This window comes from Oncorhynchus kisutch, linkage group LG4, assembly GCF_002021735.2.
Source record: "Oncorhynchus kisutch isolate 150728-3 linkage group LG4, Okis_V2, whole genome shotgun sequence".
Lineage (NCBI taxonomy): Eukaryota > Metazoa > Chordata > Actinopteri > Salmoniformes > Salmonidae > Oncorhynchus > Oncorhynchus kisutch.
In genome coordinates, this window is record NC_034177.2 from 67,097,859 (window position 1) to 67,242,037 (window position 144,179).

At 42.2% G+C, this 144,179-nt stretch overlaps 3 protein-coding genes across 13 annotated transcripts; 2 read left to right on the forward strand and 1 right to left on the reverse strand.

Annotated features, from left to right (window-relative positions):
* The first annotated feature begins 1,073 nt into the window (after positions 1 to 1,073).
* On the forward strand, positions 1,074 to 7,406 carry LOC109889890 (core histone macro-H2A.2). Of its 3 annotated transcripts, XM_031823455.1 has the most exons (10): positions 1,298 to 1,481; positions 2,436 to 2,529; positions 3,483 to 3,674; positions 3,859 to 3,965; positions 4,516 to 4,710; positions 4,829 to 4,939; positions 5,091 to 5,190; positions 5,290 to 5,379; positions 5,643 to 5,817; positions 6,803 to 7,406. In XM_031823455.1, the coding sequence occupies exons 3-10, from the start codon at positions 3,503 to 3,505 to the stop codon at positions 6,966 to 6,968; spliced, it is 1,116 nt and encodes a 371-aa protein (XP_031679315.1). In that variant the 5' UTR covers positions 1,298 to 1,481; positions 2,436 to 2,529; positions 3,483 to 3,502; the 3' UTR covers positions 6,969 to 7,406. The 3 variants fall into 3 exon arrangements, 2 of the variants coding, with proteins under 2 accessions (XP_020337271.1, XP_031679315.1); XM_020481682.2 differs by lacking the exon at positions 2,436 to 2,529 and having other exon boundaries at positions 1,074 to 1,481; XR_004209832.1 differs by lacking the exon at positions 2,436 to 2,529 and having other exon boundaries at positions 1,297 to 1,481; positions 4,516 to 4,714.
* Positions 7,407 to 7,461: 55 nt separating this feature from the next.
* LOC109889889 (Golgi-specific brefeldin A-resistance guanine nucleotide exchange factor 1) lies at positions 7,462 to 86,871 on the reverse strand. Of its 9 annotated transcripts, none has more exons than XM_031823452.1 (41): positions 86,722 to 86,871; positions 79,367 to 79,470; positions 78,851 to 78,917; positions 45,728 to 45,859; positions 39,687 to 39,805; positions 39,248 to 39,356; positions 38,781 to 38,841; positions 35,697 to 35,751; positions 35,134 to 35,214; positions 33,594 to 33,741; positions 32,875 to 33,083; positions 32,576 to 32,756; positions 30,301 to 30,512; positions 30,111 to 30,209; positions 29,804 to 29,998; positions 29,418 to 29,613; positions 29,153 to 29,275; positions 28,943 to 29,031; positions 28,580 to 28,782; positions 26,152 to 26,275; positions 24,994 to 25,119; positions 23,528 to 23,610; positions 23,096 to 23,332; positions 22,872 to 22,965; positions 22,608 to 22,784; positions 22,296 to 22,360; positions 21,995 to 22,118; positions 21,705 to 21,776; positions 21,484 to 21,578; positions 21,167 to 21,320; positions 19,510 to 19,735; positions 19,130 to 19,287; positions 18,664 to 18,910; positions 17,495 to 17,697; positions 15,919 to 16,069; positions 12,942 to 13,072; positions 12,532 to 12,633; positions 12,167 to 12,280; positions 11,321 to 11,504; positions 10,971 to 11,138; positions 7,462 to 10,435 (listed from the first exon to the last, which is right to left on the reverse strand). In XM_031823452.1, exons 2-41 carry the CDS (start codon positions 79,460 to 79,462, stop codon positions 10,161 to 10,163), a joined length of 5,685 nt encoding a protein of 1,894 aa, XP_031679312.1. In that variant the 5' UTR covers positions 79,463 to 79,470; positions 86,722 to 86,871; the 3' UTR covers positions 7,462 to 10,160. The 9 variants fall into 9 exon arrangements, with proteins under 9 accessions (XP_031679312.1, XP_020337264.1, XP_020337262.1 ...); XM_020481675.2 differs by having other exon boundaries at positions 17,507 to 17,697; positions 86,579 to 86,871; XM_020481673.2 differs by having other exon boundaries at positions 86,579 to 86,871.
* A 3,900-nt stretch (positions 86,872 to 90,771) lies between these two features.
* On the forward strand, positions 90,772 to 114,078 carry LOC109889891 (pituitary homeobox 3). Its single transcript, XM_020481683.2, has 4 exons — positions 90,772 to 91,013; positions 105,381 to 105,507; positions 110,492 to 110,697; positions 112,659 to 114,078. The coding sequence occupies exons 2-4, from the start codon at positions 105,399 to 105,401 to the stop codon at positions 113,223 to 113,225; spliced, it is 882 nt and encodes a 293-aa protein (XP_020337272.1). The 5' UTR covers positions 90,772 to 91,013; positions 105,381 to 105,398; the 3' UTR covers positions 113,226 to 114,078.
* Positions 114,079 to 144,179: the final 30,101 nt, after the last annotated feature.

Sequence of the window (144,179 nt, forward strand, 5' to 3'; positions counted from 1 at the left end):
GTGACAGAACGCATCTCCTTCCTGAGCGGTATGACGGCTGCGTGATCCCATGGTGTTTATACTTGCGTACTATTGTTTGTACAGATGAACGTGGTACCTTCTGCTCTCAAGGATTAACCAGATTTGTGGAGGTCTACAATTTTTTTTCTGAGGTCTTGGCTGATTTCTTTTGATTTTCCCATGTCAAGCAAAGAGGCATTGAGTTTGAAGGTAGGCCTTGAAATACATCCACAGGTACACCTCCAATTGACTCAAATGATGTCAATTAGCCTATCAGAAGCTTCTAAAGCCATAACGTAATTTTCTGGAATTTTCCAAGCTGTTTAAAGGCACAGTCAACTTAGTGTATGTAAACTTCTGACCCACTGGAATTGTTATTTTGTGAATTATAAGTGAATAATCTGTCTGTAAACAATTGTTGGAAAAATGACGTGCCATGCAGAAAGTAGATGACCTAACCGACTTGCCAAAACTATAGTTTGTTAACAAGAAATTTGTGGAGTGGTTGAAAAACGAGTTAATGACTCCAACCTAAATGTATGTAAACTTCCGACTTCAACTGTATTTTCAGTTTCAATAGCCTGTAAATGTCAATTTAACATATGTTTTATGACTATTGCCTAATTCTTTTAGGAATATGAGATTTTGCAACATTATGGCAACATGGGATTACACAGAATAACCAAATGGACAATATTAAGATATATTACTTTATTAATCCCCATGGGGAGATTTGATTGCACCAGCCAAAACATGCATTGCTAATAAAACACACCACAAATCACAACAAGGACACACAGACACTAAAAGCAGCACATCAATAAATAAAAAAGTGTGTGTTAAAAAGCCTCATATAATATGGTAAAAAAGATCTGCGGAAACGTTCAATTTTGGACCTGGGTAAAATAAATGTATGCAATTGCACTGCGATGCTCCTGGCAGGTAGGCCTACTGTGGAGGGGGTGGCTAGTGTGGCCTCTACAGTATACTCTTTTTTTTGTTGTTGCCTGCTGTGCAGAATTTACACAATGAAGGTGGGCAACCATGATGCCTATTTCTTGGTCTACTACACAGTAGCCTTTACACTAGGATGGACTGGAGTGTCTATGTATGCATCCACAATTTGTGTTCTAAACATAGCCCAAACTTATCTCTAGGTATCTCTAGGTATACAAAGCCAAATTCTGTCTTATTTCTTTAAGCACTTCGCGTTCATTTCAAACAACATTCTTCTCCCCTGGAAGCCATGTTAAGGGGGCGTTTCATTCTATTTTCCTCTGGAATTATTTTTTTTCACTTTGCAGCATCAGTAGTAGCGTTGAGCCAGCCTCCTATGAATGTACGGTGGTTGTGGCTGTAGTTTTTTTTAGGAACAGGATACGCATAAGGACAGCGAAGAAAAAAAAACATAGCAATTCCTCGGGGGATTTGTGAAAGGGAAACTCAGGTCTGCATTTATTCGTGTAAAGGACGACAAACAGGTACAAATTTCACGCTCACGCATATCCGGCTTATTTCGTTTTGTGGCGAGCTGCGTCTCCGAAAGAATTTCTTTCCATGTCTGATGAGATTACACATCCAATGCAATGAAAACAAAATGGGGGTTGCGCTGTAGCATGTGAGCAATAATAATTACAAGAAAGGTTACGGCCCGATGTACCAGACCTTTCTATTTGAGAACAGCCGCGTATTTATAGTGGACAGGCGACCAACTGAAGCGAGGCCCTTGATTAGATTAGGTGTGCATAATGTTTTTTTCAATACGCGTACCCTATCCGAAAAATACACGTAGGCCTACCAGCATGTGAATTTTTATTCCTGCAGAATAGAGCGTCTATGTATACACATGTATTTATTTTGTCCTATATTCATGGCGATTTGTAAATTGTCTTGTTATGTCGGTTAGGATCTCATTTTAAACGTCACATTTTACGAAAAATATGAATTAAATTACATACGTCGAGTATTGTAGGTTACATTAGGTGTCACGATCTTTTCCCTGTTCTTGTATTTTGCCCTTGCATGGGAGCAATCGAGGATACAAAACGCATTCAAGATGCACAAGAAAATGTAATGCATTCAATGCAATAGGGCATAGCTATCCGAAATAATATATCGGGTCTCAGATTGCAAATGGAATTTCTAAATCTGGGACTCTACTGTAGGCCACCGCGGACCTCTTCTGTACTAGTATTATTTAGTTTGTTTACAACCTCTGGCAAAGTAACCTTCCCATCTTGAAAATCAAACTAATAACGCTACTCATGCACAACTTTACAATTCCTCTGAACAATGCTTCGTATTTGGCAATTTATTTGAATTCTTAAAAGTTCCAATGCAGCCGTTTTTATCTCAATATCAATTCATTTCTAGGTAACGGTTAAGTACTATAGTGTGATTGTTTTCAATTAAAATGTTTGTTTTTTTAACCTTAGCAAAGAGCAATTTTTCAAGGAAGAATTTTGCTAGGAAGGTCTGGGAGTGAGAGGGGACGGGAAAACTGAAAATCAGCTCGTTATTGGCAGAGAGGTTTGGAACTCTTTCTTATTGGTCTTAACTAATTTGCCGGGTAGTGATGTCACCATGGAAGGCCAAAACTCCATCCCCGATGGTCTTTTCAAACAGCTCTTGCATTATCCTTTTCACAGTATTATTCAACCTCCGTGTAGAAATATATCAAACACAGAAAATCACGTTTTTGACTGCACTGGGCTTTTAAATGTTGTAGGCCTTTTATTCCTTAATAATTTGGAATAATATGCTAATCTAGCTCATCTTTGCTTGTTTAATTCTGTCTCTGTTCTTTTCAACTTTGCAAAGTCAAGGTATAGGTCTTTTCTTGCCTACACGAGGACAATATGATGCCCCTGATAGGCCTCTTCTATACATCTCAATCTTTATTCTTCAAGTGTTTATGCATGTTTTATCAGTTTAAAGAATGATAAGTCATATAGCCTATTATATAGACACGTTGGTTTACTTTTCACACCCAGACTTCATATCTTGATTCTGCTACCTGTGCACACCTGTCAAACACACCTGCCTCTAGTCATTCTGCTCCCACCACATACCCTTACCATTCAATGCATAGAAGCTTCAAAATGGCACAGTTGCAGGAGTAAATCAGTGGAGGCTGGTGGGAGTAGCTATAGGAGGATGGGCTCATTGTAATGGCTGGAATGGAATAAAAGGAACAGAGTCAAACGTCTTCCATTTGTTTGATACTGTTCCATTTATTTCCTTTCAGCCATTAAGGTGAACCTGTCCTGCTATAGCTCCTCCCACCAACCTCCACTAAAGTAAATGTAGTCTTACTAAATTCCTTTGGGCAAGTGGGCATGATAAAAACAATTTTGCACAATAGGGTCTAGTGTATTTCAATTGGTTCATTGTTGCATGTATAGAACAAATAACCAATTGAATGTAGTTGCAATCTCCATCCTGAACACTAACCATGGTGATACGACTGCTGTCCTCCCCAGGTAGACATAGCTGAGGCAAGATGTCAGCCCGAGGAGGAAAGAAGAAGACCACCAAACTGTCCCGCTCCGCCAGAGCAGGAGTCATCTTTCCTGTGGGGAGGATGATGAGGTATCTACGCACAGGGACGCACAAGTACCGCATCGGCATGGGGGCACCCGTCTACATGGCAGCCGTCATAGAGTACCTGGCAGGTTGGTATCTCGCCTGAGTGAAAACACACACACCAATGTCAAGACAGTGTCGTCATGTGTCAGCAAACACAAAAAAACTATCTTCCTAAATTCACTTGTGTATTAATTACAGGATTATGTAAAATATGAAAATGTATATTTTATTGGTGGCAGAACATTTTTCTAATGACAATTTCTTGTTTAGCTGAGATTTTGGAGTTGGCAGGGAATGCAGCAAGGGACAACAAAAAAGGCAGAATAACTCCTCGGCACATTAAACTGGCTGTCGCCAATGACGAGGAGCTCAACCAGGTACAGTATTATTCCCCTTGGAACGGACATTTAAAAAATATCCTATAATGAACTCAGCAGAGTACATTTTTCATGTTGTTCCACTTCACTTGCACAATTGTTCCACCATATTATATTACAGTAGATTAGTGCCCAATAGGGATCCATAAAACTAATGATGAAGATAGTCCCTTTGTCTAAGTGTTCAGGAAGGTGCAGTTGACGCCAAATGGCATCTGTATCAGGTAGGATTTCATCAGGCATGAACTGCCACCGCTTTGTGGTTAACCTCGAATGGAGAAACGGTTTTGTTGAGGCCCCAAATCCTGACAACACATAACTATAAGAGGTTAGATGCTCAATACACTCAAAAATATTTAATGTTTTTTTTTTTAGACAGTGGGGGCATTGCGCCTATATTCAAATAAGTGGGGATGAAATAAATACACTTAGACAATGAGCTTTATCATTTTAGCAGGATTTTTACCACTTGCCTAGTATTTCTCAGGGGGAAGAAATTGACCAATGAGACGGAATAGTCAACTGATTCACCTGTTCTGTGGCCTCTCAGCTTCTCAGAGGGGTGACCATATCAAACGGAGGGGTTCTGCCTCGCATCCACCCTGAGCTGCTGTCCAAGAAGAGGGGCAGCCGAGTGAAAGTGGACACTCAGGTGACCGTGCCAGAGAAGAGGGCGGAACGCGTCAAGAGCATCAAGAAACCTACCACCAAAAAAGGCAAAGGCAAACCAGGTCGCAAGCAGAGAGTAAGTACACATGAATGGGCTTCGTCAATGACAGAAAACATCAATATTTGTCCATGTGTTTGTTATAGTGCTATAAGAAGCATGAGTGTGTTCTGTTTTTTATTGATTCTATTAAAAGAAAAACACGGAAAACGACAAAGAGGCTGTTGTCGCTAACTCAACAGTGGAAGATGGGCCAGGGGATGGCTTCACTATCCTCTCAGCGAAAAGCCTGTTCCTTGGACAAAAGGTATCATTAAATGTAGGCTCATGTCAGCAATGACATGTCATTCTATTACACCTTTTATAAAGATACCTCAGTCATACACCTTGGAAATAAGTGACACGAGTCAAGTTTAAGTGATTTTGTTATAACTTCAACTCTACATCCCCTAAAACAGCTTTCACTAACAGAAAGTGAAATTAGCAAAATTGGAACCATCAAGGTGGAGGGAATCATCAACCCCACAAATGCAGAGATGGACCTCAAAGAGGGAGTGGGTGAGAAAGCCAGACCTGCTGGTATTTTCTTCTTAGACGTGTGAAAGGCCCATGGTCCATTATAATTATCCCTCTTACCTGTTGTGTGCTTGCCTGCAGGCAGTGCCCTGGAGAAGGCAGGAGGGAGAGACTTCTTGGAGGCAGTGAAAGAACTGCGGAAAGCACAGGGACCTTTGGAGGTAGCATCAGGTATGGAGATCTGGAAACTAGAGTAAAATCTGCTGAATGAGAGGTTTGAGAAGTTTCGCATGCAACGGTAATGAAATTATGTTATTACCAAATGTGTTTATCCAAAGAACCACATTCAGCATACACATAATAAGCATCATTGACACATGATAGTCTCACCCTCACTCACCTGTCTAGCCTCAAGTACACTGTCAATGCGTATATTTAAACCTACAAAGAAAGAGGGAAACATCAGTGTGTGTTTCCGTGTCTTCGTCCTGTAGTTGCGGTGAGCCAGGCCAGTGGGATGCCAGCTCGTTTTGTCATCCACTGTAACATCCCTCAATGGGGCTCAGAGAAGTGTGAGGACCAGCTGGAGAAGACTGTCAAGGCCTGCCTCTCTGCTGCAGAGGAGAAGAAACTCAAGTCCGTTGCCTTCCCCTCACTTCCTGCTGGCCGGTGAGACTACTCAACTACAGCTTTAAATCTATACCAGTAACAAAAAAACACTGATACGACTAAAATACATTTTAGTCTTAGTCACAATTGATTCATTTCCCCCTTCGTTATCTGTCGACTCTGAACAATTTGTCTAGTTTTAGTCAGACATTTGTCGCATATTAGTCAGTGAATTTAATAATTAGTGTACATGTGTACATTGAGATAGTCTTGTCCAACTAGACCTACTATCCCTTCATATAGCTGGCACATTGTTATTGTGGCAGATTGTAACCAATGCCAGCAATGATTTACCACAGGTTACAAAGCCTTGGCTACATGTTAAACAATTTAGGCATTCAGGTTTTATCTCCCCTTCATAACCTTGGGGTGGGGGTAAATAACAGTGATTCCGTAAAAAAATGGAAGAATCAGAGTTTTCCACAACAATGGTAGAAATATTACTGTACTACTAATATTCAGCAAATAGTATGAGAGAGTAAAGAAAAAAAGTATACTTTAGGTTACTTACAATCGAAGTGTCCTTGCTGCCAGTTAAAAAGATTGATGAGTGACTGAAGTGACCACCTGGGAGCTATGTGGGAGAGCCGGGCAGATCAGCTCAATCAGACCGTGCTTAAAAAACGTTAATTCTGCCAATGAGAGGATTGCATTAAATATTCTGCAACGGCATGCATGCTTATGATTGGACGTGGAATTTTCATCAACTAAAATTAAAACTCAGTAGTTACGGTTATGGTAATTTTCATGGCATCTCGTCGGGAAAAATTGGTTGTTGACATTTTGTCAACTAAATTAACATAGAGCCCTGGTTCAGAATGTTGAGCTAAGTCTTTTCTTGATTCCTTCTCAAAATGCATTGAAGAAGGTCAAAGGAGGGAAGGACCTTGAAACTATCTCCTCTAATCAAGGAGATAAGATGTGAGGAATTGTAGAAAGTCAAATTGAGATTGAGCCCACATCTGTGCATCTCTCCTGGTTGTAGGAATGGATTCCCAAAGCAAACAGCCGCCCAGCTGATCCTCAAGGCCATCTCCAACCATTTTGTCTCTGCGACGACCTCCTCCCTGAAAAACATTTACTTTGTACTGTTTGACAGCGAGAGCATCGGAATATACCTTCAGGAAATGGCCAAGCTGGATGCCAAGTGAAGCTGAGCTGAAGAGATGCTTGATTTGAGGTGTTTTTTTTAAACGGTTGCAGTTGTATTTCAGATGGATCTTTGTTTTTTGCAGCTGATATAGTGTGATCAAAGGTGCTGTAAGTAGGCGTTTTTGACATTGGATAGCCCTCGGAAGGCAAAAAAAATCAAATGTTTGTGAGTGAAGTACTGTACGCATTTATGTTACACTGTCTTCCTTTTACAGGATTGCATTCTTTCTTTTTAGACTAGACTCGATTAATAATCCCATGGCTTGTCATTCTTATCCCTCATTTACTGATATTGTTTTCACATTCCATGTACAAAGACAATTTTGACGGTTGTTTTTTCTGCTAGAATCCCTCTGTAGTTTCTGATACAGTTAGTTTACTAAGAAAAGTGTTTCTCATTCTGCTTTGAAATAAAAATCCAGATGTTTTACACCACAGATCCAGTTCTGATTTGATTGATGCGTCATTTACCAACATCCATGAATAGCAACCCAGTTTCATTACATTATATTTATTACATTGTAAAAAGTACATGACCTTTTATTTATATATACACATGTAATTTCCTGTTCACTCAAGAATTAGCGCCTGGTATACCTAACAATGCAGTACAACAAATGAACAGCTTCCAAAACGACTTAACAACCCTGTGAAAGAGGGGCTCCACTTCATTGTATTGTATAGTGTTGGTGCACAGACAGACTAATGCGTTTCTAATTTCTCTGACATAAGGCGGTGGATTAGGAGAGTAATATAACCTGACCTGAAAGCAGTTGCTCCCAACTGTGCTTCAACAAGAGTATTCATTCCCCAACAGCCCATTCCTAGCGGAATAAATAAGATTACAATTTTAGACTGATAAGGGCAACGGCCGAGAAATAAACTGCACTGAAGGTTATGCAAATCACAAGGTTGGGCATTCAAAATAGTCACTGCAGGGATAATACTACAAATCAGCATCAACGAGTTAGCCAGCTAACTTTAATAAACAACCAGATATAACTTCATTTTCTGTTTTATTAATTTAATAAACCTATACTAACATATGCATTTTCTGGTTGTTGAGTCAATTAGACAATGCCCGTTTCATGCTAATCTTTAGCATAAAGTTATGTCCAAGTCATTGATCTTGCTTTGTAGTATACCGCTCTGAAATGATGGGGGTGGGGGGGCCACAAAAAATCTTAACTCATCATGAGGCGATGCAGTTGCTCGTAGGTCTGCATACCCACATAACACCCCCCATTGCGAGCAAAACATTTTAGTGGCCCACGTCTTGACAGTGGTGATCATTTGAGTTAATTTAGTGCAATTCTACATATTTTATCATGGTGTGGAGAAAATGTTGCAGTTTTAAAGCATGTTTGCTGTAATTCTACAGATTTTGCCATGGGGTGGGGTAGAGAAGATTTTGCATTTTATAATTAATTTCATGCAATTCTACTCATTTTGCCATGAAGCAGAGAGGAAAAATAGCAGTTTTACAGCTAATTTCCTGCAATTCTACACATTCTGCCATAGGGTGGAGAGAAATGTTTGCAGTTGTTAATATGATATCCGAGTGAGACTAACAAAATCAATGGGGGCCCCCTGGCCTGTAATTTGACCGTGATAACAAGTCTGGATAGCTGGCTGCTAAATTAACTTGGCAATCAAATATTTTAGCTGACATGGGCTAATTGACTATCAGTAGATAGAAAAACAGCTGATGCAGAACCACATTCTGAAATTGCACCTTGTGTATTCTACTATTCTAACCCACAACAGTAAGTTGAGAACCCGACTGTGGTGGGGGGCTGTGATCCGAAGGCCTTTCAAACAGGGGCCACGGGCCGCCGTCAGTTGCTCATCCCTGTTCTAAGTGGTTGATACTTTTGAAAACTCTTCTTCCATCATCACATGCAGTGAGGTGTCTGGTTTGGGTATAATTTGACAGAAGATCAAGGCTCTAACTTCAACCTACCAAGATCTGAACTCCTCTGCAATCAATAAATTACTGTACGGACAGTGACATGCAAAAATACTTTCACTGTGTCAAGTGGGATAAAATAGTCCCAAATGAAAACTTGCAAAGATGATCCAGACCATTCATCTCATCACTTGAAAATGAAAACTGCATTTTAGATCAGCTTGTCCCGGATTTACTGATGGCTGTCTATGCTCAATCTGCTAGTCAATACTGTACTCATTTAAATAATCTCATTAAGACCTTCCTATAAAACTCCCCTAACCTGACCGATAAAAGCGGACACGCCCAGGCCAGACCAGTCGTCACATTCAGAATGTTCTAGGTGCTGTCCTTGTTAGCAATGGCAGCATCTCAAATCCATCTTTCCAAGGCAAACCATGCACACCTCTGTCCCTCTTGGGTATAACAGTGTTTAGAGGACTTTAGAATACGTAGTGTCCTTTTAAAACATAGTTTTGTTATTTTGGGCATTGTAATCAACTTTTTGCAAACAAGCTTGTGACAACATGTTGGCAAATTTCTCCCTCTTTGGAAATCTCAGGATATCATATAATATAATTATTTTCAAAAACCTCTCAGACACAATTTTATAATGGAAATATATAAACTGTATGCTTTTATATTACTGTACACGTATATTTCGACCTTCAGATACAAGAGTTATGATATAGCTAGTATTTCACTCTTTTGTTTTAAGACACAGTGCCCTGATACTTTGACTGGAGTAAATTCATCTCTGTACATCCTATTCAGTAAACAACATGCAGCACCTAAAACCAATTAAGTTATTCACTATGATTTATTCCTGGCAGGACCTCTAGATTACTGTTAAGCAGAGGCATACTAACAACGGACTTAACATTGTAGGTCTCAAGTTGAATCTGACTCAGTAGGAAAAGTGGGAAAGATCGAAGCGAGTCAAATAAGTGCTATCCTTAACATCCATGCAGCATCGTATATGTATATCATAAATATATCATAAATATGTATTTTCTGATGAATACGTGAATATTGAAGGACAGCAGGCCCCAGGATGTTAGATAAGACCAAAGCTAGATGTGTCTGTGGTTATTTAGTGTTGTCTGAGAGATGACCATGCATGCCAGGGTCTCTCTGTCAGAGTTGGTCTATCCCCTCCTGTGAAGGGGTGCAGAGCCTAAGGAAAGCTATGTTGTTTAGGGGACAGGTGGGGGACAATGTCCCCCTGTGAGAGTAGGTGGCTCTATTTTACCTCCGGGGTGTCACTAAGGTCGGTGGGCCTGGGGGCAGGGAGCAGGGGGACAGGGGAGCTGGCCTCAATGAGGGCGGGGTTGAGGATGATGGGCAGGGACATGGGGGGCACGCCCCCCACCTGCAGATGGGAGGCCAGGGGCTGCAGGATGAGGGGGGACTGACTCATGTGGGAATGACTCAGGGGGGTAGAGATCTGGGGGGACATCTTCACTGGGGTAGGCATGGGGGGAGTCGACGGGGGCACTGGAGATGATCTGTCAGTTCCTGGAAGAGAAGAGGACATTGATTGATTCATTTATTGTTGGCTATGAAACTGATAATGATCATTGGCTTTGGCCAGATTTCATAAATGACTGGCCATGGTTTTTATTGTATTTGAAATTTTACCCCAATTTCATGGTATCCAATTGTTAGTAGTTGTCTCATCGCTGCTACTCCCGTACGGGCTTGGGAGAGACGAAGGTCGAAAGCCATGCATCCTCTGATACACAACCCAACCAAGCCGCACTGCTTCTTAACACAGCGCGAATCCAACCCTGAAGCCAGCCGCACCAATGTGTCGGCGGAAACACTGTGCACCTGGTGACCTAGTTAGCTATGAGACAAGGATATCCCTACCGGCCAAACCCTCCCTAACCCGGACGACGCTAGGCCAAATGGACCTCCCGGTCGCGACCGGCTGTGACAAAGCCTGGGCGCAAACCCAGAGTCTCTGGTGGCACAGCTAGCACTGCGATGCAGTGCCGTAGACCACTGCGCCACCCGGGAGGCCTATGACTGGCCATGTTAACATGGTTACCGTTGGCACTAGGTGGTGGGGGATCTTGGGGCGACGCTGGTCTGCTGAAGGTCTTTGGCTCTGTGGGGGCAGCTGGCACTGGAGATGGGGCCTGGGCTGGGGGTGGCGAGGCTGGGGGGGAGGGGGCAGCCAGCTGGGCAAGTTCCACTGGGGGACTGGGAGCAGGATCTATGGACACAGAGCACCATTGCATTTCAGTGATCTGGCTTTATGTAGCTATATAGCAGAAATAACACTGAAGGTTAAGTACACATCATGAAAAACATGTAGGAAGTGTATTCTAACTAATTCAAAGCATATTGGAGAAAACAAGGCCTTAATAGATGCAGGTATAGTGTGTGGTCCTCTACCTGGTTGGGGTATGACTGTCTGTTTGAAGAGCTCTTCCCGGAGGTTAGGCAGGAAGCAGTTGATGCGTTCCCAGGTGATCTCCCACAGGTCAGAGTATCCCGTACGGGAGTCAACGCTGTGGAAGATTCCTGCTGTGTCCATCACCAGCAGCATGTTCTTCAGAGACTCTGGAATGGCTTCCAGCTGGGGTCGGATAAAAAATATTTAAAAAACAGCCCATCAGCCGTGCAATCACACACAGAAGGAAAAAACACTGAACAGAGCTGAATAGGAGTGAACATGAACTGTTATTATTCTTGTGTGCCCTCCTTTGCGTTTGATCACTTATTGTTGTAAAGTGATGGACTTTTTAGACTAGCTACAGGTAACTGCCAAAATAAAGGAAACACCAACATAAAGTGTCTTAATTAAGGTGTTCGGCCACCACAAGCCAGAACAGCTTCTAATGAGCCTTGGCATAGATTCTTCAAGTGTAGAATCTCCCGTAAGTGTTCGATTGGGTTGAGATCTGGTGACAGACGGCCATGGCAGATGGTTTACATCGTTTTCATGCTCATCAAACCATCCAGTGACCACTCATGGCCTATGGATAGGGGCATTGCCATCCTTTGGGGGTATAGTCATGTTAGCCAAAATAATGGCCTGCCCAGCATTTCTATTCATGACGTTAAGCATGGAATGTTAATTGCTTAATTAACTCAGGAACCACACCTGTGCTTTCAATATACTTTGTATCCCTCATTTACTCAAGTGTTTCCATTATTTTGGCAGTTACTCGTAGAAACACCTGAGCTAATAGGAATTGAAATCGACATGTGATACTGTGCAATATTAGGCATCTTCACCAGTAGGTCACTGGAGCCAGCGTGCATGTACTTGTCCATGAAGTCCAGGATGGTGAGCCACAGGGCAGCGAAGGTGGGCAGAGACAACAGGGGAGAGAGGTGCTGCAGGAACACCTGGTGGAGAGAACAAAGCAATAGAAAACAGTGAGATATTCAGATATGACATGGGTACCTGACACAGCATATTATACTATCGCTCTTCAGACGGATAAGCAATGCTAGACAGCGGGAAGGATTTAGCAACTTTGTAAATTTCTCAACCCCCCCCCCCCCCCAAACAACAAAGTCACCCCTACGGTCTGAACACATATTACAGATTTCACACTTTGACATGGCTGCCTGTTGTGTGTTGACTGAACTCTGACCTTTGACAGCAGGGTGCAGGCCCTCATCCTGGTCTCCTCCATGCCTCCCACATCTGCAGGGCTAATATTGTCCAGCAGCTTGGTCAGCAGGGGGAACAGGACCTGGCAACACAGTACATAATAATTAGAACACAGTTAACACTGATTAAATTATTTCCCACTTATTTTCGAACTTGAGATTTTTTTGCATAATACTGCATTATATTCAATGGGATATTTGCCATAAAATTCTAAATAAATGCCCATGGCAAGCTAGGATTTGGCCCCAAGTGCCTACTCTTAATTAATCATATATTTCACTATATATTTCAGAGGAACCATTCATGACCCACCACTCTCCTTACACATACACACACCATTTCACAGTGGTCCTCCTATAATGTAAAAGATGTTCAGCATCCTCCTCTCACCTTGTTGAAGCAGGACTCCCACTCCACAGCATCTAGTGTCTGCAGGTCATGGACCAATAGTGCCCTCTGGAGGTAGGTCAGGGCCTGCATTCGCACCTGCCGCCTGGCATCACAGCACAGCCAGGCTATCCCTATGGGATTCACACAATGTATGGATACTTATGTCAGATATAAAGCGTTAAGACCGGCAAGAGTGTTAAGTGGAATGCTATATAGTGGCGTGAGAACAAGACCACTAAGTCCACTCTCTCAAGGGTCAACTCAGTGAATTACAGTGCCTTCAGAAAAGTATTCACACCCCTTGAATTTTTCCACATTTTTTGCATTACAAAGTGGGATTAAAATTGATATCATTTTTTTGTCACACAAAATACTCAAGTGTTACAGTGGAAGAAAAATGAGAAACTTGTTTTTTTAAATACAAAAGAAAAATTCAAACACTAATATAAACTTTATTACACAAGTTTTCAACCCCGAGTCAATACATGTTAGAATCACTTTTGGCAGCGATTACAGCCGAGTCTTTCTGTTTGTCTCTAAGAGCTTTCCACACCTGGATTGTGCAACATTTGCCTATTATTATTTTCAACATTCTTCCAGCCCTGTAAAATAGGTTGTTGATCATTGCTAGACAACCATATTCAGGTCTTGACATAGAGTTTCAAGCAGCTAGGCAAAACTAACTTGACCACTCAGCAACATTCACTGTCTCTTAGTAAGCAACCCGAGTGTAGATTATTGTCCTGCTGAAAGGTGAATTAATTTCCCAGTGTCTAATAGAAAGCTGAGTGAACCAGGTTGTCCTCTAGGATTTTGCCTGTGCTTAGCTCATTCCGTTTATTTTTTATCCTGAAAAACCCCCGGTCCTTGCTGATGAAAAGCATACCCATTAGACGATGCAGCCACCACTATGCTTGAAAATATGGAAAGTCGTATTCAGTAATGTGTTGTATTGGATTTGCCCCAAACATAACACTTTATATATATATATATATATATATATATATATATATATATATATATATATATATATATATATATATATATATATATATATTCAGGACAAATGTAAATAAAAAATAATAAAAAACAGTTTTACTTTAGTGCCTTGTTTCAAACAGGATGCATGTTAGGTAATATATTTATTGTGTACAGGCTTCCTTCTTTTTACTCTGTCAATTATGTTAGTATTGTGGAGTAACTACAATGTTGATTTATCTGCAGCTTTCTTCTATCCCAACCATTGAACTCTGCAACGGTTTTAAAGTCACCAGTGGCCTCATGGTAAAATCCCTGAGCGGTTTCGTTCCTCCGCGGCAACTTAGTTTGAAAGGACATCTGTATCTTTGTACCAATCTACCAATAGGTGCCGCCCTTTGCGAGGCATTAGAAAACCTCCCTGGTCTTTGTGGTCTAATCTGTGTTTGAAATTCACTGCTCGACTGAAGCGATCTTACAGATAATTGTATGTGTGGGGTACAGAGATGAGGTAGTGAAACAAAATTATGTTAAACACTATTATTGCACACAGTGAGTCCATACAACTTGTGACTTGATAAGCAAATTGTTACTCCTGAACTTAGCCTTGCCATAAAGGGGTTGAATACTTATTGATTCAAGACATTTCAGCTTTTCATTTTTTAAATGAATTTGTACTCATTTCGAAAAACAGAATTCCACTTTGACATTATGGGGTACTGTGTGTAGACCATTGACAAAGAAATTAAATTTAATCCATTTTAAATTCAGGCTGTAACAACAAAAGGTGTAATAAGTCAAAGGGACCCATGTGAATACTTTCTGAAGACATAAAAATATAAACGCAACATGTAACATTTTGGGGGATTTTACCGAGTTAGTTCATATGAGAAAATCAGTCAATTGAAATAAATTCATTAGGCCTTAATCTATGGATTTCGCATGACTGGGAATATAGATATGCATCTGTTGGTCACAAGTACCTTAAGAAAAATGAATCTCACAATGGGCCTCAGGATCTCAATGTATTTTCGCGCATACATTTTTTTTGCCTAATCTTCATGACTAATGTTCAAACTTAGACGTACAACAGCATCAAGGTAAATTACCAGGATAAAAAACATCACTAGGTTAAATGACCAGTGTAAAGGACATCAGTAGATTAAACCCAGTGTCCTTCCTGTCCCAACAGACTGAACAGAAAAAGAAGAATGTGCCTAAGAAAATAACGACAGCTCAAATCCCCCAGCCAAGAAGAAATACGTCACTCTAGTCTGTGGAATGAACACCTTTGACATTGACAACAATCAGATTTATGAACATTATGTTTGGTGTTTGGGATTCTGTGTTTTTATATATATTGATTACTATTCTGATGTTACTATGGCTTTTGTACCCATTGTTTTCAGTGCATGTTCAGTAGTACCAGGAGAGGTCATGTTCAGTAGCTCCTACTGTAACAGCCTCTACTCTTCTGGCAAGGCTTTCCACTTGGCTTTGATTTTTTTTTGTCCCCAGCACAAGGCGCACCTGTGTAATGATCATGCTATTTAATCAGCTTTTTTATATGCCACACCTGTCAGGTGGATGGATTATCTTGGAAAAGGAGAAACGTTCACTAACAGGGATGTAAACAAATTTGTGCACAACATTTGAGAGAAATAAGCTTTTTGTGCATATGGAACATTTCTGGGATCTTATTTCAGCTCATGAAACATATGAACAAAAATCAACATGTAAAGTTTTGTTCAGTGTATATGACTCTCCTCTAAATACTAGTCATTCGTTCCAATATAAGCAAAAAAGCATTAACATGTGAAAACATTGTCCACGAAAACAGGAAATGTGCCTATGGTTCCGGACAATGACATTGAAAACATTCCTCAAATGACTAGGAAACAATGATGAATTGTGTTTAACCCCGATTAATACACACAGAATTGAGTGGTGCCTATATGCAAATATGTTTTATAGATAGCTAGGGGTTAAAGTCTCTGACCTTGGAGAAGTGGGCACCAGCAGCTGGTCCACAGTGTCTGGGAGTCAGCCTCAATTTTCTTCCCTGCGACCTCCAGGTGGCGCTGTTCCTGTGCCCAGGAGCTGTAGATGCTGGCGGCCCTCGTGTGCAGGGTGTGCATCAGGTCTAACAGCTGAGCCAGGGGAACTTCATGTCATTATGATGTGGTCATAGCTATTCTAATCACAATACAGCTTGATTCTAAACATGAGTATGACTTAATGTCTGTATTGGCTGCAAGACATTTCCTCAATAACATTTATTAAAATAACATTTACATGTCTAAGTACTTTATTCTAATGTTGACAATATATTTAGCTAATGATCTGTGATAAGAGTATTGATATTTATGTCATTTTGAAACGCTGATGGAGAAGTTACACATATTGTATAGTACAGTAGTTTCCATGTCTAAATTATTTAATTTATGTTACACAGACCTAAGGTTGCAAAACTCCCTGTAATTTACCAAAGACATTTAGGAAATGTATAAAAAAAACATTTTTATTTTTCATTGATTTAATATACATGTCCATCTGATCCGTTCCAAGAGTTTCTAGTAGATATCCCATATGGTTCTGGAGAAAACATCTTATGATATAATTTTTTATTAACTCTGCAGCTCTTCCAACTATTGACTTATTTCACAACCGTCACCAGTTTGACCCCAAAACACTTACAACAAATATATATTGACATGGGAAACCCAAAAAGATATATTTTTAAATAATTAAATATGAAGGATTTTCCATACTCATTAAAACAGCAACAGTTTTAACTATGTTGATGGGTTACATTTAGCATAATGTTTTACAGCCTTATGATTCTATTTTTATATTATAAACATCTTCGTCTTGGGGGGAATATCTTTTACATTTCATGAAGATTCCCTAAAGTCTTGAAAGTTTCCAAAATTCCTAAAGTTACTGGTAATATTCCCGCTCTTTGCAACCCTACACAGCCCTAAATATCTAATAATATACCTTTCCAAGCAATTAATTAGTCAAGGTTTGAAAGTTTAATTTCATTTAGAGTAGCTAGAGCAATGAGCATTGAGAATTCACTACTCAGACTTTCCAAGACAGTTCATTTGTGAATAGGCAATACAAGAGGTGAATATTAGCATTAGTCGACTGAGCATGAATACCTGATTAGTGCCAAATTAGTTCTGAAAAGAGATGGCAGACAATGTAACTTCTTAATCACACTTCAGGAAATTAGAATAGTAGTTCAAGAAGAATAGAACTAAACACCGCCACAACATTGCTTAATTGCCATGACAACCATAATGTGCCAAGAGAGGGGAAGATATAACCGAAATCTCCCCAAATCCCCACCTTCCCTCCGCAACCCCACCTCCCACCCACACACACCTGAGGCAGAGCACACCTGGGGCATATTCAGGAGGGTACAACGTTGCAGAACCTTCAGATAGAGAAATATATTGTGTAGAACAGACATGATTGGTCATGTAGTTCGGAACGTTTCACCCAACTGAACAGAGCCCCTGAGCAGCACAGAGACCAAGGTAGAAGGGAAAGAGGGCTGCGGTACTTACGTCCTGACTAACCTGTAATGACACCGTGTGGTAGCTGGCCGGGACTCCCTCGTCCTCCTCGTCGTCACTATGGGAACGGGAGGGCCTCTGGCTGGAGGCCTTGGCGCGGCGGGATGCCCCCTCTTTCTCCCGAGGCTTCCTCCTCACACGGGACTTCTGGGAGTCGTACTTGTGGTTCTTCTTCTTCTCATGGGTCCTGTAGCCTTTAGGTCAGGCGATATGGAGGGACTGTTTTTAGCCATTGTTACAGATATATCCTGAGTGTGAAATTTTCTCCTAATAGTTGACTGATATCTCTGAACAGAGAATGAATGCCCCACTGTTTGCTGCTCCCAAAGGTAATCCAATTTAGCAGTACAGAGACCATGAGACCATGTCTTTACCCTAAGGCGGCGTACAGTACCAAGACCTGAATGAGTTCAGGACTGGCCATTCTAGTGTAAGACAATGTGCAGTATGATAATAATTATCTTAATTGATAGGTCTATAGGGTATGACTTAGCGCTTAGGAAACTCTCCAGGAAAGAAATACATTCCTTTCACTTAAACCCCAAAGGCTATATCAATTCTAATTGAGTAATAGCAGGTTTTAGGGCTGTGCGGTTTCCATTCGCTTCCCATATAGATTAGAGCGGTGCTTAGCGTGAGGTCTTTGATCAACCAAACTTTATTGCTAAGTGTGTAAAGCAGTGTTGACAGCAGGTATATGGTTCTGGAGCGCTGGGAGAAATTAAAAGGCTATCAGTGGTGCCAGGCTTGCACAGTGCACCATCTCCCACTGTAATCCTTGCTTTACTCTAGAGTCTGGATCACTAACAGACTGCTGAATGAATGGGGAGAAGGGCAGCCAAGTGACACAGTCCTCAATTAGGGTTGGTGTGGGGGAGGCAGGGAACCCAGAGTCAGGTTAGTTACTATATAGACATGCATTGAGATCCCCTTCCAAAGGCTTTTAAGAGTAACCACCCAACATGCCAAACTATCAAAGCTTAATTTAGTTTGATGACATGTGTTCGCTTGGAAAACAGCATTGATGTAAAGGCAAATACAATGCTGAATTCATTGTTGGAAGATTAAGAAACACTTTGGAAAAAGACTGAATATAAAGTTAACCTCAAATAGGAATTGATTTGTCAGTCAACAGGAAGTGATGAAAGAGGAAGTTGTACCTCCGTTAAGGCTGGCCTCCACAAACACCCGGATGGCCTTGACACACAGCTCAAAGTTTTCAGGGGTGACATGTGCAGCATCGCGTACTATGAAGGAGAGGGACTCCACACACTTGATGAGGGACTTGGTGTCGTGGAAGCCCATGTCTTGGCCCAGGGTCAGGCTGTACTGGTTCACTAGAGGGTTGAGCAGGGGCTTGGAGCCAGAGGCCGGTACCTTGTTGATGTCCAGGTCATCTTTACCAACCTGCCAATATAAAACACAGTGTGAGATGTGCGGTATGTTGAGGCATTAACTGACATTGATATGACAAAATAACACAAGCTTAGCTTTACTACTATAGTGTGGCGTTCCACAATAAACAGTGTAAAATAGTATTAACGCTATGAAGATCTCTGGAGTTGATCATCTGAGCACTCAAAAAAAAAGTGTGTGCAGGTGACGCGAGTGTGTGTGGGCTCTTACCACCAGCCATCCGCTGCTGGCCACGTCCACATCAGTGACAGAGCGGGGCATCCTGGACTTTCCGTGCTCCGTGTAGACCTCAGAGTCAGAGGTGTAGCCCCGGTCCAGACTCACCTCGCTGTGGTGGTGGGATGACAGCTCACTGTCCGACTGGGCACCTGGAACAAAGGTGGAAACAGAACATAGATTATTTTTTTTACACCAGGCATCAAAACACACCACTAACAGTGTGGACGTGTGCCTTGTAACATAACAGCCGAGCTGTTTGTGTAAAGCCAACGCAATTGACAGTAAACTAGGTGATCATATGGTTTCTCCGCTGCCAAGGCCAACAAAGTAGGCTACCATGCCACGTGATGCTGTACATGTAAGAGGCTGACCTGTGTCGATGTCGGGACTGGTGGAGGTGACCTGGAAGGAGGCGGGTGGTTTGATCCCGGCCCCGATGCACTCGATTAGGGAGAAGAGGGTGAACCAGTCATCTGTGCAGTGGATGTTGGCAGCGTTGGTCTTGAGCAGCTCATGGAGGCCGTAGGCCACCTCCCGGCTAACCCGGGCCAGGACGTGTGGTTTCATCATCAGCAGGAGACGCAGGGACAGCAGCACCTAGAGATAGGGTGGCAGGGGGGTTAAGTGGACGCCAACGTTGTATAAGACCAATTGCTTGAACTGCCGGTGACCTCGATCTCACTGATTAGGGAATTGTACGTTCCCGACATTCGGCTCACAATTCCTAATACAGTTCAATGTATATACTGCACTAGGTCTCACAGTTCTTGGTCTCACTGCACATTTGTAAGGAAAAGATTAGAAAAACAAATGTGGGATTTGTGGATTCAAGTCCCTGCAACATAAGATGTTTGCCCTGATCGCCACGGTTCACACAGAAAAGGAAGGAGGAAACACTATTAGTTGGCTGTAACAACGTCCATCTGGGTTAGAGATCAGATTGAAAGCCAATTAAAGACCTTATAGAAGAAATGGGACCAAAAGTTAATGCTCCATTTACAGTTTTCCTCGATTTCTTAAACACAGTGAAAGAAACTGAGATCCATGTGAGCGAAACTTGGATCCGTGTGGCCAAAACAATAACCTTTTTTTTTGCACAACAGTCATTTGTCATTGGTTTTACACCAATGCAAATGCTAAACACTTTTTTGCAAAACAGTACACGCAACTCTTTATCACAAGACAATTTTTGCAAAACAGCAGATAACTCCGTAAATAAGACAAAAAAAACAAGAATAATTAAGCTTTAAAAAAAACAGATTCCCCCCCCCCATGGTTAATAACAACCACTCAAAATAGTAGGGTTTTTACAACCAACATGTAAACAACCTTTACATAACTGGACGCTTTTAACTCCTTCACAATCAATCCATAAATACATTTGAAAGTGTTCACTAGGGACTTGTTTGGTTTCCCAATGGGATATAAAGTAGAACACATTCCTATTTTCTTTACATTGCCGAGAAACTGCAATGATATAATAGTTCAAGGTCAATAGGACAGTCACATAATAAACGCTATTTAGGTTACAGGCCAGGTCACCAAGAAACCAGGTCCCTCTTGGAAAAAGATTAGATCAGTAAAAACTTGGCTAATTAAATTGTCCCACTGATCAACACAGACTAAGAATACTGATAGGTAGTTCATCCTGTGCCTTTAAGCCAGAACAAATTAAACATCTGATACCAGTATGATTGCATGAAACATCCTTTTTTTTACTTGTTATACAACAAATTTAAGCCTCCTTTATGATTGCTGTTAAGCTCAGGCCAGATAAGACCGATTGCAATGGCTAAAGGACACTGACCTAATAAAGCTGCGTGTGTGTGTGTGTGTGTGTGACCATCAAATGTAAATCCCATTGGATCAACAGTCCAATCCTCCAATCACTCAGTGCCATCACTTGTCAGAAAACCTGCATCATCTCTGCATTATCTGTTTGACAGCACAAAACATGCATTAATGCAATGATGTACGCCTAGATAGTTTGGTTTCTGCTCTCGTGTGTGTGTGTGTGTGTGTGTGTACCTGTGAGCTGATGTCCTCTCTGCGCAGCAGGCGGATGGCCAGTCTGATGAGGCCCACCACAGCCCTCTCCACCAGGAAACAGCTCTCTGTAGCCTGGACACACAAGTGGCACAGGTGGTCCCGCACCGTCTGCCATACACATGACACGCGGTCCCTAAACACACACACAAAATTTAAGGACTCAATAGCATAACAAAGCCTGATGTTCAAACAGCTGATTTGACTGATGTAATTCCTACTGGACTTGGGACAAAACATAAACAGGCGATCACACTGTCCCTGACTCAAAGCAAACACCGCACTGTTTCCTGCCGTACCTGTTCTCCATGACGATGCGTAGCAGCATCTCCAGGCAGAAAGCCGCGTCCTCCTCATCATACGTCTCCTCGTCAGGTGTGACTGAGATCAGAGCCTGTCCACAAGAAACAGCTCTTAGTAAACAACACCAGAACATTCTATACTACCTGCATCTCAGAAATTCATATTCAGCCAATCACATGTTAAGATGAACAATATTTGCCTGGACTCTTATGATTACCTTCATCAGCTCCTGTAGAGACTCCAGCTGCAGGAATTTACTCTCTGTGATCAGCTTCTCTGGGTCACATTGCTGGCGCGGGAGTGACAGGTAACAAATCAATTTACCAGACTGACCGGGTATACAAAAAGCCACAAAAATGTATTCATAATTTAAAAAAATTCAAACTGCACGATATGAACCACACAGTTGAACTAGAACGTACAGTATACTGGTCACCAGAGACAATTTGAACGAGTGTGACAGAGACAAAGCAGTGGGATGAGGGATGATTGGTTTAGTTCTGGTACCTTGATACAGAGCATTGCTGCCTGCTTGGCCTCCTGGTTCTCAGTAGAGGGCCCACGAAGACCAGACTGCTCCGCTCCACTCAGAGTCAGCCAGTTCACAAAGCTCAGCACCGCAGACTCGCCCCTGGGAGAGAAAGATGGAGAGATGTCAAACTCTTAAAATACATTTCATGCTTGGCGATAGCCACCCATTTCACAATATTACTGGAACTGGGTTTAAAATGTCAAAAACTCAAGAGGTTTCACAAGTGAAAGAGCTCAGCCTGCTATGCCAGTGTGACAAGATTGTGAGGTGACTTACCGATTTGAAGGTGTCTCTTCTCTTTGAAGCGAAATCTTTCCATTTGGCTCCACAAAATCCTCCACCTGTATGGACATAAGCAAACAAACGCCACAAGGAAATTATTTCTGGTTTTATACCAGCAGGCGGCAGTATAGCACCCAAATTCAAAAATACCCATTTCACCCAACAAAATGAATGGAAGGTTTCCATAGGTACTCGAAACATGATCGAGGCCATTTGTTTTTCACAGACCATACAAAAAAACAGTCTTTCTTGGTTATGCCTGTCCCTGTCCATGACCATTGCTAGTTATGAAGAAACAGTTCTGACCTCCACCATGGCCTTGGGCAGCAGCTCGGCTCTGAACAGCTGCAGCATGGAGTCCATGATGTTCTTCCAGCCCTCCCTCAGGATATCACCGTGCCGGTGGGCCAGGTGGAACACGGTCTTAGCGGCTACCTGGGCCTTACCGTTACTCCCAAACACTGTGGGAAGGTTCTCCGCCGACTGTATTGAACACACCCAGTGGAACATGTTAGAAAACTCCAGTAGGTGTAATGCTAAAGGTTCCCACATTTGAAATTAAGCACTTACCTCGCTGCTGAGCGTTGTAAACTTGCAGAGGGAGATGATCAAATTATCAAACACGTCACTGAATCCACAATGAGCTGATATCATGGCACATTTCCTAAAAAAGAGAGACACAAGCAGATTATCATCGCGACTCGCTCTCATTGCCTTCCCCAAAAGATGCTTCGTCAGCATCTCCTCAGAACCACAGTGCTGGGTCCAGAAACCCCTAGGGACGCCTAGTGTACCGGAAGCCAGCGATGGCCTTCTGGATGATGGCGTCATCCAGGCTCTTGTCGAAGACGTAGGAGAGGGCGGCGATGGTGGGCCCCCAGATCATGGTGAACAGGTCGTGGTCGTAGCTGCCGGCAGGCACGTGGAGAAAGACCCCCTCGGAGGTGGCCCCCCGGTGGAGCAGCACGCTCCACACGTAATTCTCTTTCACCAGGCCTGACTGCTCGTCTGGCATCACTATCTCGTCATTCCTACAGGACAGAGAATACCACGGAGTGTGTGAACGCTAAACCGACCTTGATCATCTGGGGTGGGTTGTTTGACATAACTTACCGTCAAAGCTCAAACGCTGATACAAATATATCCTCTTGAAATGAGATAGATTTACTTCATCGTGTGTGTGTGTGTACATGTCACAAACATTTCTATACAAGACTATGGCTTACTTGATTGCATTGTAGATGTCCTCCAGCATATCCTGATCGAAGTCTGTATTTCCATTCACACCCTTCAGATTCTTCTTGAATTGCTACATGAAGGTGGGGGGAACGGACATCAATACTGAATCAGGGCACCATCAACACATCAATCATTGTGGAGCTCTGCCAGCTGGCCTGGCTCTGGCATCCAACCCTTAGGCATGCAATGCGCTTGCTAATTGAGCATCCAACAATTAAGGGGATGGGGGGCCAAGGAGCTTTACCAACGTATGTGTCACTTAATACGGTTAGGTGTGATGTTAGACAAACAGGATCGAGGCCAAGAGCCACAGCAAATAAACAGATCCGCCGTGTGTTGACGGATAGAGTCAAGGCTCCTGGTCGGCTGCGTGCTTCGGCTGATAGCAGGTAAAACAGAGGGGAAACACGAGATGCTTTGCAGTGGGATGGACAGACAGAGAAATGAACACAATGAAGGCTCAGGGGCCATGGGCTCAGGGTTGTGTTTGTCATACCAGTCCCCCTCCACCCCAGAGCGGAGCAGACGACGGTAATAATAGCCGCCACAGACACAAAGCAGCTGGCCGTGTTGCCTGCCAAGTCATCATAGGACTGACATCCAGAGAGCAGAGCTGTTCCACACTTATGGATTTGTTGGGGAGCTACAATGTGTTATGCGGTAGCTGATATTCTATTGCTCTGAATTGTACTCTTGCCAGGATGCCCCGAGTCCATTTTATCCCACATAATATCGTATCATGGCATTTGTATGACACTTGGAGACGTACCATCGTAAGGACTTTAATCTGTAATTATATACTGTGCTGTAAATAATCAGCAAATTGAACAGTAGGCATTTCATTGCCCCCTAGAAAAATATAAGGTAAAACAAATCAGTTGCTCTCATTGCAGATTAGAATTCCATAATGGCAACTTGGAATACTGTTTGTGGCCCAGCCGCGCTCTCTTCAGAACCCTGTCCATGGGACTTGTGTTTAGTCTTCAGGCGCTGTCACTCACACAGAGAGGGAGCCAGGACAGCAGAGGACACCCCCCCCCGTCCTCTCCTCGCTCACTTCTTCCACCCCTGCCGCCTGTTCACATGACTAACCAGGATGATCTCATCCCACAGACCACCACTGGGCACAGCTGTTACAGGAGGTCTGTCAGACCATCAGAGGGTCTGAAAGAACCAGTACAACATACTAATGTAGGGTGTCTAAAAGGGTCTTAACAGGGTCTCTAGCAAAACCCATCACTGCCTGGCACAAGTGTTCATAAGAAGTGATTGAAATCAGATCTAACATATGTGGTTGATGAGTGCATTTCTAAGACAATTTGTAGAAGTTGTAGAAAACTTACTATACTTACGAATTGAAGTTATTTTCCATTTTATTTCAATACAAATAAATCTTTGAAATATAAAAAAAATAGTGATGAGTCTTCATGGGAAATAAATTGTGCGCGTTTACCTCAACAGTCATGGGGATGTTCTGCTTGCGCACGTTGTTGTTGTGCTGGTCCGTGTTGAGCATGATGACAGCGTAGGCCAGGGCGAAACCCGCGTCATTGGTCATGAAGGGAGAACCGTTCACTTTCTACACACACACAAAATAACCCTCTTTCCATCCATATATACATCAACAGCGGAGTTGCAGGCACTATTTCAGGTATAGTTCCAGATACACACTATAATATAACTACCTTCGGCATAACGTTCAAAGATCTATACTGAACAAAAATATAAACGCAACATGTAAAGTGTTGGTCCCATGTTCCATGAGCTGAAATAAAAGATCCCAACGGGCCTCAAGAGCACGTGTAACCATGCGGGATCGTCTGAGTCCAGTCACCTGGACAGCTGATGAAACTGAGGAGTATTTCTGTCTGCAATAAAAAACCTTTTGAGGGGAAAAACTTATTCTGATTGGCTGGACCTGGCTCCCCAGTGAGTCGGCCTATGCCCTCCAAGGCCCACCCATGGCTGCACCGCTACCCAGTCAAGTGAAATCCATAGATTAGGGCCTAATGAAATTATTATAATTGACCGATTACCTTATATAAACTGTAACTCAGTAAACATTTTGAAATGGTTACATTTCGATTTTTGTTCAGTATATATTTGTGCTGCTGAAAGTGCAGTCACGACGTATGACTGCTCAATAGCGGAAAAATACAAGTGTGTATTAAGAATATCTGTAAAGTCATTCAAGGCGATTGTGTATGGAGAGAGACTATGAAAAGACATTACTAGGAATACTTTCCAGGTCACGAGGATGACCCTCTCCGGTTATTTAAGGAGCAGCCAGTGGCCCCCATTGGTTTGTCCCCCTGCCTTTGATCAACAGGCAGGCTCTGTTATGCCAACCTTGCCGTTGGCACTGCTGCATTTTACTATTCCCTTAATTACTTGAGTGATTAATGTCCCTGATTCAGATCTGGGTCGGCGTTCCACTGGACGTAATTACCTGATGATAGGGACAGTTGGTGACAAGGATAGGGACAGTTGGTGGCAAGGATTGCCTTGCCATGCGGTAATGGAAGAAGTGTGAGAGTCCCTCCGGGTGCCCTGAGCGCGAGAGCGAGAGAGAAAGAACGCCTTTCAAGGGGGGTGAAGGCAGCTGACTTACATGCCAGGTGTCTGTGAAGGTTTCCAAAAGTCGATGGATGACCGGAGCCTCTCCTGGCAGTCTGAAGGCCTCCAGATACAGACGCAGCGCCTCGTCAATACGCAGTCCTTGGAAAGTGAACGTGCTGCACGTGGGAATGGGAGAATGAGTATAAAGCACTAATATGTAGCGTACCAGTCAAAAGTTTGGACACCTACTCATTCAAGATTATTATTATTTTGTTTAATAGTGAAGACATCAAAACTATGAACTAACACATATGGAATCATGTAGTAACAAAAGAAAGTGTTAAACAAATAAAAATATATTTTAGATTCTTCAAAGTAGCCACCCTTTGCCTTGATGACAGCTTTGCACACTCTTGGCATTCTCTCAACCAGCTTCATGAGGTACTGTAGTCGCCTGGAATGCATTTCAATTAACAGGTGTGCCTTGTTAAAAGTTCATTTGTGGTATTTCTTTCTTTCTTCATGCCAATCAGTTGTGTTGTGACAAGGTAGGTGGTATACAGAAGTTAGCCCTATTTGGTAAAAGACCAAGTCCATATTATGGCAAGAATAGCTCAAATAAGCAAAGAAAAATGACAGTCCATCGTTACTTTAAGACATGAAGGTCAATTCTGAAAACGTCAAGAACTTTGAAAGTTTCTTCAAGTGCAGTCGCAAAAACCATCAATCGATTTGATGAAACTGGCTTTCATAAGGACCGCCACAGGAAAGGAAGACCCAGAGTTACCTCTGCTGCAGAGGATCAGTTCAGAGTTAACTGCACCTCAGATTGCAGCCCAAATAAATGCTTCACAGAGTTCAAGTAACAGACACATCTCAACATCAACTGTTCAGAGACTGCGTGAAATCTGGCCTTCGATGTCAAATTTCTACAAAGAAACCACTACTAAAAGGACACCAATGAGAAGAAGAGATTTTGCTTGGGCCAAGAAACACGAGCAATGGACATTAGACCGGTGGAAATCTGTCCTTTGGTCTGATGACTCCAAATTAGAGATTTTTGGTTCCAACAGCCGTGTCTTTGTGAGACGCAGAGTAGGTGAACGAATGATCTCTGTATGTGTGGTTCCCCCTGGGAAGCATGGAGGTGGTGGTGTGGTAGTGCTTTGCTGGTGACACCATCTTGATTTATTTAGAATTCAAGACACACTTAACCAGCATGGCTACCACAGCGATACGCCATCCAATCTGGTTTGCACTTAGTGGGACTATCATTTGTTTTTCAACAGGACAATGACCCAAAACACACTTCCAGGGGCTGTGTTAGGGCTATTTGACCAAGAAGGAGAGTGATGGAGTGCTGCATCAGGTGACCTGACCTCCACAATCACCAGACCTCAACCCAATTGAGATGGTTTGGGATGAGTTGGACCACAGAGTGAAGGAAAAGCAGCCAACAAGTGCTGAGCATATGTGGGAACTCCTTCAAGACTGTTGGAAAAGCATTCCTCATGAAGCTGGTTGAGAGAATGCTAAGAGTGTTGAAAGCTGTCATCAAGGCAAAGACTACTTTGAAGAATCTAAAATATATTTTGATTTGTTTAACACTTTTTTAGGTTACTACATGATTCCATGTGTTATTTCATAGTTTTGAAATGCAGAATGAGTAGGCGTGTCCAAACTTCTGACTGGTACTGTATATTTTGAAGTATATTCTTCAATTTCCTGTCAGGTCTTGTTTTTTACACAACTATACATACACTGAGTATACCAAACATAAGGAACACCTTCCTGATATTGAGTTGCACCTTCCCATTTGGACCTCAGAACAGCCTCAATTCGTTGGGGCATGAACTCTACAAGGTGTCGAAAGCGTTCCACGGGGATGCTGACCCCAATGCTTCCCACAGTTGTGTCAAGTTGGCAGGATGTCCCATTCTTGATACACACGGGAAACTGTTGAGCGTGAAAATCCCAGCATCGTTGCAGTTTTTAACACACTCAAACCGGTGTGCCTGGCACCTACTAACATACCCCATTCAAAGACACTTAAATATTGTTTCTTGCCCATTCACCCTCTGAACAGCACACATACACAATCCATGTATCAATTGTCTCAAGACTTAAAAATCCTTCTTTAACCCGTCTCCTCCACTTCATCTACATTGATTGAAGTGGATTTAACAAGTGACATCAATAAGGGATCATAGCTTTCACCTGGACTCACCTGGTCAGTCTATGTCATGGCGTTCTTAATGTTTTGTATACTCAGTGTATACAGTTGTGTACTGTATTTGATCATTGTTATGGATTGAAGACAAATCAACTCCTAGGTTTCAAGTCAATAAACTTCACTGCTTCACTATTCATTGCTTCACGAGTAACTGACAAAACCAAGCTTCAGTACAATTAAATGAAGGAGAAGATCCAGAAAATGTATTTTTTTTTACACGCTGCCGGGAAATGATAAAGACTCGTACTTGACGAAGCTGTCCAGTAGCTCCATGTGCTTGCGGTCACTGATGAACTCTCCGATCTGCTTCTTGTCGAGGCGGGGGTTCTCCCGGAGCCACTGGGCCACCTCGTTGTTGTCCATGGGGCTGCTGAGGAGACCCTTCTCCTGCAGGAACTGGATGCCTTTCTTAGGCTTCTGGTTGAACTGCTCTGTGCCGCTGTTCAGCAGCTGTAATCATACAAATAAATACTATCACTTCAGTTTAAAGAGACAAACGCCATTGGCATCAATGCATGATTCATGTAAAAGTCAGCGTTTACAGTATGTGTTCGACTGCCATGAAAGTAAGTTATTTAAAACAGATATACAACAAAATGATAAGACCTACCTTCTTTTTATTTCTGATGTCCAACAGCTCTTGAGAATCAGGTAAACAAGACGAGAAGCGTTGAGGCTTTGTCGGTTCTTTCTTCTCAGCTAACAAAAATAAAATAAAGACAATTTTCACTTTTAATTCAATTTCATTCATGGCTATAGAGCGGAATGCTAACCCAGTTCTCGAGGAGACCTGACCACTGGTTAGTAAAACCAAACCTACCAGATGGTTCTGTCTCCTCCTGGTCTTGTCTGCCCAGTCTCATCTTCTCTGCCATTAGGTGCCCGCTGGTAGGTGGAAGGGGCACGCTGTCAGCCTCTGGAACGTTCACCTGCCTGCCTGCTTCTACAACCACATGACAAACATATTCATGACTACCCCTCTATACACATCTGATACAACTGCAGTCAATGTTGAACAAAGCTCATTATAGTATGAGACTATCATAGCAGAAAGTACATCAAATGTTTGATAGAAATCTGCATACCTGTGGTTGTGTCTACATGGTCATTGGTTGAGCCCTCCCCTTCCACCAACACAGTTTCTGCTGATTGGTCCTGCTGAGCTGTGCTGTTGAGCACCTTAGCCTGGCAGTGGGCCTCGGTGCTGTCAATAACAGTCAGTAGGGCCTCTAGTGAGAGAAGGTGAGTTGTGTAGAGCTGTCCGGACACAGGAAAGGCATTCTGCAAGACAACATGATACAAACACACCATAGGTCAACAAAAGAGAACAATGTTCCCCTGAAAATGTAAAGCGTGGAGCGTGACGACATGCATCAAATTGAAATTAATAAAAATATTAAGCCCAGACTGAACGGGACAGTAGACACTCTTCTAATGCAGATTTCAGAAAGTCAAAGAGCTGGCGTCCCACCTTGGAGAGCAGCTTGGTGAGGTCTTCAAACAGGTTTGAGCAGTAGAAGTCACAGTCGTGGTTGATGTAGAGCTCAGTGACGAAGCTGGGGATCCTCCAGAGCTGCACCAGGGCCTCCAGGGCCATCTCCTTCATCTCATAAGGCATCTTCATGTTCTCTGACGTGATGATGTCCATCAGCTTCTTCAGATACATCTGCACACACCCCAGGTCATTCGGTTTAGTTTGGTTGTTTTACAACGACTCGTGCGGTTGTGTCAAACAATTGTGTGACAATATCGCAAACAAAAGAAAACACTCCAAATACCTCAAGCTGAAACTTCAAATGTCCTCGCATGCTCTCAAAGAGCAAGAAGCAGGCTCGTATGGAGGCGGTACACAGGTTCATACGGTCCACATTTAGCAACTGAAAAGGGAAACATGTTATGTCATATTGTGTAGAAGACACAATAGAAGGGTCAAGTACCCCTCCTGAATAAGCCTGTGGTGTACAGTACCTGGAAGAGGTGTCTGCAGAGCTCGTCTTTGACCAGACCCAGCAGTGACTGGTAGGGGGCAATGTGGGCAGCTTCCAGAGCCACGGTCAGCAGCTGCAGGCCCATGTGCATCATGGCATCCGTGTTGTGGCGGTCATGGGGGTTGGTCAGCGAGATGAGGAAGCGGAAGAGCTCCCGCAGACAGGGCAGACCGTAGGGGATGAGAGCCGCACCTGGGAGGTTAAGAAGAAACACAAAACAGGAAATTATTGACAAAGCAGGATGTGAGTCAGCTAACGTCGATAAACAGGTTGAGTCAATAAGATTTTTTCACAATATGTATATTTTACAATATTTAGGCAACGCCTTGATCCTGCTTTGTAGTATAACCCTCTGGTGGCGTGAAACACGAGTAGAGTTGCAAAATGTTGGTAATTTTCCCCAAATTCCATGGTTTTCCAGAATCCTAGATTTCCTGCTTATTCCCTCGTAATTTGAGGAATCTTCCAACCAGGATATCTGGAAAACCGGGGAATATTGGGACAGTTACCTGAATTATGCAACCCTAGACATGAGATATAAATTAAGACATGGGTAAGAATGAAGGACACTCAGAGACAAGTTGTGAGAGCATTCGGAAAGTATTCAGACACCTTGACTTTTTCCACATTTTGTTACGTTACAGCCGTATTCTAAAATGGATTAAATAAATAAACATCTACACACAATACCCAATAATGACAAAGCGAAAACAGGTTTAGACATTTTTGCAAATTACAGACCCGTTGCTATGAGACTCGAAATTGAGCTCAGGTGCATCCTGTTTCCATTGATCATCCTTGAGATGTTGTTTCAACAACTTGGAATCCAACAGTGGTAAATTCAATTGATTGGACATGATTTTGAAAAGGCACACACCTGTCTATATAAGGTCCCACAGTTGACAGTGCATGTCAGAACAAAAACCAAGCCATGAGATCGAAGGAATTGTCCGTAGAGCTCAGAGACAGGATTGTGTCGAGGCACTGATCTGGGAAGGGTACCAAAACATGTCCCCAAGAACACAGTGGCCTCTATCATTCTAAAATGGAAGAGGTTTAGAACCACCAAGACTTCCTTAAGCTGGCCGCCTGGCCAAACTGAGCAATCGGGGGAGAAAGGGATTGGTCAGGGAGGTGACCAAGAACCCGATGGCAGAGCTCCAGAGTTCCTCTGTGGAGATTGGAGAACCTTCTAGAAGGACAATCATCTCTGCAGCATTCTACCAATCAGGCCTATATGGTAGAGTGGCCAGACGGAAGCCACTCCTCGCTTGGAGTTTGTAAAAAAAAAAGAAGCACCGAAAGAACTATCAGACCATGAGAAACAAGATTCTCTGGTCTGATGAAACCAAGATTTAACTCTTTGTCCTGAATGCCAAGCGTCACGTCTGGAAGAAACCTGGCATCATCCCTACGGTGAAGTATGGTGGTGGCAGCAACATGCTGTGGGGATGTTTTTCAGCGGCAGGGACTGGGAGACAAGTCAGGATCAAGGGAAAGATGGACAGATCCAAGTACAGAGAGATCCTTGATGAAAAGCTGCTCCAGAGCTCTCAGGACTTCTGACTGGGGTGAATTTTTACCTTCTAACAGGACAGTGACCAAAGCACACAGCCAAGACAAGACATGAGGAGCTTCGGGACAAGTTTCTGAATGTCCCTGAGTGGCCCAGCCAGAGCCCAGACTTGAACCCGATCGAACATCTCTGGAGAGACCTGAAAATAGCTGTGCAGCAACGCGCCCCATCCAACCTGACAGAGCTTGAGTGGATCTGCAGAGAAGAATGGGAGAAACTCCCCAAATACAGGTGTGCTGAGCTTGTAGCGTCGTACCCAAGAAGACTCAAGGATTTAATCGCTGGCAAAAGTGCTTCAACAAAGTACTGAGTAAAGGGTTTGAATACTTATGTATATGGGATATATTTTTTCATCAATTTGCAAAAATGTAAAAAAAAAATGTTTTTGCTTTGTCATTATGGTGTATTATATGAGATTGATTAGGGGGGAAAAAAACAATTTAATCCATTTTAGAATAAGGCTGTAACGTAACAAAATGTGGAAAAAGTCAAGGGGTCTGAATACTTTCCGAATGCACTGTAGGTTGAGACATGGGGTGAGACATGTTGAGACATATGAACAGACATGAGACAAGGTGAGACAGAGGGCGATGGGAGAGGGAGATGTAAAATGGAACAGGTTGAGGCACGGTGAAACCCAAACTGAACGCTGGTTGGTAGTGGAGGTAAGAGGGCTCACCATCCTCACCATCTCTCAGAGTTTGCTGTGGTGTGAAGCGGACTCCTCGGGGGTTGACGTAATCCATGTCGTGTATTGAGGCCGAGTCTGACTGCTCCGTCACAGAGTCTCTGTCCTCCAAGACTTCAGGGATGGACTCCACCGAAGCTGACTGGGCACGATCCACCTGCCTCCCCTCAGACTGGCAGGGGAAACAGAAACAGAGTATGAACATTGATGAGCTCCAACAGACTTAATTCAAATATGCACAAAATGACACAACATAGCTGCTTCCAATGCCCCCCCCACCCTCACCCCACCTGAGCATCCAGGCGTCCAGGCTCTGTGGAAGGGCTTGTTGCTGTGCCTGGGGTGGTGGCGACAGAGCTGCTCTGGTCCAGGTCTGTCAGGTCCTCTCTGGAGGTGGCCTTGGAGCAGGTGTCCAGACCGCTGTCTGTGGGGCTAGACATGGAAGAGGCCATGCTGTCTGGGACAGACAAACTAACCTGCTCGATGAAAAGGTCACCACCTGGTAGACACAAACACACACTGACCATGGTTAGATACATCAGATGTTTTGTGGTTGGAGACCGCCTCTATAGACGTATTCACAATATACATTTTTCCACTTTAGAGTGCCTGACAGTATAAATGTTGATATATCTATGATGTTTAAATTTGATTGACATAAAATGAAGCCCCCTTGGACCAAATATGATTTGATTTACAGAAGAGGCATTTGCTCATTACTAAAGGAAGCGTTTGTTGTTGATGTTGTGGCGTGGCATGCATTGATATCATCGGTCAATGGTCTGTTTTCCGGTTATTGCAACGTGGTAGCAGTAATAGATGAAAAGTTTATTTAAAAGATCATAGAAGTGCTGGAGTGGGGTGTAGCAGTCCCGACCTCTGACCACTTATGCCCCGAAGGCAACGGGGGTTCAAGCCTCTGCTCGGCAGACGATCCTTCCTTAATGTACCACCTCCCATGTCTATCCCCAGGACCTGGTTTCTAACTCAGTCTAAAATAAAATCTCACCAGTGAGGTTGTTGTGGCTAAGGGTGGCGGGAGGGGCCTGCTCCAATCCGCCCGAGGCGCTTCGTACCATGTGATGGGGGGGCCGGGGCGAGCGTTTCTGCTTCTTCCACTTTGATGACTCGCTCATCCCACCAGCGCGCATCTTCAGCTGGAACCAGTAGAACACACTCAGTAAACAGTCACACACAACCGCTGACTATGCGCTTGGCTAGGGGGTGTTGTAATATCACATTGTACAGATGAGGGTATTGCATCAGGTTGGACTTTTAAAAGCAATAGGATCCTTCTGGACCATTTACACACTTGGACAGTGACGGTCTTAAAACAGAAAGTAACAGACCGACATCTGAAAACACAAGACAGTGACCGTACACAAAAACGCAGCCACATGCTTCATTCTGTTTAGCAAATGCTGAGACTGCATAGAAGTATCCCCAATGGCAAGATACAATATACCTATGAGGGTGAATTATAAGACTATACAACAAAAAGTGACAATCACAAGAAACAAATTCAAGCAACCATCAAAAAAAATGCACGCAGTAAGATCTGTTTCATTCTACAAACTAACCCCATGGCATGGTTTGTGTACTCTACACATCTAACAAAATCAATACATTTATCATTAGATGCATCTACAATATGGTATACAAATATTTTAAAAAAATTGGCCCCCATCGCATTGTGTATGAATCTTCCAAAGGGGGTGGCAAATGGGTTCTGAACAAGAAGGGAGGAGGGGCAGGGTGGATAGGAAGGAGGGATGGTCATTCTCCAACTGAGGCACCAGAGTCTCCTTACCTGCACTCGTTTGTTTTTCCACAAGATATTGTAAGCCTCAGGAGAGAAGGGGGCAGGTGCCCGTGATTAGTGATGGACGACATTTTAGCATTAGCACACAGTCAGTGATGCATTGGGGGTGGGGGGGTCCGAACAGAGCACCATGCAAACTCCCCAGGGATGGGTTTGTTTGGGGAATGGGTAGCGGGTTAGGAGGCTCCATACGAAGACGTTGAAGAATGAGCAGACAAAACAGTGAAGGGCAGGCAATCAGACAGAACGGCAGGTTTCATATTAGAACTGCTTCAAGCCCATTACTCTTTTTATTTGTATGATTTGTACATTTGGAGTCTAGGTTTGATGAGGTATGATTGTGAAACAAAAGTCACTTGGAGTTTTTTTGTGGTGTGAGGCTAAACCAGAAATGTCAGCGAAATGTCCGATCTAAGCTACACGATGCAAATATACAAAAATGGGTATGACTACAACTTATTTTGTCGTACAGCCTGAAACTATTAGCCAACATTTATTTTTCATTAAATTAAGTTTAATTAAGTTGTTAAGTGGGAAAAACTATTTGAATAATGAATGTAAAATTTGTGTTGTGGAAATATGAAATTCCTTGAAACCAAAGTTCTAAGAAAATGCTGAAATATCCCTCAAATGCATCTTCATGCATTCACTCCAGAAAGCCATGCTATCCTGGCCCATTTCAATGCACTAGCGAGAGCCAATGGAAAGTTGTGGCTTTATCAAGTACCCTCTCTAAGCCCCTCTGATTGGTGTTTATAGGCTGTTCTGCACAAATAAGATCCTGTGTGTCCAGGATACAGGATGGGATCTGTGGGAGGGAACACAGGCAAATGAGCAGTTTGAAAGGAGGAACTCAAAGAAAATCAACAAAAGGACCATTTTTTTTTTTTAAGGCAGCATCCGATGAGACAGAGGTGATACTGGGAAAGAACGCCATCTTGATGGGTGGAAGCAGAGGGAGGGAAGGGCATTTAGGGTATCCAGTTTCAATCCTCTACCACAAGACAAGATATTATTATTGTGTAAAGACACTTTTCTGTTTAGCTGTGAGGGAGTAGACACCCAGTAAAAAAGGTTACATTTCTTCCCTGTTGGATACTTCATGCACTCTAGTTTCAGAACCAATAGAGGGTTTGTTGCGGTGGCCATCCCTGCAGAGTACAATGATTATTCACAGCACCATGGGGATGACAGGAACAAGGGGAGACAAAGGGAGGGGGTATTGCAAGCAAATTAGTCATAGCCAGAGAGTAGTGGTACATTCAACATCTAGGCCTAATTTGAGTTTACCTTCTTCATGTTAGCACCCACAAAACTTTTGGCCTCTTCTTTAAATTGGGGTAGTCTGGAAGAAAAACGGAAAATAGATGTCAATTGTCTGACAAATACAGAATCAAACGATTCTTTCCTCCCTCTGTGTTGAGCCCCTGTGCCTTCTCAACCTCTACTGTCAATTCAAGGTAATTCATTCATCAGCCACCGTGAGGTGACAGGAAACCTGATATCCACACCAACAAAGCAGTTTGTCCATTTGCAGACAATATTTAAAGATGAGTCACTTTCAATTTAAACTGCACACTGAATATGCAGGGTGAGAGCACAGATGGTTTTAAGCCCTAGAAAACTTTGTGACGCCAAGGGAAGTAGCTACATGCATAACATCGTTTAGACTAACATGGAGACTAGTCTGAATGTTCTTAAATACCACACTGAAAGAAATCTATTGTGTAACCTCAATATCCATGCAGGGACAAAGAACCTGTACATTTGTTGGTAATCTTAGCTGAAATAATATGTAATCTCTCAAAGGCTTGCAGACAGAAGAAGAGAAACAGCTGGTGTACAAGTTGACAATTGCTTTACAAAGTTATTTTTTTAACTAACCAAACTTCCATGAAAATAATCATAAACAGACAGAGAGCGAGAGAGAGAACAATGCTTATGAGGCACTAGGCTGACAGAAGACAGAAGCAATCTGTCTCGGAGGGCATTTATTCCCGGACCCAGATGAGCTTCTCAGTGGCTTGGTGAGATGAGCTGGGCAGCGTAATGTTCTCTAATGCATCACACATTGTCTGAGAACATTGTGCTCTGTGGACTCTTGGGCTTTGCGGCGAATGAGATGTCACTGGCTGTCTCTCACACACACACACACACAGAGAGAGAGACGGGCCCCTGACGTTAACTCCCGCGTTAATAGTCTTGTCTTGCAAGCTCGATTATTGGATGATCTGTGGGTCCAACAGATTAACATCCCTAATACTTTCAGCAGGCGATCTAAGCCTCCTCGTGAGCACTCGATGAGATCCGCTGCTCATTACACCCAGCCTGGGGGGGGGGGGGGGGGGGGCTGGGCGCTCACATCTTTATTATGGACGAGCTGTGGACAAGAGGGGGGGCTGGCCAGCCAATAAAGACACCGACAAATGAGGACGGTACTTGGATGTTGGGAAAAGGGCAGTAATAGGCCTACTTTTTTTTAATACCACGGACACAGACTGCAACGGCTGTCATTTTCTATTTGAATATCCAACAACCAATACACAGTGCTGTAAGAAATATGATAACAAGCTGCTACAGTGCATAACTCCCAGCACTGACAAACGGACCAAGAACGTGCTGACGGTGACGTGGTGTTATCAACTGGCTCTATTGTGAAAGACAACACCATGTTTTTTTAACAAATCCTGCATCAAATAGCCTCGTCTGACATCCACGCGCCTCCAAGACAGAATTACACCGTGACTATATTTTGTTTGTTCTCGCGGTGGTGGTGGTGGGGGGGCTCTAATACATTTAGAGAATGAGACGACTCTATTCCCGATTATTTTCGGATCATTTCTGGCAGGATTAATGGCCATGCTAATGCTGCATGTGTGTGTTTATGGGGGAGCCGCTCCTCTTCATCTATATGCAGATCATACATCTGGCGCTCTTCTGCAGGCTCATCCCCTCATCTGTGAGACGATGCGAGTGGAAGTCTAATGTATGGGCCTCTGGGAGAGGAGGTGGGGAAGCGACGTGGAGCCACCCTATGCTAAATACCGGTAGAAAAAGCATGTTATTGCATTAGTGAACCAGTGACCTCTGAATGCAGAGGCATATTAAGATGCAAAGTGTTGCTGAGGACGTTAACGTATTTAACGATAATACCTATTGAGGCTTCCGAGGCATTATACACCACCACCAGTTGATGGTAAAACAACTTTAGCATTCAAATCTTGAACGATGACCATTGTTGCTTTAACGTCAGTGGTGTAGTGGAGGGTATACACAGGTATATGCCGTATTCTTCCGGTGGGCATTGTGTGTACTCACTTCTTAATCCCCACTGATGTGTATCAAAGTGGAGGTATACGGCTATCAATTATTTAGTACAATAGAGAAATCATGCACAAAGTAGCTAACACAAACCACTTGAAATAGATTCATGTGCTGCACACATAACGGTAGCCTAGTTTCAGCGGAATATCATCTGTGGGCAGCGAGAGAGCACGCAGCTCTCAACTGGTTGTTGCATTGAGCAGCTCACAGAAGAACGACATTGGTAGCCGGTAGGTAGGAAAGACATTTCAACTTATATCTACCAGTAAATGGTAACTAAGGCAACAATGGGTATGCAAACAAGGTACTGAAAAAAGTTTGGTGTGAAGCCTTGGTTGAATCTTTGCGATGTGCACGTCAGTCATCATGGGCTGTTTGAATGAACACGTCTAAAGGATTTCCCAAAAAACCTTCCCAATTAAATATTGACTGAAGTAAGCCTACCCTGTCAAAATGCTAGTGATGATTTGTATCAATCAGGAGGGCATTTGTTTTGCAAACTCTGCAATGGGATATTGTACAGTACCTAAAAAAAGTGTCTCCTGATGTGGTTTAGGAATTGTGGTAGAACCGTATTTTAAAAATAGTGACAACCTGATAAATCTATAGGAAAACATTTTTTTATTTTTTATCTCCTTCCTTTTAAAATTTTGTGGCAAAATTAGAGTATACTGACTTCACTAGGTACCACTACACCACAGTTTACCAATGTTGTTTACAAAAACATTGGTTCACAGGTCTTATGACGAGGGCAGGGACTTTCATATGGAGTTTAAGTTTACTAAATTATCTTCAAATTAAAGTGTCCCATACTTGTATAATTAAACAGATTTGCAATTTAAACAGAGCACAGTGAAGTAAGCCCTAACCCTACACCTTTCCCTCCCAGTGGTTTCTGGGTAGGTGCTCTAATCCAATAACCTAATAGAAATTGGTCTCAAAAGACAAACTGGAAGTTAATTTCCTGAAGGTTTCCAGTCACAGTGTACGGTGGGGGGGGATTGAACTTGTCACACACGCACACACACACACACACCCAACTCCGTTTACCTGGAGAACAGCAGCTGCACCATGTCTACCAGTGTGTGTTCGGCTGATTTCCTCAGGAGCTCTGTGGAGAGGGCAAAACAAACAGGGCAGGTGCCATTAGAGCCCAGAGGACAAGAGGAGAGAGGCCAGGCTAGGACCTCCTGTCTGTATGCGTTTGGCCAGGATTAGGAGGGTTTTCTAATAATGCACATCTCAGGGACTGGGGGAGGGGTAAGGGGTGTTAGTAAACTAAGGGCAGAAGGCCTGGAGGGGGTGAGAGTTGGAGTTGAGCGGTAGAACTCATATTGTTAGGCTGGTGTGATGGAGGACCCCGGAGGCCATGGAAGCTAAACGTTCCCATCTACGAGTTCCTGATATTTTTCCCCTGGAAAAGCGTCATAGAAAGGAACACTAAGCTGTATTTTAACACAGCATGTGGACTAGAAGTGTGTATCAATCCCTGGGAGAACTACAGAGAGAGAACTCACCACTGAGGCGCACCTCGAAGCAGATGCGGAAACACGACTGCATGATCTCGCACACAGACTCGTTGGTCAGGTGGGCTCCGACGGGCGTGAGCAGCAAGGTCCTCAGGACCTGTTACGGCAGACGCAGTGTGTGTGTGTGTACGTGTGAGTGTGTGCGTAACATTCAGAGTGGTCATCTCAGTTCTTTTACGAGGTATCATAAAGTAAATGTTCCAGCCTCAAAGGGAATCCAGCCAGGGTATTCATGCACGTAAGACACTTGTATCAAATTTAAAATGACAACCGATCCCCCATATAGTGAAGTGTCATACTATGACAGAGTACTACTGTAAACAGGGTGACAGTTGATATGCAGCCCTTAGGCTTGTTTGAAATAAACACATTTGATTAATCATTTTCTGGTGCACCGTTAGCTGAAAGATTTTAGCTAGAAGATTACCTGTAGGATTTTCATGAGCACCACTTCATCGCTGGCGGGGTCCGTCCCTACGAATCTGGCGTGTGTGACGGCGTCTGCCATGTTCTCAATGGCCTCCGCTGCCGCCTCATGGTTAGCATCTGCATAGGACAGACAACAACAAGTCCGCAGTCGTCATCGTCTTTTTCCACAGACATTTTATAAAACAGCTTCTTTCATACACTGCTCATTCAAGCTGCCAAGTTCCACTCAACACTTCAGCTGAATTAAAGTGACAAATTAATCTGAATCCAATCCAGGTTGTATCACAACCGGCCGTGATTGGGAGTCCCATAGGGCGGCACGCAATTGGCCCAGCATTGTCCGGGTTTGGCCGGTGTAGGCAGTCATTGTAAATAAGAATTTGTTCTTAACTGACTTGCCCAATTAAATAAAGGTTAAATAGAAATAAAATGAAGCTGTGAGAGGCATATTACACTGTTCAAATCTGGATAGCAGGTAGCCTAGTGGTTAGAGGCAGGTAGCCTAGTGGTTAGAGGCAGGTAGCCTAGTGGTTAGAGGCAGGTAGCCTAGTGGTTAGAGGCAGGTAGCCTAGTGGTTAGAGGCAGGTAGCCTAGTGGTTAGAGGCAGGTAGCCTAGTGGTTAGAGGCAGGTAGCCCAGTGGTTAGAGGCAGGTAGCCCAGTGGTTAGAGGCAGGTAGCCCAGTGGTTAGAGGCAGGTAGCCCAGTGGTTAGAGGCAGGTAGCCCAGTGGTTAGAGGCAGGTAGCCCAGTGGTTAGAGGCAGGTAGCCCAGTGGTTAGAGGCAGGTAGCCCAGTGGTTAGAGGCAGGTAGCCCAGTGGTTAGAGGCAGGTAGCCCAGTGGTTAGAGGCAGGTAGCCCAGTGGTTAGAGGCAGGTAGCCCAGTGGTTAGAGTGTTGGGCCAGTAACCGAAAGGTTGCTGGATCGATTCCCTGAGCTGACAAGGTAAAAAATCTGTCGATCTGCGTGTGAACAAGGCAGTTAACCCACTGTTCCCCGGTAGGCCATCATTGTAAATAAGAATTTGTTCTTAACTGACTTGCCTAGTTAAATGAAGGTTCAATAAAAAATCTAATAAAAAAAAAAGCATTGTCCTTCAAAACAAGATAGAACGGAGAAGGGGGAAAGTTGCAGTAGGTGGCCAGTTCAAAAGGCAGGTCGAGGACCGTATTATTGAGAGGAAAGCACATTGATATTACCCTCTTTAACAGATGTCAGCACTGTGCAACAAGCCAACCTGTGAAACGTTTGATATTCACAAAATCAGAGGCAGAAATTGTTTTCCAGACCAACTATACCACAAATCCTCCAATATAAATCAGAGAGGACACATTTTGGTCAATTGAAGCGATTGAATCATTAACATGGCTAAAAAGCCAAGTAAAATACCATTCTAAGGCAAGAGGGGAAACTAAACAAATCTAGGAGTGCATCATTACGTGAATGCATGTTTGATGCAGAGAGACAGCTGCTGTCAAACAGATAATGCAGCGAGAACGCAGGTTTTCTGACAAGTGATAGCACTGCATGACTGGACTGTTGATCCAATAAGTCTTACACATCTGATGGTCACACACACACACACCAATCTAGCTGGTCTATCCAGAAGGTCCTTCAAAACCTGGAGATCTAATCACCAGATGTGGCCTTTTGTGGGCAGTGCTGGCCAATTGGCTGTCTAGGCAACAGGAGCCAGTGTTTTGAAACCCAACCGGAGCCAGATAGCAGCCTGGAGCCAGGATGTTTTTCTTTCCCCATCGCTCTTAAAGGAGCATTTCATTAACTAGGCCTAATAAGTGCAGAGCATACTAGGGGAAGGAGTGGAATAATAAGTGAAAGCTTTTCCAGGTAGAGCCATGACGCCACACAACATTCCATCTATTGATAGAAACAGTTTAGGCCGGGGAGGGGTTTAGCCTGACCGTCGATAATCTCTGTCATTAGCAAAATGAAGAGGGAGAAGTTACTTTCCAGTTCAGATGCTTAACAAATGAGTGTGTAAAGTTCTGGAGCGTTTGTCGACACTTTGAGTAAACTTGAGTGAATGATACGAGTCACCGGGTTAGCAGATTGAAACTGAGTCATGCCAACGTCCCTCAAGATGCGAGGGCAACAACAACCATGGAAGTTGCACTGAAAACGTCTCATCCCACCACAGAAACTGGAGCCACGGGCTATCCAGCAGAATGTCAGAAGTGATATAAAATACTAATCCCTCTATGCATTGTCTCCAGAGGATGGCCTATGAAGGGATGGACCATTGTTAAAATAACACCAGAGACTGGACGTGTGTGTGTGTGTGTGTGTGTGTGTGTGTGTGTGTGGTGGTTAAAGGGGGGCTGGAAAGGCTGACTAGAAATGCTGCCGAGTGAGAGAGAGTGGCTTTCAGAATGCCACACACACACACACACACCAAAACTCCACATACTGTACAATGACCAATATATAGTTTCGCTGCATTCAAAATTTACTTTACTGGCCTTTAGGTGAGACAAATTCGAAGTCCTATAAAATGCCTTTTTTTGATGTAAAACACTCATTAGAAAACCAGTGTGATATTTTACCCCTCTTCTAAGCGGGTAGTGGTGGCAAATGCTTAGTTGAGCCGTCCTATGGGCCCTATAAGACTGTTGTGGCCATGGCTGCTCTCGGCAGGCTGAGTGGAACTGCCTCTGGGCTCTGAGGGATGTGGTTGAGGAGCGGAGTGGAGAGGAGAAGGGTGGGGATCGGGATGTCTGTCAGTGGAGGGGCTTAGGCCAGCACTCCCTCCATGCCAGCAGACCTCAGGCCATAGATTGAGCGGAATTAGCCCTCACTAAATGAAATGTCCCCCTCTTTTCTTCTCTGGACCCACCAGGGAGACAGGGGGGGGGGGGGGGGGGTCAGGCAGGGCCCTTTGCTAACAGAGGAAGGGAGACATGGGACAAAGGGACGACGTGAGGGGGAACATGTTCGGCGTGACACACAGGGTTAAGGGAACAAGGCTACATGCTGTGGTGTGGTTCTCCTGAGAGGAGCCATGGAGGGGATATTAAGTAATGTGTGCAAACTTGCACTGCGCCCTCTTCACCACAGGCACAGGAGACAGCAGAGCTCTGTAATCATTCAAAGACAAAGCAAAACCACGACGTCTATAACAAGAAAGCTGACAGACTAAGAGGGACGTATTTAGCATGCCACCAGTGGTCGTATTATCCCTGTTATTAACATGTTTTGGCAATTGGACTTTCAGTTGTGATACTTGAAGGCAACTCTTCTTTGTTTCCATATATACTGTATAGTGTGGAAAAACTCTGAAATCGATCCCTATTCAATGTAAGCCGATGTTGCAAAATTATATGAGATTCTATTTAGTGATAGTTTTAACATACATTAATTGGGAAAAAATATAACTGAAAAATTCCCATAAAATAAATGATCAAAAACTAGTGAGTGACAGACCAGGAAATCTGATCATTTTTGCCACTGCAGCCAGCAGATGGCAGTGTTTATCAGGATCAGCCCTCTGCCTGTCTTCGTGTCAGTAATTCACGACTAACAGAAGTCAATTTAAACCTCTTACCTCAACTACCTCACTTGAACAACGGAGTGACAAATGGACAATTGAGTAAAAATGACTTTATTTGAGATGTTTCCTTTGGCTGGGGTTTCGAAAGCAAGAGGCGTTTTCCCAAAGTATTGCTAGATGGAGTAGACCTACATGTGCAGTACTAGTATGTGCTACAGGTCATATCCTTAGCTAATATCGATAGCCAGCTCTCATAAATGTCTGGACTACAGAGGGATAACTAAGCTGACTTTTCACTGGCGACAATCAGAATAGACTGGTGGTGCAGTCTCATTAGTATAAAAGCCCTTTGACTCTGAAAGGTCATTCATTCAATCTCATATTCCTCTATGAACATGATACAGACCGTCTCTTGTTCACCTGGTTATTAAGGTAACAGGTTGCTCTCTGACTGTGCAGTCAATTCTAAATTACTAGCTACTGGCACTTCCTCTAAATGACTGTCGTAAGTACCAGAAAACAACCTGGGTAGTATTAGGAACTTTTTGGTCTGAAATGGTAATTAAGCCGTGTAATTTGGCACTACTTACTGGCTAATCAACGAGACCTCAGAACCAACGTGATTACCAGCCTTTGAATAAGGTATTCTAGTGAATAATGTTAATATCTAAATAGATGACATATCTAAATCAATTTCAGTAGGTTACAACATTTTCAGGAAGGCGTAGAATTTATTTTACAATTTAAATCACAATACAGCATCGATAAAAATCTGGCGCAACTCTTATTTCACATTTCAGTAAAACTTATCCAAGTATTTAAATACAGCTACACGACATTTACTGTACAGTAATATCCAGTTGAAAAACTAATGGATTAATGTCCAATACAATCAGTACCTCGTAACCATTATCAGTTTCTTAATATGTCCAACGACTGTGTGCTCCAACTAGCCCCTCGCCATGTGAGCAGACTAAGATGGAGGCTAGGGGAAAGCAATGCCTTTGACTTCAGTGTTAACAAGCTGGGAAAGACCTCACAGCATTTGAGGAACACGGGTTGAATTCAAACGGAGGGTAATATCTGAGCGTGTCATATCTTTCTCTTCATTCTGCGCTGGAGGGCCATTGTCTTGAGAGTTGCTGGGTCACGTTTCCATGGTTACCCGTCCCTTTGAACCCCGCTGATGAGGTGTGTGTGTGTGGAGGGGGGGGGGGGGTTACAGGATTAGGAAGCAGGCGTTGGGTTTTGAGTGACGGACAGCGGCTCTGGGAGTAGGGAAGTGATTTGTGAGGGGGTGAACTGTGATGTGTGTGCTTGTGACTGTGATGCATGTGAGTGCGGTGTGGTGTGTGTGGGTTGTGTGTTTGAGTGCGTTCATGCCTGCGTGTGTCTAGATTCAGTTTGACAGGTATTCTAAGGGCTTGTTGGATCAGTCAGAAAATGACATCGTAGCAATGGTCATGGAGCTGAAATCAAATTACACCTAGCCTACCTTTCACATATGTTTTATTAACTGAATATTGGACAACGTAACAGCTGAATGATAAAAATATAGCTCAATAAGAAGTTCAGGACAGGGATGCGTTAAATGGTGTTATTCAATGTGCCGATGGCACTTATTTAATTTAGAGAGGGGTTGCAGCTGTTTCAACGGTCAGAGATGTACTGTACCATCATTTATCCACCCCCTGCCATTTAGAATAACATCTGGTGATGCTTATTTCACACTTTTAACAACAACTGGCGGACGCCTGCCATATTTTCACGATGATGCTAGCAAGGACAGGCTGTGCTATTTGTGTGGTAAAAAACAAGTCCATTTAGGCATTGCTAGTGAGAACACATCATTCTTGGTTTGCCCAAATCCAGAGGGAGTCCATGATGACAGTTCTCACAGATTGACAACAGTGTTACCCAAATATTCAGAGACTGCTAAATTGTTGCCGCCACTCCCAAAAAAATTTTTTTTTAATATTTCTGCTGAGACACGCTTTTAAAAGGATAATGTTAGCAATTAAGCCAAATGAACTCATGGAGACAATTTTTATATGTGCAGATTAATGGACGTTGCTAACTAGCGTTAGTGCAATTGCTAACTAGCGTTAGCGCAATTGCTAACTAGCGTTAGCGCAATTGCTAACTAGCGTTAGCGCAATTGCTAACTAGCGTTAGCGCAATAACGAAGTCCTGCTGGCCCCTCCCCCGCTACATTGTCACGATTGTTGAAAAGATATCCTAGGGGAAACACTGAAAATATAACCAACTCACCCTCTTCATGGAAAGCTGTCTTAAAGAACAATGTAGTGGTCCCACACATAAATATATGTCATTTTTACATTACTTACAATATTTAGGCTAAATAACTGAGTTTTTCCTAGCCAACTTGCTTCAACACCTGCATTGCTTGCGGTTTGGGGTTTTAGGCTGGGTTTCTGTACAGCACTTTGAGATATCAGCTGATTGTATCATCAATGCTTACCAATAGGACAACAGTGGTCTGTCTGTCTGTCTGTCTGACAGCTGTGCTGCTCACCTATGAGGCCGTAGGACAGGAACTTGTTGACAGAGGTGAGGGCCAGGCCTGTAATTGGTCCGGTGGTGTCTTCAGATCGTACCACCTCCAGGAAGGGCCGCAGGAATACGTTAGGCTCCACATCTGACAGCTCTGTGGAGACAGAGAGGACAGGTCAGTCAACATATTCAACCCTGAACACTGATACTGCATATATATAGCAGTGTACTGTACCAAATAGATGTCCTTTTTTCAGTGTTCCAGATCACATGGTCTCCACCATGGAGAAATATTTCTTCCCAATATCTTAATGCTCTCAGTTATCTTCCCTTATCATGGCAGTGGGATCTTCAAATCCCAAGTGTGGTAAGTCTCGGTAGGGCCTTAGCCTCAGTTCTGCTGTTCAGCAGAAACATGCAGAACAGAGTAGTGAACAGCAGTGTGAGGACTTTTCTCTGCTCTCTGTAAAAAGGTCTGTGTCAACAGCTCTGGTGCCCCAGGGCAGATCAATGGGGAATTAGCTGCTCAGGAGGTTGTAACCTTCTCCCACTGCTGCAGCACAGTAAGAGATGAGAACAACATGGAGCGAAGTGTGTGTGTGAGTGAGTGAAAGACCGAGAGAGTGAGAGGCATTCAAGAGCCGCCTCTTATTCACCTTGGCAGCACATGGTATCTTATTACAACTCAATTTTCAAAAGCTTTTTTTTAAGGCAGCTGTGTAGGATGTGGGATTTAGCATTAATGAAAATGACTGGAGAGTGACTGGGCTCGGTGTGGGGGTGAGGGTTGCTGGTGGCTCGGAGGGGTCACAGCGACTGGAAGAAATCCCGTAACGACCGACAGTGTTTGCATGTTTACATATTCCATAACAATCACAAAACATATTGACAAAAGACATGGAGTGAAAGACATTGAACAAGCGTAAAGCACCCACAAGAGGCAGATTGTGGTGTATAAATTAAAGACTAAAGCCGGGTTACACCACAGACAACAAAACACAGCTGGAGAGGAAGATGCCCCAAATCTTCCTCTTAATCAAGTCACAGAGAAACGAAGATCGCTTTGCATCTTTCGCGATGGGAAACCACCTCGGGCCAATCCGAGGAGGTAACCGCTCCATCTGAGGGTAACCAAGAGAACGAGATGGGGGTCGAGAGGGGCTGCAAAATACAAACCAGGTAAAACAACAAACAGACAAATTAGTGGAATCACGAACAGCGTTTGGCGTGTTGTCGAAACACTGCTTGCCGTAGTAATACCACATGGATTAGGCTTCCTCCAGAGCAGCTACTCTAAACTCTAAAAAACAACTTGTGACTTCAAAAGGCTGAGACGAACCTTGACCAATTTCCAAGATTGCACGTGACCACCGCGCATTAGCTTGCGATATCCAATATCCCCGCGGCTTGTTCGGAAATCAAATATTTAATCATTTGGACATTTCCACAACCTTTCATCGGACGCCAGGTCGCTCTTAGACTTGCTTCTGAAAGTAATCTTATCCCGCTTGCATTTTCTTTTTCTTCATTTTTGGGGGGATCTGATGTTTTCTTTGTATTCCCCATGAAAACCCTCAATGCTCCTTTGATGGGGAAGGTCCATTTGGTGTAAATTTAGCCACAATGCTGAAGTACCTGCCTGAACAATGGTCTCAAAACAACCACAGGATCACCTGAGCGCTTCTGAAAAGTAATCCCCACCCCCATCAGATATCAAGGCAGAAATAACAAAAACAAACTTAGAGGTTGTGTAAACTCCAAAAAGAGAAGGCGACCTCCGTTGCGTTCCTATCTATCAATCCATCAGCTCTTAGAAACTTTTAAAGGAGGGGGCTTAGTATCCATTACTTTACAGTTGGGAGAGTAAAAGGGAACGGGGGTGGAGGGTGCTCAAATTAATCCGTCAATAGAGGCTGATAAAGACTTCATCAGAAGCGATCACCCTGTAAGTGCCACGGCTACGTCTCAAAGACCCTCAAATTGGAGAACTCAATTGTGTTGTATTGATCTGGCTGGCCATCGGTGAGTAGGGGCTGGCCCATCAGACAGCTCTCCTGGCAGGCCAGCCCAATCATCTTAAATAAAGGCTAAATATGGCTCTGTACTTCAGCTCAATCTCCAGGGCTTGTGAAGTGAAATAAATAAAGACAGCCCCTGCACCACCACAGTGAGACAATCACACCATAACCAGGTTGACCTCTGGCTGACATTGGCCAATATAAAAAAGGGGATTAACGTCCCTTATCCATCCATGTATGTATAGCCTATTGCCTCCCAACTCTGTGCGTGTGCGTTAAATATCAGCCACATTAAATACGGTATGGCATAATAGATTTTACCATTGTTTAAATCCAATTTGTCTAATACTAAAAAGCTCAGCTAGGACATTTGGCCATGTTGGAACCATTGTCCAGTGTTGCATGGTTGCTGTGAGTCCATAGGGGAGAGTGAGGCTAAATGTAACATGGGTCAATTGTAGGGTAACTTACGGTAAAACACCTCCCTACTTGGCAACCAGGGAAGGTTTTTGGGGGGAAAATTGTGACATGAAATGGTTTCTGTGAGAAGTACAGGCAGTATTACCCCGGGTGGCAGAACACCCGAAGTTACCCTCACTCCGTTTATGCAAGTTTATTGGGACATAATTGTCATCAATAGGATGCTAACTAGTTCAAAGATCACATTTGGGATCTAGCTAATGATTAGCCCAATAGGGTAAATGTAGATGGGCAATCCCATGCATCAGCCTATTTATTTATAAACACTATGCGGCATCAGTTGGGCTACAGGTGATAATACTTATTGCTAATAGCATACCTGATAATATCAACTATGCATAGGCTACATGCATGGTCCAATATGTAAAAAGTTATTTAAAATTATTTTACCAATATGTTATTTGGCTAATTTCTGGAGGTGGAAATAATTTTAGATGGTGTCAGCTTAATTATATTTTCATTCATATTGGAGTAGAATGTCCTTTTAAAAAGTCACCAGAAATTAGTTACTCAGCCCTTCTACATAAAAACCACACTGACTGGTGTGTGCTGCCATGTGTGGCCTACCTCTGCAAACGACCACAGCAGAGAGAGAGAGAGCCTGAACCTTTGCCCCCAGGAGAGCACCTCAGTCCACACCATCTAACGTATGCACATCTATTGGCAGTGGAGCAGAAAGGGCTTAAAACACAGGGAATACTAGGAGCTGTGCTCCAACTGAAAACTGGCACTGTAATGTAGACTCCAGAAGACATTCACAAGACCACTAAGAGAACGCCCTGATAAACATTCATGTCAGTTTGTTTCCTTTAATGCATCAGTCTACCTATTTGTTGCTGATTTCGTACGGTGAATCTGAATATGGTGGTGAAGTCGAGTAGAAAAACTGCTATGCCTTATCAGAAGAGTGCAGCGCAAGATCAAGGCAGAACTTTATATATGAGAGGGCTGCTTCAGAAGTGAAGAGCAAAAAAATGAACACAGGCAAATACAATAACTATTTATTTTCATACCCAATACATCAAAGCCAAAGAAGATGACATTCTTAGTGCATTGGCAGTAAACCTTAGTTTCTTCAAAGTAGCCATCCTTTGCACAATCTTGGCATTTTCTCAACCAGATTCATGAGGTAGTCACCTGGAATGCATTTCAGTTAACAGGTGTGCCTTGTTAAAAAGTTCATTTGTGGAATTTCTTTCCTTCTTAATGCGTTTGAGCCAATCAGTTGTGCTGTGACAAGGTAGGGGTGGTATACAGAAGTTAGCCCTATTTGATAAAAAACCAAGTCCATATTATGGCAAGAACAGCTCAAATAAGCAAAGAGAAATTACAGTCCATCATCACTTTAAGATATGAAGGTCAGTCAATTCTGAAAATGTCAAGAACTTTGAAAGTTTCTTCAAGTGCAGTCACAAAAACCATCAAGCGCTATGATGAAACTGGCTCTCGCGAGGACCGCCACAGGAAAGGAAGACCCAGAGTTGGCTCTGCTGCAGAGGATCAGTTCATTAGAGGAAACTGCACCTCAGATTGCAGTTCAAATAAATGCTTCACAGAGTTCAAGTAACAGACATATCAACAGCGTGAATCAGGCCTTCATGGTCGATTTGCTACAAAGACACCATTATTATAGGACACCAATAAGAAGAAGAGACTTGCTTGGGCCAAGAAACTGGTGGAAATCTGTTCTTTGGTCTGATGACTCCAAATTTGAGATTTTTGGTATCCAACCGCCGTGTCTTTGTGAGACGCACAGTAGATGAACAGATGCTCTCCGTATGTGTGGTTCCCAATGTGAAGCATGGAGGAGGTGTGATGGTGCTTTGCTGGTGACATTGTCAGTGATTTATTAAGAATTCAAGGCACACTTAACCAGCATGGCCACCACAGCATTCTGCAGGGATACACCATCCCATCTGGTTTGTGCTCAGTGGCACTATCATTTGTTTTTCAACAGGACAATGACCCAACACACCTCCAGGGTGTGAAAGGGCTATTTGAACAAAATGGTAGAGTGATGGAGTGCTTCATCAGATGACCTGGCCTCCACAATCACTAGACCTCAACCCAATTGAGATGGTTTGGGATGAGTTGGAACGCAGAGTGAAGGAAAACAGCCAACATGTGCTCAGCGTATGTGGGAACTCCTTCAATACTGTTGGAAAAGCATTCCAGGTGAAGCTGGTTGAGAGAATGCCATGAGTGTGCAAAGCTGTCATCAAGGCAAAGGGTGGCTACTTTGAAGAATCTCAAATATAAAAATACATTTTGATTTGTTTAACTCTTTTTGGTTACTACATGATTCCATAAGTGTTATTTCATAGTTTTGATGTCTTCACTATTATTCTACAATGTGGAAAAGGATAAAAAATAAAGAAAAGCCCTTGAATGAGGTGTCCAAACTTTTTACTGGTACTGTATATAATTCCACACTAGGAGATTAGAATAATACTCTACAATTGTGATAATGCCCTTTTAGTGTAAAAGCTGGTTTGAAAAAAAAAAAATGGGATGGAGTTTTAGCCTTCCATGGTGACATCACCATGCGTTAAATAAGACCAATAAGACAGAGTTCCAAACCTCTCTGACAATAACAGCTCATTTCCAGTCTCCCCTTCCCAGACAGTCCTACCAAAATCCTTGCTTTGCTAAGAAGCGGTTTCTTTTTGACCATTTTAATTGAAAACAATCACAGGTACTTAATTATTACCCAGAAATTATTTGAAATTGAGAGAAAAAAAAAAAAAAAAGGTTGCATTGGACCTTTAAACAAATAAATACATTGGTTATCACCTAAAGAAAATTACAAAAATGTTCTGTAATATCGTATATAGCTTTGGAACCGTATCATTAAGTACTTTGGAGGAAAATAAGCACGTTTCTCAATATATACACTGAATTTGAGAAGGGATTGTGTGACGATTAGCTTAGCAACCATGGAACGCAGCATGACAACGTAAACATGATTAGTCGACAGTCTGCGGCGTTATACATTCCTTCATTGGATTCCTATCTCCTTCCTATAAAATCTCTGGCAACGGCACCTTACAATGCACTTTGGACTAAAGAGGCAGACAAATAGTAAAATCACACATTTCTCGAGGTAGGAATATCGCAAAAATATGATCAACGTCTCTTTCGAGAGAAGACATTCTCCCGAGTTTTGACATCGGCCAGTATTGAAATCTGACATGTATGATATATGTTATTGCAATCTAAAAGTCATATTCCTATTAACTTCCAGTGTAATGAGACTATCACAGTTCTACGTCATACCGGACAGATTTCTGCCTACTTGAACACCAATAGCTCAGATACACATGAAATGACACTGGGAATTGATCGAACATCGCACAGAGATGCACAAAAACAATACAACAATCAAAATGGGTGAACCTTTACTTTAACATGCAGCTCAGTCTTTGGGATTAGATATTTGTTCATGATTTTAACATCAACTTCAGGTGTATAAAACATCAACTCAGAGCTCTCCAATAGCAATCATATCCAGTTTCATTAATTGTGATAGATTTACCCCTTGTTGTGCATGCCACTGAACCAACAGAGAGAAATCTGAATTCCATGAGAACTATGCATTACGCTCTACAAACACAAAGCCAATTTTCAAAAACGTGTGTGTGTGTGTGTGTGTGTGTGTGTGTATGTGAGTGAGAGACAGAGAGCGCGAGAGACAGGCGGAGGGAGGGAGGGGGACAGCTATTCAGAGCAGCACATGATTACAACACCAGAAATACTGTGGGCACTGGGCCTGGTCGCCCCTTTGTATTTGCTTAATTTAATCACAAAAGGATGAATAACTTAATTTGTCAGACTGCTGTGTCACATATTTTATACAACCACACAGGCTTGGTGCCCTCCGCCCAGTCTAAAACAGAACCCTGTCCACCTCTCCTTTAAGACCCTCTCTGTTGGTCACTGACTTCCCAATTAAAAAGCATTTTTGATTCATTTAAAATATTTTTTCTTACACAAATGTATCTATTTAAATGCAAAAAAGGTTGGTTAAAATGTGGAAAACTGAAGACTGACTGAATTGTGCTGACTTGAGAGAAAATGCATACTGTACATTCTAAAGGAAGTAGGATACGGAGAGTTGCCAATGGTGCCTGTTTGTGAATGGGAGAAAACGTGACGAATGTGTGTATGATACGTTCTAGATTTATGACATGGGCATTGCACACATTCTGCCCTTCCCCTCCATGTCCTGACATTTTAAGACTCTTGGCTCCACAGTTAAAAATCGATTTAATTTTACGCCTTTCATGAGCTGAACAGGACCGTTGTGTGTGCGCATGTGTGTGTATGCATGCGTTTGAGCACACACATATTGTAGTGCATGCCCTGCACACAACCTAATGCCAATGTGCCCTCACAGTAACAGACAAAGGGAGAAAAATACATGTGCAACAGCAGACCTGTCAAATCCCTGAGATTCTACTACCCCACACACACACACACTCACTCCAATTCAGACAGTCCACGATCTCACAGTGAAAATTACCTCAAAACAAAATGACACCATGGGTGCGTGAGTGAAGAGCAGGGGTGAGGGGGGGTTAGTCACCCCTGTGACCGGCGCAGCGGCCTAAAACCAAACACTGATGGTTATTGATCTGGATCCCCGCTCCTGGAATTAGAGTCAGGGGCCTTCCAGCGGCCGGCTCTTAATGCTGGGGGAGAGGGGACGTTTTAACAAGGCCAGCAAGGCTAAATGAAATCCAGGGAGAATTTTCATCTAGCGCTGGCAAGTCCTGGACGACAGTCTTATCCATCTGTCGGGAGAAGTTTGATGCATGTCAACTTGGCAAGCCCTCCCTCCTTCGATCTTTTCCCCCCCATCGCTCCCTCCTCTTGAAGGAAATTGGCACTTGTCAAAAGGGGGGCAATTAGGATGTACCAATGTTATGAAACTCCATATGGTTGTTTCGTCCAACCCGCAGCGGTATTTTATAGATGCTTTGAACAATGCCTCCGCACAACCTAAACAGGCAATTTAAAAGCCCCAGAGAAATTAAAACTTTTCCAAGTGCTTCGGAAATAACTCACTGTAGCTTTTTCAGGGCTACAACACGAGTGTTTTCTAGTGGGGAATGGAATATAGTTTGCATATATATATATATATATATAACCTTGTCTTAGGTTGCTAAGTGGCCAGAGAATGTAAGATAGAGCCAATATTCTGTGAATAAGGACAGATGGAAGTGGCCTTCATTTCAAGAGTTTTCAATTAATTGCAACAATTGAGTGTTAATTATTTTCACTGAAAATCGATTTGTTATCCTCTTAAGGATCCACCCCTTTTTTTTCAATTTGCGCCTAAAAATGACATACCCAAATCTAACTGCCTGTAGCTCAGGCCCTGAAGCAAGGATATGCATATTCTTGGTACCATTTTAAAAGGAAACACTTGGAAGTTTGTGGAAATGTGAAAGGAATGTAGGAGAACATAACACAATAGATCTAGTATAAGATAATAAAAAGAAAAAAAAGTTATTTTCTATTTTTTTGTACCATCATCTTTGCAATGCAAGAGAAAGGCCATAATGTATTATTCCAGCTCAGGTGCAATTTACATTTTGGCCACTAGATGACAGCAGTGTATGTGCAACATTTTAGACTGATCCAATGAACCATTGCATTTCTGTTAAATTGTATCAAGACTGCCCAAATGTGCCTAATTAGTTTATTAATAACTTTTAAGTTCAAAACTGTGCGCTCTCAAACAATAGCATGGTATTCTTTCACTGTAATAGCTACTGTAAATTGGACAGTGCAGTTAGATTAACAAGAATTTAAGCTTCCTGCCAATATCAGATATGTCTATGTCCTAAATAACACCGCCACAAAGTCAAAACAGCTTTCACAGAGAAATCAATAGGCGAATATCACAGCCAATCACAACACTGGCGGGTAAGTAATAGTGTGAAACTATCATTCCACCATTAATGCAGGTATATTAGGGACATTCTGAAATTACAAAGCAAAAATTCTAAAGAAAATGTGTTGAACCTTTAACCTTTAGCCCTGCATACCACTGCTGGCTTGCTTCTGAAGCTAAGCAGGGTTGGTCCTGGTCAGTCCCTGGATGGGAGACCAGATACTGCTGGAAGTGGTGTTGGAGGGCCAGTAGGAGGCACTCTTTCCTATGGTCTAAAAAATATCCTAATGCCCCAGGGCAGTGATTGGGGACACTACCCTGTGTAGGGTGCCGTCTTTCGGATGGGACTTTAAACGGGTGTCCTGACTCTCTGAGGTCATTAAAGATCCCATGGCACTTATCGTAAGAGTAGGGGTGTTAACCCCGGTGTCCTGGCTAAATTCCCAATCTGGCCCTCAAACCATCACGGTCACCTAAGAATCCCCAGTTTACGATTGGCTCATTCATCCCCCTCCTCTCACCTGTAACTATTCCCCAGGTCTTTGCTGTAAATGAGTATGTGTTCTCAATCAACTTACCTGGTAAAATAACAGATAAATAAAAATGTAAAACAACAAAGTTGGCCAATACATATAAAATGCTTCTCCGATATTAACAATAGAGGCTTGTTGCATTATTTGCTGTAAACTCTTGGATTCAAAGGAATCCCTCAATCATGTTTCCCATCTTTAAACACCAACATGATTATTGTGAACAGAGAAGTCAAAGCATGTGATTATTATTATCTAGTCTAGAGGGAAACCCTTTGTGCCTGGTGGTGGCTTTGTGTCACCGCTTGCCTACTTGTCCCCTCACTGCTGGCTGGGGACAGAGGTGGAGTCACGCAATTTGACTGTGCATACGTTTGTGTGTGTGTGTGTGTGTGTGTGTGTGTGTGCATGTGTAGGGAGCTGCGAAAGAGACAGCACAGCATAAACTTTAATTCACACAGATAAACAAAAGGCCTGTTTGGTCTCCTAATCCAGGCAGTCTTTCATACGCTCTCCTCCTCTTCATAATCACTCCATCAGTCTTTCAGCAGGTCACTGAAACCGAGGCCGCTGGCCACCAAGGCTTTGTTTGCCACATCTTGGGACAGATATTAAAAAAGGCAGTGCAAAAGACCAAGCAAACACAAACAGCCTGGCCAGCACCTCTGACCCACGGGGCTCTGTTCAAACTGCCCTCTGGATTTATAACGACCACAAACAGGAGAGGGCCTCGCTAGGGAGAAATACCCCTGTTTTACATGAGAGAGAGCGTGCATGCTAAACAATGGATATCGAAGGGGCATACAGCCACGGTAATAGCCAGGCAGTGGACAAAGGCTTGAGGAATGTGGGCTACTAATTCAACCACACTATTCCATTGTCAATCAAGCCCTAAATTCATATTTATATTCAAATAAAATTATATTGCCTTTCATCTAGGCTAAACAACCAAAAATACCCATGTTCTCAGACAACATGTAGCTAAAAGTCTATTTAAGAGTAACTCAGCTCTGCTGATATAAAAATGTAAACAAGTGGTAAAAAAGAATGCCAAGCGCATTCAAAAAGCATGACTTCATTAGTAAACCTTCCCGGCCCAGGAACCGGCGCTGCCTTGCACCTGTTATCCTGTACATAAAATGTATTTTCTATGGTGCATACTTTGCACAGAAGCAGTATTATTCCAGCCGAGGGCTGGCCAGGCCCCGGTCGTCCAGATAATGTGTTTCACAGCCTGCCGTCGCCACTATGATGGATGGACATATTTTACACTCAATCAACTAATAAATAACGGATGTTTTATCATGCCGAATTAAAACATTTGAGAGAAAGAGGGGGAAGGTAGGATGAAGCGCATTGAGTTCAGTTCCTGAATTTGTGTGTGTGTCTGTCATACACCGTATTGTGTAAAATCTCCAAAACTCCAAGATTCCTTACGTCCAAATTTAAGGTCTCGCGACACATCTCATAAATCGATGATCTTGAGTTTGGTTTTCAGGACTAAGTTGCTCTATAAACCGTTTCCACCCAATGACATACCTCGAGGCAAATACGGCCCCCATTATCTAATCCAATCCATTTTATTTCAAAGTGCTTGCGCTGTCATACGCTGCCCTTCAGAAGAGGTGGCCTGGTATTATCACCTCTATTTCCAGAAAAACAAACAGAGAGCAACACTGAATTTCCATCCGATCCTTCGACCATGTACCCTTGCCGATCCTGGTGCGAATCATGGGAAAGACATGGGGAGGGGGGCTCGCTGTTTGGTACAGTAAAGGGTTAAGCTGCAGATGGCGGTCAGCTCGGCAGGATAAATCGACACACATGCTCCAGCTCGGACTAGATTTCACACCCATCCTGATGAGTACTACCATCCACAACTGCATGGAAAGAATGAGGGGTGGAGGGAGAAAGAGAGCGAGAGAGACGAGGGGGGGGCTCCACTCTTTTTCACCTGCTGCATTCCTTCAGCTCCCAACTAATGGCATTCCCTGGGGTCTGAAGGAATCCTGCAACCACACACTGTAGATTTAGACAACAGGCCCCGGCTACTGTGTTAGCAAGAAACAATACCCACCGCCACACACTAAATCAGAGCCCGCCTGGAATTACATTAAGGTTTCAGCTGAGCAGTGTGGACACACAGAGACCTAAGCTTTTTATGTGAGGAGGCTCTATTTTCAACACGATTCTATTCTGAAAATCAGTCCTATACTTTTCTTTTCCATTTCACATCAGTGGCAAAGAGAGTTTGATTATCTTAAGAAATATTCTCTTCTGTACCAAATACAGACATTTTTTTAAAATAGGATAAAACCATCAATGACGACAACTTTGAAGTACATTGCGTCAATCTTTTTGGTCTGTTCTCAAGACATATGCATAGCCTACATTTAAGCCGGTTAGCTCTACTGGAAGCAACAAATTATTTACCAGCTGTTTAGAGAAAATCAGAGCAAGATGACCAGTGATCCAATTCATGCATTGTACTCTCACACACTTCACTCTTTCTCTCCCTCTCTCAGTCCATGAAGGTAGAATTTAGGGCTAGAGTATAAATCGAACACCCCAAGTGGTTTCTTTACCATTCAGCCATCCGATTTGCCACCAATGCTCCTTATTAGCACATATCACTCCTCTCTATAATTTCTGTAAACTGGTCATCTCTGTATACCTGTCACAAGACCCACTGGTTGATGCTTATTTTTGATAAACCTGATAGACCTCACTCCCCCCTATCTGAGATACCTACTGCAGTCCACATCCTCCACATTCAACAGCAGTTCTGCCAGTCACAGTCTGTTAAAGGTCCCCAAAGCACACACATCCCTGGGTCGCTCGTCTTTCCAGTTCGCTGCAGCTAGCGACTGGAACAAGCTGCAAAAACACTCAAACTGAACAGTATTACCTCCATCTCTTCATTGAAAGACTCAATCATGGACAGCCTTATTGACAGTTGTGGCTGCTTCGCGTGATGTATTGTCTCTACCTTCTTGCCATTTGTGCTGTTGTCTGTGCCCAATAAAGTTTGTACCATGTTTTATGCTTCCATGTGGTGTTGCTACCATGTTGTTGTGTGTTGCTACCATGCTGTGTTGTCCTGTTAGGTCTCTTTATATGTTGTCTCCCTTGTCGTGATGTGTGTTTAGTCCTAGTCTTTATAGATTTGTTTTTATTTCTAATCCCAGGCCCCGTCCCCGCAGGAGGCCTTTTGGTAGGTCGACATTGTAAATAAGAATTTGTTCTTAACTGACATGCCTAGTTACATAAAAGTTTTAAAAATATATTTTTAAAAAGTGAAGGAAGCAGTAGCCGGTGGATGATTAGGACAGAGGAGTAGACTGTAGAGGAGTCACGGCATGACAAGAAAACCTACTGCCTGCCAGCATGAGCCCTTCAAGGTGCCATTACACAGTCAGAGCTCTGACTGCTCTCCAGATAGAATTCCCAAGGACTACTATCTCCAGAGCACAGACACTTCCTCTGCCACCTTGACATTACTGGAAGGACCAGCTGTGCTTCTGCTGCCGTGTTCACACAACGGGGGGATGGCTAAACCATGAATGAATGAATGGTTGGATAAATCACCAAAGAATACATTCTAATATTTGATCTAGAAAAGGTGTTATGCCTAAACTATGATCGTTAGGCTATGGTCATTTTAGAAGGTAAAGAATTCAGTCCTGTTTTTCATATATATATATATATATATATATAAGGTGTTGGGCACTGAGCAAATATGGAAATATGTTTAGAAAATGTTTGAAATAACTAGTGTGGGCTTTGATTTACCAACAGCGAAAGAGTTACCTTAATCTTTGCAAGTCTGACCAAGGATTCACCTTCTCATCACTGTTTGAGCTGCAGGTAAAACAGACTGTGGGGATTTGGAATAGAGACAACATGCAGGAAAACATGATTAAATGGAAAGGCCAGTCATCCCTGCCCCCTCATTTCAATGTACTACTCAGTCCCAGCTTCATCAGTATTAGTCTGATACCCCTGTATTCAGACGTGATGCACTCTTTATGCCCGCCCTGCATTGACAGAAAATCCAAAAATCCTCTGTGTGTGTTTAATAAATCGCAGCAGTTAGGTGAGACGGATTAGTCTCAAGTCACCTAATGACTATATTATGAGCCGCAGCATTAGGAGGGATTAATGCTAATCTTGGCTGTTTCAGTTTACCCTGGGCTGGAGGGTGGGCGGGTCGAGAGGACAACGCCGCGCCCCAGCCAGTCAGCTCCTAAATACAGCAAAAGCATATTAATGAGCACTTCCCTATGCTGCCTTTTGTTCTGCAGGGAGTGGACTAGCCAATACACCATCACTCGGCTAGTATACTGTTTAGCCAGTCTGTGGCACACACATGAATAACTAGTGCTGACAACTCCTCCTCGGCTAGCAGTAAACACTGTACAGCTGGAATAAACTCCCAAACAAACAGAGGTTGGAGACTGTACACACAGCTAAAAGCCTCTTCAGTCCATCTAGCCGTCAGATCTGCAGCCCATTGACAGAGCTGAGAGAATCTCTGAGCCCATTTTACAGGGTCAGCTCCTCCTGCTAACAGCACCATAAACAAGTCTACAGGGGGAATGCAGATGAGGGATGAAGTGGGTCATATAGCCAAACATTGAAATTAAGAAATTCAGATTCAAGTGCGTACTTATAACTTTTTTTTTTTTAACCGTGTTGACTTGGACCACTTCACTGTCACTAAGTCTAATATTATCCAGCGATATGACACGGAGAGTTGTTCCTTACACTGTAATATACATCCAACAAAGAATGTGCACGTTTGAGATTTCATAACAAGATCTCATAAAATACATACACATCGAGTCGTGTCTAAAGTGTTGCGTAGTCACCATGTACAGCATTTCTCCTCTCCATGGCAACGCATGGTGACTTTAGACAACAGTGGCTTTGGGACCGGGGAACATTTCTGTCCAGTGATGCCACATGGGCTCCGTGGTGGGGAAACATTAAAGCCTATCGGGTTTATCCCCACAGGGGCTCTGAAATACCCCGCTCAAGAGTGGCTGGAGATGCCCTGACTGGCTTATCAGACCAAGGCGACAACTGTCATAAATTACTCCCCAGTGGGTCCACATGTTTGCGATACTGTAACCAGCTTTGGGTAAATGCAGAGGCCAGGGGCTGGGCCAACAGGGTACGCTATGTGTCCCGCCATCCAGCAGCGAGGCTCTTGGCATGGCTTACGGCTCTATGCCTCTTCTCCTGTAGGGGGGTGTCAGCGGGATAGAGAAACGAACCCTCCAGTCTTCTCTACAGCTACCAGGAGATGCAATCCTTCAAGTTTCCCTCAGCATTTGTGCAGTGGGGCTGAGGGGTTGAAGAGCAAAAAACAGAGCTACTCTATCGCAGTTCAGATGGCAGGCCCTTCTAGTGATGTATAAAGTGCACTTCCCTGAGGCTTGCTGTTTGTCATAAAACATCTCTCAGCACATAATTGACCCAAACCGGAGAGGCAAAGGGAAAAAAGGAATACAAACACAATTTACAAAAAGTGTTTGAGTTTAATACTGAGGCCGTTTGCCAGGAGTGCAGTAATTTTAAACCATGCCGCGTTAAGTGGCTCCTCGAAGATACTGTGGGGTACTGTTGGACAGCTGAGCAAATGGGACTGGATCCAGCAAGTGCATTATCTTTATGAATTCATGACAAAATTCTGCTCTGATAGCAGCGGTGGGCTAGGTGTTTGTAAACACTTGAGGCAGCTCTCACATGAGAAAGTCAAAGATCAAAAATGTAGATCTAAACGCAGGGCTACAGCACTTCCATCCATACGATTTGTGGCCTCGTCTCGTCTCACTTATCTTCCGCCTTGTCAGCCTCCGCGCGCTGCTTGAGTGGATGATTCAATGCCATCTAGCCTTTTCATTCATTACAAGGCCCTTGCTTTCATCCACAATACACCAGGCTCTGACTTGATCAGTATTTATTTAGAGAATCAAAACATTCAACATGGTAAAATGGAATCTACCAAGCTTTCAAGTTTATGTTCTGTTCTTTCTTTTCTCCATATGTTATATACCACAAAATGCCTTGATCAGAGAAAAAAATGCTTTAGTCTAAAACAGACAGCTTTGGGTTGGTCCCTCCCAGGCAAGGGGAAAAGAGTGCCAATGGTCGATTTTTATTAACTTCAAAATAATGTGACACAAAAACAATAGAACAGGGTATTTAAAGTATGGTCTTGCCAGTTCAGTTCGTAACGTAGTACGACATCATTTGGATCACAGAGCAAACGCTGAGAATGTTGCTTACATTACAGGCTTTACAGGGATTAGCTCCAAACCACTAAATGGAGGTCCACACACTCTTTTACACTCTTCCACTTGTCCAACTGTAGAAATAAAGAGTATATACCAGTACTTCTACATCAACATATTCTGAACTAGGCTATATCAAGTTAAAAGTATTTAAAGCCCAACCAACATTTAACGAACCCACGGTCTGTGACAAAATAAAGCCAATTTTAAAAAGATTTGTGATACAAAATGTAATATCTGGATTTCCTCCATTTGTTGTTTTTTTGCTATTCCAAACCCATGGCCTAAATTCTTGCCCATAAAGTCTGTTTCTGCAGCGCACTGCGTCTCCATCGGGCCCTGTTCGTTCTGCTCACGCAAGGCTGCGCCTATCCGATCCGACTGGCATCACTGCCATGGAATGCTGAAGTCCACATTTTTCCCATTCAGCAAGGAAAAACGGCCTTTCAAAACCAATCAGCTAGAAATGTTGCTTTGTTTTTATTTTCGACTGAACTTCCTGAAACCCATTATGGAGCTGTCAGGGATGTATACTTAGCTATGGCAACACAGGGCCTTCTCGCCCCCTTGCGCCACTGGTCATGTCACCTCTGATAAACAGAAAAACAATCGCCAATCCCTTTTGTCACCTTTAAAGAAAATGGTTGTGTGTGTGTGTGTGTGTGTGTCGAGCAGACAGAGGTGGGGCATCTCTGTGTACACAACTGCAATGGGTCATTGGCTAAACGTGCCCTCTATACATCTCTACTCTCCTGCCCTGACAGCACCTGATACTACATTCGTCCAATGATAAAGAAACTGTTAACCTATAATTATGAAAGTATCTGTCACAACTTCGATGGCCCTAGAGATCCCGTTCAACTTGTCCTGTAATGGCTCAGCATACATGTGTGTTGAGAGATGGCTGAATCGGTTGGATTGTCTACTATACAGCTGTACATTAGCTAGTGCCTCAAGAGTGAACAATGGAATAAATGTTTAACATAAAAATGGCCGATGTTAACACTGTAAGCAAACCGGCTGGGTGCGGGCCATCGTGCATAAATAGATTGTCGCCCCACACCAAACGCGATCATGACACGCAGGTTGAAATATCAAAACAAACTCTGAACCAATTGTATTAATTTGGGAACTGATCGAAAAGCATTGAACATTTATGGCAATTTAGCTAGCGAGCTTGCAGTTGCTAGTTAATTTGTCCTGGGATCTAAACGTTGAGTTGTTATTTTACCTGAAATGCAGAAGGTCCTCTACTCCGACAATTAATCCACACATAAAACGGTCAACCGAATCGTTTCTAGTCATCTCTCCTCCTTTCAGGCTTTTTCTTCTTTGGACTTTATATGGCGATTGGCATCTAACTTTCATAGTTACCACGACAATCGACCGAACTCAGTTCATCTTTCAATCACCCACATGGGTATAACCAATGAGATAACTGCTACTATAAACCAATGAGAAGGGAGATGCAGGACTTGCGCCGCGTTCAGCGTCACAAATAGAACTTGACTTCTATTTTAGCGATTGGCAACGCAAACGCTCGTTGGCGCGCGCGAGCAGTGTGGGTGCAATAATTGAATAGCATGTATGTTTACATTTATTTTGCAATGCCCGCGCACACGACGCAAGTGTTGTGGTCAGCATGTTATGCTGATACAAATGCAGACACTGTTCTTGAACTACATCCATATAACACACCAGAGTAAAGACTTGAATTATGGATTAGTAAACCATTTTGCAATATCACAAACATATGTATTTAGCCCAAAAACCTGTAAAACTATTGATTGCTCAAGGCGCTTCATAAAAGGGAATAAGGGAAGTGTGACAAACCACACAAAACAACGAAGTGATGAAAAGAAAACGTGAAAGTCAAAGACATGAGGGCCATGACAACATTACGTGTGAGTCTTGAGAAAGCCTACCCTGGATTTCAGGATTTTGCTTTCTTATCTGTACCATATAGCTGTCAGAGCAGCTCACAGATTACTGCACCTGTACATAGCCCATCTATAGGCAATCTATCATTTAGCCCAAACAACTACCTCTCCCCCTACTGTTTTTATTTATTTAGCTCCTTTGCACCCCCATTATTTCTCTCTACTTTGCACATTCTTCCACTGCAAATCTACCATTCCAGTGTTTATTATTTTTTTTTTTTTTTTACTTGCTATATTGTATTTACTTTGCCACCATGGCCTTTTTTGCCTTTACCTCCCTTCTCACCTCATTTGCTCACATCGTATATAGACTTGTTTCTACTGTATTGTTGACTGTATGTTTGTTTTACTCCATGTGTAACTCTGTGTTGTTGTACCTGTCGAACTGCTTTGCTTTATCTTGGCCATGTCGCAATTGTAAATGAGAACTTGTTCTCAACTTGCCTACCTGGTTAAGTAAAGGTAAAATAAATAAAATAAAATATAGGTCGGTTAAACTGCCAACCTTCACTTTACTGCCATTATACCTACCAACAAAACTAACTATCCATTAGTCACCATCTGTATTTCTTTTCCTTTGAACGAGTGGAGTGAATGTCAGCGTGTGGCACGTCCAAATAAAGAGCAAACCTATAGTTCAGAGGAATCTGTGCTTTGAGCCTTGGATTAGCTTGATCAATACTCGTCTCAACAGTAACAGTGCTGCCCACTGGTTCACAAGTTCAGTTCCCCCCTGACCTCGGTGTCTGAGATACAGAGCAGCACCAACCCCCTTCTCTTCGCACACACACAGACACACCGCAAAAACAAGACGCAATACTACGCCGCAAGTGTTCCCAGGTCGTAAATTCAGGGACCACATTTCACCCCTCATAACCCGCTCCACTACTGCCAGTTTAGCATTTTTACTATTTAAAACTAACATGGGTTTATGTGCATAGCTGGGATGGCTGCAGTCTGCCTTGTGCGTACAAGCCCTACTCTGACTGAAGAGAGGGGCTACAGAGTTGGAGCCACCACACCCCTCTCACACAGGGATTAGACTACAACAGACAAATCTGGGTATATTTATCTCACGCTGCTTTTCACTACATCAGTGGTCACCAACCTTTTGAGTCAAGATCACAGAGTAAAAATGCACGCAGAGAACTACAGTCCAGATTTTTTTTAAAGACGACTTAAATGTAAGCCTATGCAACATTAACAAATTAAAAAACAGTCCTGTAGCAATGAGGTTTGTGCAGAAGACTATAGGTCCAATATGTTATCACTGCATGCATTGGCTATGCTTGAATGTGAGCATAATATTATTACTACTACTACGACTGATGGCCTGTATCTGATGATCAGTCTGAGGGGAGGGAGGGAGCTCTGCCTGTCTGTCTTTGGGCTGATGGCGAAACTCAAGTCGCACTGCATTATTTCTGCCTCATGTTACTCCCATGACCAGAAAACGTAAAATATTCCTCAATATTAAAAAAAGACAATAATAATAACTTTGTAAGCTTATCAGAACACTTTGCTATCCTCATTAATTGCAGCTGCAGTGCCGGTTGTAGCATGACGAAGTAGGGAGGACACATTTTATGGCTTATAAAAATGTGTTTAACAAAGTGTTGACAGGGCTGAATAACAACTTAAACATGAACTTTCTCAAAAAGAGCAGCTCATTGCTGTATTCGTTGAGCCTCTAGTCACGGTTTTAAAATCTTACAGTATCAACTTTTCTGTGCGTTCAATACTTATTTTTACAGTCTACGGCTCGAGGAAACTGTGCAGACATGGAGCGCTGAGCTATCTGATTGGCCAGCGGTAGGCCTATAAGTGCACTTGATTTGGTTTGGGGACTGCTGGGTAGACTTCTACCTTCAGACATTAAATGGTTCAAAATGGGAACCCTTTGCGGTGCGAGGGCTGCTGAATCAAGAGCGCCTACTGCCAACAGTATAAAATGATTTAAAAGGCTTTATCTTTAAAAAAAATATATAGAAATATTTGGTGATCGACTAGGAATGACGTGGAGATCAACCAATCGATCGTGATCGACCAGTTGGTGACCACTGAACTACAACAACACCTTGGAGTGTTTAAGAGGCTAAGACACATTGTACAGTGACAAAAGAATCTAAAACGATAAAGCCACGATATTTTACATTCAATCGGGAGGTCCAGTTTCTAAAGAAAAACTCACCACCTCTAACTTTAAAATGTCTTAGAAACCTCCGTGTGTGTGCGCGTGTATATATAAATAAATAAATAGACCTAAAAAGTGACCGAAATAGCTAAAAAAATCAAAAGCCATTTACGAGAGAGATGAGGGGTGGGGCAAAGGGGGGTGTCTGCCGGCAAGGTGAGACTTTATTCAATACATGAATTACCCAGGACCACCTTGTTCCTTGTGTCCATGTCACAGTCACATCCGTCAGCCAGAGGAGCGCCATGGCCATAACAAAGGGAGCCAGAGGGAGGGGTAGACTGGCAGTATATCAGCAGTTCTATTTCGCTTTCAGACCAATCAACACCTCCTTGTTGTCGCAGGTTGTTAGCATGTCTCCTCGGCGGCTGCGTGGGCCGCCAGGCCCGATCGGCTCCCTCCCCTGTCAGCAGGACGGCTTTTGTCAAAATGTGTAATCGGCAGTGTTGATCCCATTCTATTTTCGAAGGACGCGTCAACAGGTTTAAAACGCTCGCCGCATATGCCACCTTTTTTTCGATTCAATATTTATGAACCCGGAAACACTGGCAGTTGTTTAAAATCGCCCCTCCCCAAGCCTGTTCCACCCCTCCTCTCAGCCATTCCCCCCAGTCGTCCCGCGACAAGAAAGTTGACCCATGTCACCTTGACAGCACACACTCCCTTCAAAACCCAGCTGCGGCCCAAAAATAGGCTGTCTTTTTTCCTTTTTTATTTGGGGCGTCCACTTGGAAGCTATTGCCTTTTGCCAGTGCCTCTGTTCCATGCCGAAACAGGAGGGGGGGGTTGACAACCCAATGGCTGTACTCAAGAGTTTTGACAGGTGATTTCATTGAAGTGTAATCGAGTATCGGCTTGGCATGTTCAATGAACAAGGCAATGATCTTAGCCTCCCCCATCACACACACAAGTTGCCATAACGTTGAAGACTCAACGGCAACATGCAGTATCTTCTGGGAACTACATTTGGTTTTCCAAAAGCATCAGTACAGGAAGTTCAAATGTTCCTAGAATAAAACGTTCTTTAAAAATGGTACTTATAAATTAGTACAATATAATTCAGGGATTGGGAATGAGGGTGACCTTGATTTACAGTCTTACTTAGCAAGACTGACAAAAAACAAAAAATGTGAATTCTATGTATCAATGTGTGTGCATGCATGTGTGAGAATCACAGTTGGAAGCTGAAGCACACAGCAATGCTTATCTAATTGGATATGTGTATTAGAATGTCCGTGGTCACAGGGCCATTATGGGGCATGAAATAACAAGCAGCTGTGTGTGGAGAGACAATGTGTGTGCGCGCGAATGTGTGTGTGAGGGGGGTGTAGGTCTGCAGGGAGGTTTATTAACACAGTCCATCAAGGCAGTCTGGGATTCGCACTGGGACGCCCAAGGCTTAAGATGTGAGCGCCACACAAGCAAGACACTGCCTCCTCGCAATACTAATATCGGCCCTTATTTTCGACAACAATAAAATCCCATTCCACCAACCCCCCCAACACCCAATAGCAGGGCCGCTTCCACAGCTAGTCGAGTGTGCAGTTTGATTTCTCCAGCTTTGCTGTCCTACTGAGGAGATTATCCTGGCCACTGACAGTCAGTGGTCCACTGCTTTATTTCTGACTTTCCAATGTACCCTTCCAGTAAACAACCTTGTGTCCACCGTTAACCAATTGAATGCAATATTTCACATTGTCTGTCAAAGGTGTTCAGGGTTGAGCCCCTATATTTGTCCATGCTATGACTAACAAAACAGGCTTTTACAACCAGGCATGCCCTACAGCAGACCGACTCACTCAGAATGAAGAGGAAACCACTAATAGGGACTATGATTTATGTACGCTCCACACAACAGAACCCCCTGACAAGACCAGCCAGAAGCTGTAAGCTAAATGTAGACACTGTAAACTAAATGAAATTAGCTAAATATCTAGCCCACATAATCCACAGCATTTGAATGGGGTAAATATTAATCTAGAAGATTGAGGTGACGTACTATATAGACCTATCATTTTAATCTATACATGAGAAAGTCTCAACACACTGTATGTGAACTAGACTAGAGCACAGATCCCGTTTTGCCAGGCACCCCTGAGATTTATTGGGATTGTCATGAGCCAGGGGTCATTCCAGCCACCCAACAGAAATGCAAATAACATCACGCTGAAAAGTGACCTGCTATAGAATGACTCATTAAAAAGGTAAAAATGCTGTCCGTGAGGCGCCAACAATACACGGGGCAGAAACCGCCGCCACACAAACACAATTCTGAGCCTCGTCTAAAACGGTTTCAGCCTTGTGTCGGACTATACATAGCGACACGCTCACTTACACATTGAAAGCGAACACTTGGCACCTCCAAAAATTGTCAATACCGGGTCATATTGTCAATCTGCAAAATGCTGTCCGCCCCATCAAAGTGTCACCACATGCGCTCCCGGGTTGTTTTTAGAGCAGACCTCCAGTGTGGACGGGTGCAGGAGGCAGAGGTGTTGAAATGTCCCAAACCCCACCTTAATACCCCCTGCTTTAATAATGTTCTCAGCTCCCAGTGTGGAGTCATTAAAGCAACATTGAACTTAAAACCTATTACCTCCAGGCTGAACAAAGACAGGGGAGGTCCTGTTGGAGATCTAGCCCACACCGAGCCAATTACCACCTCATAAGAATATGCTTAACAGAACATTAAAACCCAATCCAGGTAGCAGACTGGAAAACACTAAATCCTCGGCATTGGTTCACGGCTGACAAACACACATTAGGTGGGCCTAGACCCGAATTAAACTGATCGACTCCAGACTCCGTGAAACACAGCTAAACCTAGAGGAATTAAGAGGACCCTATAGGTTAAACCTAGAGGAATTAAGAGGACCCTATAGGTTAAACCTAGAGGAATTAAGAGGACCCTATAGGTTTGCTTAGACATTAACTGTAGGCTAGACCCCATGACACTTAATGTTATCTTTACCTGAATATCTACTGCCATTATGTCATCTTATTTGTCCCTCTTAGGACATAATACCTGAAGTGGGTAGAAACAGCTTAGAGGGTTAAAATAATTTATCTTGGTGAAAATCTATTTCTAGCCAGAGCAATGTTTGTCTCAGGTCACCATTAATGCAGGTGGCAAAAAGTAACTAGCCAGCCATGTTTCCTTATTATAGACTGCACCTTTCAAAACAAAAGCTGTGCATCAAAGTACATTTATTGCCTTTGCCCATCAATGAGCTACATAAGATTGATTTACTCGCACCAAACAGGTTCTACGGTAAATTGGTAGTTATTGATCGATGTCGGCTATTCGATGACGAGAACATATTTGTTATTCACTTCCTTAGTGAGTTATTTTGAAGCACAGAGAACTTGACATGACAAGTCAATGACAAGTGTTCTGATGCAAACTTTCAGGAAGCAATGCTCTACCAGAGAGGAAGAGGTGAAGTGAGAGGTTCCACTCTCACCAAAATCGGACAAAAATAAGTCCGAAGCGTTTCTATGGGATTATTTTGGACTCAAGCTTGTCACCGGCCTTCCCGCCTTGGGGACAACGACATCCATTTTTAGGACGGAGACAAGCATCTCGTCATTATATACAGATCCCTGGCTCGACTCCTCTCCTCTTGCTTAACCTTGCTGGCAGAAGGCCAAACAGAGTACTCCTGTCCCCCTCTTTTTTGGGTCTGTTGTTTTGCTCCCGTCTTGTCCTCTGTTCCTGTCAGCACATCCGGATCCTTCACGCCACCCTCACCCATACACCCCAGCCGATGCGCACCCCCCCAGGCAAATATGATTAATGGCCCTTTGGTGGGACTCTCCATCCACTCAGCACATTGTTGAGGCTCTGAAACAGGACAACAGTTGCCTAAGCCCTGCCTGTCAGTCCCCGGTTAGAGCACTGTTAACTGGCCAGATTTACAGCTACTAACCAGCACTAGGTGGCAGCCTGTCTATGGAGAGAACCCCGATTAATCATGGCCATTTGATGGGCGCTTTAACGACGATGGACCAAAAGGCCTAAAGCACCCACAATGGACCACATCCCGGCGAACACTGCTCTGCTGGTCATAGTCAGCTTGCTTACAGGGTCTAAAGATAAAATAGCCCATATTACTTTTGTACTGTATTGAAGCCTCAAGGTTTCAACTTCCTATGACCTATTGTGAAAGTTGTCCAACATTTTGCCATTACTTTGGGTTAATAGTGAACCCGATAAACTTCCCCAAGCACCCAATAATGAAAGCTTGAGTACTGTTCCTAAAAAAGTTTAACCCTATGCCCATTCCACCCGGACTGGGGCATTAACCCTACGAGGGTGCTAAGCGTCCCACCTTTCCCATGGACGGGGACAGATGAAAGGTTGGGAGAAGTAGCGGACAGGACACCATCTCTCTGTAATGGAAACCAGGGTCTCAAGTTTTTGGCGCAATGGAAAGGAAGCCTCGCTCCTCAGGGGACAGCAGTTGTAAATTCCTCACAGGGTCAAACACTTGCTGTACTTCAGCACTGGGCCCACACAAATGTTTCCTTCTGACATTCACAGTCAAAGAGTAAAATGTTCCCCTTACCTTTAAGTCCCCGGTATAGCACAGGGGTTAATGAGAATCCACATCCTCTCAAGGGATGGGGTAAGCAAATATAGGCCACTTTACAGAATTAATTTCAATAGCACACAACCGGTATTCAAAATGCCTACACTGAAGAAGACTAGTGGATTGGGTGTTATAAATAGGTAAAATATCAAACGTCAGGAAAATGACCAGGCTATTAAAATGGCTCTGACAACACTATCCTTAGTGATTATTGTCTTTTTGACTGAGCAATAAAAATAACTTCAAAGCTGGGACTGAGAATAAAACCCTCCCTCATCACAATCTCAGTGGTAAGCCCACAGCGTACTGGGGAAATGGAATGAAGTTCACACGGGCAATTCCACTGGGCAAAATGCTTTCATATGTAAACATATTTGCATAAGTGACTGAGCGATATGAATTATGGCTCTTCTTCTTACTTGGCATTTGCTAACTGCATTCTGGCGGTTCAATTGAGTATGATATATGTGCGGATATCAGGTGGCGGAGGAGCGCAGAGGACCCAAAGGGCACAGTCGGTTCCCACGTGCACAGGCTACGGCCCTCAGAGGCCTGGCCACGGCTGCCTGAGCACAGCTGTGTGGCCAAGACGGCACACACGAACACACTTGACCTTGAACTACGAGTGTGTGCTTGTTCCTACTTATTGATGGACGAGACTGTACAATGAGTGTTTCCCTGTATGAATTTAACAGCGGTGCTGAATGAATACGGAAATTAATTTAGCGCCAGGCTTCAGCTTTCAGTATAAACTTCCAATGACTAACACCAGACAAAATATGTAGAAAAGATGATTGACCTAATTATTTTTCAATAATATCATCTTTGAGAACTAGCAAGCACCAAAATTAAATCTAGACATTCAGGGAGAATGGAACAATTCTAAGAACCATGAATTTAGGATAATTTTGGGCATGGTTGGATTACTGACCGGTCACGCCGGCTACATGCCCACGGCCCTGATTTGTTATAATGTTTGAGCATAAGAACACAGAATTGGCCAAATGTCCAAATGTGTAGAACTTCAGGAAATGTACTTTCACACTGCAACATTCTCTCAGCTCCATAGAAAAATGCATAAAATAAAAGGAAATTAGCTGAAAAACAGCTCATTTCTCTCTGCCGCCAATTCCGGACCGATTTAAGGTGAGCCTAACTCCCCACGCGCAACCCGTTGACACTGCTGCAACAACAACAAAAAACGAAAGGAAACACTGATTGAGGTACATGTGTGGGATCGTATGCATTTCATGGATAAAGTAAAACACATACATGACTGTTAATCCTTCAATAATGAACTATAGGAATAAAATAGCATTACAAAACAACTAACCTGGGGACCTGGATAGTAGCCTAAGACACTAAAAACATTTTTTTTTAAATATATCAGTATACACTTCAACTACCATTAAAAGGGATGAAATCATGAACATAATGTGTTTGAGACTAAAATGACGATTAAAATGTGCTCTCTTGCCTAATTTTGCCACTCCTAACAAAATTGTCACTGCATTGTCCTTTGCTCATGGGACAGCGAGGTAATTACCGAAAAGGTCAGTCTGCGAGTGATCAAATCATCGCTACGGCATTCACTCTACGCTTCCACTATCAACCACTGGTGCCTTGCTGGTGATTCCAGTCCATTAGAGGTGTGCCTGTGAATTTCGTTAGTGTTTGGAAAAAAGGGAAAGAGCTGTCAGTCAAAGGCCGGTCTGGCTTTGGATCTTGTGGGTGTTGAAATCTCTAAACCTGTATTTGTATGAATAAAAATGAGGAGATTTAGACCGACTGCTCTCTCTGAAGACTTGTCAAAAATCTGACCTTCGCTGTAAAGGAAAAGGGAGATGAAAAAATGAGAAGATTTAAAGATTTAGAAAGCTGAGGCTGGGAATGACTTGTGCATAACAAAATCTAGAAAATAAGATAAGACGGGGGGGGATACGTGTGAATGAATGTGTTCACCCTGCTCTTTTCTTTCCTACCTCTCAGAGGTATAGTCGACCACTGTACAACCAATATAAATCCACAGAATTATTCAACAGGGGATTGAGACAGATTTGTCTGTTTGATGTTAAACACGGATCCTTTATAGAACACTTCCCTGCCAATGTCACGGGAGAGATCTGATTCAATCTACACATCAAAACAATGCTTTTGCCTTTTGGGATGTTGTAAAACATCCACTGCCTGTGGCTTCAATTAGAAAATATGGACAGCTCATCTTAATAGGCATTACCAAATATGTCACAGTGACAATTTGTCACTATTAGTTGCTTGTTTGTAATTCCAGTGTAGTGCCGGGATTACCCAATACAAGTCCTCATGGTTATCCTTGTCATCACTGGTCCACTTACTTACCCAGAAGTTCAATGATTAGTGGACAGCACTGGCAAACCATAGCTACATCTCATAGGCATTAAGGCAGACAAGATCCCAAACCAGGCTTGGAGAGAATATAGAACATTCCAATTTAACATGTAAATATGATCTACAATGACCGCTGGAGACATAAAATGTCATACCCAAAACAGTCAATGACAACACAAAATTGCATTTGGTTGCGGTACTAACAGTTGACTGAAACTGCTGGCTTTTTAAAATTTTAAATTACACACATAAAATGAATGACATTTTGAATAGTAAGCCGGGAGAGTTTGGCTAAATAAAGAGTCCTTACTGAGATACTCAAGTACAAATAATTCCCCTCCTTGAAACTGTAGAGTCAAAAAGTCATGCTGTGTTTCATTCATTTTTTGAAAACATATCCTATGAGGCAAAGGGGGAAAGTCTACCCTTTCATTGTTTGCAAACAAGCAGTTCAAGTCTAAAGACGCAGATGCAGATCCTAAATCTGTGGAAAGCACTAAATTATATGGGTTGAATGAGCTTAGTGATGGAAGATTAAGCATTTGGAGCAATCCAAAACATCCCATCCAAAGAGGAGATATTGGGCCTACTTCCCCTAGGGAAGAGAGGGGTGGTGTGAGAAGGTGGGGTGGAGGCATGGCAAATGCTTCACCACTGGCCCAGGCTCCATAACTGTGTTCTCTTTGTTTGAAATAAAGAGAAACCCTCCTTCCAGAAGTTGTAGGAAACTTTTTTTTTTCCAGAAAGAGAGACAACACTTCCTTTCCCAGAACAATTTATCTCTCTGCTTGACAAGACTCCCTGCTATATTTACCCAACTAAAATTGCAGATGATATACTTCCAGCTGCACTGTGCCATGGCACATGGCCCTGCCAATCACGCTGGCAGAACAGAGGAAGGAGAACAGAACCTTTAACGGGGAGAAAGTGGCTGAGAAACCTTTCGGGACTAATCCACATTTCCTTCGCTGGTTGCTTTTGTTGTTAGAGGAGCTAAGATACACAGTGTGAATGGAATTACTGGGCTTTCATTAAGCAGACAGCTGGACCACTGCAGCCTCAGAGCACCACTACACAGCCCACCCAGAAGAATTCACACAGAAACAAAAACACATTGATCAGTCAGTCAAACACAGAGTTGGGCTTTGGCCTGGTTATTTGATGTGCTTTTTCCAGGCTTTCATCTCGCACCAGGACAGGTGCATACCGTGTAAGAGAGCCAAATACGCACGAGATTGGGGGTTAAGGAGGCAATAACATCTCTTAACCCCCCTACTGTTTGTCCATTGGAAATGTCATGTCAAAACACATTAGAACCACAAAACAAGATGGAAAAACAAATACTGTACAATTAAGTCAGTCTGCTCAAACGGAAGTCACAACATGGGATAACAAAAAAATATTCAACCATTACAATAATATTCCAGCATTGTCAGAAGTTTCCCAATATTTTTCAAAGAATGGCAACTTGGGCTGAACTTGTTCTGTAAACTAATCTAACTGGCAACCAAGAGACTACAGCATCTACCTCTGTCGAATCAAAGTAGCTAAACATAATATAACAACACTTGCCAATGCTAGCTGTGGAACACTAACAAGGCCTTTGGTGTTCTTGGGGGGGGTGAAAAAGCGTGGCGGATTCCTCCCAGGCCTCTGTCGCAGCCGTGCCTGTCCATCTCGAGGCAGTGGCATTCCCTTGAGGAAGCAATATGCCTGGAGGGGGCTGAGACCGTGGCCGCAGGCTCCATGTGTTCTGTCTCTCCACTAGCTGCTACTGCTGCTGCGGCTGGGGCTGTGGAGCTGCCAGGACTCCCATTGCAAAGGCATGACGACACAAAGGCTTGACCGCAGAGTTGGCTCACCGGAGACCATCAGCTAGCACCACTCCATTAAATCCACACAACACAGCCACTCCAAATGATCAATCATTACAGATGTTGATAGAGAGACAGAATGGGGGTCAGGGGTTCTAATGGGGTTGTTGCATGTGAACCCTATATGGCACTAGAGATACCCGTTTAATAGAGATGCCATAGACTAGTTATCATAAACGTTTGAATAACTTGAAAGCAACTTGCCATCCCATACTCTACTGACCGACTGATCAGTAGAGTAGGGAAAACAAAATCCCTGGTGGAAACAAGTGAACTCAGGACAGCCAAAATCTTTATGTCTAGCATTTACAAACTATAGCCCCAAGATGAGAAATATGAGCCAAGCCATACATACACCACTCACAGTCTAAGCTGATTGCTTGAACACATAGCCATGAATATCTATGAGAAGGGCAATACAAACACCTGTGAAGATACAATCTCTTGTAGACCATCTAGAATGGCACATCGAAAAGATGACTTCATATAACATTTTGCATCCTTCTCCCAACATTTGTAAAACAAATATGAAAATTGTAATATGTTCCTACTCAACTTACCTTGTAAAATAAGGGTTAAAAACTTGCTTGCTTTTTTGATAAATCAGGAGATCAACACTTGAATTTGATGTGAACTTACACTACAGTAACGTAGTAGGCAAAATAAGTTAAATGTAAAGATTCTGACCAGAAAACAAATTGGCTGAAGTTAGCATTCAGTAATTCTGCTCTGAAACCACACACCGTCTTCAGAAAGTAATCACAGCCCTTGACTTGTTCCACATTTTGTTGTGTTACAGCCTACATTTTACATGTATTACATTTAGATTGTGTCACTGACCTACACACAATACCCCATAATGTCAGTGGAATTATGTTTTTACATTATTCTTTTTTTAAGTTAATAAAAAATGGAAAGCTGAAATGTCTTCTTGAGTCAATAAATATACAACCCCTTTGTCATGGCAAGCCTATGCCCTCCGTATAATTTTTTTATGGCAAGCCTATAGAAGTTCAGCAGTAAAAAATGTGCTTAACAAGTCACATAAGGTACATGGACTCACTTTGTGCAATAGTGTTTAACATGATTTTTGAATTACTACCTCATATATGTACCCCACACATACAGATAATTGTAAGGTCTCTCAATCAAACAGTGAATTTCAAACACAGATTCAACCAAAGACCAAGGAGGTTTTCTAATGCCTCGCAAAGGGCACCTACAGGTTAAAAAAATAAGCCGACATTGAATGTCAGTTTGAGCATGGTGAAGTTATTACACTTTGGATGGTGTATTAATACATCCAGTCACTACAAATATACAGGCGCCCGGAGTTCTTCCTAACTCAGTTGCCAGAGAGGAAGGAAACCGCTCAGGGATTTCACCATGAGGCCAATGGTGACTTTAAAACAGTTGCAGAGTTGTGGCTGTGATAAGAGCAAAGTGAGGATGGATCAACAACATTATAGTTACTCCACAATACTAACCTAATTGACAGAGTGAAAAGAAGGAAGCCTGTGCAGAATAAAAAAATACTCCAAAACATGCATCCTGTTTGTAATAAGGCACTAAAGTAAAACTGCATAAAATGTGTCAAAGAAAACAACTTTGTGTCCAAAATACAAAGATTTGTGTTTGGGGCAAATCCAACAACACAAACTGTGTACCACTCTTCATATTTTCAAGTATGGTGGTGGCTGCATCATGTTATGGGTAGAGGTCGACCGATTATGATTTTTCAACGCCGATAGGGATTATTGGAAAAAGCCAAAAAAAGCCGATAACGATTAAGTCGGACGATTAAAAATATATATATATATATATGTAATAATGACAATTACAACAATACTGAATGAACACTTATTTTAACTTAATATAATACATCAATAAAAATCAATTTAGCCTCAAATAAATAATGAAATATGTTCAATTGGGTTTAAATAATGCAAAAACTAAGTGTTGGAGAAGAAAGTAAAAGTGCAATATGTGTTATGTAAGAAAGCTAACGTTTCAGTTCCTTGCTCAGAACATGAGAACATATGAAAGCTGGTGGTTCCTTTTAACATGAGTCTTCAATATTCCCAGGTGAGAAGTTTTAGGTTGTAATTATTATAGGAATTATAGGACTATTTCTCTCTATGCCATTTGTATTTCATTAACCTTTGACTATTGGATGTTCTTATAGGCACTTTAGTATTGCCAGTGTAACAGTATATCTTCCGTCCCTCTCCTCGCTCCTCCCTGGGCTCGAACCAGCAACACAACGACAACAGCCACCATCGAAGCAGCGTTACCCATGCAGAGCAATGGGAACAACTATTAGAAGGCTCAGAGCGAGTGACGTTTGAAACGCTATTAGCGCGCTAACTAGCTAGCCATTTCACTTCAGTTACACCAGCCTCATCTCAGGAGTTGATAGGCTTGAAGTCATAAACAGCGCAATGCTTGACGCACAATGAAGAGCTGCTGGCAAAACGCATGAAAGTGCTGTTTGAATGAATGTTTACAAGCCTGCTTCTGCCTACCACCGCTCAGTCAGATACTTAGATACTTGTATGCTCAGTCAGATTATATGCAACGCAGGACACGCTAGTAGGTAACTAGTGATTTTGATTGATTGCTTTTTATAAGATAAGTTTAATGCTAGCTAGAAACTTACCTTGGCTTACTGCATTTGTGTATCAGGCAGTCTCCTTGTGGAGTGCAACGAGAAAGAGGCAGGTTGTTATTGCGTTGGACTAGTTAACTAAGGTTGCAAGATTGAATCCCCCGATCTGACAAGGTGAAAATCTGTCGTTCTGCCCCTGAACGAGGCAGTTAACCCACCATTCCTGGGCCGTCATTGAAAATAAGAATGTGTTCTTAACAGACATGCCTAGTTAAATCAAGTTTTTTCTTTTTTCTTTTTTAAAATAGGCAAATCGTCACCCAAAAATACCGATTTCCGATTGAAAACTTGAAATCGCCCCTAATTAAATCGGCCATTCAGATTAATCGGTCGACCTCTAAGTTATGGGTATGCTTGTCATCGGCAAGGACGTTTTTTAAGGAAATAGAATAGAGCCAAGCACAGGCAAAATCCTAGAGGAAAACTTGAGACAAATTCACCTTTCAACAGGAAAATAACCTAAAACAAGACCAAATATGCACTGGAGATGCTTACCAAGACAAAACTGAAATGCTCCTGAGTGGCCTAGTCACAGTTTTGACAAATCAGCTTGAAAATCTATGTCAAGCCTTGAAAATGGCTAGCAATGATCAACAACAAAAGAATAATGTGCAAATATTGTACAATTCAGGTGTGCAAAGCTCTTAGATACTTACCCAGAAAGACTCACAGCTGTAATCACAGCCAAATGTGATTCTAACATGTATTGACTTAGGGGTGTAAATACTTACGGAAATTAGATATTTTATTTGCAACAAATTTGCACACAAAAAAACGTAAACATGTTTTCGCTTTGTCATTATGGGATATTGTGTGTAGATGGGTGAGAAAAACAATTTAGCCAATTTTGTTATCAGGCTGTAACAATAATATGTGGCATAAGTCAAGGGGTGTGAATACTTTCTGAAGGCACTGTAGGAGACCAACCTAGTGTATGTGAAACAACTAAACCTCTTTTGCTCAGCAAACTATATGAAATTTAAAACTGTCATATGCATCATGTTGGCAACCATTCTGCAAAGAATGCAAAGTGACATCATGGAACGTGTTGCCAACATGCAGGATAGTTTTGCAAACTCAGTAGGTCTATAAAAGGTTTATTCCACCAGTATATTATAGATCAAGATGGGCAGGATACGATGGCACAGATAAGTGCACTGCTGAGGAAGCCTCAAGAAAATGTCCACGTCGAATGGACACCTACGGGAAAGCACAAGCGAGGCAGGCCAAATATGTGGCGATGGACAGGGGTGGCTGAACTGGAAGAGATGCACAAACTGTGGCCCAAGAGACTCCAGTGGAATATTGTTGCGGAATTATATCCAACCCGGAATAAGAGGACTAAATAAGTATAAAGAATAGAACATTCTTATGTCTGAGTACAAGGAGAATATTGCCCTGCAGAGGAAATATAGTTGATAGAAGTAGTACATATCAAGAACAAAGTATTGTCACAACCAAAACCGATCAAGGAATTCTTGACAAGAATATTAAGACATGCAGGGAAATCAAATAGATACAGTATATTATATATTTTTTTTTACTGAATTGCATGTTGTTATAAGAGCTCCGAGGTAACAGTGTCTTGAAAGCGTTGTGCATCGCCTCATAGTTGCACACATCTTCCCGTCTTTGTGCAGAGGAGAACACTTGCACAACTTAGCTTAACATTTACCTTCGCCGTCTCGTTCATAATGAGGAATTTGGATAAAAGATTAGCAAACAGTGATATCGTTTCAATGGGACTTCTTAAAATTATTAAGCTGAGTAGTCCCCGCAGTAAGACATTGGGAGAGATAATATTGACAAACGTGAAAGGCCAGCCTATTTCTCTGTGGAAATCTGCTGCACACCTGATTAAATATGCGTTTACTCTTCAGGCTGGAGAAGGTACTTTGTGAGAACAATCTGAATGTGTTTAGCCCCAAGGTCCCGACTGGCTGAGGTTTATCCATGTAACGTATTGGCGAAGGGAAAATTGAAACTGAAAATTTGGCTTTTGTTTTAAGCTTATCCGCTTCCATGGGCAAAGACAATTATCGTCATTCTCGTATATTGAATAATTGTTATAAACTTTCACGTGTTATCATATCCTCTGTATCTCTGTATAATATGCTGTTAGGGAGGAAATGGTGACCTCATGGGTCAACTATACAGAGAAGAGGGCTAGTCAGGAATTAGTAAAGGAGACTTCACTACAGATATCTGCCTATGGCATGACAATTTTCCCAAAATAAAACAACACTTATGTGATGTGTTGTGCTTGTCATTATGACGTAATTACCTTTTATATTGTTGAGAGTCTCCTTCAGGTGGCTGAAGCTGTTAAGCAATGGATCTTGTTCTTCATCCTGTACAAAGGTAAAACAATAAACAATATTGGCATCAACTAAAATTAATGAGAGGACTTTGAACCTCAAAAGTGAAACTATTCAAATGCTGCAGATTTGATTCAAATGAAAACACTGCCTACAATTTTAATACAATGGCTGTCTTCTACTCAGAGTATGTTCATATGTATAGAGCTACGGTATAGTTTTTTTTAATGAAGATTAGGCCTGAACACTACACAAACACATCCATGACAGCATTATGAAAACACAATTCCCCCCCCCCCCCCCCCCCCATCTATCTTTTAACTTATTAATCGTTCTTCCTTTTGTACCAAGTCTGTCACATTACTTCCTGGAGCAGGTAATTCCTCAAATTAAAACTAAACTGTTGTCTTATGTCAAACTAAGCCTAGATTGGTAAATAGCAGTGTTACTCCATTTTTCTTCACCAAGACAAATTAACTTACCAAAGGAGTGTGGGTATTCCACCTTGAATTCCTCTTGATGGCACTTACAACTGTAATAATCTCCCCTTGGACAATGTATATATTCTTGTCGACCATCCTGATATCTGAGAAGACAAACTATAAATTATATCAATTTGCAGTAGGCCTACTTCTTACTCTAAAGCAATAAAATGAATTAATGTAAAATAGCTCGGTAGTCAAAGACCAGCCAGTCAATGCAACTGTCTACAATGAACTATTTGACCCTACAGCTAAATCAGCATAAAGCAGATGGTATCTCTGGACACCACCTCAAGATAAAAAAATTGGGCAAGCAGAACATTATCAGATTGACGTATGTTAATATTTGAGTAGCAGTTTCGACATGTACCTCAAAATGGTTGGATTAACCTTTAAGCCGGCCAGAGAAAGGTACTGTAGAAAAATAATACCCTGTCTTTGCAGGGAGATGTTATTGGTACAGGGGGGTGGGAGTGCTGAAATGCAAGCTTTGAATGATAGACTTAAGCCTTGTTCACACTGCAGGCCTTAACGCTCAGATCAGTTATTTTTCAAATTGGTTTTGGAATACTCACTGTCCAAAACAGCAAGTTACAAGTGACCACATCAGATGTGTGTGTTCAGACAGCAGTCATTTGCTGACATGGCTACGCTAGTTGTCATAGTAACAACTGGTTTGCGAGCAGTGGTGTAGGCTGATTGGTGGTGTTGCTCGTGCTTCCTATCACTCAGAAGTTCTATAGCAAGCTAAGCTGAGAACAATACCTGCCATAAACATTTCCCAGATGCTTTCAATGTTCAAAATTATAGGTTTAGGAAACATGTTAAATAAAGCCTCAAAGGATAAAATGACCCGACTTTCAAAATTAGTCCATTTTGGCTAGCTAGGTATAGCTGTTTAGAGTTCTAACACATTCACTAATTTGCTTGTAAACAATTAACAAGCTAGTTAACTACTACATGTCCTTGTCAAACTGTCAGAGTAGCTCCTAAGCAACACGATATGCCAAATAATAGTTTAAAACCACTTGATGGCAAATACATTAGATTTGACCATTCAGACAAATCGCATGGCCAGGAATCAGATTTGCATGTGGCTTGAAACATCCGATTACATGTGCTTTTTGGCTGTTCAGGCTGAAGGGAAAAAAAGGGCTTTATAAATACATTGATTGATTAAAGGCCAAGTTAAAAAGGCTGGTTGACAAATGGGATTAAGACCTCAAACAGTTTCACAGTACAATGTAAAGTTTCATACTTTTGTTTTATCAAATAAACAATGATGAATTATCAAATGTTTTTTCCGCTAGAATTTAAGAAATGAACAGTAGCTTTGCGCTCAACTTCCCAATGCTATGACCCTTGATTTCGCATAGTTTCATCTCCAAGTAGCCTAATTCCTAAAAAGCAGCCCTGCTTGAAACTGGTACTACCACATTTACTGTCTCTGTAGTCCTGACAAACTACACTTTATACCAGCAATATGCACAGGGCTTCATAATTTCGGTAAACTTAAGGGGTGGCTCTCCCATAGACACCAATGCAATAGCAGCTGGGTCTGGTCTACTTGTATATGAACCAAGAAACATTAGCCAGTGAGATGTCTCGCTTCCTCTTCCGTCTTAGCTGGAGTGACAGTATACAGTCATTGTGAGCAACGCACTTGTACCAGAAGTCCTGTTTTGATGGGACAGGAAGTGTAGTTTCATGAAACATCGGCACAAACTCAGCCAAACAAATGCACAGGAATAAAAGGGAGAGGCGTAGCAATTGAAAGGAAACCATTTCAATCAAACAAACAAAACCAGAAGTGAGGACGTGACGGTTGAACATGACCAATCAAATGAACGCAATTTAAAAGCTCTGCCATACCACTTCCTTGGGGGTGTTTTATACTGGCGGTCATTTTAAACCATGAACAACTCCTGGAATTTTTACTTGTCGCACCAAGCCTTGGAAATGGTTATGGATAACTTTATAAACGGTACTCGGAGTCTGCAATACTCTACACCCCAAGGCCACAACCTTCCGAATGCGATTCCGCAATAAAGGTAAGAAGCAGTCTTATTATTTGTCAACAAAGCAATCTAGCTAGATCACTAAGTTAAATTACTACAGCCAATAACTAATGTTACTAGCTAGTTAAACTTTGTAGTTAAAAGGATCATGTTACTTGGATTTTAGTTATAAGAGTAAGAAATTGCATGTTGCTGTTTTGACTAAAAACAAGCTAGCTAATGTTTATTTGTATATGTTGTAGGGGGTAATGTTAGCTGGAAAGCAATGTAAGCTAGCTAGCTACCAAAACAAAGTTGGCTACCCAACAGATAGCTAGCTAACCATGCCTAGTAAAATACAGCAAAGGAGAAAGCGGCTATTGACAGTTAATTTCTCTCATTAGCTCATGGGACCCTCGGGCCTGCCAGGAATCTCTTCGTGCGGGGGAACGACGCATCACCAAACGAGGGCATGGAATAGAGGTCGACCGATTAATCGGAATGGCCGATTAATTAGGGCCAATTTCAAGTTTTCATAACAATCGGAAATCGGTATTTTTGGGCGCCGATTTGTTTTTATACCTTTATTTAACTAGGCAAGTCAGTTAAGAACACATTCTTATTTTCAATGACGGCCTAGGAACGGTGGGTTAACTGCCTTGTTCAGGGGCAGAATGACATATTTTCACCTTGTCAGCTCGGGGGATCCAATCTTGCAACCTTACAGTTAACTAGTCCAACGCTCTAACCACCTGCCTCTCATTGCACTCTACGAGGAACCTGCCTGTTACGCAAATGCAGTAGAAGCCAAGGTAAATTACTAGCTAGCATTGAACTTATCTAATAAAAAACAACCAATCATAATCACTAGTTATAACTACACATGGTTGATGATATTTCTAGTTTATCTAGCATGTCCTGCGTTGCATATAATCGATGCAACGCTGGGGGATGATTTAACAAAAGCGCATTTGCGAAAAAAGCACAATCGTTGGACGACTGTACCTAACCATAAACACCAATGCCATAAAATCAATACACAGAAGTATATTTTTAAACCTGCATATTTAGCTAAAAGAAATCCAGATTAGCAGGCAATATTAACCAGGTGAAATTGTGTCATTTCTCTTGCGTTCATTGCACGCAGAGTCAGGGTATATGCAACAGTTTGGGCAGTCTGGCTCATTTTGAACTAATTTGCCAGAATTTTACATAATTATGACATAACATTGAAGGTTGTCATTGATAGAGCAGTCTGACTGAGCGATGGTAGGCAGCAGCAGGCTCTTAAGCATTCATTCAAACAGCACTTTCGTGCGTTTTGCCAGCAGCTCTTCACAAGCACAGCGCTGTTTATGACTTCAAGCATATCAGCCTAATGGCTGGTGTAACCGATGTGAAATGGCTAGCTAGTTAGCGGGGTGCGCGCTAATAGCGTTTCAAACGTCACTCACTCTGAGACTTGGAGTAGTTATTCCCCTTGTTCTGCAAGGGCCGCACGGCTTTTGTGGAGCGATGGGTAATGCTGCTTCGAGTGTGGCTGTTGTGGATGTGTTCCTGGTTCGAGCCCAGGTAGGGGTGATGAGAGGGACGGAAGCTATACTGTTACACTGGCAATACTATAGTGCCTATAAGAACATCAAATAGTCAAAGGTATATGAAATACAAATGGTAGAGAGAGAAATAGTGCTATAAATACTATATTAACTACAACCTAAAACCTCTTATGGAATATTGAAGTCTCATGTTAAAAGAAACCACCAACTTTCATATGTTCTCATGTTCTGAGCAAGGAACTGAAACGTTAGTAATATGTGCCATGTAAAAAAGCTTTCTCCTCCAACACTTTGTTTTTGCATTATGTAAACCAAATTGAACATGTTTCATTATTTATTTGAGGCTAAATTGATTTTATTGATGTTTTATATTAAGTTAAAATAAGTGTTAATTCAGTATTGTTGGAATTGTCATTATTTCAAATGTAATATTTTTTTTTATATATATTTTTTTTTTTATAAATCGGCCGATTAATCGGTATCGGCTTTTTTGGGCCTCCAATAATCGGTATCGGCGTTGAAAAATCATAATCGGTCGACCTCTAATTTTGATACATATAATCATTGCTAATACACCACACTGACTGAATTAGCAACCATTAGTGTATGTGTGACAATGGTGAGGTGTGAGGGTCAGGATAACTACATGGTATGTCTAGGGCTGGACATACTCCCCCGAGTGTTGTTTGAGCTTATTTTATTTTTACAGGGACAGTGCACATTAATCAACGTTTCAGTAAAAGTGCCGGTTCATTTTCAACCGCAGTCCCTGGGCAGGTTATTAAAAGCAATTACAATATAGACAATAGCAACCTAGGACAAGCAAGACGTAGCATACAGACAGAGCAACATAGAACAAAAAGCAGCAAAATAAAATTCATAAAAGCAACAAAGTGTTTCCACACCTCACAAGCTACAGAAAACAGATAACAAGGAAAGCGGCAACACACAGCTAGGGACCATGTTCACAAATCTGATTGACCTTTAGCCATGTCTTCAAGCATTTTGTAAAAGTGTGATATGTGGTCCAGTTATGTGTGTCTGATGGCAGTGTATTCCAGACACGGGAAGCTCTCACAGAGAAAACGGATTTACTAAAGGTGCTTTTCCTTAAGGGAACTATACAGTCACCTCTCATGGCAGACCTTGTGGATCTGCTGCCATATATTTGGGTTTTCTGTTTAACAAAAATACTGAGTGGAGGGGGAGCCAGGCCATTTAGGATCTTGAATACAAGACATGCGTCGGTGTATTGCACAAGAATTTCCCAGATCAGGAGCTCATGCTTTCTGAGGACGTAACAGTGATGATGGCTATTGGGCTTCCTATCAAGCACTTTGAGAGCCTGTTGTACAGCAAGCTTGGGCCCAACTAGTCAAGCAGTATGTTAAGTGGGGGAGTATTATAGATTTGAAGTACAGTTTTGCTACCTCTGTAGTCAAACAATTTCGTATAAATCGGAAATTAGCTAGGTTGAATTTGGTTATTTTAATTACCTTTTTCACACGCTTTTTAAAAGAGAGGTTGGAATCAAGTATGATGCCACGGTACTTAAAATCAGATACCACCTGGAGCTTCTCCCCTGACACACAGACATCTGGCTCAGTAGCAGCTGTTGCCCTCTTTGTGAAGAACATGCAGTTTTTTTCACATTGAGATGCAAACACGAGTCACTGAGCCACTTTGTAACCTGGACCATTACAGTAGTGAGTTCTTGTGCAGCTTGTTGGTTGCTCTTTGCATGCACATATATCACTGTATCATCTGCATACATTTGAACTTCAGACCCAGTACAGACAGAAGGCAGATCATTAATGTACAGGCTGAACAGGAGGGGCCCCAGTATTGATCCTTGGGGCACGCCGACATCATAGCTAAGAGTGGGCAACAGCTCATTGCTCACTCTGACACACTGAGTTCTGCCTTCAAGGTATGATTTCATCCATCTCAAGGCATCAGGGGGAAAGTTGAACTTGGACAATTTTGTGATGAGTGTCTCATACAGTATCAAGCCTTCCTTAGGTCCAGAAACACAGCCCCAACAACGCCCCCTTTGTCCATCATGGACTTCACATTTTCCAGAAGAAAGCAGTTGGCCGTATCTGTGGAGTGTTTAGCTCTGAAGCCAAACTGCATGGAGTGTAATGTGAAGGGGCTGTTGTTGAGGTGGGCAATCAGTTGTTCTGCTACACACTGTTCAACAATCTTTGACACCACAGGTAGTACTAATGGGCCTGTAGTTACTCACGTCAGCAGGGTCGCCTGATTTAAAGATGGCCGTTATTATGGCCGACTTCCATACACGTGGAAACACCCCAAGATCAATAGATGTGTTGGTGACCTTAGTAATGGGGCCAATGAGTGACTCTTTGTAGTTTTTAAGAAAGGTAGAGTCCAGCCCAAACACATCTTTGGCTTTAGAGTTCTTTAGTGAGCTAATCACCTTGTTCACCTTGGACTCAGAAACCTCCCTTATGATGAAGACGGGTTGAGCATAATTTACTAGCACTGAGCCCAAGAAACCAGTGGAGGGGTTCTGTGTCAGTATCCTGACAGAGTCAATAAAGTAGGAATTGAAGGCTATTGCTATTTCGACTGCATCCTGTTTTAGATAGAAATCATGGTGAATAACAGTCTTTTTGCAGTGTTACTATGGTCTTTCCCTGTTAACTTTTTTAGATTCTCCCAGATCAGTTTAGAATTTCCCTTTGCTTCACCAATTATGTTAATAAAAAAAGTTTGCCTTGGCCTGTCTGATTTCTTAACACCCCAAGGCTCCCCTTATTTAACAGTCCGTGGAGAAACCATCTTGAGTGTTCAGAGATAAAACACCTAACTTCTTCTTATTGGTAGGGAAGTGGCTAGAGAGTCTTCAGTCTTCTTCTCAACTGAAATAAGTTAGCTACTTGAAACTCCCCATGTTTTAGACTCGTTTATCAGTAACATCCGCGCGACTGACTACCTGTCATTTGACATCTATGCTACTGTGTCAACTGTGGACGGATTGATAACCTAACAGTAGCATCACTAACTACTCACCTAGCCTTGTAATTTACAGGCCTGGCATAGATACGATGATTAGGCTAGCCCAGCTAGTTAGCTGGCTGAGAAGTAATAAAGGCTTGCTTACATGTTGGGATTATCTTCATTTTAAACATGAGTTGCTGATTTACAACAGAATATTCCTAATGCTGCAGTGAATTTAGTTTTGATCACCAATCATGTGATGGGTGATACAATTTAGCTAGCTAGTGAAGTAGCTGACTTGGGTAATTGGCTCGACAGCAATGTTACAATCTAGCTAGCTAGCTAAATAACTAACCAGCTACATAGACAAGTGGCTTGAGAAATTGTATACAGCTATCGATATGCTTTATCTATTAGGTAGCTACCCAACGATAGTTTAATCTTTGGCCGTGAAATATCTAACATTAACTTGGTGAGACAACTAGCTAGCTAACGTTAGCTATCAAGTTACGTAGCTAGCTTGGCTCAGTCAAATTGGACAGGTCGGCTAGCTAGTTCTGCCGTAATTTACATTGTTGACGACACACAGTCGGGGTGAATCAATGACTATGTGAAATGAGCTTTTACTGGATTTATGACTCATCAACTAGCAAACTAACATTGCGCCAAACTGAACTGTGAAAATAGCCTACCTGTATGGTTGCAGTTCCAAGATGGAGTCTTGTACAATTTCAACTGATGATAGCTAACTTAGTTAGCTAGCAAGCTAACTGGCCAACAGTGATGACCAAAAATCAATTACAACATATAGGACAATTCAAATATTTTGACATACCAGTACGTGAGTCATATTAAAACCCACAACTATCGATTCATTCGGTAATTTGTTCCTAATATGGACAAATGTAACACATAAACCGGCTGTCAATCTGTTCTTGGTAAACACACTGACGTGGAAAACCTGGGTCTTCACAACCAAACATGCTGCACTGGGATGGTTTGACAACTCTAAGCCAATCGCCTGTTATGTTTGACAGCTCTCTAGGCCGACGAAATATAATTCCTATTGGAAAAAAATACCTTGAATCACTAGAAGACGGACGTGTTTTTACATTTATCATAACTAGCTACATAAACTTCTGTTGACTTATCCATAAGCTAATGAATCCAACTACTCTAGCGACATGAAATCAAGGAATCTAAATGGGCGGGACTAACCGTAAGCAAGGTTGATTGAGTGTTCGTGATGACGAAAGCATTATGGTCAGCATCCTTGGAAATGCAAAAGACTGCAGCACTTCATTTTTGTCATCTTCATCTTTGTAATCTGGTGTAAACAACAACACAAGCTGTCATTGCAGCCCATGTCCCCAATACCTATATATGGTTGGTTCATCTGTTGATACACATGTATGAAGGTTTTGGTTGATTGATTCTGTTGGTGGCCCAGTATGATGAAATTATCATACAAAATTATTTCTGGAGCCAATGTTTCCTTATGCATTTATGGCTGTGCTATTCTTTAGCATTAGAAAATGTAGGCACTAAAGTTATTCCATAATGATTAATGAATCAATAGATAGGCCTATTAACCGTGTAAGGAGGGACAACTTAATGTAAAAATATAAACATTTAAATGTAACGTTAGGCTACAGTGCAGCATAAACTGCATTTTGGTGGAAAATGAAAGCATTTATGTTTCTATGTGCAGTGTAAAGATATTGAAGGGTTTTCTATAACTAAATCAAAACCCTTATCTCGCTGAGTGATGTCAGTGGCCCGTTTCTAACCTGAAAGTATTACTTTCTGTTTAAAACATGCAGCAGCAACTCCTTACAATCAAAGCCCTCTATTTGCTCTTTTGCTAAGTGTTTGATCACCTGTGGGGTTTGTAATTGCAACATTTCATCTGCAAATAAATGCACGTCATAGACAGGGCAACCCCATTGAAGCAATAACAAGAGAGTTGAGCATACCACAAATGTCATGTATGTACAGGTGTATGACTGACATCTTTATGGATGTCAGTAATAGACCTGTACATACATGACATTTGTGGTATGCTCAACCAATAGGTTATATTTTGTACAAATTGTAGTGAACATCTGTCAGATTAGCACAAATAAACACCTGGAACCTTTTTAGATGATCGTATTTCATCAACAAAACAAAAATTGTTCAACCGTTTGCACATTGAAACAATGTGATAATGTATTCTCCAAACAGCAGAATCATGCTTCCATAATCATGGACAACGATGTAAAAGAAGTAGGCTATTGAATGATAATTTATGATGGAATGTTGCGCTGCCTGCCTATTATGATGTGTCCTCATTTGACCCATAGTGTGATATGTTTTGACTGAATGTCCCCGTCATTCTGTTTCCACACTTCTTCTCCACACTATGTGAAACATCTGGATTTCTTTTGATTACATTTACTTCATCCAAACTGCAAATATTTACTCAAGATATCTGGGAAGTGGTCCTTTGTAGCTCAGTTGGTTGAGCATGGAGCTTGTAACGCCATGATATTGGGTTCAATTCCCGGGACCACCCATTCCCAAATGTATGCACACATTACTGTAAGTTGCTTTGGATACAAGTGTCTGCTAAATGGCATATGTTATGTAAGTAACACTAATCATTATTCATAGTTACTCTATTACAGACTGCTAAAACTAACGCCAACATTAGTCATCAGTTGACAATGAAACCAGAGTTGCTTATAGAATTCCTTTGTCATATTTCTCAGGCAATTGAATCTAACTCATATATTCATTTTAAGGCAGCAGTGGCCTCATTTGATGGAATTTGGCGTAGGCATATGCCTTGTTTGCCAGGTAGTTGTAAGAAATCTGGCAAAATCCGGTTTAAGGCACAGTAAGCCTATTGGTGCTTAATAAGATACTGTATAAAGCTTAGGCTATTATCAAAGACATTTGTGATTACAAGCCAAAGACAAATTTGGAATTTTGAAGACAATACTCGTAAAATGGTGATGGACCTTCAAATCAATTAGTTTTCGCCAGTGACTAAATCCTATGCCAATATTGGCTACTTGACATAAAATTATGGATATGTACAAGGTAGTCCTTCTATACAGTTTGGATTGCCATTGGGCAAATGACAAAGAACACACAGAAAATTGGCCAGTGTTAACTAGTGTTGATTTTTCAGTTTAACATTTCTAGTTTTCATTCAGGAGTTCAATTAACTTTGTAAGAGTTAAATTAACACTCAGTGGTGTAAAATAACCCCAGTGTTGGTGTTAATAACCAGAGTTGAACCAAAGCCAGGCCCATCATTATCATATTTCCCATAATGTTCTATTGCAGCTTGATTTTTAGAATTGTTTGTTTCAATATCTTTGTTTTTGCATATATTTGATTGGTTAATTAATCTTGTGCTACTCAAATATAAATAACATAGATTTTTCTAAACTAATCCAATCTGTTTCTTGGACTTATTGCACTGGTTACTGAAATTGTTGTTCCAGTTTACATGCTTTAGGTAATCTATAGTCTCCCCAACCCTGGCAGTCATTCTGAATGTAGATTGTGGGTGAATAGAAACTATAAATGTTGGATATCTGGCTGTATTCCAATAGGAATTTCACATCCCTTTGCAAGCCAGCATAATGTGACTTGCAGGTCTGATGTGGAATGTAAACCATGAGTTTCAGGCCACTGTATTAGGGTAAAACTAGGCCCTCAAAATAAGGCCTTGTGGAATATCTATGGTATTGTCTTAAAATCATTTAATTTTAATGATAACATATTCACTTAGGATCTCACTTGGTGAAGGCCACAGGGCTAGAAATTAATGAATGCAACAACCATGTCTCTGTCACTAACAAATACAATCATGGGTAGTAACTGTACAATTCACTTGAAAGGCAAGGGCAAGGAAATATGCAAATAAGGCTTTACACTAATCGCAGTGTTAATTTAACACTGACAAATGTGGACCATATAGACACTGGGACAGTGTTCAATTTAACACACTCAGTGTTGATTTGACACTGGAGAATTTTCTGTGCAGGAAGAATTTGTCAGCAGTGGGTTCAATACACACAATGTCAACAGGGAGTGCATGGGTGTTGTTTGGCGGATCATCTTATTCTGGAACTTCCATATTGGATATCCTAAGTTTGAATTCAAATGCATTGGCAAACTTCATCATTTGCATCATCAATTAATTACTTAATCACAGATAGGCGAAAGCTGTTTATCTGGATTTTGGGGGAATTAAATAAGATTAGTTGTTACTATTAATGCACATGGGTACCAAATATTATTTTAAGTCCATGTTCTCTCCCCTCCTTCCTATGGCACCGAGCGTTCCGTCGTGCGTGGAAGGTTGAAAACCCTCAATACCTGTTTAACCTACACGTAGCTGTCACGTTATAGCCTTATTCACATATCAATAATGATACATCCAAGAAAGAAACTTCATTATTCTAAAGTATTTGTCGCCATGCGTTTGTCGTAATGATGAAATTGAACTACAATCAAATATTTGGCTACTTTGACTCAGCTCGATATCACCTGGACAAAGCGAATCGAAAAGCTACGCAAGCCGAGAATACAGAGAAAAGTGGCGGGGAGAGGTCGCATTCATGTGAGAGTGCATGGCTGCAAGATAGAGGGGGAGAGAGAGAGAGAGGGAGAGAGAGAGAAAGAGAGAGAGAGAGAAAGGGAGAGCGAGAGAGAGAGTGTGTGTGTGTGTGTGTGTGTGTGTGTGTGTGTGTGTGTGTGTGTGTGTGTGTGTGTGCGTGTGTGCGTGTATGTGCGTGCGTATGTGTGTGTGTGCGGGTTGCTTGCGCCCGAGCGCGCACTGTGGAGTTGGTACCGGGCAAGTAAAAGCGGTGAAGTGGGCAGTCCTTTCTGTAGTGGACCTGTCGCACAAGATATTTAGCATAAAGTCAGTCCCCCGCTGTATGGGGATCAAGCCTTCACTCTTCGACTGCCTTCATGTCTGACAGCATTGAAAGAGGGAAACTGACGATTTTTTACTTTACAAACAGAGGAACTTTCTTCATGTCAGCAACATCTCATTCGGACAACCATTAACCCACATCAAGCTTGCCTTTTCGGGGGATTAATTTAACCAGACCGGGATTTCATGTAAGTGCAAGTAGGATAGTCTCCCAGTACAACTCCAAATGTCGCGGTTGTGTCTGTTATGACAGCATGTGCAGTAGGCAAGCAAATGAGTAGATTGCCCTTGTTTGAACTATCAATCAATAACGTAGCCTATACATTGTTGTAGTAGTGTTGCTAGTCTGAAACTGCCACCTCACATACTCAAACTTTACCAGCATATAACTCTAAAGTTATTGACCAAAGGTTTAGGATACTCGGTAAGTCCGTTAACATGATTTAGGTAACTGCGTGGTTAAACTTTTATTCACCAGGGTAAAATAAATAGACTCATGTTAAAAGTTTACTTCATTATTAATGATGATGATGATGATGATGTGTCACATCTGGCCCTACAAACTCAAGAGTTAGGTTCCATATAAGAGTGCACTCTGTTACTATAACCATAGCCATAATGCAAAACCTTATCTGAATGAAACATACATCTATTAGGGCTAGCCTGTATACCTTGACAATAACACTGAAAGTGTAGACCACAATGTATCTAAAATGATCTCTAATATTGGCCTTGATTAATTTCTTAGTAGGTAAACGGCTAAACGTTTTTTAACCTTGCATATGCTCCTCTTGTGAAACGTAAATTTGCTTTAATTCAGTTGAAAAATAAGTCTGTTTCCATCTTTCTAAAGTTAAATAAATATATTTGTTTACTAGCATTTAACATATCAGAATTGATATACATGCTAACACGTTTTTCCCATTGTATGTCCAAATTATAAACTCTTTCGAAATGCAACTAGTATGATTTTGTCTTGCATGGGGGGCGCTCTCTGTGAGACTATTTCAGAGGTCAAACATTTTTGGGGATCTACCCGAAATTGATAGGAGGCAGGTGCTCCCGAGCGACAAGAGACCTCAGAAAGAAAGGCAGAGCTGCGCCCCCTCTACGCTCTCGCGTCTAAGCTTCGGAACTCTCTCCATACAAACATGCGTGCGTTCAATCATCCCTGAACATGGTTTGTTTTCAAGCATATATTTAAGTATAAATCATTGCTATTGTTTCATATAGGCTAACAATCCTTTCCTGGGTCCATATTTGTGGCATTTTTCGTCATGGAAAACATAGGCCTTAAAAGGATATAGGCTATTACGAATTCAACTATACTACTTCATTCTAACACTATAGCCTAATATGTTTACACTAATTGAACAATTCTTTAGATATATGTCATGCAGAAATTTGAATGACAATCATAATTTATTTAATTTATTTGATTGCAACGTGTCTTACACAGCTTGGCCTATTCTGTATGGTAGGCCTATACAGGGGTATTTTAAAAGTGATATATAAATTGGCTGTTTAATATTTCTTCTGTGGGAATAAGAAAAAAATAATTTCAGTAGTATCCTACAACGTTGAACAACAAGTGTCAATCAATTTTTTCGATTTTAAGAGGTCAAATGGCAAACCATTATAACTTATTAAGAATCGATTATTTAGGCCATGTCATTTTTTAATGCATGTTATTTTGTAGTTTTCAGTCTGACACGTGTTCCACATCACATGTGAAGTTAAAGATCAAGATAATATTAGATGTGATCATTTGTGTATTATAAAACATATATTTGTATTAGCCTAAGGAATCACACGGTTTTGAAATTAAAACCACTGAGTTGTTGGAACGAAACATTTTGGCGTAGCCTATTCTGTTAATTCAACGTCAAATCATGGGATAATGTCGATTTAAAATGAGACAAGGGATAGGCCTATAATTTAGGGAGCAACATTGTCTTCCAAATAACCTATGATTCTCGGTCATTATAATTTTGATAATGTAAAATGTGATCATGCTATGAGCCTCAGCCATCAAGCTATGACAATTAGCCTAGCAGTTATTTCTTATAGGCCCATTATTAAATGTTGATATTGTCGAATTGTCCCTGTATAGTAGACTACTTGTAAGCTACATCTAGATTTAGCATTATACATTTCACTCAAAATGTAGATATAGGACAATTTATATTTTTAATTGCTCCTATTTCAGATTGCTTTCTGTTTATTAATTGAACAATTTATTGTGAATCTGAACGTCCAGACAAAGCTATAAAGTTATTCACATGGCCTACCAGCTCAGTAATTTCAGTGGCAAATACCCTGTAATAAAACATATATGTGCATGTTTAAAATGTTCTGATAAATACAACATTTAATAGCCTAATAATGATAATAATAATAAAATGGACTTGATAATATCGAATGAATTGCTCCGAAAATAACTTGGGAAATTGAGAAATACGAGTTCAGGCTTTGCCACTCCCAGTAATATGCAAATGAATGTTAGGAGGGGAGAAATTAACATCTACAAACATTGGGCCGAAATTCCATCTGCCGCCTCCTCGAGAAGGCCCTTAATATGTTCTCAGACAGCAAAGTGACACACATCTTAATCAAGTCTTAATCCAAGGAATTAATTCTCAACGCGTTTATGAATAATTCCAATGGAATAAGTCCGTGGAAATGTAAGCAGTCTGCAGTCTGCCTCTGCCGTAACAACAGATGGAACCAGCAATCTCCTGAAAAATGAGAGGATTTCTGCTTCCATTTTTTTTTATTATCAGATGTATATTTTAATGAGACCGATTTCGTATAGGCTACTGCTTATGCAAAGCGCTCTGCTTGTGCAAACTAGAGACCCCATCTCGCATCAACTCCTACTTATGTTGATTTGCGCAGAAGAGTTGAACACGAGTTCAACTTCATTCAGTTCATATGAGTGAACGTGCACTTCCATCTGTGCTTACAGCAATGTGTTATGCTCTTAACGCGCATTGTGGAGACAGAAAACAGTGGGACACAGAGTTTGAATGTGGATGGTGAGAATGGTGGTACACTGCTCCCAATTTAACAATGCATGGCGCACGAGCACGAGAGCAAGTCCTTAGAAAACATCACAGTAATTCTAATAAAGTTGTTGAACTACCAAGGTTACACAGTCAATCGCTATGGGTTATGTTTGTCAGACAAACAATTTGCCTGTAACATTTCAGCATGTCAGGTTACGATCAAGTATCTGGTATAGCCAACAGCTATATCAACATAAGTAGGCCTTTTTGTAGACTATTGAACATGAAAAAAATAATGATTTATAATCTGACTATGAATAGTATCATGATTTGTAGTAATTATTCCTATTATAATACATGCATTATTACCATTGTACACATTTAGTGACTAGATTGACTTCACTTATTTCAATGGGGTGAACAATTGGTTATATACAATATGTCTTAATTATGAGTCATTCATGGATTGAAATAGAGTGCATGCCTTTTGACAACATAATCAGGCATCTCTGATTTAACTTTTAGGAAAGGATACATTCTCAACTGTAGGCCTACACATTTATGCACATTTCTATGATAAATGAAAGGGGCCACCATGGGGAAAATGTTACATTTTCAGAGATGTTAGGTGAAGCAATTGATTGATATTGTGACGGATGTCGTCAAATATCAGCAGATAACAATGAACGAAATGAATTGGTAATTAATTAAGTCATCATCATAACATACCCTATAAACATATAGGACATTGCACCTATAGTCATTAGGTTATGACTAAGGATAACCTTTATAATATGAATGCACATGCACTAAATAACACAACATTATTGCAAATCTGGGGTGAACTCGGGACATTCCATTCCGTGTCTCTTGAAATTCATAAAAGCATAGGGTCCATTTTATCAATGTGTCCTTGTTAGACCCATGATGGGTTGTTGGCCTTATCTAATTCTAGGGAAGGGACTTGATTTGGAATATGAAATATAATAATGTCGCGGCTCTGAAGGGGACACTGACACCTTGTTCTAGGCAAAATGACGGGCGAGCGTTACCGCACTCCCTGCCAAACATCCCAGCCTCTCTCAGCACTGCTCTGACATGGTCCCATACATCACTGTCAAAGTGGATATGTGTCTGACTGTGTCATATTCATATTTCTGACCAAAATACTGTTATTCTCTGGTGGCATAGCCCTACACACAAAGCAAAGGACAGCACCTGTTGCTCTCTGTCAGGCAACTATTCTCTGAGTTTTGCTATGGGTTGCTTTGCAATGAGACTGGGTTATTTTTCAGTTTAGGACTTTATTGTAGACGAAACAGATATGTCTGGCACATATTGACTTTTGATTTCAACAACTTTACATTTAATTTCAACAAGCTTACACAATAGAGAATCAAAAGCAAGACATATATTTGATTACTTACCTTTGACAAGTAATTGTATTGATTTCAGAATAATCTTTTATATCATTTTAGACTGGTTGTAAAGTACAATCAACTGAAATACCATTAGACCTGCAAGTCAACTTTAGCCCACAAAACCATATCAGAACCTCATTAGCAATATAGCTATTCTCAACACAGAAGCAGTACATTTTGGAAAGCAATCTCTCTGTGAGGATTGACCTTATCCTCCATCTCCCTTCTCTCCTTCAGGGGCTGAACAACGCCACTGGGAAAGATACTAACACCACAGAATAATACATTCCTAAATGCTTTATACTTTGTGAAGGATAAACATCTATTTATCAGCTTTTGCACGGCACTTTTCACATGTATCATTCTAACCTGTATTCGAGCAATACGGACATGATCACAACACTGCCTCCTGTGTCTCCCAGTTTCCCTCACTGTGATTGGATATGGGCTTACCTGGTCATTACTCTTCAAACGCTTTCCTGCAGTGTTACATTTATAAGTCATGGATGTCATGTGGGAGTCTAAGGGTGATGGTGTAATAGTTTGAGTATAATACACACGGGAATAAAGATTCTGACAAATTGAGGAGAGAACTGCATTGGCATAAGTATGTATTTATCATTGTCTACTTGTACCAAACAACATCACGTTTTATATTTGATATCTTTTGAAAATAATTTGATTGTCATTTCTAACTTCAAAAATCATGATGCATGGCAACTTTAAACATGCTTGAACTTAAGGGATTGTAAGTGTATATTTTTTGTTGGACTCACTTTCTTTTTCTGTCACGGTGAATTCCAATCTTAAAGTCTCGACCAACACGACATATCATAAAACACTTAGTTTTATCCGTGCAGTTCTTGAAACTTTTGAAGTGGAATACAAATATTTTTGTTAGGCTTATCTGCATGGAGATGAGGTTTCATCATGTAGGCCTTCTCCTGAGATGTCAAGGGCAGAGGCATTCACATCGATGAGCAGAGGGCTGTCAGGAATGTTCTGAAGAAATGAAAAGAAGGGGAAACAGAAGTACAGACAGTGTTTGCTTGATGTGGTGGCTCAGTTTGAGGACTTCAAACTGACAACGAGCTCTCCATCAAGTTAGTCTGCAAATGATGATGGTCAGCAAGTTGGTTGATCAGATCAGAGCCCCTAACCAGTAGAGTACTTGAATGAAAATGACTGGGAAATGTGTACTACATATAATAGCAAGTCTCCCCAGTAAGTATTCAGCTCAAGTGAGTGAGATTCGATGTTGTGCCACTATGGGCCACCATGTGACTCGTTCGCATCATAGTTCACAGAGACACACCAGAGGAGTGAAAGGGTCCACAGCCACAGAGGGGCTTATAGAGTGACAGAGATTTGCATGAAAATGTTGATTTAAACACATACACTCACACAGTCCCTTATGGCAGTGTTACCTCAATAATTTTGGTACAAGGCAAAGACCAATTGTACTGCTGTTATAATGTATATATATACAGTGGGGCAAAAAAGTATTTAGTCAGCCACCAATTGTGCAAGTTCTCCCACTTAAAAATATGAGAGAGGCCTGTAATTTTCATCATAGGTACTCTTCAACTATGACAGACAAAATGAGAAAAAAATCCAGAAAATCACATTGTCTTTTAATGAATTTATTTGCAAACTATGGTGGAAAATAAGTATTTGGTCAATAACAAAAGTTTATCGCAATACTTTGTTATATACCCTTTGTTGGCAATGACAGAGGTCAAACGTTTTCTGTAAGTCTTCACAAGGTTTTCACACACTGTTGCTGGTATTTTGGCCCATTCCTCCATGCAGATCTCCTCTAGAGCAGTGATGTTTTGGGGCTGTTGCTGGGCAACACGGACTTTCAACTCCCTTCAAAGATTTTCTATGGGGTTGAGATCTGGAGACTGGCTAGGCTACTCCAGGACCTTGAAATGCTTCTTACGAAGCCACTCCTTCGTTGCCCGGGCGATGTGTTTGGGATCATTGTCATGCTGAAAGACCCAGCCACGTTTCATCTTCAATGCCCTTGCTGATGGAAGGAGGTTTTCACTCAAAATCTCACGATACATGGCCCCATTCATTCTTTCCTTTACATGGATCAGTCGTCCTGGTCCCTTTGCAGAAAAACAGCCCCAAAGCATGATGTTTCCACCCCCATGCTTCACAGTAGGTATGGTGTTCTTTGGATGCAACTCAGCAGTCTTTGTCCTCCAAACACGACGAGTTGAGTTTTTACCAAAAAGTTCTATTTTGGTTTCATCTGACCATATTACATTCTCCCAATCTTCTTCTGGGTCATCCAAATGCTCTCTAGAAAACTTCAGATGGGCTTAAGCAGGGGGACATGTCTGGCACTGCAGGATTTGAGTCCCTGGCGGCGTAGTGTGTTACTGATGGTAGGCTTTGTTACTTTGGTCCCAGCTTTCTGCAGATCATTCACTAGGTCCCCCTGTGTGGTTCTGGGATTTTTGCTCAACGTTCTTGTGATCATTTTGACCCCACGGGGTGAGATCTTGCGTGGAGCCCCAGATCGAGGGAGATTATCAGTGGTCTTGTATGTCTTCCATTTCCTAATAATTGCTCCCACAGTTGATTTCTTCAAACCAAGCTGCTTACCTATTGCAGATTCAGTCTTTCCAGCCTGGTGCATGTCTACAATTCTGTTTCTGGTGTCCTTTGACAGCTCTTTGGTCTTGGCCATAGTGGAGTTTGGAGTGTGACTGTTTGAGGTTGTGGACAGGTGTCTTTTATACTGATAACAACTTTAAACAGGTGCCATTAATACAGGTAACGAGTGGAGGACAGAGGAGCCTCTTAAAGAAGAAGTTACAGGTCTGTGAGAGCGAGAAATCTTGTTTGTTTGTAGGTGACCAAATACTTTATATATATATATATATATATATATATATATATATATATATATATACAGTAACAGTCAAAAGTTTGGACACAACTACTCATTCAAGGGTATTTCTTTATTTTTACTATTTTCTACATTGTAGAATAACTGTGAAGACATCAAACCTATGAAATAACACATATGGAATCATGTAGTAATCTCTTTTTTTTTGTTGTTGTTGAGATCCTTCATAGTAACCAACCTTTGCCTTGATGAAAGATTTGTACACTCTTGGCATTGTCTCAACCAGCTTCACCTGTAATGCTTTTCCAACACTCTTGAAGGAGTTACCACATATGCTGACCACTTGTTGGCTGCTTTTCCTTCACTCTGCGATCCAACCCATCCCAAACCATCTCAATTGGGTTGAGGTCTGGTGATTGTGGAGGCCAGGTCATCTGATGCAGCACTCCATCACTCTCCTTCTTGGTCAAATAGCCCTTACACAGCCTGGAGCTGTGTTGGGTCATTGTCCTGTTGAAAAACAAATGATTGTCCCACTAAGCACAAACCAGATGGGATGGCGTATCGCTGCAGAATACTGTGGTAACCATACTGGTTAAGTGTGCCTTGAATTGAAAAATACATCCCAGACAGTGTCACCAGCAAAGCACCCCCACACCATCACCCCACCTCCTCCATGCTTTACGGTGGGAACCACACATGCGGAGATCATCTGTTCACCTACTCTGCAAAGACACGGCGATTGGAACCAAAAATCACACATTTGGACTCATCAGACCAAAGGACAAATTTCCACCAGTCTAATGTCCATTGCTCGTGTTTCTTGGCCCAAGCAAGTCTCCTCTTCTTATTGGTGTCCTTTAGTAGTGGTTTCTCTGCAGCAATGAAGGCCTGATTTACGCAGTCTCCTCTGAACAGCTGATGTTGAGTTGTCTGTTACTTGAACTCTGTGAAGCATTTACAGAGTCTGAGGTGCAGTTAACTCTAATGAACGTATCCTCTGTAGCAGAGGTAACTCTGGGTCTTCCTTTCCTGTGGCGGTCCTCATGACCGGATTGACTGACCTTCATGTCTTAAAGTAATGATGGAATGTCATTTCTCTTTGCTTATTTAAGCTGTTCTTGTCATAATATGGACTTGGTCTTTTACCAAATAGGGCTATCTTATACCACCCTACCTTGTCACAATACAACTGATTGGCTCAAATGCATTAAGGAAAGAAATACCACAAATTAACTTTTAACAAAGCACACCTATTAATTTAAATGCATTGCATGTGACTAGGTCATGAATTTGGTTGAGAGAATGCCAAGAGTGTGCAAAGCTGTCATCAACGCAAAGGGTGGCTACTTTGAAGAATCTCAAACATAAAATATATTTTGATTTGTTTAACACTTTTCTGGTTACTACATGATTCCCTATTTATTATTTCATAGTATTCTACAATGTGGACAACCCTTCAAATTTGGCTATATCAACCACATAAAATTGAGCACACAGCCACGCAATCTCCGTAGACAAACATTGGCAGTAGATTGGCCTTACTGAAGAGCTCAGTGACTTTCAACTTGGCACTGTAATAGGGTGCCACCTTTTCAACTAGTCAGTTCGTCAAATTTCTGCCCTGCTAGAGCTGCCCCAGTCAACAGTAAGTGCTGTTATTGTGAAGTGGAAATGTCTAGGACGAAGTGGTAGGCCACACAAGCTCACAGAACGGGACCACCGAGTGCTGAAGCGCGTAGAGCATAAAAATCGCCTCTCCTCGGTTGCAACACTCACTACCAAGTTCCAAACTGCCTCTTGAAGCAACGTCTGCACAATAACTGTTTGTCGGGAGCTTCATAAAATGGGTTTTCATGGCCGAGCTGCCACACACAAGCCTAAGATCACCATACGCAATGCCAAGCGTCGGCTGGAGTGCTGTAAAGTTAGCCTCCATTAGACTCTGGAGCAGTGGAAACACCTTCTCTGGAGTGATGAATCATGCTTCACCATCTGGCAGTCCGACGGACTAATCTGGGTTCGGCGAATGCCAGGAGAACGCTACCTGCCCGAAAGCCTAGTGCCAACTGTAAAGTTTGGTGGAGAAGGAATAATGGCCTGGGGCTGTTTTTCATTGTTCAGGCTAGGCCCCTTAGTTCCAGTGAAGGAAAATCTTAACACTACAGCAGTCAATGACATTCTAGACAATTCTGTGCTTCCAACTTTGTGGCAGCAGTTTGAGAAAGGCCCTTACCTGTTTCAGCATGACAATTCCCCTGTTCCCAAAGCAAGGTCCATACACAAATGGTTTGTTGAGATCGGTCTGGAAGAACTTGGCTGGACTGCACAGAGCCATGACCTCAACCGCATTGAACAACTTTGGAATGAATTGGAACACAGACTGCGAGCCAGGCCTAATCACCCAACATCAGTGCCCGACCTCACCAATGCACTGATGGCAAGCAAGTCACATAAGCAATGTTCTAACATGGATAGCCTTCCCAGAAGAATGGAGGCTGTTCTAGCTGCAAAGGGGGGACCAACTCCATATTAATTCCCATGATTTTGGAATGAGATGTTCAACGAACATACTTTTGACCATGTAGTGTATATATACACTGCATTCAGAAAGTATTCAGACCCCTTGGTTTTTTCCACATTTTGTTACTTTACATCCTTATTCTAAAATGGATTAAATAGATAGTTTTACTCATCAATCTATACCCAATACCCCATAATGAACAAGAGAAAAAAGGTTTTTAGACATTTACATAAGTATTTAGACCATTTGCTATTAGACTCAATTGAGCTCAGGTGCATCCTGTTTCTATTGGTCATTCTGGACATGTTTCTACAAATTGATTGGAGTCCATCTGTGGTAAATTCAATTGATTGGACATGATTTGGAAAGGCACACTCCTGTCTATTTAAGGTCCCACAGTTGACAGTGCATGTCAGAGCAAAAATCAAGCTATGAGGTCAAAGGAATTGTCCGTAGAGCTCTGAGACAAGATTGTGTCAAGGCACAGATCTGGAGAAGGGTACCAAAAAATGTCTGCAGCATTGAAGGTCTCCAAGAACACAGTGGTCTTCATAATTCTTGAATTATGCCAAATTGAGCAATCGGGGGAGAAGGGCCTTGGTCAGAGAGGTGACCAAGAACCAGACAGTCACTCTGACAGAGCTCCAGAGTTCCTTTGTGGAGTTGAGAGAACCTTCCAGAAGGACAACCATCTCTGCATCACTGCACCAATCAGGTCTTTATGGTAGAGTGGCTAGACAGAAGCCACTCTCCAGTAAAAGGCACATGAGAGCCCGCTTGGAGTTTGCCAAAAGGCACCTGCATTGCTTGCTGTTTGGGGTTTTAGGCTGGGTTTCTGTACAGCACTTTGAGATATCAGCTGATGTACGAAGGGCTATATAAATAAATTTGATTTGACCTAAAGGACACTCAGACCATGAGAAACAAGATTCTCTGGTCTGATGAAACCAAGATTGAACTATTTGGCCTGAATGCCAAGCGTCACGTCTGGAGGAATGGGAGAAACTCCCCAAATACAGGTGTGCCAAGCTTGCAGCATCATACCCTAGAAGATTCAAGGCTGTAACTGCTGCCAAAGGTGCTTCAACAAAGTAATGAGTTAAGGGTCTGACTACTGAAAAACTCAGTTTATCACAATTCCTGACATTTTAATCCTAGTAAAATTCCCTGTCTTGGGTCCGTTAGGATCACCACTTTATTTTAAGAATGTGAAATATCAGAATAATAGTAGAGAGAATGATTTATTTCAGCTTTTATTTCTTTCATCACATTCCCAGTGGGTCCGAAGTTTATATACACTCAATTCGTATTTGGTAGCATTGCCTTTAAATTGTTTAACTTGGGTCAAACGTTTCTGGTAGCCTTCCACAAGCTTCCCACAATAATTTGGGTGAATTTTGGACCATTCCTCCTAACTGCAACTGAGTCAGGATTGTAGGTCTTGCTTGCGCACGCTTTTTCAGTTCTGCCAACAAATTTTCTATGAGATTGAGGTCAAGGCTTTGCAATGGCCTCTCCAATACCTTGACTTTGTTGTCCTTAAGCAATTTTGCCACAACTTTGGAAGTATGCTTGGGGTCATTGTCCATTTGGAAGACCCATTTGCAACCAAGCTTAAACTTCCTGACTGATGTCTTGAGATGTTGCTTCAATATATCCACATAATTTTCCATCATCAAGATGCCATCTATTTTGTGAAGTGCACCAGTCCCTCCTGCAGCAAAGCACCCCCACAACATGATGCTGCCACCTTCGTGCTTCATGGTTGAGATGGTGTTCTTTGGTTTGCAAGCCTCCCCCTTGTTCCTCCAAGCATAACGACTGTCATTATGGCCAAACAGTTCTATTTTTGTTTCATCAGACCTGATCTTTGTCCCCATGTGCAGTTGCAAACCGTTGTCTGGATTTTTTATGGTGGTTTTGGAGCAGTGTCTTCTTCCTTGCTGAGTTGCCTTTCAGGTTATGTCGATATTCTGGGATTGATTTGCACTTTTCGTACCAAAGTACGTTCATCTCTAGGAGACAGAACGTGTCTCCTTTCTGAGCGGTATGCCGGCTGCGTGGACCCATGGTGTTTATAGTTGCATACTATTGTTTGTACAGATGAACGTGGTACCTTCAGACATTTGGAAATTGCTCCCAAGGATGAACCAGACTTGTGGAGGTCTACAATATTTTTTCGGAGGTCTTGGCTGATTTCTTTTGATTTTCCCATGATGTCAAGCAAAGAGCCGCTGAGTTTGAAGGTAGGCCTTGAAATACATCCACAGGTACACCTCCAACTGACTCAAATGACATCAATTAGCCTATCAGAAGCTTCTAAAGCCATGACATCATTTTCTGGAATTTTCCAAGCTGTTTAAAGGTACAGTCAACTTAGTGTATGTAAACCTCTGACCCACTGGAATTGTGAAACAGTTAATTATAAGTGAAATAATCTGTCTGTAAACAATTGTTGGAATAATTACTTGTGTCATAAACAAAGTAGATGTCCTAACCGACTTGCAAAAACTATAGTTTCTTAACAAGAAATTTGTGGAGTGGTTGAAAAACGAGTTTTAATGACTCCAACCTAAGGGTATGTAAACTTCCGACTTCAACTGTATATACTCTCTCTCTCTCTCTCTCTCTCTCTCTCTCTATATATATATATAAATATATATATATATATATGTATATATACACTGAGTGTACAAATCATTAGGAATACCTTCATAATATTAAGTTGCACCCCCTTTTGCCCTTAGAATAGCCTCAAATTGCCAGGGCATGGACTCTACAAGGTGTCAAGTGTTCCACATGGATGCTGGCCCATGTTGACTCCAATGCTTCCCACAATTGATCAAGTTGGCTGTATGTTCTTTGGGTGGTGGACCATTCTTGATACACATGGGAAACGGTTGAGTATGAAAAACCCAGCAGCGTTGCAGTTCTTGACATACTCAAATCGATGCGCCGAAAAGATTTGTCATGGGCCCTCAGATCCTCAGAAAGTTCTACAACTGCACCTTTGAGAGTTTCTTGACTGGCTGCATCACTTCTTGGAATGGCAACTGCCTGGAATCAGACCGCAAGGCGATACAGAGGGTAGTGAGTCCAGTTCATCACTAGGGCCGATCTCCCTGCCATACAGGACCTCTATACCAGGCGGTGTCAGAGGAAGGCCCTAAAAATTGTTAAAGACTCCACCCTCCCAAGTTATAGACTGTTCTCTCTGCTACCACACGGCAAGCAGTACTGGAGCACCAAGTATGGGACCAAAAGGCTCCTGAACAGCTTCTAATACCAAGCCGTAAAACAGCTCAGCAGTTAATCAAATGGCTACCTAGACTATTTGCATTTACCCCTGTGCACACTCACTGGACTCTACTCACTCACACATACTGTACTACACTGTCACTCCAACACACACACACACACACGCACACACACACACACACACACACACACACACACACACACACTGACACAACAACACACACACATACACACACCACACACACACACACACACACACACACACACACACTACATATGCCTACACACACACATATATATTGATGTCACACACACACACACTTCACATATGCTGCTGCTACTCTGTTTATTATCTACCTTATTGCCTAGACTCTTTTATCCCTACCTACATGTACATACTATCTCAATTACCTCAGCTACCTCAATTACCTCATCTACCTCATACCCCTGCACATTGACTAGGCACCTGTATTGGTTATACATAGATTGCCTCATTATTGTAATTGTATTGTCTTACTATTTCTTTTTTTCTTTTGTTAATTTTTCTTCATTCTGCATTGTTGGGAAATAAGTAAGCATTTCACTAAAGTATTCAAATGTTGTATTCGGCCCATTTCACAAATACAATTTGTTTTGAACATTTTATTTTATTTGGTATGAACCATGCACGTTAGGTGCAGCTCCCATTTTGGGAGTGCCCATAAACGAGTTGAGAGGCGGCTAAGTGGATTGGAACCTACCCCGTCGTTAAACCCAGCCACGACATCATAAATCTCAAGAAGCTTTGAGGGAGTGATTGTGTCCCCATATCTTCAAGGTGTTAACTGCGCTTGTATAAATAAACGACCTGTTATTTTAGGCTCTATTACGTATCAGTCTCCCTCACGAGGTTGCTATTTAGGTCTGAACGGTCACCATATATTTTAACTACATAACTGCAAAGGAACAAAAATAGAACTAACAGAACACATTCGTAGTAATTACCACGGAATACAGGCCTACATTTAATCAAATAGTTATGTCACAGATGGACCGTTGCATGTCCTTAATTCGATAAATAAAGGTTAAATAAATCAAACAAAATAGAAGTAAAGTCAAACAGCAACCTGAATGTTATCAAAATATGAGAATATTATACAGCCTGCTCAGTAGGCCTATAGCCTATCATTAGCACTAACAGTTTGTCACATTTTAAAAAGTTAAGAGAATTTGTGAAATTCATAGACAGCAGATTCACTCGTTAATTTGTGTTGATATGGAAATGTCAGAACTGCTATTTCTTATATTACATATCCAGGCTTATTATTACATTATTATTAACATAATTATTGTTGTCATTAGTTGATCTTTCTGATGTTGTTTTCTATTGTTGTTATTTATTTGTCATGCCAATTCGGTTGGAGGTCTAAACTTATGAGGATACTTGTATTATTTTGCCATATTGACTAATATTGAAATGTATTGCCTTCCTTTTGCAGAGCCTGGCGGCCGAGGTTATGGATTTTAACCTTCTGACAGACAGTGAAGCCCGTAGCCCAGCGCTATCGCTTTCAGACTCTGGGACGCCTCAACATGATCAGGGATGCAAAGGCCAAGACAACAGCGGTCAGTTTCCACGTTTACCTTGCAAATGCTTTGTCCACAGGAGTGTTTGACCGATAAATTGTCCTCAGACTGACATTGGATGAAGAATAGGCATATATGTTAATGCCTGTGGGTCTAAACCAATCGAATCATTTGATAATAATAATGGGAATTATAATGTCCTAATAGGCTATAATAATAATAATCATAATAATAATAATATCAGGACGAATTTCTAGCTTGCAATAGCTATTAGGCTATTCATTGTCGCCTTTAATGTGCGTGATTGTGTGGATATCAATTCAACCATAATATTATTTGGCTTGCTATTATTTTGTAGACCTATAGCGCATATTCCTATGATTCACATTATATAATTGTTATTTTCTTTAATGAACCCAAGTTGCAAGTTTATTCTTCTCGTTTGGCTTTTATAAATCAAAAGTTATTAACTGCAGCGACTATAGACTTTAATGGAAGCTATTGTAAACATTTGGCATGGACCCCTTACGCTTTGGCGGAGCTTTTTGGTATTTTGTCGTGTGCGTGTCTTTAAGCGCCGATATGCTGTAGGTCTATTAATAACTCTCAATTGAAACCTAAAAAACAAGCTAAAACATATCGGTGCGTGATGAACGGAATATAGCCGAATGTCATAGGCCTAGACATACAATAATATCCCGAGCAACTACGATTGCTCAGGCTTGAAAGCTAAATATCTGCCTCTGCATTTCAACCGCCTGCATGCCAATTTATAACAAATTAAGCATTTGACAGAGAGAAAAAGCTAATATTTGTGATACCCGTGCGGTCTAATAGATGAAATCTCTGTGGATCCAGGGTCTGCAACAGACTCCATTAGTGTGACTAATGTAAACTTACTCCGAAATGGACGGTCCTGAGTGAGTGCAGGGATTTAGGAGAACCCGCATATACTGTAAATGAACCACGGATTACGCACTAAAACCATCAAGATAACGAGGTGTGTGGGGGCCAAATATCAAGAGGCAATATGTCGAATGTACTGTACCTTACTTGTATTGTTCACTGACTATGGAATATTCATTCTAGAAAAGTTGTATCTAGTTGAAATTAGATATTGACAAATAAACCATTCATTGTTCTTTCTTGTGATATTGGCATAGTTAATAAAGTTGAACGATGAGTTTGTTTTTCAATGTCCATTTCAGGTTAGGATTCAGGTTCTCAATATGTATCCAGAAGGATACACATGGTTATTTGTTCAGTATAGGCCTATATTTTTTGAAGTAAACTGGATGATGGTGGACACCTGGGCCTCACCTCTAAAATATTATAGTATCTTCAGAAATTATTCACACCCCTTGACAGTTTGTTGTTGTTGTTGTGTTACATCCTGATTTTAAAACGGATTAAATTACGTTTTTGAGTCACTGATCTAAACACAATACCCCTTAATGTCAAAGTGGAATTATGTTTTTAGAAATATTTATAAATTAATAAAATACAAAAAGCTTAAACGTCTTGAGTCAATAAGTATTCAACCCCTTTGTTATGGCAAGGAGTAAAAATGTGCTTAACAAGTCACATAAGTTGTATAGACTCTGTGTGCAATAATAGTGTTTAACATGATTTTTTAATGACTACCTCATCTCTGTACTCGAGACATACAATTATCTGTAAGATCCCTCAGTTGAGCAGTGAATTTCAAACACATATTCAACCACAAAGGCTAGGGAGGTTTTCCAATGCCACGAAAAGGGCACCTATTGGTAAATGGGTAGAAATAAAAAAAACATCAGACGTTGAATATCCCTTTGAGTATGGTGAAGATATTTATTACACTTTTGATGGTGTATAAATACACCCAGTCATTACAAAGATACAGGCGTCCTTCTTAAATCAGTTGCTGCTGAGGAAGGAAACCGCTCAGGGATTTCACCATGAGGCCAATGGTGACTTTAAAACAGTTAGAGTTGAATGGCTGTGATAAGGGAAAACTGAGGATGGCTCAACAACATTGGAGTTACTCCACAATGCTAACCTATAGGCTCCCGAGTGGTGCAGCGGTCTAAGGCACGGCATCTCAGTGCTAGAGGCATCACTACAGACCCTGGATTGATTCCAGGCTGTATCACTACTGGACGTGATTGGGAGTCCCATTGGGCGGCGCACAATTGGCCCAGCGTCGTCCCGGTTAGGGTTTGGCCGGAGTCGGCCGTAAATAAGAATTTGTTCTTAACGGACTTGCCTAGTAAAATAAAGGTTAAATAAGAAATAAAAATTAAAAACCTAACTGACAGAGTGAAAATTTGGCAAAGCAATTAACTTTTTGTCCTGAATACAAAGTGTTATGTTTGGGGCAAATCCAACACAACACATCACTAAATACCTCTCTCCATATTTTCAAGAATAGTGGTGGCTGCATCATGTTATGGGTATGCTTTTCATCAGCAAGGACTTGGGAGTTTTTTGTTGTTGATAAAAATAAATGGAATAGAGCTAAGAACAGGCAAAGTCCTAGAGGAAAACCTGGTTCAGTCTGCTTTCCAACAGACACTAGGAGACAAATTCACCTTTCAGCAGGACAAAAACCTAAAACACAAGGCCAAATATACACTGAAATTGCTTACCAAGACAACATTGAATGTTTCTTAGTGACCTAGTTACAGTTTGGACTTAAATCAGCTTGAAAATCTATGTCAAGACTTGAAAATGGCTAGCAACGATCAACAACTAATTTGACAGAGCTTGAATCATTTTGAAAAGTAATAACGGGCAAATGTTGCACAATCCAGGTGTGGAAAGCTCTTAGAAATTTACCCAGAAAGACTCAAAGCTCTATTCTCTCCCAAAGGTGATGCTAACATGTATTGACTCAGGAGGTTGAATACTTATCTAATCGAGATATAATAGGGTTACATTTTTCATTCATGTTTTCCAAATGTTAGAATTGTTCTTCCACTTTTACTTTACAGATTATTTTGTGTAGAATGTTGACAAAAAATGACAATTAAATCCATTCCAACCCCATTTTGTAACACAACGAAATGTGGAAAAAGGTCAAGGGGTGTGAATTCTTTCTGAAGGTACCTTAATATTTCAGAGTTGAGATCCAGGTGTCCACCTTCATGGGAATCCAGTTTATAAAAAAGATATAGGCTTGCACTGAACAAGTAACCATGTATATCCTTCTGGATACATATTATGAGAACCCTAACCTGTGTATCCACTAAATGCAGAAATGTAATACATATTGGTGATTTTTATTAAATTAGGCCTTATTCAATTACAAATGGCACATGGGCATTAGCACACTCAAGTGACATCTGTAGTTTCAAAATGAGTTACATTTCTATAAATGACAAACACATATTATAACTGTACAGTATAGATCTAGAGGCTTGGTTACAATAGGCATATTTTATTCAGACAACTTTTGATTACGTAGCTGGGAATTTTAAAATTTCTTTCACAAATGTATAGTTAGTCAAAACAAAGCCTCTCAATTCTCAAGGACACTCCTAGTGATTAGAATATGCCTCAGATTGCTGGGGCCTTAGTGCATAATGCAAAGCCTAGAGAGGTAATAGCGTATAATATATGTCATACACAAGCATTTGTGGGTATGTATGCATGCATTTCAAAGCATGCATGCATTTCAAAGCATGTGTGCATGCATTTGCATAACACAGTATGCTGCTACATTGGTGCTTTTTCGCCTGCCCAAGGGATTAAGCTTTTAAATTCAGATTGAATTGCCAAACAACTGTGTCTGGCAGTGTGCTTGGCATTGATAAATCCACAAGGCTTCAGACATTCTCAAACATCTCATCAGTTGTGCAAGTGGTGGTGGGCATTAAGAAGGACTGACTGTTAGTTGGTTGGTTTGTTTATTGGCTGGCTGATTGACTAGCAGTCTGACCCAATAAGTTGCTGTCCCAAAATCTGCAGGGTATATTTGACAAACACACACACACACACACACATACATTCTATAAGTAAAAATACATGTTTTGTCATACCTGTGGTATACGGTCTGATATACCACGGCTGTCAGCCAATCAGCATTCAGGGCTCGAACCACCCAGTTTATAAAAATCAATTGGCTACACTACACACACCTATAGCACATGGGCTAATATTGATGGTGGTGTACAAATGTATAGTAGAAGGCATATATATACTATATGCCCTCTCTCCTGGATTGTGACATGGGATGGAAAATGGTTTTTGGCTTAAGTAATGGCTTAACCAGTGTCAGTTTACTGGTAGATAGCTGCAAAAGTCTGGTCCTATTGGTTTTGCCAGTGGCGCTGCAGAGTCTTTTAAACCCTGCTGATTATTTCTTACTGCTCTCAGAGAGATAAACCCTTGCCAAACAGTCCGAAACCTGCCCGGTAACAAAAGCCTGATCCCTGGGATTAGTTAGCCAACTAATTTCACTCTTTCTGTGGGGTCCTCAAATTGCGGAACTCAGATGAAGAGAGAAAGGATCACGGGCAGACAAAACATGTCTGTTTGGTTCTGGTGTTAGTGCCAGATGGGTTTCAGGGCCAATTTAAATTATTGATCTGTTTTTGACAACTCTGAGAAGAGAATACATACTGTCAATGAATCTTGAAATATTCCAAACAGAACTGCACAAATCTAATACAGTAGGTGTAAACTGTAAACAATTCCCATATTATTTTTCAAATATGTCAACACATTATTTTTCAAATAGCATGGGATAAAATGTCCATTATATTAATTAATTTAAAATAAAAGAGGACAGTGGAAAGTGTGATAACTTTTTAATGGGAAGACACCTCACTCTGGAGAGATGATTGCTGCTTTTGTGCAAAATACTTGATATTGGATGGGAATGGAAATATGCAATTTGTCAAAAACATGTTTGAGCAAGTCTGGAAGTATTGTAAACAAATGTAGATAGTTAGGATGCGATAAAAAATGAGGATTTGCTATGTATTGGGCCCACATTTTGTTCTGATTATAACTACTGATCCATGTTATTGCCTCCCAGACACAGAGAAGTCCCACCAGAACCAGACAGACGAGTCGAATGCAGAGGACGGCTCTCTGAAGAAGAAGCAGCGCAGGCAGAGGACCCACTTCACCAGCCAGCAGCTTCAGGAGCTGGAGGCCACCTTTCAGAGGAACCGCTACCCCGACATGAGCACACGGGAGGAGATTGCCGTGTGGACCAACCTCACAGAGGCACGAGTTAGGGTGAGTCCCCACAGAATCACTACTGAGCCAGTGAAATAATCCAAACCCACTTTCCTTAGGGTTTAGGTGTTATTCAACAATACATTTGTGGGACTCAATCAAATAAAATTTGATTTGATATAATTTCAACATAATTCGGAAGGTAAAAGGCACCTGAGGGTACATATCTAAAAGATGACAAATGTACCTAACTAAGCAGAGATTTAAATATGTTGCAATTTGACTTCAACAACCTAAAACTAGGCTTCACATGTCACAAAGGTCAGAAGTGTGTCGATCTGCTCCTGACCCTGAAATGTCCCCTCAAGCCCAGAGGTTTGGTCACCACCAGTATGGAGCAGGTGGGCTCACATTTTGATGGATGACAATACAATCGTTGCCTTCCTGCCTAGTAATGGATCAAATTCATGTTGGCTAGATTAAAGGTCACATAGCACACAGTCTTGGTTGTTATTTTGAAAGAACAACAGACCACACACGTCCTAATGTCTAGCAGGACCCCACTTGTTCCCTGCTAATCCCACATGGACACAGATTCCCCCTGCATATACAGAATACTTCTCCTGTCATCTTGATTTATGGCATTTAACACAGAATGCGTTTGTTATAAATGTTTGAATAACAAACCACTTGCTCTCCCTCTATATCCATGCGGGCTACTTCCTTGCCTACAAATATGTATGTACAGTACATAGCTGCATACAATGTGCTTAATAAAACTCTAATTGCTACTGCACATGTATATTTACAGTACAGAGAGTCCTGAGTCCAAGGAGACTGGATTCTAATAATATCAATACAGCTCAGACTAAATTAAACCAACACAGTATTATAAAATGAAATGTATAATATGAAATATGTCAGAGCTTGTCCGAATTCTGATAAATAGATTTTAGCAGAGTCGTAAGCAATGAATGTGGGAACTTAGGTTACAGCGAGTGTCTGATCGTGTCAGTCATTTGACAGTTTTAGGGAAGTGAGGTAAGGTTTGCCACAACCCCCCCCCCATCCGACCATTTGACTTTCAGATGTTTCCATGAACACCTAAACAACATTTCCCCAGAGTCATGTTTAAAGGAGAGAGAAATCTTCCTCAACAGCGGGATTTCCCCTACTGTCAATGGGTGCCATGGAAAACTCACTGCTATATACACTGTACCCACACATTCAATAGTCCAGAGCATTCTATTACTATCACAACAGATGCCTGTTCTCCCGGCTGGCAGACACAGACTAAGGGTTTGGATTAGATACTGTATGCCTGGCACAGCAGCATTAGATGAGGAAGGGAGGGAGATGAGTTAGCCTCAGAAGTGTTGGTGGCTTTTTAATAATTTTTATTAGAATAACTAAAATGTGAATAATATTATTTTAATTAATACAATTAGATTTTTAACTTTACACAGTCCATTTATATCATTTTTGTATTGGATTCTTATAATAAAGGTATTTTGCTTCTCAATTAGTTTTGAAGTCTTTATGAGAATAAAGAGAAAGTTCCACCACAAAATGAACGCTCAGGGACAAATTCATATTTCCCCAATTGGGAACTGAATTAAGTACCTTCATTTTAGATTTGCCATTAAAACTTTAATCCGTTTTATACCCTCCAAAAATAGGACCTTAAAATTACAAAATGTGAAGACCGCTCCAGCTTGACATTTCTTTCACTGGGAGCTCATAATTCAAATAAGTGAATAATTTGTTTTAATAAACCATGGCTAATATAACTGTTTGATTATACACTTCAACTTAGTTTCCCAGATTATTCTTTCTTTTAAAAAGTCTGCAGCTACAGTATACTGAATCTTGCCTAAACTATTTGAAAGAAATCATAGTGTCAGCCATTGCAAACCAAAATGTTATTGTGTTTCAGAACAATTTTTACCACCTCAGATTAGGCTGAAAAGATAAGCCCATATCTATTTTCCTTTTTTCCCTTTTCTGTCCTTCTCCCTCAGGTATGGTTTAAGAACCGCCGTGCCAAATGGAGGAAGAGGGAGAGGAACCAACAGGCTGAGCTGTGTAAAAACGGCTTCGGTGCCCAGTTCAATGGACTAATGCAGCCCTATGATGACATGTACTCTGGCTACTCATACAACAACTGGGCCACCAAGAGTCTGGCCAGCAGTCCACTGTCAGCCAAGAGCTTCCCCTTCTTCAACTCCATGAATGTAAGCCCCTTGTCCTCCCAGCCCATGTTCTCCTCTCCCAGCTCTATCCCCTCCATGAACATGGCCTCCTCCATGGTGCCCTCGGCGGTGGCCGGGGTGCCCGGCTCGGGCCTCAACAACCTGGGCAACCTGGGCAACCTCAATAGCTCCACGCTGAACTCAGTAGCGGTCACCGCCGCCACCTGCCCATATGCCTCCACTGCAAGTCCTTACATGTACAGAGACACCTGCAACTCCAGCCTGGCCAGCCTCCGACTGAAGGCCAAGCAGCACGCCAACTTTGCCTACCCAGCCGTGCAAAACACAGTCTCCAACCTAAGCCCTTGCCAGTATGCAGTGGACCGGCCGGTATGAAGACATGTACCCACTCCCACCCAGCCTGCCCTGTACCCCCAACCTCTCAGACCCACTGCCCCCTCTCCCTCTCCTCCTCCCGGTCCCTGCTATGCTCCATCAGTGAATCAGAGTTAACTGCACACATCGTCATCACCATGGACTAGTTAACAAGACGCTGTTTGTCTAACTGATGCTACACAACAGGAATAAGCTTTAACAGTTAGAAGAAAATCCCCTGATGGACCACCACGCTTCAAAGAACTCTCTCAAATACGCTGAGACTTTGTCGCTGAACCGACCAACTGTCAAAAAGGATTTCTAAGTTTAATCCAATATCATTTTTTTGGGACTGCATGACTCGAGTGAATTTAAAATGAAGAAAACCTGGATGCTTCAACTGCACTGGTGGTCAACATCTTGGCCAAACATGAAATCATTGTGACGCTTGCCACCATCACGGGAAAATGACCTGTGGTTCCAATATGAGGATGTATATAATGGACTTTTTTTGTTTTGTATGTGGCAAAACTATCCATGAAACGTAGTACTTTGGAGATGAGAAAAGCATGTTCTTGAAGAGCAGACCCTAGGTTGATGTACTATGAGTACCTCCTTTAGGAATTGTAATTTTGTTATGAATTCCAATCCCCTCAGAAGATCAGGTGTCAAAGGTCAGAACAGAAAGGAGAGAGGAGCTAGCACAACGTAGTCTCAAACAAAAGAAATAATATCCAAAATCAGAACCTTTTTAAAGAAAAGTCTAAAAAAGCCATTGAATATATAGATTTGTGTGGTGTTATAAAAAGGGAGTCCATGACTGTAAAAATGTATGTAAGAGTGCAGTTGTTATAAAACAAGCCTTTTTTCCTGGTGTAGCCTGCTTTGTCTCATTAACATAATAAAAATGATGTGTTTTTATGAACAACACATGGGCTGAAAGTGAGTACTATTGAAAGAAAGTCACCCGTTTTCCTTACAGGTACTGCATAACTTCATCTATGTTCTATCAGAGGAGGTTGGATGCACTTTAATTGGGGAGGACGGGCTCGTGGTAATGGATGGAGTGGAGTGGAATGGTATCAAATACAAACACATGGTTTCCACGTGTTTGATGCCATTCCATTTGCTCCGTTCCAGCCATTATTATGAGCCGTCCTCCCCTCTGCAGCCTCCACTGTGTTCTATGACATTAGACTGAGTGATAAACAAGTCCTACACACAATGTTCCCCTTGAACAAGCGTCAACGCCATGGAAACGCTGTCTCACATCCCTGGCAACGTTATGCAACAGGGGACGTGGGGACTGGAGAGAGATGGAGAGATATAGATGTTCCTGCTGCCTGGTTAATGATACGTTTGACCTAAACGTAACAGGAGGAATTCTTGGGGCCGTGCCTTAGATCTCTGAGGCCGGTGCCAACATTATGTAAGCCTTCAGGAGGAGTCCCTGCGGACTCACCAAGGGGACTGTCGGCTGAGCCTGGGACGCCCAGCTTATGGCAAAGCTGTCTTTTACAGCAATTACATTTTCACATTTTAGTTGTTCGTTTCTGCTTAGGCTTAATATTTAGTTACTTACTACTAGTTAATATCTACAATGTTAGACATCAGGCTCTCAAACGTGCAGGCTTAAAGCAATGGAGTTATCAAATCTTAGAACTACAAGGCAGACAAGGAAACAATTATTTTAACATTGCAACTATATGTGTAGTTCTTTATGAACCTTTTCAAAAACACAACTCTGTGTGTATAAATCTGTCTCTTCTCCCAGCAGTCCAAAAAGACAGTCCATGGGACTACAGTTGTCTGTGGAGTGAGGTGGAGCAGTCACAGTATATGGTCTCCCCCTCCACACAACACATAGAATCAATATTCCATTGGAGGACAAACAACCCATTCCCATTTGTTCATACTGCCCAGCACAAGGAGAACACATTCACAATGGTCCAAAGCCATTGTCTGGAAAAAATCCATACAACTTGAAGTAATAACGATTACCTTTGAGAATACAGAGGGAATGAATAGAATAACTGTTTTTGTACTCTGACAGTATCCTATATGGTTCAGTAAAATATTTCAAGGGCCCACATATCATGAACACATTTAGTTCAAGCATGCATTTCAGCGTCAAGAAGTCCAGCAACATCAGTAGGTTATAATTTATCTGTCACTTCAACTTCCTTGGGTCCAATATCACTTGAATTACAGTCAACAACAGCTTAGCATTAAGCAATCCACATCTCCTTTTACCCACTATAAATATCCAGGAGTGCCTACAATCTCTCTGTGGTAGTGGAAAGAATCATAAAGATTATGAAAGAATATTTGCATTTATTACTGATGATTACTCACATTTTATGAGGATGATAAGCTCTCTGGGTAGCCTACGGACATCAATGTGTTGAACATTTTGTTCGATCTAAGTCCCTATGACCGCCTGTGTCCAAAATCGATAAGGTACATATGCAACAGTATTGCTAGAGCGATGTTATCATGAAATAGTTATGTTATTGTTGTTGTTATTGAACATCTCTCACACCAAATGTCTGTAATACTATGAATGGTGTAGAATGTAATATCAGTATCCATTCCAGGTACACTGTGTTGACTAATTTGTTAATTGCATACCTCGTTGGAAACTATGATTTAATTACATATCATTATTCCACCTTTTTCTATGATTAAAGTAATGGGCAAGACTGACTTACTTCAGAATCGGTCCTGGGGCCTCCCTGGGTACACGTTTGGTTTTTGCCCTAGCACTACACAGCTGAATTCAAATAGTCAATGCTTGATGATGAGTTGGTTATTGCATCAGCTGTTTAGTGCTAGGGCAAAAACCAAAACGTGCACCAGGGTGGGCCCCCGGGACCGAGGTTAGGAAACCCTGACTTAATTAAAATTGTAATTTGGATATCAGCAGAAAGTACAGTAATTAGTATGGTAATTAGTGTTAATAATACAAACAGAATGGGGAAGGAATCTCAGCTTTTTCTTTTACAGTTTGTTTCCAAAGAGGATAATTTTAAAAAAAATAGGTTGAGATAGATTTTCAAAGTTATTAACAATAAACAATTGATCAAGATGGGAGGAAAGCTCCCAGTGATGTTTATTTGTATTAAAACAACAGCAACTCAATACAATACAAAGACAATATGAATGGTCTCTCCCATAAGTGGCTTCTCTTGTCCGTGTGGGCACTCGCCGCCACCCCACCCCACTCCGAGATGCCGGTGTGTCGAAACCCCTGTCCCCGTCCCCGGCCCAGAGACATTTTCCAAGGCCGGGAAGGACCAAGCCTCACCAGATGGAAGCAATCGCACCAATAACGACCAGGACCAGCACACACCGTTCACAGCACAAAACAAAAATAGAAAACATAAATAACTAAAAGCAAAACATACAATAATCACATCCCCACCCTTCCCCCTGATTGAAGGACCTCAAACATTTATACTGTGTATATATTTATTCCCACACTCATTAATTCCAACCTTCTGATAGCCACAGTTCAACCCATCTTTCCCAGTAAATTATCATTCTACAATTTCCTCTTGCAATACATCCCTACATTCTACCATGGTGTCTCACTAGGGACTTGAACCTCCCCATCTGCAACATTTCTGCTGAAATTGCCCCAAAAATAAACATTTTACCCAAGAGCACAATTATATTTCCAATTGACTGAATGTGGTTCTTCAAATCCCCAACAATACAGTTTGCAGGTCCAACCGCGCCCTGATATTATGACATGACAACGATTCCGGGACCTGACTCCAAAAACAAGCCACAGAAGGCAGTACCAAAAGAGATGCTCTATTGATTCTGTTTCCTCGTGACAGAGTCTGCACAGGGCTGACTGTTCAATGCCCCATATTCTGATAACATTTTTTATAGTGAGAATTTTATATAATAGCTTAAATTGAAAAGAACGGATTGATGCGTCAATTGTTATTTTCTATGTCAGTTCATAAACCCGGTGCCATAGTATTAGGACATTGAAAATCTGTTCCTAACTTTCTTGAATTTTACGCGGTATAGTTCCACTAGATGTTGGAACATTGGAGCGGGGACTTGATTCCATTCAGCCACAAGAGCATTAGTGAGGTCAGGCACTGATGTTGGGCGATTAGGCCTGGCCCCCAGTCGGGGTTCCAATTTATCCCAAAGGTGTTCGATGGGGTTGAGGTCAGGCGGTAGGCCGTCATTGTAAATAAGAATTTGTTCTTAACTGACTTGCCTAGTTAAATAAAGGTTCAATAAAAAATACAAGTATGGACCTCGCTTTGTGCACGATGGCAATGTCACAGGAAACAGGAAAGGGCCTTCCCCAAACTGTTTCCACAAAGTTGGAAGTACAGAATCGTCTAGAATCTCATTATATGCAGTAGCGTTAACATTTCCCTTCACTGGAACTAAGGGGCCTAGCCCGAACCATGAAAAACAGCCCCAGACCATTATTCCTCCTCCACCAAACTTTACAGTTGGCACTATGCATTTGGGCAGGTAGCGTTCTCCTGGCATCCGCCAAACCCACGTTTGTCCATCAGACTGCCAGATGGTGAAGCGTGATTCATCACTCCAGAGAATGCGTTTCCACTTCTCCAGAGTCCTATAGTGGCGAGCTTTAAACCACTCCAGTTGACGCTTGGCATTGCACATGGTGATCTTAGGCTTGAGTGCGGCTACTCGGCCATGGAAACCCATTTCATGACGCTCCCGATGAACAGTTATTGTGCTGATGTTGCTATCAGAGGCAGTTTGGAACTCGGTAGTGAGTGTTGCAACCGAGGAGAGACCATTTTTACGCGCTACGCACTTCAGCACTCCCGTTCTGTGGTCCCGTTCTGTGAGCTTGTGTGGCCTACCACTTCACGGCTGAGCCGTTGTTGCTCCTAGACATTTCCATTTCACAATAACAGCACTTACAGTTGATTGGGCAGCTCTAGCAGGGCAGAAGTCTGACAAACTGACTTGTTGGAAAGGTGGCATCCTATGACGGTGCCACGTTGAAAGTCACTGAGCTCTTCAGTAAGGCCAATCTACTGCCAATGATTGTCTATGGAGATTGCATGGCTGTGTGCTCGAGTTTTTACACCAGTCAGCAAAGGGTGTGGCTGAAATAGCCAAATCCACTAATTTGAAGGGGTGTCCAAATACTTTTGTATATATAGTGTAAATCATGGAATGAGCAGGTGTTCTTAACGTTTTGTAAATCAAATCAAATTTCATTGGTCATAGTATACTCAGTATATTGGTAATTTTAAGCCATTTATGATTTCGAATTGGTTGAAGACAAAATAATTCATTCCATTCTCTTTCAAGTAATTGCCTCTTCCATTTTTGTGGCGGAGCTGCAATGAATTGGTTATAATTTTGTATTGAGCATACATCTCCATACACTATGATTAATTGATTGTGTGACAAAATTTTACCGTTGTTGTTTACAATGTCATTCATACCTTATACATTATCTTCAAGAAAATTGGTTTATCCACTATCAGTACATTGGAGTTTAGCCATATTACTTGCTGTAATATGTGTTGTGCCTCTTCTGGAGGATGAAATTAGAATTGTATGGCTTCATTTAAAAAAAGGCATACTTTAAACAGGGTTCCATTGTCAATCCACCGCAAATGGATGGTTTTATTCGGTATAACATCTAAGAGCCCCCATTTTAAAAATTGGATGTGCCTCTCTTAGTAGCTTACTGGAAAACCTGTTTGGATTTAGATACAGTTTTGGTAAAATAGAAGCTTTAAGAAATAATTTTAATGCCTTGTATTTAATAGTTTTAACCATCCAAACTCATATTCATTATATAAATATACCCATTTAACTTAATCTGGTTTGCCATTCCAAATAAAATTAATTATTATTTGCTCACATGACATCTCCTGGAGTCATGAATAGATATGTAAACTGCTATATCACTAGACAATTAATCAGGGTAATTTTCCCATAGATGGACAGGTGTTTCCCTTTCCATGGTTTCAAGATCCTATCTATTTTGCTAAGTCAACATTTTCTGTGACCAGCTTTAATTTAGTCTTTTTTTCAGAGGGTGGGTTGCAGGTACAAAAACAATCAAAGAAATGCATACAAAGATAACCTAAACCCATATCCCCCCTTCAGACCCAATCCTCCCTCCCACCCCAACCGGGAGCCATGTTCGTAGCAGTGCTGCCTGCCAGCAGTAATCTTCTCTGATTGATTGAGAGATTCAAGGAGCTATCATCCTTGAGTAACATAATAGATGCAAAGCATTGAATATTTAAATGTACGCACTTCGAAATTAATTTTGTAACTTTGACTCAGAAGCATTTAACTGCAGGGCACTCCCACATTATATGATTTAGGAGACACAGTGAACAGTTAGGAGTTGGTGCCAATTTAATTGTCAAATGTTTCCTTGGATAAATACTGTCTGTGAACAAACTTAAACTGTATAAATTGATTGTTCGGATTACCGGATGCCATAGTCATATTTATCCATATTCTGTTTGAGTTAAAGGGTTGTTCAGATTCGATTAGATCTTTGGACCATATTTTTTAATGGCTAGCTCAGAATATGAGCTTTCCAAAAGTCGTTTATATATTATAGAGAGCCCAGATCATTTATTCATCTGTGATCTTCAACGCATTTTGGAGTAATTGAGATAAATTGTCTAGATATAGTAAATTATCGTCTGCATATAATGAGATGACGTGATTAGTAGATTTGTGGGAAATGTGTGTTATTTCTTTCAATTTTTCAATTTTTGCCTGGGCCAGGGGTTTCATGGATAATAAAAATAGCAAAGACGGTCCAAGGTCTCGAGACAGGATGACAACATAAAAGTAAAATTAGTGCTGTAATCACATATCTCCCAAATGAACATTTGTGAACAGCTGTATTAAACATTTTGAGCAGTAGTGGACCTAATTGAATACAAAATGTTAAAAAGACCATCAAATCAAACGTTATTTGCGCCGAACACCTTACAGTGAAATGCTTACTTACAAGCCCTTAACCAACAATGCAGTTTTAAGAAAAAATAAATAAGTAAAAAATAAAAGTAAAAATAACAAATAGTTAAAGAGCAGCAGTAAAATAACAGTAGCGAAGCTATATACAGGGGGTACCGGGACAGAGTCAATGTGCGGGGGCACAGGTTAGTGAGGTAATTGAGGTAATATGTACATGTAGATAGAGTTAAAGTGACTATGCATAGATAATAACCAGAGAGTAGCAGCAGTGTAAAAGAGGGGGTGGGGGACAATGCAAATAGTCTGGGTAACCATTTGATTAGCTGTTCAGGAGACTTATGGCTTGGGTGTAGAAGCCTTTGGACCTAGACTTGACACTACGGTACCACTTGCCATGCAGTAGCAGAGAGAAAAGTCTATGACTTGGGTGACTGGAGTCTTTGACCATTTTTAGGGCCTTCCTCTGACACCGCCGAGTATAGAAATCCTGGATGGCAGGAAGCTTGGCCCCAGTACATGGCCCGGTGGCTGTGTGATCACGCTCTCTGCAGCCGATGTGAGTAAGACCTTTAAACAGGTCAACATTCACAAGGCCGCTGGGCCAGACGGATTACCAGGACGTGTACTCTGAGCATGCGCTGACCATCTGGCAAGTGTCTCCCTGTCTGAGTCTGTAATACCAACATGTTTCAAGCAGACCACCATAGTCCCTGTGCCCAATAACACTAAGGTAACCTGCCTAAATGACTACAGACCCGTAGCACTCACATCTGTAGCCATGAAATGCTTTGAAAGGCTGGTCATGGCTCACATCAACACCATTATCCCAGAAACCCTAGACCCACTCCAATTTGCTTACCGCACCAACAGATTCACAGACAATGCAATCGCTATTGCATTCCACACTGCCCTTTCCCACCTGGACAAAAGGAACACCTATGTGAGAATGCTATTCATTGACTACAGCTCAGCGTTCAACACCATAGTGTCCTCAAAACTCATCACTAAGCTAAGGACCCTGGGACTAAACAGCTCCCTCTGCAACTGGATCCTAAACTTCCTGACGGGCCGCTCCCAGGTGGTAAGGGTAGGTAAAACACATCCGCCACGCTGATCCTCAACATAGGGGGCCCTCAGGGGTGCGTGCTCAGCCCCTTCCTGTACTCCCTGTTCACTCCTGACTGCACGGCCAGGCACAATTCCAAAACCATCATTAAGTTTGCTGATGACACAACAGTGGTAGGCCTGATCACCGACAACGAGACAGCCTATAGGGAGGAGGTCAGAGACCTGACCATGTGGTGCAAGGACAACAACCTCTCCCTCAACGTGATCAAGACAAAGAAAATGATTGTGGACTACAGGAAAAAGACAGGGCATGCCCCCGACGGGGCTGTAGTGGAGCAGGTTGAGAGCTTCAAGTTCCTTGGCATCCACATCAACAACAAACTAACATGGTCCAAGCACACCAAGACAGTTGTGAAGAGGGCACGACAAAACCTATTCCCCCTCAGGAGACTGAAAAAATGTGTCATGGGTCCTCAGATCCTCAAAAGATTTTACAGCTGCACCATCGAGAGCTTCCTGACGGGTTGCAACACTGCCTGGTATGGTAACTGCTCGGCCTATGACCGCAAGGCACCTCAGAGGGTAGTGCATATGGCCCAGTACATCACATTGGCCAAGCTTCCTGCCATCCAGAACCTCTATACCAGGTGGTGTCAGAGGAAGGCCTTAAAAATCGTCAAAGACTCCAGCTACCCTAGTCGTAGACTGTTCTCTCTGCTACCGCATGGCAAGCAGTAGCGGTGTGCCAATTCTAGGTCCAAGAGGCTTCTAAACAGCTTCTACTGCTGTTACTACTCTCTGCTATTATCTATGCATAGCCACTACAACTCCACTACAACTCTACCCGCACATTGACACATTGACTCTGTTCTGGTATCCCCTGTATATAGCCCCACTATTGTTTACTGCTGCTCTTTAATTATTTATTTTTTCTTATCTCTTACTTTGAATATTTTTTGTTTATTTTTTTGGTATTTTCTTAAAACTGCATCGTTGGTTAAGGGCTTGTAAGTAAGCATTTCACTGTAAAGTCTACACCTGTTGTATTCGGCGCAGGTGACAAATAAAATTGGATTAGATTTGTGTCTAAATCGATGGATGGCAAATTCAAATCTATGTCTTATGAATAAATCAAGTTATGTTTTGACTTTGGAAAGAGTAATAGCTACCTGGACTGAAAAGAGTGTTTCTTGAGAATGCTCTAACACATCTTTTTAATTGTGATTTATTCAACCCAGATGCAAATGCAGTTGCATTTTTTAAAAATAAAACCTTCCGTGGCATCCCATAGAATCCGTGGGGTCATCGACTGAATTTATTTATGTATTATTATTAATGAATTTAGTTCAATTTCAAATTGATCACAGAATATAAGATTTTGTAGTAATGATATGCTGAAATGCCATCTTATGGTTATTGTAGGTGATTCCTGCATTTTAAGTTGGAAGTAGTATGTTCGGTGGTCAGACAAGCTCATATGTCAAATTTCTTTTTTCTTGACTAAAGACAACAGAGGTGTGGATAACAGTATCGATTTGTGAGAATGATTTATGACTGTTTGAGTAGAAAGTGTAATCTTTTGCTTTAGGATTATGTGCTCAATGAGGCATCAATGAGGTTGTAATCAGAGCGTATATGCTGGAGGGCCTTGGTTGCATGTGGATTGTAGTTGTTCTTACATGATTTCTCCCACATGCCCAAAATGGCATTCATGTCTGTCCCAAAAACCAGATGGAACTTAGTTAATTCTATTAATATGCTGTTCATAAAAATTTATATGAATTTGGAGTGTACACATTAGTAAAGGCAATTTTCTTCCATTATGGAAACATTTAAGGTAAGTGATTCGCCTTCACCCAAGATGGTGATTTTGAGATTCTTATGTGTCATTGTGATTACACCTTTAGTGTTGTTTGGGGCTGATGAAAAAACAGCCAGTTTGTACAAATGGTTATCTTTTCTTTGCAAGTCCTTTTGGAGCAGGTGTGCTAGGAGCATTGCTACATCAACATGGTTTCTTGCTAGGATATCAAGACAGCTGGAACATTTAATAAGAGAGTGCAGGCCTTTCAAATTCCAAGTGAGAATAGCTAGCGTTGCATTGTAAAAAAAAGAAGAAAAAAAGAGTGTATTATTAATTATGTAATTGTTATCTTTAGTGATTCTGTTTTCTATTCAGGAGATTGATTTCCCATTCTAGCTCAGTTCGTGCTGTTTCCAGGTCATGGAGTTGCTTTCCACTTTAGTTGAGTAGGAATCCACTTTCGAAGTGGGCAGTGCAAGAGATTCAAAATAGGTCACCTACTGGAGCGGAACAGACTTGCTATTGTTCCTTGTAAACCAGTGAACGTTCCAAACCTTAATGTGAAGTTATATCGAAGTTGGAAGTTTATATACACCTTAGCCAAATTCATTTAAACTCAGTTTTCACAATTCCTAACATTTAATCTGTCACGAACCCCGCTTCCTGAGTCTGTGTTTGCCTGTGTTTCTGTCCTGGAGTGTGTTTCCGGTGTCCTGGAACGCACCCTGTCTGGTTGCCGGGCAGATTAGCTTGTTGGGAGATCGATGTTCACCCGCACCTGTATCCCATCAGTAATCTGCACACCTGTCCTGACATCCATTCCCTGCCGGATCGTTAGCCATGAACAGTATGTTGTGCCATAGTATCAGCCTCAAGTTGGATAGAATTTGTTTTGTTGTTTTGTACGTCTTGCTTGCCTTCAACTTACCTCCGTTTGTTCTGTCTTCAGTTACTCACCCGGATCATTTACCCCATTCCCGCCTGGTCATCGGAGGATTCCGCTTCCCCATTGGATCCACCTATTTACTCCCATCAACTCACCACCGCTGCCCGCTACGCCACCTGGATGTATCTACCCACTCACATTCACTTGTAAATAAATACTCACCTTCTTCCTACTCTCCTTGTCCTGGTCTGCTTCTGGGTTAGATTTTGAAGAAACGTGACATAATCCGAGTAAAAAATCCCTGTTTTAGGTCAGTTAGGATCACCACTTTATTTTAAGAATGTGAAATATCAGAATAATAGTAGAGAGAATTATTTATTTTAGCTTTTATTTCTTTCATCACATTCCCAGTGGGTCAGAAGTTATATACACTCAATTAGTATTTGGTAGCATTGCCTTTAAATTGATAAACTTGGGTCAAATGTTTTGGGTAGCCTTCCACAAGCTTCCCATAATAAGTTGTGTGAATATTACCCATTCCTCCTGACAGAGCTGGTGTACCTGAGTCAGGTTTGTAGGCCTTCTTGTTCGCACACGCTTTTTCAGTTCTACCAACAAATGTTCTATAGGATTGAGGTCAGGGCTTTGATGGCCACTCCAATACCTTGACTTTGTTGCCACAACTTTGGAAGTATGCTTGGGGTCATTGTCCATTTGGAAGACCCATTTGTGACCAAGCTTTAACTTCCTGACTGATGTCTTGAGATGTTGCTTCAATATATCCACATAACTTTCCATCCTCATGATGCCATCTATTTTGTGAAGTGCACCAGTCCCTCCTGTTTTGGAGCAGTGGCTTCTACCTTGCTGAGCGGACTTTCAGGTTATGTCGATATAGGACTTGTTTGACTGTGGATAGATACTTTTGTACCTGTTTCCTCCAGCATATTCACAAGGTCCTTTGCTGTCGTTCTGGGATTGATTTGCACTTTTCGCACCAAAGTACATTCATCTCTAGGAGACAGAACGTCAAGCCTTCCTGAGCGGTATGACGGCTGTGTGGTCCCATGGTGTTTATACTTGCGTACTACTGTTTGTACAGATGAACGTGGTACCTTCACGCATTTGGAAATTGCTCCCAAGGATGATCCAGACTTGTGGAGGTCTCCATTTTTTTCTAAGGTCTTGGCTGATTTCTTTTGATTTTCCCATGATGTCAAGCAGAGAGGCACTGAGTTTGAAGGTAGGCCTTGAAATACATCCACAGGTTCACCTTCAATTGACTCAAAGAGGCTGGGCCAGTGCCGAATACAACAGGTAGACCTTACAGTGAAATGCTTACTTACAGGCTCTAAACAATAGTGCAAAACAGGTATTAGGTGAACAATAGGTGGGTAAAGAAATAAAACAACAGTAAAAAGACAGGCTATATACAGTAGCGAGGATATAAAAAGTAGCGAGACACCGGTTAGTCAGGCTGATTGAGGTAGTATGTACATGTAGATATTGTTAAAGTGGATATGCATATATGATGAACAGAGAGTAGCAGTAGCGTAAAAGAGGGGTTGATGGGTGGTGGGTGGGACACAATGCAGATAGCCCAGTTAGCCACTGTGCGGGAGCACTGATTGGTCGGCCCAATTGAGGTAGTATGTACATGAATGTATAGTTAAAGTGACTATGCAAATATGATAAACAGAGAGTAGCAGCAGCGTAAAAGGAGGGGTTGGGGTGGCACACAATGCAAATAGTCCGGGTAGCCATTTGATTACCTATTCAGGAGTCTTATGGCTTGGGGGTAAAAACTGTTGAGAAGCCTTTTTGTCCTAGACTTGGCAATCCGGTACTGCTTGCCATGCGGTAGTAGAGAGAACAATCTATGACTGGGGTGGCTGGGGCCTTTGACAATTCTTTGGCCCTTACTCTGACAGCGCCTGGTGTAGAGGTCCTGGATGGCAGGCAGCTTTGCCCCAGTGATGTACTGGGCCGTACACACTACCCTCTGTAGTGCCTAGAGGTCGGAGGCTGAGCAGTTACCATACCAGGCAGTGATGCAACCCGTCAGGATGCTCTCGATGGTGCAGCTGTAAAATCTTTTGAGGATCTCAGGACCAATGCCAAATCTTTTTAATTTCCTGAGGGGCTTTGTCGTGCCCTCTTCACGACTGTCTTGGTGTGTTTGGACCATTCTAGTTTGTTGTTGATGTGGACACCAAGGAACTTGAAGCTCTCAACCTGCTCCACTACAGCCCTGTCGATGAGAATGTGGGAGTGCTCAGTCCTCCTTTTCCTGTAGTCCACAATGATCTCCTTAGTCTTGGTTACGTTGAGGGATAGTTTGTTATTCTGGTACCACCCGGCCAGGTCTCTGACCTCCTCCCTATAGGCTGTCTCGTCGTTGTCGGTGATCAGGCATACCACTGTTGTGTCATCTGCAAACTTAATGATGGTGTTGGAGTCGTGCCTGGCCATGCAGTCATGGGTGAACAGGGAGTACAGGAGGGGACTGAGCACGCACCCCTGGGGAGCTCCAGTGTTGAGGATCAGCATGGCAGATGTTTTGCTGCCTACCCTCACCACCTGGGGGCGCCCCGTCAGGAAGTCCAGGATCCAGTTGCAGAGGGTGTTTAGTCCCAGGATCCTTAGCTTAGTGATGAGCTTTGAGGGTACTATGGTGTTGAACGCTGAGCTGTAGTCAATGAATAGCATTCTCACGTAAGTGTTCCTCTTATCCAGGTGGGAAAGGCCAGTGTGGAGTGCAATAGAGATTGCATCATCTGTGGATCTGTTTGGGCGGTATGCAAATTGGAGTGGGTCTAGGGTTTCTGGGGTAATGGTGTTGATGTGAGCCGTTATCAACCTTTCAAAGCACTTCATGGCTACAGATGTGAGTGCTATGGGTCTGTAGTCATTTAGGCAGGTTGCCTTTGCGTTCTTGGGTACAGGGACTATGGTGGTCTGCTTGAAACATGTTGGTATTACAGACTTAATCAGGGACATGTTGAAAATGTCAGTGAAGACACCTGCCAGTTGGTCAGCACATGCCCGGAGCACACGTCCTGGTAATCCGTCTGGCCCCGCAGCCTTGTGTATGTTGACTTGTTTATCACTGGGGCTAAGCTGCCTGCTAAACCTTGACCCAGAAAATATAAAAAACTATCGGCCTATATCGAATCTTCCATTCCTCTCTAAAATGTTTGAAAAAGCTGTTGTGCAGCAACTCACTGCCCCCTGAAGACAAACAATGTATACAAAATGCTTCAGTCTGGTTTTAGACCCCATCATAGCACTAAGACTGCACTTGTGAAGGTGGTAAATGACCTTTTAATGGTGTCAGACCGAGGCTCTGCATCTGTCCTCGTGCTCCTAGACCTTAGTGCTGCTTTTGATACCATTGATCAGCACATTCTTTTGGAGAGATTGGAAACCCAAATTGGTCTACACGGACAAGTTCAGGCCTGGTTTGGATCTTATCTGTCGGAAAGATATCAGTTTGTCTCTGTGAATGGTTTTCCTCTGACAAATCAACTGTAAATGTCGGAGTTCCTCAAGGTTCCATTTTAGGACCACTATAGTTTTCACTATATATTTTACCTCTTGGGGATGTCATTCGAAAACATAATGTTAACTTTCACTGCTATGTGGATGACACACAGCTGTACATTTCAATAAAACATGGCGAAGCCCCAAAATTGCCCTAGCTAGAAGCCTGTGTTTCAGACATAAGGAAGTGGATGGCTGCAAACTTTCTACTTTTAAACTCGGGCAAAACAGAGATGCTTGTTCTAGGTCCCAAGAAACAAAGAGATCTTCTGTTGAATCTGACAATTAATCTTAATGGTTGTACAGTCGTTTCAAAGAAAACTGTGAAGGATCTCGGCGTTACTCTGGACCCTGACCTCTCTTTTGACGAACATATCAAGACTATTTCAAGGACAGCTTTTTCCATCAACGTAACATTGCAAAAATCAGAAACTTTCCATCCAAAAATGTGGCAGAAATATTAATCCATGCTTTTGTTACTTCTAGGTTAGACTACTGCAATGCTCTACTTTCCGGCTACCCAGATAAAACACTAAATAAACTTCAGTTAGTGCTAAATCCGGCTGCTAGAATCCTGACTAGAACCAAGAAATGTGATCATTTGAGGATTCCCGCATGAATCTGTCCTGTACTATGATGTTTTAATATGATACTCCTATATGAACCGTTTGCCCATTTACACCACTGAACAATTATGTTGATGAGGAAAACTATTCGGTTCGTTAATTGTGGCAAAAAAAAAAAATCATGAGTTTGGAATTAAGATGTTTAAACCAGTGCTTAATCTATCTTTTAGAATTTGGCTAGGGATGTTTTTCTAAACTAATTCATGCCCTTAATTGTTATAGTTTTGTCCATGAATTAATCATCACAATATATTGATTATACACTATTAGAGAGAATGTTGTTGCAGCTTACAACTTCATAAATGATGACATGTACGGTGTCTCGGAAAGTTTTCAGACCCCTTGACATTTTCCACATTTTGTGAGGTTACAGCCTTGTTCAAAAATGTATTAAATTGTTTTTTCCCCTCATCAATCTACACACAATACCTCATAATGACAAAGCAAAAACTGGTTTTTGGAGATGTTTGCTAATTTATTACAGATTTTTAAAAACATAAGTATTACTCAGTACTTTGTTGAAGCACCTTTAGCAGCGATTACAGCCTTGAGTCTTCTTGGGTATGATGCTACAAGCTTGGCACACCTGTATTTGGTGAGTTTCTCCCATTCTTCTCTGCATATCCTCTCAAGCTCTGTCAGGTTGGATGGGGAGCGGTCATGCACAGCTATTTTCAGGTCTCTCCAGAAATGTTTGCTGGCCACACTACATGCCTAGAGAATTTTCAGCTATTCTTTTCATGGCTGTTTATTTACCACCACAGACAGATGCTGGCACTAAGACCGCACTCAGTCAGCTGTATAAGGAAATAAGCAAACAGGAAACCTCTCACCCAGAGGCGGCGCTCCTAGTGGCCGGAGACTTTAATGCAGGGAAACTTAAATCAGTTCTACCAAATTTCCATCAACACCTGAACTCCACACACAGAAACGCGTACAAAGCTCTCCCTCGCCCTCCATTTGGTAAATCCGATCACAACTCTATCCTCCTGATTCCTGCTTACAAGCGAAAAGGAAGCACCAGTGACTCGGTCTATAAAAAAGTGGTCAGATGATGTAGATGCTAAACTACAGGACTGTTTTGCTATCACAGACTGGAACATGTTCCGGAATTCTTCCGATGGCATTGAGTCACTGGCTTTATCAATAAGTGCATCGAGGACGTCGTCACCACAGTCACTGTATGTACATACCCCAACCAGAAGCCATGGATTACAGGCAACATTCGCACTGAGCTAAAGGGTAGAGCTGCCGCATTCAAGGTGCGGGACTCTAACCCGGAAGCTTACAAGAAATCCTGCTATGCCCTGCGCCGAACCATCAAACAGGCAAAGCGTCAATACAGGGCTAAGATTGAATCATACTACAACGACTCCGACGCTCGTCTTATGTGGCAGGGCTTGCAAACTATTATAGACTACAAAGGGAAGCACATTCGCGAGCTGCCCAGTGACACAAGCTTACCAGATGAGCTAAATCACTTCTATGCTCGCTTCGATGCAAGCAACACTGAGGCATGCATGAGAACATCAGCTGTTCCAGGCGACTGTGTGATCACGCTCTCCGTAGCCGACGTGAGTAAATCAAATAAAATCAAAGTAAAATGTATTTATATAGCCCTTCTTACATTAGCTGATATCTCAAAGTGCTCTACAGAAACCCAGCCTAAAACCCCAAACAGCAAGCGATGCAGGTGTAGAAGCATGGTGGCTAGGAAAAACTCCCCAGAAAGGCCAAAACCTAGGAAGAAACCTAGAGAGGAACCAGACTATGAGGGGTGGCCAGTCCTCTTCTGGCTGTGCCGGGTGGAGATTATAACAGAACATGGACAAGATGTTCAATTGTTCATAAATGACCAGCATGGTCAAATAATAATAATCACAGTAGTTGTTGAGGGTGCATCAAGTCAGCACCTCAGGGGTAAATGTCAGTTGGCTTTCATAGCTGATCATTAAGAGTATCTCTACCGCTCCTGCTGTCTCTAGAGAGTTGAAAACAGCAGGTCTGGGACAGGTAGCACGTCCGGTGAACAGGTCAGGGTTCCATAGCCGCAAGCAGAACAGTTGAAACTGGAGCAGCAGCACGGCCAGGTGGACTGGGGACAGCAAGGAGTCATCATGGCAGGTAGTCCTGAGGCATGGTCCTAGGGCTCAGGTCCTCCTAGAGAGAGAAAGAAAGAAAGTTAGAAAGAAAGAAAGACAGAAAGAAAGAAAGAATTAGAGAGAGCATACTTAAATTCACACAGGACACCGGATAAGACAGGAGAAGTACTCCAGATATAACAGACTGACCCTAGCCCCCCGACACATAAACTACTGCAGCATAAATACTGGAGGCTGAGACAGGAGGGGTCAAGAGACACTGTGGACCCATCCGATGATACCCCCAGACAGGGCCAAACAGGCAGGATATAACCCACCCACTTTTCCAAAGCACAGCCCCCACACCACTAGAGTGATATCTTCAATCACCAACTTACCATCCTGAGACAATGCCGAGTATAGCCCACAAAGATCTCCGCCACGGCACAACCCAAGGGGGGGCGCCAACCCAGACAGGAAGATCACGTCAGTGACTCAACCCACTCAAGTGATGCACCCCTCCTAGGGACGGCATGGAAGAGCACCAGTAAGCCAGTGACTCAGCCCCTGTAATAGGGTTAGAGGCAGAGAATCCCAGTGGATCGAGGGGAACCGGCCAGGCAGAGACAGCAAGGGCGGTTCGTTGCTCCAGAGCCTTTCCGTTGACCTTCACACTCCTGGGCCAGACTACACTCAATCATATGACCCACTGAAGATATGAGTCTTCAGTGAAGACTTAAAGGTTGAGACCGAGTCTCTCACATGGGTAGGCAGACCATTCCATAAAAATGGAGCTCTATAGGAGAAAGCCCTGCCTCCAGCTTTTTGCTTAGAAATTCTAGGGACAATTAGGAGGCCTGCGTCTTGTGACTGTAGCGTACGTGTAGGTATGTACGGCAGGACCAAATCGGAAAGATAGGTAGGAGCAAGCACATGTAATGCTTTGTAGGTTAGCAGTAAAACCTTGAAATCAGCCCTTGCCTTAACAGGAAGCCAGTGTAGGGGAGTAAGAGGTTTTTAGAGATGTTTGCTAATTTATTACAGATTTAAAAAAACATAAGTCTTACTCAGTGCTTTGTTGAAGCACCTTTGGCAGCGATTACAGCCTTGAGTCTTCTTGGCTATGATGCTACAAGCTTGGCACACCTGTATTTGGGGAGTTTCTCCCATTCTTCTCTGCAGATCCTCTCAAGCTCTGTCAGGTTGGATGGAAGCGGTGCTGCACAGCTATTTTCAGGTCTCTCCTGATATGTTTGATCGGATTCAAGTCCAGCCTCTGGCTGGGCCACTTAATGACATTCAGAGTTTTGTCCCAAAGCTATTCCTGCGTTGTCTTGGCTGTGTGCTTAGGGTCGTTGTCCTGTTGGAGGGTGAACTTTCGCCCCAGTCTGAGGTCCTGAGCGCTCTGGAGCAGGTTTTTATCAAGGATCTCTCTATACTTTGCTACGTTCATCTTTCCCTTGGTCCTGACTAGTCTCCCAGTCCTTGCCACTGAAAAACACCCCCACAGCATGATCCTGCCACCACCAAACTTCACCGTAGGGATTTTGCCAGGTTTCCTCCAGACATGATGCTTGGCATTCAGGCCATAGAGTTGAATCTTGGTTTCATCAGACCAGAGAATCTTGTTTCTCATGGTCTGAGAGTCTTTAGGTCATGTGCCTTTTACTGAGTGGCGGCATCCGTATAGCCACTCTACCATAAAGGCCTAATTGGTGGAGTGCTGCAGAGATGGTTATCCTTCTGAAATGTTCTCCCGTCTCCACAGAGGAACTCTAGAGCTCTGTCAGAGTGACCATCGGGTTCTTGGTCACCTCCCTAACAAGTCCCTTCTCAACGGCCTCCCGGATGGCGCAGTGGTTAAGGGTGCGGTACTGCATTGCCAGCTGTGCCATCAGAGTCCCTGGGTTCGCGCCCAGGCTCTGTCGTAACCGGCCGCGACCGGGAGGTCCGTGGGGCGACGCACAATTGGCCTAGCGTCGTTAGGGAGGGCTTGGTGGGTAGGGATGTCCTTGTCTCATTGCGCACCAGCGACTCCTGTGGCGGGCCGGGCGCAGTGCGCGCTAACCAAGGTTGCCAGGTGCACGGTGTATCCTCCGACACATTGGTGCTTCTGGGTTGGATGCGTGCTGTGTTAAGAAGCAGTACGGCTGGTTGGGTTGTGTATCGGAGGACACATGACTTTCAACCTTCGTCTCTCCTGAGCCCGTACGGGAGTTGTAGCGATGAGACAAGATAGTAGCTACTACAACAATTGGATAACACGAAAAAGGGGTAAAATATATATATATTTTTTAAATTAAATAACAAGTCCCTTCTCCCCCGATTGCTCAGTTTGGCTGGGCGGCCAGCTTATGGAAGAGTCTTGGTGGTTCCAAACTTCTTCCATTTAAGGATGATGGAGGCCACTGTGTTCTTGGACATTCAATGCTCCAGAAATGTTTTGGTACCATTGCCCAGATCTGTTCCTTGACACAATCCTGTCTCTATGGACAATTCCTTCAACCTCATGGCTTGGTTTTTGATCTGACATGCACTGTCAACTGTTGGACCTTACATAGACAGGTGTGTGCCTTTCCAAATCATGTCCAATCAATTGAATTTACCACAGGTGGACTCCAATCAAGTTGTTGAAAATCTAATGGATGAACAATGGAAACAGGATGCACCTGAGGTCAATTTCGAGTCTCATAGCAAAGGTCTGAATACTTATGTAAATAAGGTATTTCTGTTTTATTTTTAAACGTTTGCTAAATGTTCTAAAAACCTGTTTATGCTTTGACATTATGAGGTATTGTGTGTAGATTTAAACAAATATATATTTTAGAATAAGGCTGTAGCATAACAAAATGTGGAAAAAGTCAAGGGCTCTGAATACTTTCCGAAGGCAATGTACAAGATGTATAACATGCCTCGTTTGTGTTTAATCCCCCATTATGTGATTAAACCCCTCATTTTCAATAAGATGCTTGTAGAGACACTGTCTCGGCTCTATCTGAATACTCACAATAGGAACAATACAAGATATGGCTGACATGCTGTACCCTGGGGGATCAGGGAATCGGTGGACCACACAGACTCTCATACCTGAGCAAGCCACAGACACAGCAAGCCCAATTTTGGATCTATTTGAGGCCTGAAACTTGCTGTTTAGGGGTGGATTTTAGGGTATCTACTTTATCCTACTCTTCCACTCAATATGATTTTGAGGATTTAGTCCAACTATACCCTCAGTAAAACCCAGAGAACGTGTGCTTTCTCTGTCACACACACAACCACAGAAACTGCATGCTGTATTGTTTTGGTGCAGCAATAAAAGCCTTGCTGTCTGCCTCCCTCCTCCTCTTCCTTCTTCCTTCCTCCTCCCCCTTCCACCTCCTTCTCCTCCACCCCCTACTTCCACCTCCTTCTCGTCCTCCTCCTGGTTTTAGATGCTCCTGCCCTGCAGGATGGTTCCAGACTGTGGTCCTCCACTCCAACTGTAATACATTAGCAGGATTAACATTCCGATGGTAAGCCCCGCAGACGAACCTGCCGGCTTTTGTGTCCTCTTCCCCCAGGCCATCAGCCTGCTCCATCTTGCACGTAATTTCCCTTCTGCCTCTTTGCTTTTGCCCTTCACACACATGTGCCACAGTGCAATGATGCATCAAAAGTTAATCTCTCGACTAACAATATTCCTGGCTTCCTTTTCCCACCATTACCTACATGAGTTGTAAGGCTAGTTCTGACAGGTTTGTGGTGAGATGTTATACTGTAGAAATCCAGAAATTAATGAGACATTTCAATGACATTGATGAATCAGAATGCATGCAACAACAAAAACAAACATTTATTTCCCCTTGCAGAGCTGTGGCTGAATTGTTACTGCTGTGTTCATAACCAAAATCTACAATGGTTATGTCTCCACTTGTTTGTGGACACCTAATAGCCAAAGCAAAGACAAATCGAGCTAATAAATAAATTCAACAAGTAAACTAAGACTAAAACAAGCACACATTGGTCCTGAAGTAATCAAAATGATACACACACATATTTGACCCTTTGGATAGGCCAGGTAGTCTGGCTGACACCAGCTCTCGTTGGCCTCCTGTCACAGCCTTTCCTAGTGTAGTCATGTGGGTCGTGTAAACCAGGCTAAAGGCCAGATGCTTCACTAAACCAATCCCAGCCACCTCCTATTACACATTATTTATCCAGGATCCCCAGAGGAGAGAGAGCACCTTAGGACTGTTTTCTCATGGGATTATCATCCTTGGTCGAAACGCACCCAACTCCACAATGACCATCTCCTCTAAATGCACTAACAGAATGATCTGGCAAAGATGACCCCTCCTACCTGTCTCACATGTATTATGTTGTTGAGTTTTCTTTTACAGTATAAAGTATTTTGTCTAGAGCTTTGGATATGTGAAGTGTCTGCTATACTCCTTTTGATGATAATATAATTGCAAGGTAGGAATTTCATAAATAGGTAAATTACCAAACAATTATGCTGAAATGTTCTATTGTATCTCAGTATTAGATTTTCCTTGCTCATACTCAACATTCATTCATGTTTTGTTAGTCGCAATTTGGTAGTTATTGATAAAGCTTGCTAATATATATTATCTGCACATCATATAAAACATATACTGTACAAACCCCTACAAAGCATTTTCGATACATTCAATCAGTGGATCTCCTATCTCTACTAGGATATATAAAAGGGATAGTTACTGAGGCAAGAGAGAAACTGCCACAGTTTACTCTCCAGTGCCATCTCTTGGAAATGTACAGTAGTGGACTCATGTCATTTAAATTGTACTGAAACCTTTTATTTATTCAAAGTTTTAATGTACAAGTGGATAATTTTTAAGCATGGTGTATTCATTGGTATGATAAAACATTTTATCAACCAAAAAAACAAGAAACCTACAACCCAATTTACAGTCCTTCTTGTTCAGTATTAGTGTAACAGCAGCAGTGGTGTAAGTACAAAAAATAGCACAAGTAAAAATACTTTCAAGTACTACTTAGGTCGATTTTTGGGCTATCTGTACTTTACTATTTATATTTTTGACAACTTTAACTTTTACCTTGCTACATTCTTAAAGAAATGTACTCCATTACATTTTGAATGCTTAGCAGGACAGGAAAACTGTCAAATTCATCCACTTATCAAGTGAACATCCCTTGTCTCCCTTACTGTCTCTGATCTGTCCCTGGATATCCCTAAATAAATAAAAATGGTAGTGTCTGGTTTGCTTAATATAAAGAATTTTAAATGACTAATAGTTTAACTTTTGATACACAAGTATATACTTTAACTTTTGATACTTAAGTATATTTCAAACCAAATACTTTTAGACTTTTACTCAAGTAGTATTTTACTGGATGACTACCACTTTTACTTGAGTCGTTTTCTATTAAGGTATCTTTACTTTTACTCAAGTATGACAATTGGGTACTTTTTCCACCACGAAACAACAGCAAAAATATAAAATATGAAGTAGATGTTCAGCTGGCAGATCTAACCGTTAAGGGTTAGGTAAGGGTTAATTGATGGTTAGAGGGTTAGGTTTGCGGGTTAAGTGTAGGGTTAGGTTAGGGCACATGTGTCAAACTCAAGGGCCGCGGGCCCGCAAGCCCATTCAATCCAGCCTGCAGATGGTTTGAGTAAAAAAAGAAAAAGAAAATGGACTTAAATCAGTGGAGGCTGCTGAGGGGGAGGGGGGCTCATAATAATGGCTGGAATGGAGCAAATGGAATGACATCAAACACATGGTTTCCATGTGTTTGATGTATATGATCCCATTCCACTTAATCTGCATCAGCCATTACCACAAGCCTGTCCTCCTCAATTAACCTGCCACCAACCTCCTGTGACGTGCATTTATAGTCTCTTCACCACAGATGTATATTAATTTATGCCAAGGGAAACCAGGCTTCCATAAATATTTGACCAATAAAAAAAATATATATATATATAACAATTTATCTTTCTCGTCTCCCTGTTTTCATAAATTTCCTTCGATTCGCAAATGCCTGAATCTCACCAGAGAATTCAACCGAGCAAAGGGAAACAGCGCCCCTCTGTCTCAGTATGTGTAGCCCATGTATCTCATGCTGTCTGGACAGAAAGACTATGACATGTTGCCACTGAAGCATTTGATTGATTGACGCCAGCAAGCATTTGGCCCAGGGCCGGCGCCAGAAGTAATCAGTTGGATGGGCCTTAGATTTCCATTGGCGGGCACGTTTTTTCACGGGATCTCCTATGTGTGCACGCCAGTGGCTGTTGGTGCCGTTTAAGATGAGAGAGGACAGATGTTTTTTTTTCATGAGCATGGCCTTATTTCTATTACAGCATATCGGATGACTGTTCCATTGCCAGTGAACTCGGGACTCACAGCTGTTTTTTTTAATGACTAATCATCAGATTATAGTTTCCTCTTTCACACCTAGGCTTGGTGATTATCGAGGCCGGGAAATACTTTTCAAATACTGAGGAAGTATCATTCGCAAAGGATGTAAAAAATAAAACTTCCTTGACTCACTGTGAGGTGAAGAAAAAATGACTGTGAAGCTGTTTATTAGTGGCGGACGTGGTGAGTTATGACAATCAGAAATGGGCGCTTTCCTATTTTTGCAAGCTGCAGTTCAGGTAGGCCTATCTGTGTGTGCTCAGACGCGCGCGCGCTCCTAAAACTCATAATGGTTCATACAAGGAAACAATGAATGCGCAAGAATAGGCGGGAGACAGCTTGGCGCATTCTGGAGTGCTGGGTGAATGCATTCTATAGAGACACACAATATTTTGCCACACACTCCTCCCCTCATTTTGTTGCAACATTTTAAATTATACTCAAGACATTATTTTCACACATATTTTAGATGGTTATCACTGACAGTGGCAATTTAATCAGCTAGACCTGTTGCCATGCGCACTACCTAAATTGCGGGATTCACAAATAGGCATAGGCCTACACACTTGTGATTTGAAACAATCCACAGCTATAAAAAAAATAAAAAGCTAATGATCCTCTGTGGTTAAGTCATGCTCCCTGGTGAAGTATTTTGAATGATTTGATTTAGACAGGAGTAATTATAGCCTATAATTTTGGCGAAACATCAATTTTCTTGAGGGGAATCTCACATCGCACCCACCAAGTTTCCTTTCTAATTCGCAAGAGGCTGAAATCAAATATCTCTATATATTACGAACTTCTCATGTCTCCGCTCTAACAATGGTCTTTATCCCAAAGGTGGGAAGGCAGGCAACAAGTTTAGGTCTGCATATTATGCCCATAGAAACGCATTGGGTTTATTCTGGACAGATTTTTGGCGAAGGAGCCCTCTCGCTTCAACTCTTCCTCTCTGCTGAAACTGTCACCAGAGAAAGCATCCGAGCAAGTGAAGCAGCGCCCTCTTTATGTAGCCCATGTATCTGACGCTGTCTGGCCAGAAATAGTATGACATGCCATACTCTTTTGGTCCAGACAGCATCAGATACATGGTCTACACATACTGAGACAGAGGGCGCTGTTTCGCTCGCTCAGAGGCTTAACTGAGATTGATGCGTCTTTCTGTCAGAGTGCAACTCGTTCAAATAAATTATCAATATTTTATTGAAAGGCCCGCCCATAACGCTGGACCTGATTTGGCGTCCCTTGATAAAAAAATAAAAATAATAATTAGACAATCAGCGTTGAGCTGAGCGCAACTGTGGGTTGTCCTGGCATAGCAAAATGCCCCCTAGGGAGGCCAGTTTATATTAGGCTTCACACTAATAATCAAATCCCATCTAACGCAAAGCGTCATAGTCAGAAAAACTGTCTGTTTCAGTTCTGCTTGTGTTGTATATTCACATGTCATCAAATAATAGATTAAAATACACTTTTTTGCAATGAATGTCTACAGTAGCCTCAACAGCACTCTGTAGGGTAGCACCATGGTGTAGCCAGAGGACAGCTAGCTTCCGTCCTCCTCTGGGTACATTAACTTCAAAACAAAATTTAGGAGGCTAATGGTTCCCACCCTCTTCCATAAACTTACACAATAATTATGACAACTTCCGGAAGACGTCCTCCAACATATCAGAGCTCTTGCAGCATGAACTGACATGTTGTCCATCCCAATCAAAGGATAAGATAATGAATCCAGTACTGAAAGCATAACCTACAGCTCGCTAGCACTGCAGTGCATAAAATGTGGTGAGTAGTTGACTCAAAGAGAGAAAGACAATAGTTGAACAGTTTTGAACAAATTAATTTCTTCCAAAATGACAGTTTCACTTACTTAGCTAGCTAGTTTAGCCTACTCAAACACCCTGTTCAAACAGAGGGATGCTATGTTAGCTAGCTGGCTATGACAATCCAACACAACATTGGAACATTGGAACTCTTCCAAGTCAAGTCTTTTGGTTTTACAAATCAAATCAAATCAAATCAAATCAAATCGAATTTATTTATATAGCCCTTCGTACATCAGCTGATATCTCAAAGTGCTGTACAGAAACCCAGCCTAAAACCCCAAACAGCAAGCAATGCAGGTGGAGAAGCACGGTGGCTAGGAAAAACTCCCTAGAAAGGCCAATACCTAGGAAGAAACCTAGAGAGGAACCAGGCTATGTGGGGTGGCCAGTCCTCTTCTGGCTGTGCCGGGTGGAGATTATAACAGAACATGGTCAAGATGTTCAATGTTCATAAATGACCAGCATGGTCGAATAATAATAAGGCAGAACAGTTGAAACTAGAGCAGCAGCACAGTCAGGTGGAAGTTGAAACTGGAGCAGCAGCATGGCCAGGTAGACTGGGGACAGCAAGGAGTCATCATGTCAGGTAGTCCTGGGGCATGGTCCTAGGGCTCAGGTCAGTTGAAACTGGAACAGCAGCATGGCCAGGTGGACTGGGGACAGCAAGGAGTCATCATGTCAGGTAGTCCTGGGGCATGGTCCTAGGGCTCAGGTCCTCCGAGAGAGAGAAAGAAAGAGAGAAGGAGAGAATTAGAGAACGCACACTTAGATTCACACAGGACACCGAATAGGACAGGAGAAGTACTCCAGATATAACAAACTGACCCCAGCCCCCCGACACATAAACTACTGCAGCATAAATACTGGAGGCTGAGACAGGAGGGGTCAGGAGACACTGTGGCCCCATCCGAGGACACCCCCGGACAGGGCCAAACAGGAAGGATATAACCCCACCCACTTTGCCAAAGCACAGCCCCCACACCACTAGAGGGATATCTTCAACCACCAACTTACCATCCTGAGACAAGGCTGAGTATAGCCCACAAAGATCTCCGCCACGGCACAACCCAAGGGGGGGGGGGCGCCAACCCAGACAGGATGACCACAACAGTGAATCAACCCACTCAGGTGACGCACCCCCTCCAGGGACGGCATGAGAGAGCCCCAGCAAGCCAGTGACTCAGCCCCTGTAATAGGGTTAGAGGCAGAGAATCCCAGTGGAAAGAGGGGAACCGGCCAGGCAGAGACAGCAAGGGCGGTTCGTTGCTCCAGAGCCTTTCCGTTCACCTTCCCACTCCTGGGCCAGACTACACTCAATCATATGACCCACTGAAGAGATGAGTCTTCAGTAAAGACTTAAAGGTTGAGACCGAGTTTGCGTCTCTGACATGGGTAGGCAGACCGTTCCATAAAAATGGAGCTCTATAGGAGAAAGCCCTGCCTCCAGCTGTTTGCTTAGAAATTCTAGGGACAATTAGGAGGCCTGCGTCTTGTGACCGTAGCGTACGTATAGGTATGTACGGCAGGACCAAATCAGAGAGATAGGTAGGAGCAAGCCCATGTAATGCTTTGTAGGTTAGCAGTAAAACCTTGAAATCAGCCCTTGCTTTGACAGGAAGCCAGTGTAGAGAGGCTAGCACTGGAGTAATATGATCAAATTTTTTGGTTCTAGTCAGGATTCTAGCAGCCGTATTTAGCACTAACTGAAGTTTATTTAGTGCTTTATCCGGGTAGCCGGAAAATAGAGCATTGCAGTAGTCTAACCTAGAAGTGACAAAAGCATGGATTAATTTTTCTGCATCATTTTTGGACAGAAAGTTTCTGATTTTTGCAATGTTACGTAGATGGAAAAAAGCTGTCCTCGAAATGGTCTTGATATGTTCTTCAAAAGAGAGATCAGGGTCCAGAGTAACGCCGAGGTCCTTCACAGTTTTATTTGAGACGACTGTACAACCATTAAGATTAATTGTTAGATTCAACAGAAGATCTCTTTGTTTCTTGGGACCTAGAACAAGCATCTCTGTTTTGTCCGAGTTTAATAGTAGAAAGTTTGCAGCCATCCACTTCCTTATGTCTGAAACACATGCTTCTAGCGAGGGCAATTTTGGGGCTTCACCATGTTTCATTGAAATGTACAGCTGTGTGTCATCCGCATAGCAGTGAAAGTTTACATTATGTTTTCGAATAACATCCCCAAGAGGTAAAATATATAGTGAAAACAATAGTGGTCCTAAAACGGAACCTTGAGGAACACCGAAATTTACAGTTGATTTGTCAGAGGACAAACCATTCACAGAGACAAACTGATATCTTTCCGACAGATAAGATCTAAACCAGGCCAGAACATGTCCGTGTAGACCAATTTGGGTTTCCAATCTCTCCAAAAGAATGTGGTGATCGATGGTATCAAAAGCAGCACTAAGGTCTAGGAGCACGAGGACAGATGCAGAGCCTCGGTCCGATGCCATTAAAATGTCATTTACCACCTTCACAAGTGCCGTCTCAGTGCTATGATGGGGTCTAAAACCAGACTGAAGCATTTCGTATACATTGTTTGTCTTCAGGAAGGCAGTGAGTTGCTGCGCAACAGCCTTCTCTAAAATGTTTGAGAGGAATGGAAGATTCGATATAGGCCGATAGTTTTTTATATTTTCTGGGTCAAGGTTTGGCTTTTTCAAGAGAGGCTTTATTACTGCCACTTTTAGTGAGTTTGGTACACATCCAGTGGATAGAGAGCCGTTTATTATGTTCAACATAGGAGGGCCAAGCACAGGAAGCAGCTCTTTCAGTAGTTTAGTTGGAATAGGGTCCAGTATGCAGCTTGAAGGTTTAGAGGCCATGATTATTTTCATCATTGTGTCAAGAGATATAGTACTAAAACACTTGAGCGTCTCTCTTGATCCTAGGTCCTGGCAGAGTTGTGCAGACTCAGGACAACTGAGGTTTGGAGGAATACGCAGGTTTAAAGAGGAGTCCGTAATTTGCTTTCTAATAATCATAATCTTTTCCTCAAAGAAGTTCATGAATTTATCACTGCTAAAGTGAAAGTCATCCTCTCTTGGGGAATGCTGCTTTTTAGTTAGCTTTGCGACAGTATTAAAAAGGAATTTCGGATTGTTCTTATTTTCCTCAATTAAGTTAGAAAAATAGGATGATCGAGCAGCAGTAAGGGCTCTACGGTACTGCACGGTACCGTCCTTCCAAGCTAGTCGGAAGACTTCCAGTTTGGTGTGGCGCCATTTCCGTTCCAATTTTCTGGAAGCTTGCTTCAGAGCTCGGGTATTTTCTGTGTACCAGGGAGCTAGTTTCTTATGAGACATTTTTTTTGTTTTTAGGGGTGCAACTGCATCTAGGGTATTGCGCAAGGTTAGATTGAGATCCTCAGTTAGGTGGTTAACTGATTTTTGTCCTCTGGCGTCCTTGGGTAGGCAGAGGGAGTCTGGAAGGGCATCAAGGAATCTCTGTGTTGTCTGTGAATTTATAGCACGACTTTTGATGTTCCTTGGTTGGGGTCTAAGCAGATTATTTGTTGCAATTGCAAACGTAATAAAATGGTGGTCCGATAGTCCAGGATTATGAGGAAAAACATTAAGATCCACCACATTTATTCCGTGGGACAAAACTAGGTCCAGCGTATGACTGTGACAGTGAGTGGGTCCAGAGACATGTTGGACAAAACCCACTGAGTCGATGATGGCTCTGAAAGCCTTTTGGAGTGGGTCTGTGGACTTTTCCATGTGAATATTAAAGTCACCAAAGATTAGAATATTATCTGCTATGACTACAAGGTCCGATAGGAATTCAGGGAACTCAGTGAGAAACGCTGTATATGGCCCAGGAGGCCTGTAAACAGTAGCTATAAAAAGTGATTGAGTAGGCTGCATAGATTTCATGACTAGAAGCTCAAAAGACGAAAATGTCATTTTTTTTTTTGTAAATTGAAATTTGCTATCGTAAATGTTAGCAACACCTCCGCCTTTGCGGGATGCACGGGGGATATGGTCACTAGTGTAGCCAGGAGGTGAGGCCTCATTTAAAACAGTAAATTCATCAGGCTTAAGCCATGTTTCAGTCAGGCCAATCACATCAAGATTATGATCAGTGATTAGTTCATTGACTATAATTGCCTTTGAAGTAAGGGATCTAACATTAAGTAGCCCTATTTTGAGATGTGAGGTATCATGATCTCTTTCAGTAATGACAGGAATGGAGGTGGTCTTTATCCTAGTGAGATTGCTAAGGCGAACACCGCCATGTTTAGTTTTGCCCAACCTAGGTCGAGGCACAGACACGGTCTCAATGGTGATAGCTGAGCTGACTACACTGACTGTGCTAATGGCAGACTCCACTATGCTGGCAGGCTGGCTAACAGCCTGCTGCCTGGCCTGCACCCTATTTCATTGTGGAGCTAGAGGAGTTAGAGCCCTGTCTATGTTGGTAGATAAGATGAGAGCACCCCTCCAGCTAGGATGGAGTCCGTCACTCCTCAGCAGGTCAGGCTTGGTCCTGTTTGTGGGTGAGTCCCAGAAAGAGGGCCAATTATCTACAAATTCTAACTTTTGGGAGGGGCAGAAAACAGTTTTCAACCAGCGATTGAGTTGTGAGACTCTGCTGTAGAGCTCATCACTCCCCCTAACTGGGAGGGGGCCAGAGACAATTACTCGATGCCGACACATCTTTCTAGCTGATATGCACGCAGAAGCTATGTTGCGCTTAGTGATTTCTGACTGTTTCATCCTAACATCGTTGGTGCCGACGTGGATAACAATATCTCTATACTCTCTACACTCGCCAGTTTTAGCTTTAGCCAGCACCATCTTCAGATTAGCCTTAACGTCGGTAGCCCTGCCCCCGGGTAAACAGTGTATGATCGCTGGATGATTCGCTTTAAGTCTAATACTGCGGGTAATGGAGTCGCCAATGACTAGAGTTTTCAATTTGTCAGAGCTAATGGTGGGAAGCTTCGGCGTCTCAGACCCCGTAACGGGAGGAGTAGAGACCAGAGAAGAATCGGCCTCTGACTCCGACCCGCTGCTTAATGGGGAAAACCGGTTGAAAGTTTCTGTCGGCTGAATGAGCGACACCGGTTGAGCGTTCCTACAGCATTTCCTTCCAGAAACCGTGAGAAAGTTGTCCGGCTGCGGGGACTGTGCCAGGGGATTTACACTACTATCTATACTTACTGGTGCCACAGACGCTATTTCATCCTTTCCTACACTGAAATTACCCTTGCCTAACGATTGCGTCTGAAGCTGGGCTTGCAGCACAGCTATCCTCGCCGTAAGCCGAGTACAGCGGCTGCAATTAGAAGTCATCATGTTAATGTTACTACTTAGCTTCGGCTGTTGGAGGTCCTGACGAATCGTGTCCAGATAAAGCGTCCGGAGTGACAAATGTATTGCCACCGGGGCCTGCCGGTGTCAGTGCTTAAACTGCTTACTGACTGTACAATGTAACGTTACTGCATGATTGTAGCAGGTTTACAGTTCTATTAGCTATGTTGACTATGATGTAACTTTAGCTAATATGGTGACAACGATGTAGGCTGTGTGTAGCGGTTATCATGTGGTTTGGCTTGGAAAGTTTTTTTTCTCGCCTGGTCACGTACAGCTGATGTGTTGTGCAATGTCCACAAGCGAAGGGAAAAGGTGAGAGGAGCAGAGCGCTGAAAGAGAAGGAATTACAAGAAGGAATACAACATGGCTACTATGAAAGTGAAATGTTTACTCGTGATCAGGGGTGTATTAATTATGCAGATT

Bases quoted from the DNA above. Each gene is read 5' to 3' on its own strand.
- LOC109889890 (XM_020481682.2), top strand. From the start codon at position 3,503: ATGTCAGCCCGAGGAGGAAAGAAGAAGACCACCAAACTGTCCCGCTCC. The intron at 4,711-4,828 runs GTAAGTACACAT...TTCTATTAAAAG, and splicing joins AACCAGGTCGCAAGCAGAGA to AAAAACACGGAAAACGACAA. The intron at 5,818-6,802 runs GTGAGACTACTC...TCCTGGTTGTAG, and splicing joins CCCTCACTTCCTGCTGGCCG to GAATGGATTCCCAAAGCAAA.
- LOC109889889 (XM_031823452.1), bottom strand. From the start codon at position 79,462: ATGGTCGACAAGAATATATACATTGTCCAAGGGGAGATTATTACAGTT. The intron at 22,966-23,095 runs GTACACTAGGCG...TCTCTTTTTTAG, and splicing joins AAGGCCATCGCTGGCTTCCG to GAAATGTGCCATGATATCAG. The intron at 22,361-22,607 runs GTCAGAACTGTT...ATGTCCATACAG, and splicing joins TGCCCAAGGCCATGGTGGAG to GTGGAGGATTTTGTGGAGCC.
- LOC109889891 (XM_020481683.2), top strand. From the start codon at position 105,399: ATGGATTTTAACCTTCTGACAGACAGTGAAGCCCGTAGCCCAGCGCTA. The intron at 105,508-110,491 runs GTCAGTTTCCAC...ATTGCCTCCCAG, and splicing joins CAAAGGCCAAGACAACAGCG to ACACAGAGAAGTCCCACCAG. The intron at 110,698-112,658 runs GTGAGTCCCCAC...CTTCTCCCTCAG, and splicing joins TCACAGAGGCACGAGTTAGG to GTATGGTTTAAGAACCGCCG.